Source organism: Apostichopus japonicus, chromosome 20 (genome assembly GCF_037975245.1).
Source record: "Apostichopus japonicus isolate 1M-3 chromosome 20, ASM3797524v1, whole genome shotgun sequence".
NCBI classification, from domain to species: Eukaryota; Metazoa; Echinodermata; class Holothuroidea; order Aspidochirotida; family Stichopodidae; genus Apostichopus; species Apostichopus japonicus.
In genome coordinates this window covers 30,670,156-30,802,917 of record NC_092580.1, presented here as the reverse complement: position 1 = coordinate 30,802,917, position 132,762 = coordinate 30,670,156, and the positions used below count along the sequence as shown (strand labels likewise).

Here is a 132,762-nt window from a genome sequence, read left to right as displayed (position 1 = left end):
GTGCAGTTAAAAACCTCAACACAAGGGAGTGTATATTCGTTGATTTAAGCTCTTAGAAATTAATGGGTTGCGACTCACTTATGGAAATCACAACATACATCAGTCGCCATGGGAAAAACGTTTGGGAAGCAGCTGTCCAATATATCGTTAGGTAGAACGGACACTGGGTCGCATAGCTCGGAGAGAACTAACAACCATATCAACCTTTACTAATAAGTCAGTTGTCGCAATGAGTTTAGTACCACGTCAATGAAATAGTTAACACTTAAACTGTCAGAGGATTATTTAAATGTCTATAAATTGGACATTTCACAGCTGCTGCAAGTTTAAAGTCAGGGTTGTCACGCGTAAATAAAACTCATAAGTGTGTTTCAAATCCAATAGATGAAATCGTTAACATTTTATAAAATTGACTTTATTATCCATAAATAACAGAAAGTCGATTTATGTTTAACATATATATGCAAACATATTATGTATGGTTAATTTAGTACAAATTTATGTTCATCAATGTAACATGTATACCTATAAGTGCCGAGCTGTGAATGTTATCTTTTTCGTGACTGAAGATATGATTTAACATTTTGTTTGTTGCAGATTGATGACAATTAAATCAGAGGCATGTTAGGCGTGATGTCAAGAACGTGCTATATAATGTGCGTTTGATGATACTCAACACATTTGGTAAATGATAATATGTAAAGTATGTTCAGCTCTTTGAGTGAAGTTCTTATCAGTAACGAGAGGTAGAACATGAATGATCGGCATGTGCAGTGATACCGAATGTAAGCATTATCTAACTTATACGCGCGTGCTCCACTCGTAGAGCAAAACGTGCCAGCAGGGCTACTAATAACTATCATCAAAATGTAAACGGAAGTTACGGCAGGTAAGAGGAAAGTATATTACGGACGTTCAAACTATTTGCCAACTTTCTATATAGATGTATCGGTTTCTCCCTTTACAACTTCACGGCCACCATACACTAATCTGTTGGGGACACTTTCAAAGGGAGGGATCCATGCAATCTTATTTTTGAACAATTATAAGCAAATTTGTTAAGGTTGCCGAGCCTTTATAACAAAGTATATATATAGCTATTATGGGATGTAGTATTGCCCCGTCTTATAGCGCAGCAAGTGCGTGAACCAGTACATACAGGTTGTCGATTCTCTGAGGTGGCGACAAATGTTGATATGCATCCACACTTGCAGGTAGGAAAGGTCTAAACCTCCCTCCCCACCCACCCACCCACCCACCCTTACCCCCAGTAATGCCCAACCTGCCAATCGAAATTCTGTTAACTTAACCGACGCCATATCTCACCGAATGCATAACTTTTATGACAGCTCTGAATTTATCGCGATGAAATAAGTACGAAGTGACGTTGGTTTAATTTGAAGGAAGTTGCAGTCCTGGAAACTCAAAATATCATATTTGAGATCAAAGTCTTGGTCAGAACTAGAACCAACTCTGCGACCTTCCGAATTCATATGAATCCAAAAGTCACTACTATAGGCCTATAGATATGGTCCTTCAAAAATTACATCGGAATGTGGGGCCTCTCATTGTCTGGCTGTAGTACGGGTTATAGGCACGTCCCTTGCGGATACCTTAATATTTCTTCCAAATATTCACCAGGGGCTCTTTTAAATACTGCCCTGGATCAACGGCAGGATGTTAGAAATTTACTAACGAAGAAAAAATGGTTTTTGACTTAACATTTACGACGAGAAGTCAAGTATAGGCCTGTATAACATCAAGTCAAACGGACATATGCAAACAAACACAAACAGGTGAAAAAGCTATAAACATGCATGAGATGGACATCAAAACTACAGTATGAAATGTTTCTCGAAAGGAAATGAGAGCAGTGCGATCGAAGAACTTAGCATGAATAGACTCCGGATGTTTGACCTGATTATGGCTTCGGCTTTGAGTACAACGTATCTGTATGCTGCCGTGTTAGACTCTAACCGTAATAGTAATTACGGGCTTTGCGGTCCGCGTTAAAGTCATTGTCGACTTTGCAATCCGCGGTCCCACTCACAATTTTACAAGTTCGGTCATAATAACTCAAAAATTTTCCCTTTCGGGAAAACCTAAAGAAAAAGAAAGTAACTTGAGAAGGATTTTAGCGCGCTTCGCGAGCGGACATAATTCCTAACTTTTTATATGATTTGTTTTTATGCACTGCCATTTCGGCAGTAATGTCTACATCTATCAATATTTGTTGGGCCCCTCCCCCCTCCCGAGAAAGGCTGGATCCACCACTGAATATTTTACCTGACAATGTTAACAAGTCAAAGTCAATAATTCTGGAACATTTTCGTATATATCGCGGCTGTACAGTGGCTCATAGAAATGTGCAGTGTATTTGTTCAAGGTTTAACGTTCATACCCAATCATTGAAATTGGGTGACTCCGACCATTGCTTTATATATATATATATTTAAACAACTACGGCGAGAAAGTCATATTCTATAATGGTAACAATTAGGGGATAAAATGACTTGACCGTGTTGCTTATGAATTATACCCCCTTTTTTATTAGTTGTTTTTGGAAGCGTTTGAGCGGTTCAATAATTTATAGTTTAATATTTTTCCAAATACCTGTCTTATCAAACACTTAATGTCTGTGGTATACACAGATGGCATCTTGAGTACTTCACACACAGGTAGGTCTGCCACGAGGGACAAGAAACATTTCTGGATACTGACAAAGGTTCATACGCTGACATAAATGCCTCATCCCCTGCCGATAGTCACTGTTAGAACTATTAAGTATCGTTCGCGGAGGTAGAGCAGACTATAAAGTCTCCGTCTTCTGTATGTTAACTGAATCAATAGAAACATGGTTATAGAGTCATATCCAGGTGACCTTTCCATAACAAGACCACACACATCGATGAAGTTTTTTTTTTTGCCAATTCAAAATTAGTTTTGAACTTACATTCAATGTTATATTCTCCAAAATATTTCAAGGGAGGTAATGAGGTTACACGTAAAACCGCAAGACATTTGTAATTTTGATATCGTCGAAATATTGACTTTTCTTTAATTAAATCCAGATTTTGACTTTCACTTCCGGAATTAAAATTTTATTGTATTTAATAAGGTTAATGTAGTATCCGATTATTTTTTGTGTTTTTAATTTTTTCTTCTGATATTTCGAAGTATATGAAACTGAGACTTCAACATGTGATTGGCTGGCATCACTTTTGCAAATTCAAATGATCCAGTTGAACGATAAAGGAACGTCGTGAAGTTGGGAGGGTTTGGAGGTGGGGGCCGGGGGGGGGGGGGTGGGGGATTCAATAAACAAAATCCTTGCAAGACGACCCACCTTACAAACTCAGAAAAGGTGTCCTTCTGTCACCACTCTTTTATACGTCTTTATCGATCAGGTTTGTAAATAAACCCCATAGTTAAATTAACATTAATGTCCTGTTTTTAAAGCGTCTCATGCGGCGTAATGAACAGCTTGGACCGGGGCCCTGTGCCAGCGATGAGATGGGACCCTAAATCGAGCGAAGCAAGAAATTGCGAGACCCCACATCTGCTTGATGATATTGAACCGTTTTTCTTTTAGGTTCGGGCCTCTGAGGCTCCTGGAACTGGGGCTTCGCTCCCTCTTAACCCCTGGAGTTATGTCGCGGAATAGGCATCTATACAGCATTGACGGTAGAAAACAAAAGACATGCATATGTATACTCTATATTCCAGTATCAACGGAAACCACGTATGCGAAAGATAAGATAAATAAGAATAAATACAGACAATATGATGTTATAGTAAATTTACTTAACTACATTATTAATTTGTGTAGGGTCGTTGAAATAATAATAAAAAAATATCACAGATATTTTAATGAATGGCACCAATTATGTTTATTGCTATATAATGCATCAGCTTGTATAAAACCTAAGCATCAATGCAGTTTAGTATTTTCAACCATTGCTGTATACGGAAATCACAAAAAACATGGTTATTGTCAAAACCATACAGCAATGTCCATACATCCCGTTGTTCCTAACCCGATCAACAAACACATTACACGTTCACGCTGAGATAAGTACTACTATTCGCCCCAAGGCGATAAAACTACTATACTTGCGCGAGTTTATATACGCCTACATGTATAGCCTACTCTACACTGTATTGTAACTTTTCTTTCTTCATATAATATAACATATGTCTCTCTCTCTCTCCAGGGGTCTCTTATCGTCCACAGATGGTCCGACATCAAACATTTTGGCAAGAATGTAGCAATTGATGACCAATTCTGCAGTTTATCTCACTTTTAGGATGAAGACTGTCTGTCCATTTATATTCTATCAGCAGGTGCGTGTAAAGAGTTCACTTGACCTTCCCTCTCGGCGGTATCACTCCGCGCCAATGAAGATGTATACTTTGAGGTGCCAACGATGGACAAAAGTATATTGGTCACTCGCTGAGATACTAACGAAGTTGAACGTGCTGTGAGAGGTTTCCCATGGACATGCCGACAGGTTTCAGTTAGGCCCCTGCGAGGAAACAAGGGTGTTTCCTTTGAAATACTTTCATAGCTTTAACAATTCCGTATTTTCTACGTACCTTTCTCACATTCAACCACCAGTGTAAACACAGAAACGATATTTAATGTCATTTTCAATTTGTTAACCTTGTAAAAAGAATATAATAAGAAAGATCAACGAGTGCGAAAATGCCAAATAATATTAAGGGGCGAAAAGAAAATAACACACATAGGCCTACATGATATCTCGATCATAATGTCTGGCTCGACCATTACGTAATCGTTTATGATTCATCACGTCACAAAGTTTGCCATTCTAATCTGATAGGGCATAATGATGTGTTTGTTAATTGGCAGTTATGATCATCTCAATGTATCAAATTATATTATGTTTGAAAGCCCTAAAGCGCGTTAGGGAAAAAAGACGATACCATAATTTGATAGGCATATTCATAATCAAAATTGTCATGTAGACAATCATCAACAGACCAGTAATATTCTAACAACGAGACATCCTGAGAAAAGACAGATTTGCTTAAGGCTCTTTCACACTAGGCGCGACACGGCGCAACGCTATATAGAAAAATTTAAATAATGTTAGTACTTAGACCCTTTCTCTCTAGGCGCAATGCGATGCGACGCGATAAAATTAAGTTAATTTTTTTTTTCTCTTCATGTGACCAATCATTCCTCTCCGTTAGATCACATGATTAGCAGGGTAAAAAGTAAATACCTTTCTAATCACGTGTAGACAATAAACAACTGCCGGTATCTCTTGCTTCTCGAAGTAAATCTAATCCTGTTTGTTCAGGATCACCCCGAGATATGGGATGTAGGCAGCAGATCTGACAGGGACTCTGATAATGACAACAATGCCTGGAAGGAAATAGCAAGCAGCCTGAATACAAGTGGTGAGTAAACTTCATATATTTGAGTTTGAAATTTCAGCGCCATACCCAATACATTTTCACAGGTCGATTTTGAAGGGTCATATCGAAAGATATACCTTGCTCCTGACATCTCAAGTCGAATTTCACCACGGATGTAATATTGTGAGCTTTCAACTACTGACCTTCGACACTGCATCACTCATGTTCAGCGAGTTTATTCCATTTTATGAACTCACTCTTCCGCCCCCTGGCTGGTACAGAGAAAAAAAAGCAGGTTCATATCATTCCTACAGTAGGACATTAAAACCATTTGATCCCGAAACAACCTCCTGCAAAGATGAGAATCGTTCTCATTTTATTTTCACATCATTTTCATACATTTTTTTTTTTATATCTGCTACTCGTGAGAGGGTAATGACCTTAGAGTGATACATATATACATATACATATATATAAATATAAAGATAATATATATATATATATATTTATATATTATATATTTTTTATATATACATATATATATATATATATATATATATATCTGTATATATATATATATATATATATATATCTGTATATATATATGCGGCACTCCGTCCTGCCATCGCCTCAGCAATGTAACGTAATAACTTTGTGGTACTTGTCGAAGACTATGTTTTGAGCTTACTGAGGTTTCGTCTCCACCTCCGCCCCTCCCCGGTCCAAGTGAGGTGCACGTCGAGAAAGATGGGCTATTTTATATCTTGTATTTGGTGGGTCAAGAACAATAATTACATTTAGATTGCTATATTTCAAAGGTTTTTGGTGGTTGTTGTTGTTGTTGGGAGGAAGTATGCATAGAGACTTCATCATTGTCGTGTCGGTCCATAGCAGACTCCATGATATCTCTATATAGGCTTTATAGGTTCCGCCATACTAAAAGAGGAAGAGAAACAAAGGTCTAAAACGATTTTGTTTTGTGACTCTTAAAACTTGATACCAACAAGGGTATGTGTGTGTGTGTGGGGGGGGGGGGGTTATAGGTGAATCATGCGTGTATTGATAAAGAGATTTCGATGTTCGAAGAGTAGGATTAAGCTAATCCCTTCAGCTGTTGATTGATTGACTTTACCTTTCACGTGTGAAAGGACGACGAATTTCGTGATGTAAATTGTTATAGCGCCATCGATATGACACCAAACGGGATAGACTGTTATCAATAAGGTTTGACGCAGAAGGGAAAAATCCTTTTGAAATTTGCTTTTACAATGAAAAGTATCCCGCAAACTGAATGTTCAGGATTGGATCAAATGTATTAATTACTCACTCAATAACATTAATTTGGTGGAAAAAATATACTAAAGATTTCTTAGTAACGTTAACTGCAATCTTATTTGATGAATATTAGGAAAAACTCAGGCTCGGGTCGTAAGCTGCCTTAAACAAAAGCTGCCTTAATGTCCATAATAGCTATGCAATAGCAGTATCAATTGGATAAGTTTAAACTACAGAAATTTACCACGTGGCTTCTGGAGTACAATTGTCAAATATAGAATACAGCCAACTTAGTGAACAAGTGGCGAATGACACACGCAAAATGCAACAATAGCGGAAGAGCGCCATTTGCAATTTAAATTTTTGCTACTGCTATCAATATAATCGTGGTGATTCTTCTATTTTCATAACCACGTGCTTTCTTCGTTGTATGCAGGAACCAGTCTGTGACTTAACGGTTACAGGTCGTCCAACTGTGTAACGTCAAATTTCTTGTTTCGCTACATTGTATATATGTAGTATATTTTGTTATCATGGACGTGTTGCACATAAAACAAATATCATTTTACTTAGAAATTCTTACATTTTTTACGTTACGATCTATATACTTGAAATTGTGTGTACGTTAGTGCAATACAACAATTCTTCATTCGTAAAGATGTCCCATCGTAATGAGGATATTGATCAAATTTGAATCAATATGTGTTATAAATATCATTTCTCTTTGTGACCGCCGTTTTACGAATCAAGAGAGGCATCGAACAAGACAGCTGTCATTGATTATTCAAAGGATAAAACAATCAAAATTATATGTATATAGGCCTATACAGCAAAATCATAAATAATATGGTGTCCATGGCAACGGCCATGTTGGGGGTCTGCGTTTATGAGCAATATTTGTAGGTGAATATTGGAACATCTATTCTGACAGTTTAATAATTAATTTGGTTGTGTATTAATTGATTTCGGTACATCAAATACCATTAGAAATAGTCAAATTAGGTATAAAGGCGATTCTTCACCAGGCAAGTACAATGCTCTCAAACATTCTGTATATACGAGAGAAAAGTGAGGTGGGTGGATTTAGAATGGGAAGGGGTTATGTGGAAGGGGCTTGTAAAGGAGGAACTCACTGATAATACTTAAATATTGCTTCTATTATTTTTCACATTTAAGTTGAGACTTTCGCCTGCGACCACTTCTACAACCCCGGCACTTACAGAGGCGTAGCAACTTTTTTGAAACTTTCAGATATTAAGCGGACCGCGCCTTCCTCTAGCCTCTGGTTATCCACTTTATTAATGTCATAACGTGATATAAGTGCTATTATGATGATGATGATGATGATGATGACGACGACGACGACGACGATGATGATGATGATGATGATGATGATGATGATGATGATGATGATGATGATGATGATGATGATGATGATGATGATGATGATGATGATGATGATGATGATGATGATGATGATGATGATGATGATGATGATGTCAAGTATAGATGCTAGTCATGGTTTCCTTTGGTACTCAGTATGTTATTGTACTGCCACAACTTTATCAATATCAAAGTTTACCAATAACCTGAAAATCTCTCAAAATAAAGGATATTAAAAAAAAATTTAAAAAAAAGACATGCAGACTTCGGTCGCTCCACTTTGATAATAACAACAACAACAACAACAACATCAACAAAAACAACAATAGAAAACAGTACCAGCAACAAGGAAGCAAACAATAACACAAACTTGCTTCTGTAAAAGATGGTAGGAAGTGGAGAAGCCTACTAAATACAAAAGCAAAATATTCAGTTCAGCAATGACATCAGTCTTTAATGCTATTTTCTTTGGAGGTCCGTGTTCCTTTCCTACACCCCTGGGCCTTATCTTTCACCTTCCAAAGGTTTTTTTCAACTCAGAATAAACATTGTTTACATAAACAAGTTACAAAAATAAAATAAAATAAAACTTCTTAGAGTGGGCTTTATACTGTTTGGTTACTCTAATAACTTGTATTCCACTATAGGTCCAGTGGAAACAGAAACCAGATGAGGTAATTGTGTATTATAATACCCATCGTAACATGACTATACACGAAAGAATATCTCAGCTGTGCATTTCTATTTTTGATGTGTAAAAGAGGTATTTAATTTCATTGTTATTTTCTTTCATTAAGTTAAGAAGTTTCTTTAATTTGTAACACGCTTAGAGCTTACTTTTAGAATAAGTGCTATATAAATGTACTTTAATAATGATGATGATGATGATGATGATGATGATGATGATGATGATGATGATGATGATGATGATGATGATGATGATGATGATGATGATGATGATGATGATGATGATGATGATGATGATGATGATGATGGTGATGATGATGATGATGATAATGATAATGATGATTGTTCACAGGTTGTTGTTTTCAAGTTCACTGGGAACCGTCAGATCTTCAACATAGTTTTGAAACACATTTATTGCATGTTTGTAGGTGTTCGAGATTTGATTTCACACGCAAAGTAACCTACAATTCAAGGATTGTTGATATTTTCAGACCTTGCCCTCACTATAGTCTAAAGGAATAACATGCCGGGAATATCAAGTTCGTGCCAGCAACATATTAACATCCACGATACCAGTATTACTTCCCGTACTTCTGGCTGTTGTGTGTTGTTTTTCATTGTTACTTTCTTACAACATCTGCCAGCATGAAGGCCCGGTCTTATAAAGTCCGTAAATATCATTTTTTTCTCATACACTAGATAATACCGTCCTTGGCTATAGTACCCATAAGATTTTTTTTTCACCAGGCGTGTATGTCAAAGGGGTCGAGTAAAGATAGCACTTTTCTTCGGCGTCATCATTGCCGTTACGATCTCATATCATACCGAGTAACCCTATGTAACCCCCCTTGCTGTATTAACAGTAACATGAAACGTTGAATGTTGATATCAAGCCGGGGATTTCTGTTCACCTGACGCAATTTGTAAAAGAAAATGTTGTCTCTTCGGATGATGCCTTCCTGGCATCTGCAATTATGAACACCGGGTAGCTATCAAACACACCTGTTACGTCTTTCGAAGTAAATCAGGTACAAGATACCCCCTAAATCAACTATGACATAATACTATATACCATCGAGTGCCTCCGGTGGTCCTATATAGTTGTCCTGCTTGGGGGGATGGTATTTTATGATAAGATTTAATTATTTGTGGCAAACTTTTATGTCTCGAATTTTTATCCGTAATCTATCTGACAAACACGTAAATGTCTGACAAATGGCTGTTGCACTTTATACACCTGCTTTAGACGTGGAACGCCACCAGTGCAATACGTTTTATCCATACGCCGAATGACGTCAGTCAAATTCGGTAAACGAACTGTCATCGAGATATATAACATTGGCATTTTGTTGTGTCTCATATTTCACAGGGCATACATGGGTAGAGTTGGGCCGGGAGGTGAAATCCTTATGCTTGTAACCCCTTTACTATACCTGTACGCACGTGTTCAACGCGTGCACTTAACCTTGTTAACCATCGGAATTTCGAGATGCCCTCTCCGATGGGTTGCGATCCGGGGTGGTGAATGGTGGTGGTCATGAAAATCCGAAAGTCGGGGTTAACCACACGGATAATCCTTGTTGTTCATCACCTGATATATCGGACAGGGGATTAGCCTTTTCTTCCATCAACAGTTCTATTTTTTTCGTTGTTGTTCCCATATATAGTCCGTCTATTCTACAAAAGGTATATGTCTGGTGAGGCGGTCTCGAGTTTTAATTAGAGCAACGGACTTACTTTTCGTGGTATGTCCTAGAGGTCATGTTTGGGTCTCGCCATCATTTGATCCATAGGAACACCCTGGTGTCTTAGCTGAATATACGAAAACTTGTAAAAAATATCGGCGGTGAATGCCCCCTGTTCGCGGCGAAATCTGCCACTCACATCTTATTCTCGATGGAACACGGTTGTAGAATGTTTGTCATACAAAACAACCAAGCATGTATGTGCTTTGAATTAATTAACGTGTTAGGCCTGAACATGGCCCAACATGCTAAGAGAACTGAGGCATGTTCCCAAATTTTGAAAGATGGTAATATTCGAAGACACCTTTTGAAAGTAACAAGTCCGACAAGGCTCAATGCAGCGTCTTAACGCACATTGTGATAAGGCAACAGTGTTGTTACCGCACACAGTGCAGGACAGGTGCATGGATGGATGTGACCCACACGAGGTGAAAGGTGATGTTTTTAACGCTCGGTATTTTAAGTGCGTTGGTGTTTGATTTAGTTCCGTTCCGAAATTATGTTCGTAACTTCAACTGATTCCATCAAATTGTCAAAACACGACATATCTTAGGCCGATATTAAATAATACCGCGACTAAATAATTCCATGACAAAGATAGTAAAACATAGGTAGACATGACCTCGTTATCTTTGCCAAATAGTTTATTTTCACCAATCATGCATGTGGGTATCAATGATTTACAATGACCGTGGAAGAAGATGCACGCTCCTTAGGTCGCATTTCACACAAAGTCTGTTACATTCACTGCGTGTGTTATAAAACAGCACCGCAACTTTTGTAAACCAGAATTTCGATAACCCTTAGAATGGAAAAAAAAATAAAGAGATCAAACTCCGAAATTAAAGATGTCCCAAAGCGAACTAAATTTTTAACCCACTGACCGGTCGCAAAGTCTACTCTTTGTCAAGTAGTCCGTTTGATATTAGACCTATTGTAACCCCAGCTAAAGTTGATTTTTTTCATGAGAAAGTCAACTGTACGTATATAGCCAATGGCAAGATGGTTCCTTGACTTTTGGAAAGGTTGGGAGCTTGTGTTTGAAATTCTCAATCTCTTTGTTGATTTGACATAAATATCTGCCAGGTATCTCAAACTCTACCCACGCCAGGTACAAGATCAACCGTTGATACCTTAGTAGAACATGAGATGAAATTAGATATTAAATGTCAAATGTTTGAATGTTCGTTGAATGTCTGTTCAATGCTGTGTAAACTATTGAGAGCTGGAAGGGGGGGGGGGGGGGGTATTCGATGTCCCGAGGTATTATCCTGTTTCCATGTAAAAGGTCAATTGAAACCGTTTCACAACCGATGAGTTGATCTTATACAGCAGTGTTGCCGACGCACAGGTGGTGGCTGTTGGTTATTTTATATAAAAAATAAAATAAGAAATTTAACGTTTTTTGTGCGCAACGAGAAGTGTATTCAAATAAATAGTCCCCTGTGCTGCATCCAATCCAAAGGCAAATGTCACCACTCGTACCGTCACACTGTCTACCTTAATAGCGTTGATGTTTCTTGATCGAAGCATGTATATTGCAAAAGCGAAATTAAACAAACAACAAGTCGACATGTGGGCCTCAATTAGGCTGGTTTTTCTGAAAATAGTATCATGAACTGTATACAATCGTCTAGCCGCGGAAGGCTAAACCAATCGATACAAATTCAAACGTTTCTCCGCCTTATAAAGATCGACGTTTTTATTTTTTTCGTCTTGTTAATTTTCTTTGATATCATTTGATATCTATACACGTCGTTCTTCATTTGTAGATATTCTATATGTCTATGAGTCACGTGACATACAACCCTCTTTCTCTATCTGTCTTATATATATAGCCGGCAGGATCATCGCGATTTTCATCTTCTCAAATGTCCAATTTAACATGATGACCTCTTGAACTTGCAATGATCCGATTTCTCTAGTTTTCGAACGAGAGCTTTGTTCGGAAAATTTGTAAAAGAACAGGATCCATTGCACAATTCGTTAGCTCGTTGTCATGTTTCCAGTTGAACTTGAAAAAGAGAAAGGAAGAAAGAATGAATAACGAAATCTAAATCCGTCGCTGGGGGGCAAGTTGGCGAATCCTAAACAAAAACATTTGGGTTGAGGTTTTTTTTTGGTCTCCCACAAGACCTGATGCGGTGCTTTCGGTATGACAGGTATCGTAACTGACCGCAGAAATTGTATCGGGATTTTCCCAAACTTTCGTTTGTATAACTCTTCGTTTTGTTTATGTTTTTGATTTAGGATCAACTCATCCAGCCAGTGTATGGTTTTGGTCTGTGAGTCATAACCCATTTTAGCCCACTCCTTTCCCCATTGCGCACCTGTGATTGTTGAAGCTGGTGATGAAATAAACCAGTCATCGTAAATGAAAATACCTAAAGTTGTGGCAGGCAGCAGGCAGAGTTGCTGTTGTGGTTACCGAATCAGAAGAATGCAACCCAGCAAGTTTGTAGGATACCAAATCAAACTTTTCGGTGTTTTAAAACTTTTAGGGGAACAGACAAAGAAAGAAAGGGGGAGCGATGGTGGGGGGGGGGGACACTGGTCCAATGTAAAGCGAATGACGTGAGTGAGGGTACCAAAACAATTAGCTGATTATTGTCGTGTTCCTTGACCCATTTTTGCTTTGTTTACTCTTTATTTGTAAACAGGTTTCGTCGTTGATTGCTTCCCAACCTGAATAAAGCCACGAAATCAGTTACTCACTTTACAAATGATTCTGATGCAATAGTGCATGACTGTACCAGTTTCGCGATAATGCACATTACTGATATTATATAAGACACTCCTTCGTTTACTCACATAAAGAAGGGGTTAACAAGTTTGGCTTCGTAGCCTGTTATGTGAATCCTATCTTTGTGAGAAAATGCTTCCCCGCGTTACCGTCCGAGGTCGCCGTCCATATCCAACCATCGCGTCTGGAGGGCAAAATTTGTCTTTTGGTTAACCTCGATTCACCGCGTGGTTGCTCAGAATGCTTTGTAAGATGGTGACATATCCGAAGGTATGGTTTAGCGCCTCTTTGGTGCGCTACCAGTGTGAAGTCGTTGTATTAAATATAAACAATATCCATTATTAAAAAATTGTGGTAAAGTGTCGAAGTTTTATTTTACACAGAAAAACAAACGGCAGGTGGCTCTTGTTGGGGAATGTAATGAAAAGCGCGCACTCTAAATAGTTCAAATAGTATTTTCAGTCATACATTCTCTGGATAATTGATTTCGACATTTTATGATAAAGGATACCCTTGGTAAACTAACTTTAAAGTGACACATTGTTTCTAGAACGAAACCTTTTTTGTCACAGTTGATTGGTTGTACACTTAATAATATATTGCCCTTAGTCCATTATAGGGTGGTCTGGAAAAAGCCGACAAAAGGCTAGCATGGTGCTGAAGATGGTGTTAGTTCGGGTTAAATAAACTCGATTAGAATAAAAAGTATTTACAGTTAAGTGTTGAAGAAGATACTGTTTACCTTCTCTGTGGGCTCCGACAATATGAATAGCCATTAGTGTTAATACGTATATTATAATCTCTGTTAGAATAAAGAAAGGTTAGGTTATCAATTTGGAACCACCACCTACGTAATAAGAAACCGCGTCAATGGGGAAAACATCTAAACAAACCAAATGTACCGCTATTTTTTTAATTAACTTTAAACGTTATATCAAAAATCTTCAGTATTGGCCCAAAATGTCAACGTTAAGAAAATTCTAGAAGTTTTGAAAAGTACTTTGCCAGAGGATCTGATGCCTCGTATCTTACCCCAGCCATTAAAAGTTATTAAATTAGACAATTAAATATCTCGATGTGGAGAACTACTTTCAGAGGCACGGTAAAATGCTTGTTGGAAATTCAATATTTGTGACCAGAATCCGACATTCTAGCATATTTTGGGGAAATGTTGTTGACTCTGAAAAGTCAATTTGTTTGGAATGGGAACACAAATATGGAACTGTTATACCGCAGACAAGATATAACTTCATCGTCGCCTCAAACCTTGTCCTGACAGAAAGTTGTTATTGTCGTGTAGTCGTCTATCATAAAGTATTTGTAAACGCAGGTTGTCACGTCTCATTGAAAAAAGTTTCACCTCCCTTCAGATGCACACACATAAATCGTGTATTAGCAAAGGTTGATACAGGATTTCTCGGAAGGGGGATCCGGGAGCCAAGTGATAATTTATACCAAAATTATCACTGAAAAAAATCCTCTCTTATCCTGCTTCAAAAGCAATCTTTCTGGCAGGTTGGAACACAAACTTTATCTAATACAAACAGGATATTCATTCTGCTCATACTAGCAGTACAAGTGCTTTAAAGCATTATGGAATGAAATACAGATTGTTATGTTTGAAAACTTGGAGATGGTTTACTAATTGGGCAATGGGGCACTTCTGATTTGCACAAAACTGAGGAAGGGGTGGGGGGGGGGGTGGGGGAACCTGTCATAGCCTTGCTGTCCCTGAACGCTGGACAAAATGCCGTTGTTATATAGTGATCATGGAGAGAACAAACAACTGAAATTACAGTTTCACGAGAGATTAAATTTATGAAGTATTGCGCAATGTTGTAAACGTCAGTGAGAAACTGGTCACATATATCATAATTATAAAGATAGCTACACTTGCGTTATGCCATTTGAGTAACCGGAGACGAATCCACTAGTATTTGAAATCATGACCTCTCGAATTATCTCACACAGGACGGATATTACCAGTCTTTCCTTCCCATTGGTATCTGCATAATAGAGCCAATAAAAAATCAATTGAAATATTAATTTTCGAGTTTTGGTAACCCTGGCATACTGACGCAATCGACATATTAATTTCATTGCTTCTTAATTTCAACAGAAAGCTACTATATAGTTCACCCTTGGTCAATGTAAACTTAAGCCCGCTATCTGGCTGTGCTTGGTAGAGTTAATAACAGCAAATTTAGAACATGACAGGTGTTTAGGAACCGTTTTTGATTGGTGAATTATGTCATAATAATACTGGACAAAACACCTCTTATACGCCGCGGTCTAAAGGTTAAGGGTTCTTGGCGTTGCAAGAGAATTCAACATCGACTTTAATGTCAACTGCGTTTTAAACGTCGGCAAACTCAGTGTTATTGCTCCCATTACACCAAACACACACACACACCCACACACACACACACACACATATATATATATATATATATATATATATATATATATATATATATATATATATATATATATATGTATATATATATTAGTGTTTGCACGGGTTATCCAGGTATCCGGGTACCCGCCCGACGTGATACTACCCGGTTCCTAATTTATTACCCGAATCCTAAGCAAAGTGTGATTTAAAAAAAAAAAAAAATTGACAAACCGACGGTTAGGCAGATTTCCCATTGACTTAGTGTGGTGTTAGGCTACAATGTGGTCCAAGATAACAGCAATAACGAGCTCGACGCGATACTACCCAGTTCCTAATTTATTACCCGAATCATACGCAGTGTGATTGTTTAAAAAAAATTGCAAACCGATGGTTAGGCTGATTTATTGACGTAGTGTGTTGTTAGGCTACCTGTACCATGTGTTCGAAGATAACAGCAATAACGAAAGCTTTCCATAGATATCTTATAACTGCGTCACAATTTCAGCTAATAAACAGATGGCTAGGCTAGACTACCCCCATTGGCTTAGTGTGGTGTTAGGCAACCATGTGGTCGAACGTAACAGCAATAACGAAAGTATTCCATGGATGTCTTATAACTGCGTCACAACTCCAGCAAATAAATAGATGGTTAGGCTTAGCTCGATTTCTCATTGACTTAGTGTGGTGTTAGGCTACCATGTGGAAGAAATTATTATTTATTCATTCGTTTATTTCAAAGAAGGAAAGGCTGACAAGGAATTTTACACGATGTTTATGGATTATAGACGGGATAACTAAAAAATAGTAATCGCAAGTGGCTTTTTACTAATCGTTTATTCCAAATGCGATCAAATTGCGCGAATCGCGCAATCTCGCGGCTAATGCGAACCCTGGGCCTGTATAGTAGATAGTAGTAGTATTAAAAACTGTTTAAGAGCTAAATTGGATATTTATATGGTTTGATCCAATAGACGTGCACGAGCTAGCATAAGCAGCGGCGGCAGTGCGATGTTAGTAGTAATGCTAATTATAATTAAATAATTAATTTATTAACAAGTTAATGAAAGAAACAGAAGCAAATAAAAATTATTGAGGGAGGTTTTATACCTTATCTTACACCTACGTATTTGAACATGAAAACATTGTCAGTAGAGAATATAATGCATTTATTACAGCATCCAATATGTTATTTCTTGAAAATCGTGATACACGAGGGTAAACAAATTTTTCCGGGTACCCGGATACCCGACGGGTAACGGCCCTCGGGTACCCGGTTCCCGATTTTTGGACCCGTGTAAACACTAATATATATATATATATATATATATATATATATATATATATTATTATTATTTTCAGAGAAAACCAGAGAAATAAGATATGACTCATAATTGACAAATAAGGAGTAATGTTTTAGGAAATATATTGGAATTTCCGGTCCCCCTGGGACCTCCGTCAGCAGTACTTGGCAGTCGACTTATATATAGGCTTATGCAGGTCTGGTTAAGGAACCAGTTTACATCCTACAATTTTGACGACGTCCAGACAGCTGTAAGACTGTGAGAGAAGACCGCATATAATGCTGAGCAATGCTGACTAGACCACACTATTGAACGCCAAACGCTTGATACCAGATTTATATTTTTGGGATGGGGTTGGGGGCGGGGGATGGGCCTTTTGTTTGATTATCGCTTTCAAATTGTTCCTTGCTGTACGTTGGAATATAGCCCACACATGCCTCATACCGCAACTACATTTGAACTACGTTTGAATGATGAATATATGTATACCTGCTTTAAAACACGAACCGTAAACGGGTAGTATACTGCGGTAAGTTTTTGGCGTTCCATGAAAATATTTTTTACATGAAAACTTCTCAGTCTGTTGAGAGAGGACCCTCTGCTCCATCGCCCTTCCTGATTAGCTTAGTCTACAGCATGCTTAGACCAATAGAACGATGAACGAAACTGGAAAGTGACGAAACAAAGATATTTGTTCGGAGGAGAAGGAATGGTAGCAGGGATGAAGGGGTGGGGTGGAGGAGTGGGGGAGTGGAGAGGGGAGGGGGTATCTTGCCCCTAGTTACAATAACAACAGAAATAAGAATGTTGGGTTTTGTAGCATACGACTACCAGTTGTCAGTTGGATCAGCCACAATAATATCAAGATTGGCAAAGGCTAAACACTATAATAAGCAAGAATCCCGCCAAGACACGCACATGCGTATCTGGAATTCTTGATGTTTATAAACCGTTCCAGTATTTTAATGGAATTTTAACCAGTGATATGTCCGAGAACCACAAAATCTGATTTAAACCTACAGACCATCTCCCACCGCAAACCTCATATTCAGTGACAGCTGGCTCGCACACGTAACATTCCAAACATGGTTTGTAAATATACCCCCACTTTGAGTAATACTTCCAAGTCTGGACTAAATAAAAAATTTAAAAAAGATAAAAAATATGAAATAAATCAACCTCATAGAGATTCTCACCAGATGAACTACGCCTATAAACCTTGAGGTACACATTGAGTTATTCTAACTTCCAGAAATGTTGGTCACCGACCCTTTTTCGTTTCATAAATATTTGCAAACTTAGAAAATTGGAGAGAAAAAATACTTCTTTCAATTTTAATTTTTAGTTAAAAAAAAACACCTGAATACAATCAATTCAATTTACAATTTGTGGAATTTTAATATGAAATATCATCGAAAATTTACCAAATTAGATCAAACCGAATATACTATTAAAGGCAGTAAATTGACTGAAAGTGACTTTGTGCAAGAAAATCCGTACGTAAACTAAAGTATATCAGAAACCTCGAGACAAAAACTAAGGAAAGAAGAAAGAAGTATTATAGAGTTATACGAATTAAAAGGAGAATGATATATACGGGTATATTGTCATTTAAAAAAAACCATTATTTTCAGGAATAATTTGGTATTAATTTCATCCCCCCCCCCCCACCCATGAATTTGTAATCGTAACCATGCGCAGTTAAATGTCCATAAAAAGATGGAACCGTCGCCATCTGGAACAATAAATAATACGATAGGATGGTAGCAATCAAATAGACATTAAAATAATAGACATTAAAAATCGGCTAATAATTCTTACCTTTTATTATTTGCTGGTAATGAAATAAAATTCCTTTAAGAATAAATGACTCGGTTCAATGCTGTATTTTAAGCTTATTGGATATTTGTATTGTTTCAGAAATTACGTGATTCTCTATAAAACGACTTTAGGAATCACAAATGATTTCGAGTTGGTTATCATCATGTTTGATCTCTAGAGTAAGGCAAATATGTCACCAAATTCACCAAAACAGAACTATAGTATTGTTCGATACAGGTGACAAACGCCTACAGTGGAATTACGACATTCCTCACCGGTTTCGAACCTCTGGACATACAATCAGCGTTCATATCCTAGTGGTTAGGGTGTCCGCATATAAAGCGGGAGGCCCGGGTTCGAATCCCGGTGGAGGCTGGACGTTCTTCCACTGTACACAATACTCCGCATCTTTTGAAGAGATCACGTCCATTTTGTGACTTAGTTTGTAAAATGGTTGCTTTCATCTGCCTTACATTTATCAACTTCATGGTCTCCTTAAAAAGAATTCCAACACGTGTATCGTATAAATTTTTTTTATAATAATAAAAGAAATCTGAGGGAATTGTATGTATGTCCATTTGTGTATCGGTAATTGTGAAAGTATCAGTTCCACCAAAATATTAACTAAAACACGCATGGATATCGTCTCTAGCAAATGACTTTAATAACAAGGAGTATTATCCAAAGATTAAACACCTTGACAACCGTACGTGAAGGAGTAATGTAATACATTTTATACTTTTAAGTTGCACCCTCCTTGAATCGTAAGCAAACATGTCGAACATGAAATAACTTCTAATCCAGGTTTATAGCCATAGACTCTTGGGTGTAATCCTAACAGCAACTTCTCGCCCACACATCACATGACAGCAACGGGTGATGTGACGCGCATCAATGTTTGATGACGTGTCATAAAGGCGCTGACGATAATTAAAATGAAAGTTTTTTCTTTTTCTAAGCGCGAAAAAATGTCTGTATTAGAATTTGACTTTATGGCCTCTCGATTGATACTCTGGGGAACCTTATACCGAACGAAAGTAGTCTTTTTGAAAGGGTGTTAAGAACATATCCCATTCACTAGATCTTTTGAAAAGATCAAAGCCTAAAACTAGTTTTACCTGAAGAAGTGACAATGTGATAATTCCTTGCGGTTTAATTATGGCTATATATACGCGACACATTCCTTCCATCGCGGTGTGCTCCAGGCAACCGTGATGACTTACCATGCTCCCGCAATGTTTCGTTAATAATATCATATTATTTTCCTCTTCTTTACATTTTTTATATATCTTTTATATATTTCGTTTGTCTAGAGAAGAGAACACATCGTGTCATATGACATTGATACATGTCTGTCATTAAATGCTTCACATAACAAGTCTTAAGTATACTTAAAGCAGTTTTCTCTTTACATCACTTATTGTTATAAATTTTGCGATTGTTTTGTACCAAAATCCTACACATAAATGTAGTTCATTGCCAATTGTCTGGTCCAGTTTCATTTTCCAATACAACAGGAAAATTGTCGGAAATTTTGGTTCCCCCCTCCCCTGCCCAACCCTATTCTCTGTTTCTTATGTGTGTAATACTTGTATAGGCAATGTACTAATGTTTGTTAATGGAGTTTATGGATTGAAGACATTTCAGTATAGTTCACCTAAGAGGCCTTTCTCATATCAGACGCATGGTTTGTCCATTGAAATATACTATCTTATACTATGTCATTTAAAATACCTGTGTGTATCCCAACGAGCAGTCTGCCTCAACCTGGAGTCCTCGAACCCCTAGGAGTTCGGCGATTTCTTTTTAAGGCAAGGGGTGGGGGGGGGGGGGGAGGGGTTAAACGGTGTGAGAGAGCGAAGGGTTTCGAAGAAACTTGAGATTCGTTTCACCGAATGGGTCTGCCAATATTTCACTGACTTATAAACGCTAACACGACAGTCAAAACAAGTCTGAAAGTGCCATCTCGGGCAAATTTTCCTGACCTAAGCCCCAACCATGGGGTCACCGGTATGCCTGGGGTCCAACAACTAGTCTTCGTTGTCCTTAGGGTTCCTTGGATGGTTTAAGGTTGGAAACCTAGATGCTAAGGGGTGATGTATCTGTTGAAAAGTAATGGACGTTTTAGGATTCTTTTCTCACGTACTGTACATTCAATGTAACACATTAGCAATATAGCTTCTGTTCAAGTATGCCTAATAAAGGTGGAAGGGTTAGCTGCAAATGAAACCAACTGCTTTAAAAAACATGGAACGCCGTCCTGAGGGCGAAATGATGTTAAGAAAATAATGTGTGGAATGATCTAACTCCGTGCAAATTTGTATCGTGCACATGACGTCTGAGCATATCGCACGGACTTGTACGATTTGTTTGTAGTATCAGCTTAATGTCAAAAACATACGAAAACAAGACAGCCTTGAAAATAGAAAGTGAAATGATGGAAAAACACAATGACAAAACGAGATGCGAAAGAAATGAAACCATTTGTGAAATGAAAAATATAATGGCGGCCTGTTCAACTATCATTTAACTTTCTAAACCTTATAAGCAAATAGATTTGAACGGCAGTCAGAAAACCTTTAGGCTTCACGCCTCATGATATTCTATGAGGGCTTATAGTCACGACCAACTAAACACCCCCCCCCCCACCCATCCCTCAGAATGGACCCTCAGAATGCATGCAAGCCAGCTAAGACAATGGAATTGATAATTAATAAAACCTAGTCGACTTCCTTCGACAAGAAAACAGAAATTGTTGAACTTTTAGTAAAGCCTTGAGAACAACCGAACATTCTTCACGACCCGCTGGCGCGTCTCGCCCCATAGTAGTCGGTTGGCTTCGAACATCATTATCTTTTGTGAGAAATCACATGGAACGCCAAACGGATTATCAGATGAACTTAAGATGACATTTACATTTATCTGTTTAAGCTCATGAGAGTAAGACAATACATAACCATAAGATGTCAACCGAGGGAGGTATAATGTGCTCATTAAATATTTCGGCTTGCAACATGGAGAACGGTTAAGGGGAAACCGTCTGATTTGATGAGTGTCTAAAGGGTAACCCGAATGAAGATTTATCTGTTCTGAAATTACTTGGTGTGAACTGCGCATCATGTGTTAATATACATGTCACTTGCAATAGGCCTACCCAGTATACAATTGAGGTCTTCGTGACAACTAATCAGTATTTTGACGGTTCCGTATGTCGCGTGACATGTCGATCAAAATGGCTGCCGCAGACTGACCAGATAACCCAGATGAAACTAGGCCGATGAAAATGGGATTGTATACAGGAGAACACTGGTTAGCTGCTGTGGCATAACAGTCACATAAATGAATGAACATGGATATCTGTCAGTTTTCAAGCCAACAGGCTCTGTGGTGTACTCAAGGAGTGAATTGAGGGTGGGTGCAGTGGGGGGGGGATGGTTCAGTCGGGGAATTTATAACATGCAGCCGAAACGAAATGAAATCCTGCTTTGGCCTCTGGGTCTTCCATAAAAGTTCAGCCCCTCCTCCCTCCTCCCTTCTCCCCTCCTCCCTCCTCCCTCCTCCCTCCTCCCTCCTCCCTCCTCCCTCCTCCCTCCTCCCTCCCCCTCCCTCCTCCCTCCTCCCTCCCCCTCCCTCCTCCCTCCTTCCTCCTCCCTCCTTCCCACCTTCCCTCCTTCCCTCCCTCACTCCATCTTTGAAGCCACTGTCTGTGGTTATAGCAGGGATACAATAAGTGTACAATTTTGTTTATTGAGTCCTCGTAGAAAGAGTTTGCATCCGTGTCATGTTAAACACGTACGTTTAACACGCTACATCAGTTGTGTCCTAATCGCCTATCCATTCAACTGTATCGCTGAATATTTTGTATTATGTAATGTACACATTCAATATGATATTTTGTGATGTCTTGTGTCTTTGTTCGAGCCTAATGTGACATTTGACCCCCCTGACCGAATTATCGACTATGGGAACATTCCTGGATGGTTCTCAGTTCACCAAATATGAGACTCTCTTAGTACAGGTTATGTGACTGTTTGATTTTGCAAAAGAAATGTTGCAAAAGTGTCAATGACTTACTACCCCGAACCAACCGCGACTGACTTTTGAAATATTCCAGACATCACCATAGCAACCACGTTATACACCACAAGGAGTCTATTCGAGATCATGACATTCGGGTGGACTATACGCTATCTATCTCTGCTCATCAACCGTAAAGTAGGCCCATATACACATTTTAATAAGCTGGAGTACGGACTTTTAGAATACGATAAACATTTAACACTGAAGAAGATCCTGTAGGATCGAAACGTCAAAGCCTCTAAATATGATATATTATATTTACCTGCACAGGCTTTTTTTGTAGTATATATGCAGTTTGTTAATATTTTGTTATTTTCAACAACCCCCCCCAAAAGGTAACGTTCAATAAGTAATATATACAAGTATAAAGAGTTCGTGACATCAGCGCAAGAAATTCTGCAATATAGAAAGGGGTGCTTTCACATGGGCTTATCCAGATTTTGTAAAGGGCGGGCGGGCGGGCGGGCGGGCGGGGAGGGGAGGGGTTGTTGAAGTTAGTTCCCATGTAGGGGGTCTGGGAAAACACCCTTAGAAAAACAATGACGTAAACTGGTGTATTTCCGAAGCAAATTAGTTTATACATTCTGTCTAACATTAGGTCGGAGAGAGGGGGGGGGGGGGGGTAGAACACACCGTTGGATTCGCGCCTGGTTCAGGTCTTCGCGTTTAATAACACTTTCAAATGAGTACAGCTGAGGCTCCTTTAAAACCAGCGTTATAAAACAGTGCGTTGAACTCTTCGACAGGACGGACTTGTTACCGTGTACAACCACAGCAAGGTCATTTAATGTCATAAAGAGCGGCAAATATAACGAACACAAAATACTGGGAAACGAAACCGTATATCATTTCAAAATTTATTTCCTACCATGACCGCTCAACTTTTCAACTCCAATGAAATTAGGTACCTGTTATACACACTGAAGGAAAAAAAAAACAGGTTCAAAGTCGATAAGGCGTCAAAGCAAACTAATAACATGTTCAGTTATGATTCTCTTATACCAGGACTGTGACCACGTGATGACGACGTTGGTATGTGCCCGTCGCAGTGTGCTTCTACTATCGCTGTTTGTGGATGAATAACTTCGTTTCATATGCCAAGCACAAGGTTCACGCAAGTTAATGTATTTCTGTGCAGCATCCTGTCCGAAAAGTTCGATTCTAATTATGCTCAATTGTTATTAACAAGCACAAGTTTCAGACCCGAATTCTAAACTTGCAAAGCAGGCTAGATTGGATCTGATTTGAAAGTGTGACAAGTATAAGATAAGTCCCTCTAGAATCCCCAGGGGTCTGTAAAAAAAAAAACTTTTCGGGGGGTCCATGATGACAAATGGGTCCGCGGCAAAAATTTGTCATTTCAAAGCTTGCCAACCCATGCATGCATGACCATTCAACTATTGAACCTCGATTGAGCCTATGTATATCTGTTATTATTTTAATCAATCAAAAACGATGCCAAAACTCTCTTTTGGTTTACTGACTTGACTTGCTTGAGTGGATAACGAAATGGATAAAATTTTTTAGTCAGGTCTGCCCTTTCGATCAGCGTTGTCTTTAAAACTGTTTACCGGTACCAATGGTATAGTTACCTATAGCTCAATTCTTGGCAACGCAATTGCAATGACTCAACACCTATACAACTTGTACACAGTACTGATATATAAGTACATATGATATGCTACGAAGAGCAGACACTGTCAATATATTTTCAAAGTTTTCCAAAGGGGAGGGTTTTCAAAATAGGACCCCTCCCCTCCCCCAACCCTTAGACCCCTCACCGAGGGACGTGAAACACACTACCGCACAAATCTGCCCGGCCCACAAAAATTCCTGAAACACATCCCTGTATATACATATATACTATTTTTATATTCTATATATTTTTTATTACTCCAAACTGCCTTTGCAAACAGATTATATAGTAACAGACCAGGTGTGTGCATGTTAGTATATTTTCCAGGTTGCTACGCAAATATTGGCTGAAATATTGATTTATTGCATTAAAATCACAACAGATGTTTTAATATCTTCATTCGTTAAGTACGTTGTACTCTCTTCAATTCAAATTTCGACAACTGAATTAGGGACGTCAAAATTGATATTAGGTGTACAACATAAAATGTAAGAACCGGTACGGAAATTGTTGAATGAAAACGTGTGTTTTTGTAGCTGGTACGGGGACGTGATTATGTCATCTAAGGGATATATCTCATCCAGGGATTTAAACTAATGAGGTACCCCTTTAAAATCTTCCATATATATATATATATATATATATATATATATATATATATATATATATATATAATGGTATGTTTATAAAGAGTAACGTTGGTTATTGCACTGTACAGTAGCAACAACAGTTAATCCTGTTAGCGTCAAAGGTCGACAGTATCACGGTCTCCAAATTTTAAAGGAATATTCCAGTGGCAGAAAGTATAACCTTTTATCGTTAAAAGAAGAATATTCCACACTGTTCGATGCAAAATCCCTCTCAATAAACTTGTCCCTGACTCGAGATTTAGTTAATTGAATGTATTTTAGTATATTTCGAACACGTAAAATCTTTATTCTTCCAGGGAGTAATAACTATGTTATTTTAGCTCAATTACCACTAACGATGACATCATTCACTTGCTTTCGCTAAATTAATTTCATTCACAAAATTTATTACCCACTTCAGATCTTCGCAAATACAAAATGATATGAGGTTGTGGTTTTGACTAATCTTATGCAGAAAATTTCCAGTATTTGTGTTAAGCAATCAAAGTGAGCCAACGGAATACCTCTTTAAGCATACAGCTACAAACTTGACTGTACGCTGTAGAAATTTCTGACAAAATTAGGCCATGTCGATGATCCATCTACCAAATAAGACCATTTCGTTTATCCATCTGGCATATTTGGGGTTAATTCTAAGAAAATGTAATGACAGTATCGAGAGTTCATATAACGTTAGCATACTTATAAATCATATATAAACATATATATATATATACTTTTAAATATATACTTATAAATCATATATAAATATATATATATATATATATATATATATATATATATATATATGTTTACCTCCATTGCATTAACATAAAGTCTGTTTAAAGTATCTCTTTCGAGATCCGGCTTTAGGAATCACAAATGATTTCGAGTTGGTTAGCATCATGTTTGATCTCTAGAGTAAGGCAAAATATGTCACCAAACACAGAACTAGTATTGTTCGATATAGGTGACAAACGCCTACAGTGGAATTACGACCTTCCTTACCGGTTTCGAACCTCTGGACATACAATCAGCGTCCATAGCCTAGTGGTTAGGGTGTCCGCGTACAGAGCGGAAGGCCCGTGGTTCGAATCCCGGTGGAGGCTGAAAGTTTTTTCACTGTTCTTGATTTTCCAACTCATTACGATTTTCATATATATATATATATATATATATATATATATAGAAACCATATATATATATATATATATATATATATGGGTGTGTGTGTGTAAATGAGTGAGAGAAGTGGGTCGTCTTTGTTCGTAACCGTATCTCTGCTAATAAATAACTGTAGCATATATCTCATTAATTGTGGGTTTACTAGACAGTAGATTACGTTTCAAAATCTCATAGCAACCACATTGTGGATATGGCAATAACTAAGCCTGCACCGTCTAAGCCCGATTCTCTCTATCGCGGTTTTTCTTTAAATCTGGGTTAACCAAAAAGCCATAGTCGGTATATAGCCATATAATGACGAGTTGTCGTTACCGGTTTCGCGGAAAATCTCTCGATCATTAAAATATTAAAATAAACAAAATGGACTCGTATAACTGAGGAAGCTGATAAATCAAAACAGATTAGAAATAGTGAATCAGGGAGCATTACATTCGTGGTTTCTATTTCTGACGTCACAATCCATAAGCGTGTAAACGACAATGAACATCACTGCCCTCAGTTGGGACAATTTGATTTATACCCTGCACTTTCATGCCACGCTTAAAAACACTTGTACTGACAGTATGAGGTGAGACTAGAATACATAATGGAATAAGCATCATGGCCACAATTGGCTGATTATTGGAGATCCATCACAGGATATACTCCGCCGGTTTCTATGACGTCATGACGTGAGACGGCAGTGAGCTGTACTTGTTCTCAATTCTTTTTTTTACCTCCTTACAGCCCAGATGGGTTCAGGAGTGCAGCTCCGCTGCCCGCAATCAATTCAGATGCCCGGGAAAATGAGGGATATAATTATGAAGGAAGCAAACAAGGGTGACCGGTGACATATTTGTCCCCGGGGCACAACCGGGCTCCCGACGCCTCCTCGTCCATCTCCTGTCGCTTATTTGACATATATTTGCAGTTATAAGGTCGCGTTCATTTTGATTTCTCTTAGTCGACGAGTTTCATGGAGGTCAATTACATAACCGTACTAATTCTTAGGCCTAGCTATGGAAAACTGTTTACTCATGTCAAAAAATTCGCAAGTTCGTCAAGTTTAGTGTATCGAGATCATCACATGATTTCCTCGATGGAAGTATTGGATGGCGACTGAAAGTCTATACTGTACGTCTGTAAACCAGGGTTGTCTTAGAAGTCAAGGAGCGGTCAAATGAAACCATATATAATCATGCCCCTGAAAAGGGACAACACGGATACAACAGAGAAGAACGGGAGGGGAGGAGGGGAATGGAGGGGAAGGGAAGGGAGGGGAGGGGGAGGGGAGGGGAGGGAGGATGGGAGGGAGGAGTGGGGAAGGGAGGAGTGGGAGGGAGGAGAAGGAGGGAGGAGGAGTCTTGGAACTCCTATATTTTTGGAAGACTTACATTCAAGGTCATTGTTATTGTTACACTTCATGGTCTGCCATACAAATTGGGTGAACATTTGGAAAAAAAAACACCAGCAGGGGTTGTAAACCCAGGTCGTCATCCCGAAAAAAAAAGAAAAAGGAATTAGATTCGTTCTCATAAACTAGTTTGGAAATTTTGATTAACCTTTATCGCAAATCGTGATCCTGCACATTGACGTTGACCTTGACTCTCGTATACTAACAATATAATTGTCTGTAATGCAACAATATCAGTGATTCTGCAAACATTACAACCAGTGTATTCTCTCTATAGAGCAGGGGTTCCCTATAACTGGGGTGAATGAACCCCCCAGGGGTGCGTGAGTCCATCCCAGGGGGTTCGTGAGACGTTTCTGAAGTCAAAACTAGAGTTCTTTTTGTTGAACTAAAATCTGATATATCATATAATTTAGTAATGTACAAAAGTTGTACCTATCGACAAACTCTTTTGATTTTTTTTTCATTACAATATTACACTATGAACTTCATCTTTTACGGAGCACTGTTATGCGTATGATAGTATAATAATGACTCAGATCGTGACTTTAAAAGTTGGGGGTTCGTGGACAACTCTGACATCCACAGGGGGTTCGTGGGGGGATAAAGTTATAGGTAAACCATTCTCTCGAGCATATATTGTTAAACTGTATAGTATAATGACATACGGTAATTAGCTCTTTTCTGTTTCAGAGTCCACTGATTTGGTTCTGTGCATGACCAGGGGTGTAGCTAGGATACCCAATACATTGTGGAGGGATTTGGCAGGCAGAACCTATTAAATAAACAGTTTTTCGGGGGGGGGGGTGGGGCATGGGGAACCAGACACATATTGGGGAGGGGGTAGGAGCCCGACACCCCAGTGGTTATGCCACTGATCTGACTTCGAATGCAGCCATGTTGAATGTTTCACCCCTGACAACATGTTATGTATGCAATCTATACAGTACCGTATATACGTGACTCAAGGTTTAAATTGTCGTTTAATTTGAATGCACTTATAACTTACCTTATAATTCGAAATTCAACTGGACTCAGCAGAATCTCCATTCGAGCACAACCTGCTATTCAACCTTATATAAACGATACATGTAAGAGCAAACAAATGTTCTACGAGTATTACAGGTTGTAATGTCAATTGTATACCAGACCAAAATAAGGGACGCACCTTTGAAAAAACTGAACTCTATACCACAGTCAGGATAACAGCTGTATATCCTCTGAAATTTGAATTATCGAAGCAAAATAAAAAATGATTTATTCTTACTGTTGCTAAGATGTAGATACTTTTATCGAGGATCTACAAACCATTCTTAAGTCTGTTTCAGGTCCGTATAGTCAAACTGTACCACAGGTATGTGTATATTTGTATATCGAGGAGGGGAGGGGAGGGAGGGGGAGGGGGATCATGCCCAATGTAGATTTTACAATGTGTCTGAATTTGCCAATATTGCCAATGTAGTTTTGCATCTTAATATTTTATTTGCAACGATGGTTTACAGGTCCAGTATACCAGATGGTACCCTACTGATGATACTCTGCTTACAAATACAGTACAAAGCCACATAATATGTTATGTTATAGGCTATGGTTCGCATCCTATAAAAAAGCCGACTTTATAGTTTGTCGAATGGTGCCACAAAAATGTTGGGTTTGTTTCACTGCAAGCTAAAAGGATTCAAACATTTCGCTCCTCGTTAAGTTGTAGATCTCCCGCACCTTCGAACTCCGGTCTATGGTCTTGGAATGTATATGTGTCCATGGTCAGATATTAATAACAGCTCTCCGTCGATGGGTTGGTGGGTGTACGAGCACTGTGGCCCTAGAGTTACTAAATTGTAAATGATATTTCTTTTATGACTTATGTAGGACTCCATGAAAGCTATATTTCTTCTTTTAGTTTTCTTTATCGTTATCCTTTTCTCAGGGCTAGTATTTTCTTTTAGCAAAACAACTGTGTGAATTTTATCCAAGTGGCCTTCATGGCGCCTGTCAAGATGCATTGAAAACGATTAACATTTGCGAGTAAAAAAAACAACAAAATATCACAATAAGTTAAATATTTTATCAAAATAAAAAACCCATTGCGCAACAATCGGAAACGTTTCATCTGGGATAGGAACCTTTGATTAGTTTAACCTCTAATAAAACAATTGAATTGTCTGTGACACACCACTAAACACATGTATACCAGCATTGGACAGTGTTGTGTACGATCGCTTACATGTTCATGAATAACCATATATATTTCCGTTCAATATCCTAACGGGAAGTGTATCAAACGAAAGGTCGACAACAAACAAACTATGACATTGCAGCTAAATGATAAGGAAGAAGATTCGCCGACAAGCTGCAAAAAGTAGGTGTCGTGACGGTGTGGGTGACTGTATCTGTATCAAAGACTGTGTCGGTGTCGGTGACTGTGTCGGTGATAGTCGGTAACTGTGTCGGTGACGGTGTCGCGAGGATAAGTTATAGTTCCCTGTTAAAAAAAACTTTTTAGGGGTCCATGATGACAAATGGGTCCGCGGCAAAATTTGTCATTTCAAAGCTTGCCAACCCATGCATGCATGACCATTCAACTATTGAACCTCGATTGAGCTTATGTATATCTGTTATTCTTTTAATCAATCAAAAACGATGCCAAAAATCTCGATCTCTCGTTGGAACAGAGCGAGAAACCGTATTCTGCGTTCATTTGTAGGATCCAACAGATGAAGCGAAAATACTAGTATTGTGGTTTAGTTACATCTCATACGAAAAATGAAAACGTCCCCCTCCCCGCACCCCCCTCTCTCATCGTTTGCAAGTTGATCAGCATCGTACCATTAAGGCTGGTTTAAGGTATGACATAACTGATACACATACACGATGATTACTCATACCTACCCATATATAGACATCAGAAGCTTGGATTTCACTTCACTTATGGAAAGTTTTCTTCCCGAAATTGAAAGTCTGTTTGACACATTCAATGGCATCACGAGACCAATTATGCTGATTCATTCAATTATCTTTTTATTAATTAACTAGCGTTGTTGTTCTGATATGATTCAGTTATTTTCGAATTATTAAATTTCCAAGTCGATGTAATTGCGACATCGTCCGTTTCCGGGAAGAAGGTGCTTCTGTTGTAACGACGGCCTTCAACAAATTATTTTTTTGTGAGTTGGAAAAACCAGAACAGTGTAATTCTTCCAGCCTCCACCAGGATTGGAACCCGGGCCTCCCGCTTTGTACGCGGACACCCTAACCAACTAGGCTATGGACGCTGATTGTATGTCCAGAGGTTCGAAACCGATAAGGAAGGTCCTTGAGGCCCGGGTTCGAACCCCGGGCTGGAAGTTTTTTCACTGTTCTTGATTTTCCAACTCATTACGATTTTCATTTATATATATTCATTTGCCTTTGTCGTTTAGCTCATTTCATTAACATAAAGTCTGTTCAAAGTATCTCTTTCGAGATCCGGCTTTAGGAATCACAAATGATTTCGAGTTGGTTAGCATCATGTTTGATCTCTAGAGTAAGGCAAAATATGTCACCAAAAATAGAACTAGTATTGTTCGATACAGTTGACAAACGCCTACAGTGGAATTACGACCTTCCTTACCGGTTTCGAACCTCTGGACATACAATCAGCGTCCATAGCCTAGTGGTTAGGGTATCCGCGTACAGAGCGGGAGGCCCAGGTTCGAATCCCGGTGGAGGCTGGAAGTTTTTTTCACTGTTCTTGAGTTTCCAACTCATTACGATTTTCATTTATATATATTCATTTGCCTTTGTCGTTTAGCTCATTTCATTAACATAAAGTCTGTTCAAAGTATCTCTTTCGAGATCCGGCTTTTGGAATCACAAATGATTTCGAGTTGGTTAGCATCATGTTTGATCTCTAGAGTAAGGCAAAATATGTCACCAAAAATAGAACTAGTATTGTTCGATACAGGTGACAAACGCCTACAGTGGAAATTCGACCTTCCTTACCGGTTTCGAACCTCTGGACATACAATCAGCGTCCATAGCCTAGTGGTTAGGGTGTCCGCGTACAGAACGGGAGGCCCAGGTTCGAATCCCGGTGGAGGCTGGAAGTTTTGTAACTGTTCTACATCCAACGGTAACCGTGATCTAAATATATGCTTCCCTATGTGGGATGAAGATTGGCTTAGGATGCATTTCGACACGGGGAAGCTAACATTCAGTGATGTTTAATTTATCATAAACGGTGTACATTAAGTGATCATTGCAGGGTAATATACTCAAATAGTGCAGCCGTGATAAAAAAATCTGTTAATTTATTTAGGATGGGATTGTGTGACCTTCAGGGATATCTACGCAGCAACGTACGATATGAGAGGAAGGCAGTTTCTTCTTTTGTAGTTTATTGTTGTTTTTTTTTTCCATTACCAGAATGCGGCCAATGAGGCAATCGGAAATGACGAGGCAACTAACTTGTAAAATCCCTTCTGGTCAATTCGTATACTTTATAGTCTGTTAACTGAAGATACATTTAGTCCGTTAAATCTATAGTCTTTGGCTGTGGCTAGACACAAAGTACCTTTCCCCCTTAGATCACATATCTGTTTTCACCAATGAGCTCATTATCCACAGAAAAATAGAAAAAAAACTGGAAATGAGGAAAGAGCAATTAGGCCATTGATACCAGCTTGTGAATGTAAGGCTCGACTTACATATATTCCGATATCATTATGTATCACATGATCTAAGTTGTGTTTTTCTGCGACACCGATTAGGATCAAATTCTAATTTGAACAAAGAGCTTTTTCCAAGAAACAATTTATAACCGATTTTAAACCTATAGTTACATACCACACAGGGATTGTAGACGAACGTGTCAAAGTAACTCAGTGACGTAGCCAGAAATTTGTAAGTAGGGGTGGGGGGGGGGGGGAGCACATTTTGCGATTGATTTGGGGAGGGTGTAAGGGAAGGGGTGTCCCCTCCCCTTTGAGAAATTTGAACAATTGAAAGTCCTAACATGCGATCTGGTGCAATGTTTTGCCAGTTTCATCGTTAACATATCAGGGACGTAGCCAAGGGAGGGGGGGGGGGCTGGAGCAGTGGGAGCAACTGCTCCCCCTTTCAATCACGTACGATTGCTAGCTTAGTTTCATAACATGCTGTTCGTGCAACAACTTATGACGAATTTTAGAAAGCATGCGAACGCACGTTGTCGTCGTCGGTGTGCAAACGGTTCGTGACACTCCATCGAGTGCGGTAAGGTAGTATATATGTATTTTATCACGCAGTGGCCAACTTTAGGCTGGTAATAGGCTATAGGCTAAATTTAGCTAATTGCATCTGCCAAACTAAGTAGCTGAATCAGTAAGCCTGAATGTTACTACTATTATAATCGAGTTAACGAAGCTGACGAGTATTAAAGATCAAATGAGCACTGACAAATACCATGCAAAAAACAACAGTTTTTAACATTTTCTCGACACTGAAAGGGGGGAGCAGTTGCTCCCACTGCTCCCCCTGGCTACGTCCCTGAAGTAACTTACAACGATACTGCAAAGGCATCTGTTACGGTACAATAAAACAATACTAATGCATAGCTAAAAAATTCATTCATTCGTTCATTCTTTCGTCCGTTCGTTCATCCATTCGTTCATTCGTTCGTTCGTTCGTTAGTGCATCCATCCATCCATCCATTCATTCATCTATTCCTTCATTCATTCATTCATTCATTCATTCATTCATTCATTCATTCATTCATTCATTCACTCATTCATTCATTTATTCACTCGTTCGTTCGTTCATCCATCCATCCATTCATTCATTCATTCATACATTTATTCATTCATTCACTCGTTCGTTGGTTCGTTCTTGCATGCATGCATCCAACTATTCTTTCATGCATTCATTCATTCATCTATTCATGAGTTCATTCGCCCATCGTTCATTCGTTCATTCATCCATTCGCTCGTTCGTTCGTTCATGCATTCATCCATCCATCCATCTATACATTCATTCAATCATTCATTTATGCATTCATTCATTCAGTCGTTCGTTCGTTCGTTTTGCATGCATCCATCTATTCTGCCATTCATTCATCTATTCATGATCGAGTTCATTCACCTATCGTTTATTCGTTCATTCATCCATTCATTTGTATGCTTCAAACACTAACATTTGTGGATTTGTGGATTTCCGTATTCAAAGAGGAAAAGGCCAGGCTACAGTAAGGGTTTCATTTATCTGCATTATGCAATTCTCCAAAGGATATAAAATAAAATACCCAAATTAAAGAATTTTTGTTTTCAGTTCATTGAACAAATTGATACTAAAGCAATGAAGTTGATATTGTCCATTAGTCTGCGATTCCTGAAAGGACAGCTCAACAGAACAAGAGACCATAATAAGAGTTAATTTTGCCACATGTAGTATCCAGCAGATGAAGCGAAAGGTACTAGTATTGTGTTTTAGTTACATCTCATACGAAAAATGAATAACGCCCCTCCCCCCACCCTCTCATCGTTTGCAATTTGATCAGCATCATACCATTAAGGCTGATTTAAGGTATGACATAATTGATCACGTACACGATTATTACTCATACGTACCCATATATAGACATCAGAAGCTTGGACTTCCGTTTAAGTGTTTTCACTTCACTTATGGAAAGTTTTCTTCCCGAAATTGAAAGTCTGTTTGACACATTCAATGACATCACGAGAGCAATTAAGCTAAGTCATTCAATTATCTTTTATCATTTTACTAACTAACGTTGTTGTTCTGATATCATTCAGTTATTTTCGAATTATAAAACTTTCCAAGTCGATGTCATTGCGACATCCTCCGTTTCCAGGAAGAAGGTGCTTCTTTTTTACGACCCTTTCAACAAATTATTTTTTTGATAATTACTTAATGAGGTTTCAAAAGAACAATGTAAAAATCATCTTCTAACAAGAAAAACGAAACCTTTTCGCGTTCCTGCTAATAGTGAAACTATAAAGCATAAGCATGCATGATTGGCCACCTGAATAGTTGGAACCCAGATGTTAAGACAATATGCTGACATTTCTAATCTAATTACAGGCTGTTGTAAATTGTTTTATCGTCGAAATTCTGAGGGCCTATATGCAATGACCTTAAATATTATCCACGATTGCAGGGAAGGGGGGAGAGTTTCGAAAGTCAATGACATTATCAAATCATGTCACTTTCTTGGAACTGTGTGACTGAAGCAGAACCGAGAAAGAAGGAAATACAAGGGTACAGCGAGCAGGGTTATCTCGAGATCGAACATTCTTGCAAGAGGCATGAATTCTTTCGAGACTGACTATATAATCCCCTTGGTTTGTTAATTTATCTTTTACTAATTGTAACAAGAGATGTTCATATTTCTGTCTATTGCTTTTCTGATGCAAAACATCAGCACCTATATGACCTATAAAGTTTATAACCATTTTCATTGATGAAAGAGGAACATTACATTCCAAACATCTCGAGGAATTTTGCTTCTAATTGGTAAATTCGGTTTCCTAGTTGCTGATGGTAGTGCACTGCGCTACAAGTGAACTTCAAGCACGTCACAGTTTCACACTGACAACAAACTGTTTTACTTTTCTTAATTTTTTCCTCACATTATTATTGTTCTGAACTTGGATTAGGTTGGCCGGGACATGAAGTGAACATTATACCAAAGAATGAGATTTAGTCCTAAAGCACCATTAATCCAAGGCAGTAGTGAAATAACAAAATATTGGCATTTATGACGTCATATACCTGTTTGATTCGAGCTCACATTTTGTACCAACAAGAAATGATGTTATCTCAAAAACTGTGTATCGGAATTGACTGTAAACTTCACTAGGATGCATAGATCATGTTCCTCTTTATTACTTCAGAATAGATTTATCCAGATTAGACTATAATTTTAACATATCATATAGCTCATCCTATATAGGCCAATAACAAACTGGGTATGACATCGTTATTGATGAGACTACATTTTAATCAGAGAACCAGCCTCTTTAAATTAAACATGAACGTAGAAATTTATGTTCTATCATTTCGCCTTGCTTTATTAATTAGCTTCCTGTATACGCGTTAATGTGTTTCACTTTCTCCCTAAAGTGAGTAACCTTTATGAAATGACGCCATGTTGAACGACGTGCAAGCCGAACGATTGTAAGCTTAAGTGCGAGTACTTACAGCAATACAATGTACTATATTATAATAGCTCTGAAAGTGAGACACTATATACATACATTGACTGAATTATACTAGAGTAATCGAATTCTATAAGTGTATGAAAACATATAACTCATGTTTGGAAACGTATGAAGGTATATTAGGAACATACATGGAGTTTACAATACGATTCCGAGGGTCGTATAACTTATATATTCATTGAAACGAATACACCTATAGAGTAAGGAAAAGCTTATCTTTGGTTGTGTGTACAGACCTCCCAACAGGGTGTTAGGAAGCTTCCAAAAAGTGGGGGGGGGGCACAACATCAGAGGGGCACTTTCTCATTCCATAACCACTCGTTATGCTATAAACCGATACACACCGGCCATATCACTTAAATATACATGATGTGTTAGTATGCTATCAATACTTTTTATTGAGATTGCTTATTATAAACCGTGCTACAAAAAGATATGGGATGCAATTTTAGAAATAGCATGTACAGACTAAAAATAAATACCGTTAGTAAAATAAAATATTAAAATTAACAAAGGCTTAAGATATCCAAAAGGCAGTTCTTCATTAAAGGGGCACATTTTATTTGCCAGTAGGGCACATTTGCTATTTTGGAAAAATAGTGGGGGGGGGGCACGTGCCCTCAATGCCCCCCGGCTCCTACACCCTGCCTCCCAACAGTTCGAATGATGACAGCGATGATAGCCAATAGATCTCCACTTCCTACCGTGACTAGTATATGCCCCATTCATGTCTCCGTCTGCCGCAATACAAAAATCTCATCTTATACTCCGATCCAGATGTTTTTGGTATATGTCAGTAGCAGCTGTTTTTGCTTGCCTGGGACTATCCGGATGTTTCGAAGACAATTTATTATCATCATTATTATTATTAATATATTTTAAATACCACACAACTGACTTCGTCAAGAATATTTACCATTAACATCCAGAAAGAAAGCTTCCCCCTAATGCATAATTTACCCTGTTACTGTGGATACTCTGAAGAAATCAAATCGCACTTTACTATTTGTTTGGTAAGTTAAAGGGAATCTGTATTTTTCTTTTATTATCAGTAAACTGTGTATCGATATCTGTGTGCGTCAAACGGATAACCAGTACTAACCATTCGAGTAAGACAGCACCCCCCCCCCACCCCTCTTCCTTCTGGTGTTTGCTTGCACTCCTAAGACTTCTGTATCATAAGAAGCCTATTCCTCTATGTCTACAAAGCCAGCTGTGATATAAGGACGTTACAAATAACAAAATACAAACGCTGAAACAGTCATTATGTTGTGTAACATTGCGCTTAGCTTGTTGTAATTTTTTGTTTACCAACTGTTCTATGGCCTTGGTTTCATAGTTGCTTTGTCAATTTTTGCCAGTTTTGTAAAACATTTGGTGAGAAAATTTCTTTTACCAAATTTACCATGCATGCATGAAGAATTAGCGTGGTTTTAACTGAATCTAACATTTAAAATGCGTTACTTATAGGCTATGTCAAATAGAGTTTTGTATTAGTACATATCACATATTTTTCAAGGGAATTATGATCTGTAAGTTATAGTTTATCTTATTATGTCTTTCACATTTATGTTATGCAAAAAAAATCGATGAATGAATATGATACTAACAGAAACCGAAAATGTATGTTTTATTATGTAGGCTTATTCTTCCTGTTTTCCCTTTCATTTTGCAGTTGTTATGTGGGCTATAGTGCAAATACAGTCCAATTATCTACAGCTTTTGCTTGTGTTTGAATGTTGAAGCTTTTTTTTTTTTTTTTGAATGAAAGATATGCCGGTACTCTTTAAGCTGTGTACAAATGCTTTTAGGATTGGGTCAAATTTTTCTGCTGTTTCCCAAGAGTTCTTGGTGTTTGTGGTCACCATGAGTACCCATTAAGCTACAGGACAATTGGTCAATTGCATGAAAATGACCAATGTTTGTCACCTCTCTAGCCATAAACACGTGGCACATATAGACAGACCTTCGTCCCTTCGGGACCCCGTGTAATTGTAACGGCGACTGGTGGCTTAGGGGGTCTTTACCAGCCCATCTATAAAGCTCCAATCCAAAAACGTTTATAACGTCCTTATTGAACTTAAAATAGGACCCCCGGTACACACCATTGAGTGATTTCAACGAAATAACCGACATCGATTTATAAAGAGGAGACGGATTATGAGATAAAAACTGATTACAATATATATATATATATATATTATCGCCCTAAGGAAATGCAGAAGAGGAAAATATTGAAAGATATCTCAGAGTTGATATTTATGTAATATCACAACTTACCTGCGCACATTTTGGTCTGATTTGTATTGCCCTAGTTTCACGACCGATTGCCAGTGAGCAAGTTTATGCATCGCCCATTTCAAAGATGACGTATAAAAATACATTCTGGCTATGTAGGCAGAGTCTTGTGTTGAGGTGACATACTTTTGCCCTGCGTTTCTGAACCTGTGGTACACGCACTCTTTGGGGGTATGAGGCAGGATTCTATGGTGGTTGGGGCGGGGGGGGGTCGAGGAATGACCCCATGGGTGCAAAGCTACCGGCATAAAGCGTTCATCCACAGCAGGTAAAGGTGATTCCCCAAAACTAATGAAAACATTTCAAAAGTTCTTTTCCTAAGTTGTTTTTGAGGGGAGTAGACACATCCATAAGTGTTGGTACCCACAAAATTGAATCCCAGCTCGAAAGATCAATTTCGGGCTCACCCCCAGGAGCGATTCCAGGCGGAGATTCGAATCCTTTTCTCGGAGATTTCAGCTTCAACCCAATCATAGAAACAACACATTTTGAAACTGCCTGGTAATATTCTTTGTGGTTTTATGACGCAAAAAAAGGCGCGCAAAAGCTTCACGAAAAGTTAACGTGCTTGATCGTTTCTTCTATAGCCTAGCATAGCCTACTTGAGGTGCGGAAGAGGTGGTGGGGTGTCTACTGGAGGGGTTTGGGGGGGGGGGTTAACGCGTTAGACAAGATATATACACATTCTATGATTATGAAAACATGTTATTATCGAAATGGGGGAATTCCATTGCCCTAATACTCAGAAATCCAAATAGTCTGAAATATTTCCTCGTATCGTTATATCTTGATTGAAAAGATCATTTTCTCACTAGTAATCAAGAACTTGAAAACATTATAATCCCTATAGAGCTAGCAGTTGATGAGTTGTGGTATAATAGAGGTCGCGAGTTTACAGGTACAACATATTACCATGTATCATTTGCAAAAATACAGTGGAACAAGGCGGTAGCACACACACATACATACACAAAAGACATATTTTGACAAGCTTTGAAAGGAATAATGTCAGAAAAAGAAAGTATATGTTGTCGCGACACGTTTCACCGGAGGGCAAAATAATTTCAGCTGTTATTCACCGACAACGAAAACCTGTAATGAGATATGACCAAGGTTCCGTGTCACTTACAGAATACATAGGGACAACGCACTTCTTATGACAAAAGAACAAATCCTTCTCCATTATTCTTGGGGCGACATTTGTATAGTTGCGACACCGTAACAAGTCTCGCGTTTGGTTTAATCAGAATAAAATAAGATAGATCTCACTGTATCTTCAGAAAAGCAATTGTAAAATACCTTCAAGGGGGGGGGGGGGTGGGGTGGCGGTTTTGAATATAATGGTTTGGTGTTAGATTTTGTTTGTTTTCTTAGATTATATTGATTTTTTTTTTGCGTAGGGCTTTTCGTAGTGCCATTGTCTAGTACGAAATGTTATCCTAAAAAACTGATGGGATAAAATGTGTTTATACTTATACATATCGGCAAGTATAACCTCACAAGAAGCCACACTAAACCTATACAAGGGTATACCTCCTTGTAACGAGCGTGTTACTATATGGCTTGACGTGAAAGTCATTTCCACATGTTTCACGTTTCACTACTAATTTGTGCACCTCTTTAATCAAACACAGATATTTGTAGGTATTACAATGTGACGTGAAGAACATTTGATATGACATATACTTTATATAAACATATATTGTAAAGTGCAAGTGGAAACGGAAATCGGTGGGAGGCAACGTTAAAAAATCTTATTACCCTCTTTTCAAAAACATAAACTCTGCAATTTCGTGTTCACTACGGTAATTTGTTGCCTTTTCATGTAACAATTACGTGCCTTGCATGTTTTGTTTTCACAAAACCTTGGTCAAATCTCGCCAGAGGGACTGCAAAAGCCAGGCAGGGTTGTGGGGAGAATTATGTCATCGGGCCCTTTTTTTCGTAACTTTAAGTTTTTTTCCACTAAAGCAGGCTATATTATGAAAATGAGAATACACATATTCTTTATCCCTTATTTTTCTCTTGCTTCCTCCATATTGTCCCGATACTCGTAAGTGTCCCCGAGGCCCGGGGTTGTAATCAACCTGACCCTCCCCCTCCCCCACACCATTTTCTTAGGCTTGACATTGATCCGACGTATCTGTCCAACATTGTACAAAACGTAAATCCATGGCGTGAACATCACCATATAAGAAACAAAAATGTGATAGAATTATGAGAGGTAGGGTGAATGTTACAGTATATATAGGTACCAAAATAGAACCGTGCAGTTTCTCACAGTCTTGTCTTACATATACCAACTCCCCCCCCCCCCCCCACCACCACCCCAATGAGCAACATATTTCCTTTAAGGTATAGACAAGTGTGGGATGGGAAAGGTGGGATGGGAAGGGAAGGGGGTGGGGGTTGCACTGGGGTGGCTATAGTATTATGGAATAACAGCTTAGGAATGCTGATCACTTTTCTAATTTTTCTCAGCTAAATTTGTTTTGACACAGATGATTAGTTTGAAACTTGTTATTGTTTGGATTCACAAACCCGATCCTCTTCTCCGGAACGTCCTTGCATGCAGAACATACAGAAAAGGCGTCCTGCTATATGCAACCATACGACAAAAAGACAAGTTGTCAAATTCAGCACCAGATGTGAAATTCACTAGTGTATGAAATGAACCCAAAGAATGGCAACTTCTCCTGTTTATCGGGAGGAACATTTAATTGATACTGGAGTCAATGGATGTCACGGTAAATAAATCATTTACTTCTTTTATACGCTGCTTGAATATATTCCAGGTATAATGTACAAGCTAACAGATGGGATGACATAATTATGATTGTAACAAGTTAACGGAACTAATTGCTTTTCGAAATGTTATTCCACTGCTCAATCTCTGATCAATCAGATATCGCTAATGTACATTTCTGTACAAACGGCACGATGAAGATATCTTGTCATATTATGTAGTTTCAATAAGATTGTACATTATCCTCAACTTCTTTCACACTATAAAGAGTGTCGTATACTAGTATTCTGATTCTCGACCGATTCACACATATATTATACAGTAACTACTGTAAAGCCACTGTAGCCACAGTAAAACATGGAATCGTGCTAATTAAATCGTTAGCATGTGCTATTAGGATTACAGTAAGAACTGAGGTTATGTGTAAACCCAACAAATGCATCAAGATGGATTGGTTGGAATAACACATATCCTCGAATCTTACTGTAATCCTAATACTAGTAATAGCACATGCAACCGATTTATCAGTACTATTTCAATTTTTACTATGGCGCACAAACTGAGATGTATACAGCTGTAGTTGCTGTGTTCTCTGTGTGTATCGGGTGGTATTCTAGCATGATTACCTGTACTCATGTGCATAATCGCATTTTCTCAGACATATTGAACATTTAGAACAGATCTATACCAGTGCGAAGATACGGAAAAGTATGCACGTTTACTGAGCGTTTCACTAGTACTCACATAGGCTTCCGCAATTGCGGATGGAAATGTAAATTGTACTCGCACTGTAAATTGTACTGTCACTGTAAATTGTACTCGTAATGTAAATTGTACTCGTAATGTAAATTGTACTCGTAATATAAACTGTATACTCGTAATGTAAATTGTACTCGTAATGTAAATTGTGCTCGCACTGTTAATTTTACTCGTATACTGTAAATTGTACTCGTAATGCAAATTGTACTCGTAATGCAAATTGTACTCGTAATGTAAATTGTACTCGTGATGTAAATTGTACTCGCACTGTAAATTGTACTCGTAATGTAAATTGTACTCGAAATGTAAATTGTACTCGTAATGTAAATTGTACTCACAATGTTAATTGTACTCGCACTGTAAATTGTACTCGCACTGTAAATTGTACTCGTAATGTAAATTGTACTTGCACTGTAAATTGTACTCGTAATGTAAATTGTACTTGTAATATAAATTGTACTCTTAATGTAAATTGTACTCAGACTGTAAATTGTACTCGTAATGTTAATTGTACTCACACTGTAAATGGTACTCGTAATGTAAAGTGTACTCGCACCGTAATTTGTACTCACACTGTTTTTTTTGTACACTTAATACAAGCCTCACTACTAATGACAAGAACAACTTCAGTTCCGTTTCTCAAATTAAAGTATAAAAAATTGTGGTCTAGGCTAAATGTACATTTAGGCCTAATTGTTTTATTTGCCTATAGTTACAAGCATATGATGTGACTGGTAATGCTACATAACTATCATAGACAATAAATACCTCGGTTATCCGTACCTCTCTTCCTTCAATCATGTATTATCCGGATCGGATACCCAACTGTATAGTCTACGATACGTAAACCATGCTGTATGCAGCAAAACACAGAAAAAGGAGTTTGAAACACATAGTACAGGCCATACCAACAGTGTAATACAGCGCAGTATATATTACGGTACTCAATTATGTAGGCCTACTCGAGTCGTACCTTCGAAGCCAGCCTGCGGTGTTTAAAAACAAACCGGTGTCCGTGTTGATTTGTTGATCAACAGACCTTAAATTTACACACTCCTTGTAAAACGGCTACTCTCTGTGGAAGAGAAATACCACATTACAATAATGTGATTGTAGCCTTTTATGTTATAGGGAACCTGTCAAAACTGCAAAATATGATTTAGACATTCATGATGTAGGCATCGGTTTGTGCGTGTTTATAATGGAATCCAACATGCAGCTTGCATGTTCGTTAATGTACCGTATAGGATACCTAACTAGATTGTGGCAAAATCAATATAATCTGATCTCAGATTAATTATGTACCGTAGATATTGTGTAGCACAAATATCTATCAAATAGATCAGCATTGGTCCCACATTGCCACTTCTCACCCCATGCCACACCAGCACCTCGCCACCCAATCACATCAACGTGAAACAAGAAATAAACAAGCCCCTTAACGTATATCCCATAAAATTACATTTGATTAAAGTACTAGATGCACACGCTGGATGAAAACATTAATAAATAACAGTAAAGTATATAAAGTTGCTTGTAATTCTTTGAAAATGATTTCGTTTCTATCAACTCAAGCTGCCGTAGTACCGCTGAGGGATTTTATCGATCATTGAGACCATTTCTAGGAAATAACCAGTGAATTACTTCCCAAATTTAATGTGTCCTGCTGACAAGAACAGACGGCGCTTCAAAGTAGCTTTGAGTGCCCACCTCTTCTTTCCATTTGAACTCTGTATTGATAGATTAGAATACAGCTATAAATATAGTCAATAAATAAACATACAGGTAGTATGCTAAAATTGTTGTGTCCCTTATATGGCCTAAGCTGAAATGTTTGTAAGATGTTTCGTTTATGCAATTTCATATTTTTTTTGTGATACTTTTCGACTGATACTTATACTGTGTGGTTATGATAATAGTGGATGGCATTGTAGACAAAACTTAGTTGTAAGTAATGACACCAATTTAACAAATTTTTGTTAGGGTACGATGTGATGTGAGTGACCCTATTCGACCCCTAAAGGGGGGGGGGATGCCTTCGGAGAAAATGACCAGTATTTAAAGATAGTGCGGGAGAGTGGGACGGTTGATGTGTTAGGATACAAAATCCCTTTAAGAGGGTGCAACGGTTGCTAAGTACTTTTTTTGCTTATGCTTTTTGTTTTGTTGTTGTTGTTGTTTCTTTGTTATGTGTTTGCTTTGTCTGTATCTTGTCGATATGATACGCAAGAACCAATTTTTACTTGAAGAGCGGAAAAAGGAAATGAATGAAAGGGTGGGAGGGGGGTGGGGTGGGGTGGGTACCAAGAGACCCTAGAGCTACAGAAAGCTACAAGGTGACTTGTTTCGTGATCTTGTCAGCTAAGGGAGAGTAAGAGGAGCCTTTTGGACCATTTTGGTGAGTCACAATATCTTATTTAATATAGTTTTAGTAAGGTCTTTTATGCTTTGTGTAGTATCGCAACCCACTGAGCTGATGATACACCACACATACGAGATAGGACAAGTTGTTACAATAAGTAAAGTAGCCATCTGTCATCTAGAGATGTCTAGCATTTCGACTGCATTGTTGCACGTATTTATCTGTAACAATGATAAAAATAAACAAATTCAATCACTCGGGCTTAACAACTTCTTATTTTGTTTCTTCAATAAATAGCGTAAAATTTGGCAGGCCTCGAAAATTAATGTATTCCATCTGTCCATGTAACTTTGAACTCTGTATGATTTATTGGCAAGAAAGTACATCAACTGGGTTTAAGGTTGTCTGGTTTATACGTATTGTAAAGATTTGATGGACGGAGGTTCACCCCTCAGTGTAATGAAAAGGGAGATCGACCGAAACGAAAAACAAATGTTATTATCCATCGAATTACTGATTGATTAGATTAGATGTTTTATTGGACATAAATTTGATGATTAATCTATTAATTCCACAAACAGACTAAACGTGAGGCAAAAAGGAAAAGCGCTTTTAGAATATTCGCACAACTGGTGTATATGTACTGACGTGCAGGCTTTTGAAAAGAAATACTTTAACTTGCTACAGACTTTCAAAATTCTTAATCGGGCATTGAAACTTATATTTGTATTTCCCCGCAAGTTGAGCTACGTTTATGGCAAGCCGTATGGGACAACCACCGCATAATATATCCTCGTATTGATACAAATATATACGCGTAATAATTCGAATTAAATTAACGAAGATCAGACAATAACTGCATGGCATGTGTTATAGCTTACACCCACATTGTAGCCTCGCCAGTGCAATAAATGAGAGATTGCGAAGTTAGTCTCTATTGACCTACACAAAGGCCAAACGTACTTGATCTAGACAAAAACATGATTTAAGGCGTATAGAGTCGAATTAATACGTGTATATATTCTAGTTAATCCTCATATGTATTCGAATTGATCCTTATATGTATTCGAATTGATCCTTATATGTATTCGAATAAACATGTGTCTATATTCGAATTAATACGCTGATATATTTAAGCCTTATATGATTGGCTAATAGTATATACGCGTATATAGTCGAATTAATACGCGTATATATTCAAATTAATATACTATGCGGTGTTTGTCCCACATGGCTTGCCATACGCTGAGGTTTGGTCATGCATGGAGAGTGGCCTGTATATTTAACTCATTTGATGTCACGTTGAAGGATAACTTGAGGATAACAACATGTTATGTTGATGTGTTGCAGACCGTTTAATGACACTGCTATCTGTCAAGGTTTTATGTCTAGAATAATTTAAATGTTGGAGAAATGACCATTTAAACATCTGAACTGGAACACAAAGAAATAGTTAACTACATAACTCTAGAGGATAACACAATGCTTGTACATGGCGTCTAATAACAATTTACACACTTAGTGAGGACACTTGGTGCTGAAGAATCCTGTTGTTCATAATGAAGTTAACATTAATAAAGGCCTGCACCGCGAGGAACCGACGTCATCATAAATTTGTATATAGCCTTAAAGAAGCAGGAAAAAATTATCGGATAATTTAAATATCTTGTAAATCGTATACAAACTGTACAGACAATACTAGCACTGAAATGATTATGTTTTTCTTGGATTCTGGTATATCATTACTGATATTCTGCTTGCCTGCAGTTATCCTTTAAGTCTTCCAGCACGGCGTAAACATCGACGGACTTTAATTGAAATCGACGCTGAACTATATTTGTGCATAGCCTTAGTAAAAACAAAGAGCTGCCCTAGTAAAAATAAAAATGACGAAATGCAGGACCATGAAAGGACTCATCCGAATAGTTTAATATCAGACAAAAGATCTATGTTCCATTAAACTTGGATAGGTCTATAAATGTTTTCATGTCCCACCAGACGCCGAACATTTGCCCCTTGCCCAACCGGCACAGCCTATACCGCACCAACGCCTACCTTTGCAGACTTTATACCTTCACTGACAGTTTATAGCTTATAAAGGCTAAGATAACGTACTCTCTAAAATGGGAACTTGTCTGCAACTTGTCATATTGTGATTGTTGAAAATTGTAATAAATCAGTCAAAAATTTAGAGGGGGAGTTTGTGTCAACTAATCTATTCGTAAGTCATTAAATATATGTTCTCTGGACTATAATTCGGCCTTTTAAGCATTTGTTACCAATTGGGTGCAAACATTTACCTCGCAGAACTAACTTTGAAAACTGCCGAAAAAATCAGGTTAAAAGTGTTTTATTAATTTATTTTGACGTGGTCACTATTTGCTTGACCTAGATCGTTTCTTTTGTTGTGAGTAAAATATTCCCACGTGTGGTGTACCGTATAAAAGTACTGTTTTACTGGTGTATATAGATATAATATATATATAAAGATACACTCCGACATAACCAGATCGGTATAACGTTTTGAACTGAACTTTGCAGGTGGCGATGAATAAATGAACGCTTGGGACGTTTTTTTTTTTTTTTGGGGGGGGGGGGGTATATTTATAGTTCCTTTCTTCACTTCAGGGCAAGTTTAGGGGAATTCTTGTTGCCGAAAACAGTATAGATTTTTTCTAAACTTAATTAGCTCTAACTGTAATGGTCACTAGAGAGGTCGGTATTTTCATGGTCGGCGGTCTTGGTGAAATGAGTCATGACAAAAACGTGTTTTCAAACAGTAGAATAAAATATGACCGACATTTTCCTGAACCCCTAGCCCCCCCCCCACCTTGGGAGTCTTCGCGTACATCGAAGAATATAGATATCGATTATCGACAGAATATGTATCAAAGTTAAGTTCATCTGTAATTTAGTATGGGATAAGTGACACACATACTACTAGTATAGGATCGGAAGTAGGATTTAATTACCTTTTAAGAAAGTTATCGAAAATATTAATCATAACTATCATCGTAATTCACAAACCGGTTTTTCTGTTTTGGGCAAAGGACGAATTTAAGTGGAATTTTGGAGTCGCTTGGCTGAGGTGACGATCTAGGGATGGGGCTCAGAGTGGTGTATAAGAGAGGTCAGGATCCCCTACCCCCCACCCCCCCCCCCACACACACCCTGGCTCCTTTCGGCTGCACTCTTGCCGCACGTGTCGAAGCGTTCATGTGAATGTTCAATGTAGCTTTTCTCAATAAGTCTTGACTTTTTCACCAAATATTTTACATTCCAAAATATTTCTTGCTGAATGGTTACAAAACCATGTTTTGACAGGGTGTGAGGTTGAAGTGCAAATAGTTTTGTCTGGTATCGCGATTATTCCATAATTGAAAGTCAGAACATAGATGGGTGTCGAATGTTTCAATTAATTTCTCCATTTATTTATTTGATGGATTTGATCTTCCACTGCTTAACATTTTTGTTTTCGTTTGGGTGTTATATTTCATTCTTTTGCAGGATAACTTGACTTCGCACAGTTCGTTTTAGACTTGATTCAAGCAGAGCCACGGTCTTCTTGCAGTCATGCATATGCATTCTCAATGATTGCATATAGTCTCGTGTCATGTTCACTATATAGATCGTAAATCTTGGTTGTTTGCGTTGTACGAATTATTGCGTATTAAAAAAATATATATATCCGGAATTAGTGTTAAACATTCTTTGCAGATTTTTTCAAGTGAAAAACTAGGCTTAAAAGTCAACTGAAATGGTATTGTTATAACCCGAATTTCTATCATAAAAAAATTGCTAAAGGTTATCGAAATGGACTTTCCTTGAGGTATTTAGGCAGACTTTCCAAGTTATTTACAGACATTCAGCAAACCATTACTATTCGAGCATATAAGGAACATATAAGGAACATATGTGATGAACATAAAGAGCATATAAGGAACATATGCGATCTTTCAAAAGTTTGATAGAAAGATTGTACTTTTAATTAAAGAAATGTTTTATATTTTCTTTTCAGTTGATTTGTGTTGTATGCATATGAGGTACAGTGATTTTAATGTGAGAGTCTTTTTATTGTTGTGACTTCAAGCTTCCTTGAATTTGATGGAAGTAACAGGAGGACATAGGGAGCGGTGGGAGGGGAGGGGGTGGGTGCATTCGTTGTGCACGTTTATACTGATAGCTGTCCCGCTTTTCAAGGTACAAATCTTTTTCCTGTCTCGAATCGCTCCGTACTCTTCCTACGTGGAAAAGTTTCACCTATATTTATTTCAGTCCATATATTGCAGTTGGGTTCTCCGGTCGTGACATGACGCAAACTAACATTACACTATTAATGTTATCTGTAATATTTTAATATAGACCTACGACTTAAAAACTGGGTTTAGGTCAATAAGGTTTAACTTTGTTTTAAATTTGTTTTAAAATCCCCATACCGTTTTCTTTTCTTCGGAACTGTCACGTGAGAGAATCGGACGACGTTATTGTGACCGTTTGTGTTTCCATGGTAACGTTTCACGACATGAATGTTATAATATCATTATGTATGCTGCATTATCAGAACATATACATATTCTCATATTATAGTACACTGAGGAAAGACTGCAATTCCTAGCCTAATTTGCATTTTATGATCCTCTGCGCGGAGACTGCTATTGGTAATCGATGCTTAGGTTAATTTATTGGACCATTCATTGTGCAGGCCAAGCTTTTAACATTCGCAGATACAGAAGTCACTTGAGATAAAAGTGGACCCATAGGATAGGAAAGTGCATGATGTCGTCTACTATCACTACAGAAATGCCAGCAGTTGCCATACACATATAAACAAGTTCTTTGCATGCGCTGTATATGGAGCATTACAATGGATTAAATAGCTGTGAACAACTCTTTATAGATCTGTTAACATGGTATATATATATAGTCTACGCAAATATACCTCTTGAATAGATTCCTGTAAAAAAAAAAAAAAAAAAAAGCCACGTTCGGTTTTGTTATTTTCTTGCGTGTTGTGTTGCCTTTAATGTCGCACCATTAACAGACGCAATCTTTCATACTGTCATTACAAGTTATCGAGTGTTCTTTTAAATGCGACTATTAAAAATAAGTGTACTCTGATGTGTGCAAATTGCCTCCAGGTATATCGTTGGATATAGGGAATACGAATTGCGGTAGTGTTATTAAATGTTAGGGTACGGAAGGGGGAGGGGGTGAGGCTGAATGGAGGTGACGAGGAAGGGTAAACGGCTATATGGAATAAATCCAACCATTTAATGTCATGAATTTGTCACAATCAGGCGTAAATATGAACTATATAAGGAACTTGACGTTGTTGAGGATGACCGGGATCGCCTAGCATGAGGGTCCAGGCTGGTGAGGTGGGGGGGGGGAAGGGGTGTGCGCCAAACTCAATAAAAATGTAGCATTGAAGCATATATATACCCTTCGAACTATATACGTACAATAGACAGTTCTACAGTGGACTTCATTTCTCGCGTGTTATAATGCAGTCACCTATATCACCGGCCGTTTCTTAATATTGTCAAAGTACTGATGAGAAATTTGAGTGTTTAAAAAAAAAAAAAATCTTAGAAAACACCGGATGGGAAATCAGACGTGATTACTGAGTAACTTGAACAGAAATGTCTGCTTCAGGGTTGGGTATAGGGACTAGGAAGGGGATTTGGTGGGTGTGGGGGGGGGGCTCAACTGGTAAAGATTCCTTGTTTCGTAATGAATCGCCGGTATAAAAGTGCATCCTACTTTGGGTATAGCCCACATTTGTTGGTATAATGTATAGGGCTTCTTTTGTCAAACTTTGTTAGTTTATTCCCATGAATAGCCTTCGTTTGTGACCCCGAGTTCCTTCCTTCCTTCGACTAGATTATACTAGTCTACATCCACTTTCCTTTGATGCCCGTGAAGTAGTCTTTGTATCTCCATCAAAGCCTTATCAATAATTCATACCAGCCATTTTTGGTCCCCCTGTTGCTGTGGTGAAATATTCTTTTGAGTGGGTATCTGTTTCACAGACATGTACTCTTTAAAAAGCACTATAGAAGTCAGTAATAATGCCAGTAATGTTTTTGTTCATTCTGCCTATTCATGTATGCCGGGCAATGATTGGAGCAGATCAAATAAGGAAGATGTCAACAGGATACGAATAACAATGGAGATCGACCGTAAAACGCGGTGTACTGAGTAAACTATGCATAACTGAACTCCGACTGACACTGCTGTTGTCAACTCAACAATCAAAAACTATGAAACTCTGAAAAAACAACTTACATAAAAAACAACTTGTTTGACTATATTTTAAAACCTATATCAATATCGTGTACACTGTGGTGTGTACTGTACGACGTATATCTTCTAGTAAAACCTGCTTTCGTCTTTGAAGAAACTCCGGGTCGTAGTTTGGCAAGTGCAAACACATAGTCGGCCCTAGCCATGTAATTACATGAAAGTTGGTTTGTATACTTATTCCTTTACAATTCAACATGATATATAACCACCATTTCTTGTAAGACAGACAGATTAAACCATGGAGATAAAACAGGTTTTTACCTCCATGATTAAACTCACTCTATACATGCTACCATCCCGTCGTTATGAATACAGTTTGAGTTGGTGGGGTGGGATGGGGGGGGGGGCTGCATATGAGAGAGGGGACAGTGAAAACAATTCGTGAAGTACTTCATTCCGCCTATTTGACAAGTTAATGGATAGGTGACTGGAGGAGGTTAATATAATTGGGGATCAAGATGGAGAATGTCTTTTAGGCTAATTAACACGAAAATGCAGATAAGTTCAAGTTTGCCATGAAAGATTGTTATATGTTGAAAAAATATTTTATTGTTTCCCTCCAAACAACGAGATGATAAGACTTTGATTGTAATAGGAAGCCGTACTTTAAGTCCATTAAAAGTCATTGAGATGGACAGTTTCATTCCAACCTATATCCAATCATTTCCCATACGCTATCAAGATTTTTTTTATTAATACAAATATATAGCGAAATTCATATTTTTTTTACAATTTGACAACGTAATTAAGCTTAAAACTGACGAATGAGACCCCACTCCTGTAGACATTCACTGTTGACCACAAACCTCCATTGACGCCTCAATCATCAAGCTCGTTGAAAAAAATATATATATTGCCCCGAGTAAACCTTCAACTATTTGTTTGATCAAGTCATGTTCATTTACTTAAAGTCTTGGGAAAGATGTCAATTGACAGATAATTCTGTCTTTAAAAGATCCTTCAAACCATTTAGGCCTTAATCTAAAAAGCCTCGCCAGCAGTTTTTAATTTTGTGCAAAATAACCAACATCCATTAAGAACAAGTTGTTCTCATTATAGAAGTTAGCTACCTGTTGCGCCAATATCCATGTCAAGTGGCGAGGAGATATCTTGTGGAAACTGTTGCTTTGAATCAAGGAAAAGAACCTGTCGTGTTATGCGCGGGCGGTGTAACGGATTCCTAACAAGGTGTCTTAATATTAAGCGGTAGCTAGTATGATATTTAACAGATAATTATTTGTTGGAATAAAAATTGTGAAGAGATATGACCCTATAAATAGGCCCATTTCTTTAATATCTTCTCGTATCAGATGCGATCTAGATGTACTTACAAATCGATATGTTTGGACCTTTTACATGGGATAGGAGAAGGGTTGGAGTATATTGATCTTTCATGACTAAGTATAAACATAACATGGCAGGGTTTGATGTACAGTTACCCCCCCCCCCCCCCCAACCGAATACCCTTCTAGCTACAGAAATGACGTGCTTACTAATTAGCCTTTTTCAATGAGGTGTAATGTGGTGGGGTTGTAGGCGGGCGGAGATCTGGTGTTGGTGAAGGGGGGAGGGTGGGGAGAGGGAGGGAGAGAGAGAAGGTACATGTTGCAATCACAAAAGTTATTATGTTTAGCAATATAAATTATTCTATAGTTGGTGGTTTCATTCTGATGTAAAAAGAGAAATTCTATTAGTCAAAATGGATGTGACGTAATTCTATTCACCGGTGTGGTTAATTAGCACACCAGAACAGTCACTATATATTTTTTATAAGGCCAACTTTGTCATCGCGTTATTTGGTTGTGGTTACTACTTCACCATAGAACTATATCCAACATTGCCACATCATTTATAAATAGAATTATAAACATTGGGTGTGTATATACCGGTCCGTACGGGGTGTTTTTTTTTGGGGGGGGGGGGAGTTCATAACACAATGACAGTAGCAATCTCTCGATTTTGACAAAAATGTTACTCAAAGCATGGGACCAATCTGGCAATACAAAATGCAACAAATAACGAGAATAATTGAGTTAAACATGGAATGAAATAAGAAGATTTATGAGGCAGAGGAGAGGGGATTGGGGGGGGGTTAGTGGGAGGCGAGCGGCGTGGTATGGTATTTGTGTTAATGATACATCAGTGTGGTTGAAGATGCATGGCCTTCCTTTCTTTCAATCTGAGTACTCATGTTGACAACCTCTTGAGGCAGTGGTCTCCTTTCTATTGCCCGGACCCTAATTACATTCCCCACCTCTAACCTCTTTGCAACGGCCCTGCATATCGGGTCAGTCTTTGAACCGTCATGAAATTATATCGACATTTTACTATTAAACAAATCAATTGCAGGTGCGTACTTAGAATGGGTGTGGGTGTCCAACCTCACAAAAACAGGGTACTTATTAGCAGTTTTATTATCATTGATATTTTAGAGGGTTGGGAGAGGGGGATATGAATGAACCCAGACCCCTATCCTACCATGGGAAATGGAGAGGGGGTCGGCTATTAAAATAGTGGACTCGACACTAAATTGTATACATTAAGTTGAGAATCAATCCAGGTAAATTAACATCGATAGCCATATTTGGCTTTTTTTTGTAAAAGGAAACAATGCCTCATCGCCTCAAAATAAATAATGATAAAATAACCTGGTTTTTCTGAGTAATTCGTGACGGTTCATTTCCACTCAGTTTCCTCTATAACAGGATAACAAAAGAAACTCTTCCTTATGGTATGACTAAAATCTAAATTTGGTCCAGTTTTATACCTGAAATATCTGACCTTTGGTGATGTGGATCATGCCAACCACAGATTTGGATTCTAGATAAGCTTATATGCTATACCGGTATTGTTATTCTGTGTGTACGATAATTTTAATGCCAGCTAATTGTTCACTATATACGCTTAATCATTGATCCTTTTCTTTGTTATTTAAACACTTAGTCATTGGTCATTTTCTTTGTTATCTCAAATCAATCATCAAACTCGAAGATAAAACGAGATAACGAGATTTTCCTATACATTGCAGCTATTTCAGTATTACATATTTTTTATTATTGGAGGGCCTCATGGAAGATTAACTCCGGCGAAACGAGTAACCCTCATAAAATCAAGATTTAATCATAATAATAATTAGTAACAATGTCTTGATGAGTCACTACCCCATAAAGAAACCCACTTATAGCGCTTATCAAGTTCATCCATATACATTTGTATTTCCTGATATTCAACATCAATTATCTGAGGATTTGTCTTTTACACTCAAAATTGAGAAACGTTATATGAATGAAAGTCACTAATTGCCAAGACAATGCTACCCAACTTCAATTCAGTTGTCACCATGGATTGCTGATAAATTTAAAAGCATACCTCATTGATAAGTCTCCCATTATACTCGTTTCTGTTTAATTAGGTCTTAATTAGTAATTAGCTCTACAAAATTCATTTAATCGTAATTGAGCAATTGAAAAACGTTGTTCTTGTTTTAATCCTAAATATTAAGATTCGATTACATGGATTAAATGGATTATCATATACATTGGCGATAGAAACGCATGCACACGTGGTCGATGACAACTGAAATCGATGCTGCCAACTTTATCGGATTAAAAGTCATCAACAGCCGTTCTTTTAGGAAGGAATAAAGTCTGGTCACCAGGACGTTTTACTAAATGGTACTGATCTAATCTTTACCTGGTAAATAATATTTGAAAGGGTTAGGCCTATAGAACATACGGTAAAACACTTTATGAAACTTTTGACAACCTTTACCTGACAATCTTCGAGAGCACTCTATTGCCGGGAAGGTTGTTTTAAGGTTTGATTATTTAATCGGAAATAGGTCAATTTTTTAAGGTCAAAAGTAAAACAGCTCAGTCAAAAGTACATTAAATATGTATTATATAATATAATAGAAATATATATTGTAGGTTTACTAATTGTGACAAATGTAACGATAAACTTCGCTATATTATGTGTATTCAAATTAATATGATTTTATTTATTCTCAGATCAAGGAGACTACTTCAACTTCACATCTCAAACTAATCTGTCGTGTTGTGTTGTGCTGTTCTGTGCTACGTATATTATGTTGTGTTTTGTGTTGTTTTATGCCATATACACGTTGTATGTGTTATGTTGTGTTGTGTTAAGTATGTTATTGCATATGGTCATCTTGTGTCATACTGTATCGTGTTGCATTGTCATGTGACGTGTGTTCATATTTTCTATACTTGACGGTTCCAGACGTGAGAACAAGAAATGATCTTGGAAATAAAAACAGCTAGTATAGAATCTTGCTCTTCGCATCCCATGCACTTTCAATGCAATTATATAGGCCTACATGGTTGCGTTTGTATAATATAACATATCTCAATACTGAAACACATGAGGACAATTTGTGTCATCTCTAACATCACAGATGTTTGATGCATCGAGACAGCGCAATTTTCAGAGTAATTGCTAACAAAACGTTCAGAGATGTTTGCCGGCGGCTTTATATCTCAGGGCAGATGTTGCTATCGTCATTAAATTATAAGTACCATTTAGCATGGGCAAAGGAGAAATGCTTTCAGTTATGCTTTCGTACAGAACCCTTTTATATTTCCTAACGCGAATTACGTCAGTAAAATTGATCAAGTATTGGTGTAAATATGATTAAAATATACATATAAAGATTGTACATGTGCGCATTAAAATAGTTCCTGCGCGGTATGTTGATCCAGTAGAATAATGTTGTAACAATGTGCTTGTTCCTGAATTATTCATATTTACCAATGAAAAGTCTTCTGCTGCAAAATATCTGTGTTTCTCTACTAGAATTGAATGTTGTGTTAGACCTCGCAACCAGTATGATTATAAATACCCCTCGACTCACCCGACTCACTCCACCAACACCCGATTCACTCCTGCTAGGGCGATTCTTTGTAAGAACCCCTGAATTTTGTTCTCTTCCATATAAAAGTTGTAAATAGCTGGTAATTGGACACGCAGCTTATGGAAATGACAACATCAGCCCTGATTTTTCATATATACAAATTAGGTTAGGCTTAGTGTATATCATATGAAAGTGTGCGGTAGGTCTAGGTTGATTACTTTTGCAAAGTAACCGATTTTGATACAACGTCATACAAACCATCTAGGTTCTGTTTAAGCTTAAAACATGTTGCAATTGGCCCAAGTGTTATACAGCTTTAAGTTTGGTGTCAACTGTTTATGGTCTCGAACTGTGCCTGCGGGCTATTTTCGCATAATTATTTCCGCAAGTGGTTAACTTGGCCCCGTTTCCTGCATTTTGTAAATATATTTGTTTGTTCATTCTCATCCCATGTTTACCACAAGTTTTCCGCGAATGAAATGTTTGCCCAATGTTGATGAAGCATATCTGGTTGTCTTTATCTAACATATTTCAGAATGTGTCGTCTCTACCGCCTTAATGTTAATCTCAGGTTTTTCGCCCACTTTTTCTCGTGTGTACAGTTTGGTTTCTCATACAACTGTGTGATGATATGTCTGGGCACCTTGAAGTTGTAGCAGATAAGTAACTTACCTTCTATTAGCCACATTCAACATTCACTTCAAAGAGATTACGCAGATCATTGATTTTGCATAATTAACCTCTTTATGAAAGATTACAAGCCGCTTTTTATAAAGAAAAAGTTCTTTTCAGAGCTGGAGAGCTTAACCTTATACAGACTCCAACCATTCAGAAATTGTATCACGTACAGTGACGTCACATTCAAAGTACATAATTTTAAGCAGCGACCCGGGCCCACGTGATGGTGTGGTCGACCTTCCGTAACCTTAGAAGACATTAACCTAATTCGGGTTTCTGTTATGGTATAACTTGATCGAAGACATACACAGAATGTTTCCGCTCAGACAATTTTCACTAAAGACCACATTATTGAAATTGGCGGCAACATGGCTCATTAAGAAAGTTAACCGAGCTCTAATTTCAGATTTCCAGGATCCGCAAGAGAAACCATCAATGAAAGTAAAAAAAAAACCCGAAGCGGTATACATAATCAGATCGGCGCCATGGTAACATTATGAATCTCGACCTCCCTAATGTCGGTTTGTACACCTTGTGCACAAGATCGATCAACTGTAATTAATAACATTGAATTCACTTTCATGTTATAAAAGGGACATGGCCCAGTTTTGCGAAAGATTGCATGATGGATGTTTCAACCTGACAACAAGAAGAGATTTTCTCCCTCGGCATTACATTAATGATTACCTAATATCTCCAAACACAGTGATTTGATAGCGACACATATAACTCATGTTACTAATGCCATTGGCAACCGATTTATTCGTTGCTCTTTATCTATAATTATTGACATTCTGTCTCACTTGTATCAAAATGAGACAGATTTGATCAAATGATTTGATCAACTTTCAGTCGAACCGTTAAAAATGAGACAGTGTCTAATCTCAAACAGGATTGACAGATGCATGCAGCTATATATAACGTTTGGTTTAATACGCAGTTCTCATAACACGACGTATAGAGTTAGCTGTTCATTTGTGTCCGATTATCGGGTGTTGACTAGTACATACATTGTGGCACGTACTGAGATAACCACTAGGGACTTTATAGTCACCATACATTGATTAGGCATCAGATAAATTGACAGCAAAGAAACTCAATCGAATGTAATTGACAAATATTATTTATACCTTTGAGCGAGTAGCTTGCAAACAGAAAACAGAGATTTGACCTAATGCATAAAGACTAGTCATGAAGTCAAAGAGCATGGGGTATAAGTTTAAAAAAATATAAATTTAAAAATACAGCTTTCTTAAGTACATTTTAATATCTTATCACCAGATTCTTTAACGCTACTGGTTACAACGACGTGTTTTCCTTTCGTCCACAAAATAAAGGGCAAAATTTATCCAGTATTTTGCTCAAACTGTTAACAGTAAAGATGACGCCAGCCCCAGTTTTTGTGGCTAAATTGATACCAATGCTATGATATAATATAATTGACTTATGTTTTTGATATATATATATATATGTGTTGACATGTTGAAGCTTGTTTAGACATGATTTATACACGATTTCGAAAGACATCAAGCCAGAGGTCACCAGCTGTTTTACCATGCATAGGCTAACGTTTTCTTGTCCATACGTACTGTATAGTACAAACCAAATCGCAAACGACTGTAATAGACAAAATGCAGCATTTCAAATTTACAAGTTACGTAACATTTATACACACATTCGATGGATACTCTTTGTTTCATTTTATTAAAACTTTTACTTATATATTTATGTATATAAATTTTCAACTATATTTATAACCATATCACATAAATTATATATATGAACATGTATAACCTTTACGCACATTGCTATTGATTGCTATTGTGCAATATTAATGACGGCTAATACAAATGAAGGATGTGAACAAGCAAGAACATGTTTATGGTTTGTTTTCCGTCACCTGATTATCTGCCAAATTATATATGTCAATCAACATGTCTATTGGTGCTCCATTTGACCTTCATTTCCTAAATATCCTCCTGTCTATATATTCTGGTGGACATTTCTACAATACAAAAGTCAAAAGTCATGGCCAGTGCGTTTACGGTTATGGTATAGGCAAGATTTAGAATTTTGATTTCTATGGTATATTTCCGAAATCGGCAAATAACAAAGTTTCACTGGTTGCTAAAATCTACTGTTGTTTTAAAAAAAAAATCTTGCTCGTATAATACCTTATAAAATGTGAGATTTTAAGTTGAATGCACGTTCGAACTCAATCCTGCCCGCCACACCTTCCCCTCTCTCTCAAAAAAACAAATATACGTTTAAAATCGTGTTTTTGAATTTTCTACATTCGGATTCGCCGCTCTCACAGTAGCGATCGGCCTCTGGGTACGGTATTTCCCCTATTTCTTTCAGGAAGCACTGGAGCAGGTTTGAGTGTACGTATAAATAACAGTGCATTTATGTTAACGGCTATATGGCAAGAATAATTTCCGGTATGACGCATGGTATATATGGAGTGATCCAATGTAAACCTATTTATTGAGACGTGATGCCAAAATTGTAATTGATGTTCAAAACGAAAGAAAGAAAGAAACTATCGACATGTTGTAACATGATTGTCACGCCATTTCGTTGCCAGAGATGTCTTAATTAGAAAGTTATGGAGAGCCAGGTGTGTACTATATGAAACTCAACGATGTTTCCTTAATGTCCGTACCTACCCCTGTCCATAATAGTTTGTGCAGCACCACCTTACGTCGATAACTTTTTATTTTCTCTTCTTTTTTTTTAAATTAACGTTTGGAAGGGGAATAAAATCCTCTTTTCTGGTTATTTCGGTTTTAAGACACACACAAACACAATATGAAAGACGAGAAACGAGACGTTTATATTGCTTGGAAACACGAAATATGCAACAATATGGACCCCTGCATGGTTAATGGAATGATCTATACCAGTTCTGTAGTACATATCTTCATCACCCATCAATCTTTGACATCTTCATCATTTGGCGTTCCTTAAAATGTTAACCATATGCCTATAGAGTCCGTCGATAACCTCTTCAGTGACATTTGTCTTCATTTTGGGTGGTTCAAATAGATCTCAGAACACATGTGATAATTTTTCTAATCTCTCGGGTGTAAATGTTCATAGACTGTGAAATATGGGATAAACATCTTCAAAACTCATTAATCAACAAGTGTAAGAAAAGAGACCATTAGTTTGAAATGATGACAAAAAAGTGCCTTGCAAGTTATCATTAAATCGGACAGATCTGTTAAGCAAAAGGAAATATGTTATAATCCCGTTGTGATTTACCATGAGGCGGCATTTCATTTAGCAGATGTTGGCAGCGTTTTTTTTTCATTCCCACGAGCCCATCTGACTCTATTATTTCAATTTGCCTTCTTGAGGCGTCTCGAACACATGTTTTCAAGGAGAGGAAGAACATTTTCAAGCAGAAATGATGTCAAAATAAGATATAATTGTAGCAAAACATAAAAAAAATAAAAAATCGGTTTCCTTATAGTCAGCATGAACGTCCGTCCGGACAGGTTGTATAGGCCTATCTTGTAGCATCCTAACACATTACGACCGCATAGGACACCCATGCTACTTCCACTTATATGTTAGACCTATATATTGTCGAAGACACCATCCTGTAAGTTATGTTTCGCTGGCGGGAAAATGACAAAAGAATTAGGATAGTTATCAATCATTCTAAAATGAGGCGGCAAACTTGATTAAAAAAAAAAAGCAAGATCCGTCAGTTTGAGTCAGATTCGAATTGACAAACCGAATTTCGATCTGAGTTATGTCAATTAAAATTTATACTCTTTCTCAAACAGGCAATTCGAACATAGTTCAAAATTTCTGTTTTACAGTCTGGATATGGACCTCCAAGCAAAAGTAAAAATCACAGCTTGTTGTGTATGATTTGCAAATAACTCTATAATAGCAACAACGTCCATTTTGAGGGGCTTTTATTGCACAGGAATTCATAGCGACTGGCTACTCGGCAGTTTGAGATGGTTCCCGGCTAAAAGTATTCAGTTTCAACAAAATGTAGCCAATCACGGGGAATTAATTTTTTTCACGTGACCTATAAAAGAGCACCAGTCGCGAACAGAAAACGATCGTTCCGTGTGGGCAAATCAGTCGTCCAGTGTGTCGTATATTAATTTAAGAATATGGTTAGGTCTTGAAGACTATCGAAAACTAGGTCACCAGGCAGTGAGTATACATAGGGTTAGGGTTACCCTATAGTCACCGACTCGACTTCGAAATAGCTTGATCTGGATCAGTCGTATTCACACGCGGCATGCACACTGCCCGACAATCCACGATTTTTCACGTAGCCGGGTCGCGTTCTGTTCAGGCGATGTGCGGTGAAAGTGCATCAACGGTCGAGTTGGTGCCCTTTTCAAATTGGAACAGACAATCTTTTTCGATGGGTATATAAATCAATTACTGTTTCTTCATCTGTATAATGAGTTATAACAGAACTGGAATTGTAGAAAGGGTTATTTCATTACAAATGCGATTGTAAGTTGATGTTATACAGTAACGGCCTCCCATAGATTGATGCAGATATATCAACCTTGTTCTCAGCCTATTTTACCCATACTAGCATATAATGTAAATAATAAAGTTATTTGAAATCCCACAAGGTTCCTTCAAGTCATTAGTACAGTGCCGCTCTGTTAGGGAAACTATGTGGTTCTCGATGTTTCTGACGGTGGCAACTTCAGCCCCAATTCTTATATGCAAATAAAACTAGGCTATATGCATACACTATAACATATGTAATAGGCATGAAAGGCAATAACAGAAGGCCTCAAGATCTACGCATCCGGCATTAAATCATTCTCTTTTTTCTTCTTTTTGTATATATCACATATAGTAAACCCGTAAGACCTTTAACAATAACTTCGATGCAGATTTAGGAACGAGCTACTTTCTTTATCGCTGTCTAAATTGCACAAAACAAATTCTATGCGCTAATTAAAACTCCAAAGGGATGTGGGCGATAGTTCAAATAAAGTTAGACTTTCTGTTAGCGACAAAACACCTCGAAAATAATGTTTATAACTATTTTTTTTTAAAATTTTGGTTGCTAACGTAAAGGGCGGAAGCGGATTACTATAACCAGGGCTATAGGCCTATGTACGTATATGAGAAATTGCGAGGCATTTTGACACCTATAGGTTAGAAGAAGTCAACCTTGATTACGGTTAATGATATGTGGAGAGATGGTGTAGGGGTAGGGGTGGGCCAGGACATATACACCTAGATATACAGATACCTCCAACCTTCCTCGTATAAGTTCCTTCACATGCTCTTTCCAGAAGCAGTGGTATGGGCAAGGAAAACTTTAAATTTGTTAGCTTCTTGTATTAAGACTTTATTACAGACTTACTTTATTGTCTAAATAAGCTTCAGAATGATATACATATGACATTTAATCGCCCTGCCACTGGCACCCCTCCCCCTCCCCCACAATAAGACTCGGCTTCAATGACAAGCCACAAAGCCACACCACTTCCATTATAAATATCTTTGATCCCACCCTTTTCCATAAAGGTTCAACCCCTACCTCCATCAGTCGGATGAAATTTAGACCCCCCCCCCCCCACACACACACCTTCTTTTCGAATCCTGGCTCCAATGTTTACTAGGCACTGGAAACTTATTTTTACTGGCAATGCTACGAATCATAGCGTTTTGAAATTAGGTAATTCCGGCACGGGATACAAAAACTTGTTTACCGTTTGTAAAATGTTTTTGTATACATCGTAACAACCGGTAAAGGGCGGGTAGACTGCTATTTGATTGTACTTTTGTACAGTTATTCGAGACAGTTTGTCACAAGGAAACATTTCCTATAGCCTATTTATCTGTTCATAATAGCCCTGATATGATGTATTAGACATTATGGGTTGACCGTCGGCATGTGTCTGTGTTTTGTTCATTTTAGTATCCTATTTCAGATCCGTTTTGTACTGTATTAACATCCATCCACCCACCACTTTCCTATAGGAAGTTTGAAGTACACTAATGTTTCCCAATAACGTTTGAAATTTCGGTCCGGGTTTGTTTGAACACACTCTTACTGGCACTTGAAAATGTCACAGATGCCAAAAATTAGATCGGGTTCGTTAGCATTAGAAAATGTCACTTCCATTCCATTTCTTGAAATAACATTCTTCCACGCAGCTTCCTGATACTTCCGTATTCTTTCGCTGTGTACAAAATTACGTAGTGTAGGTATACATACATACATACATACACCCATACATAAATATATATATATATATAATATATATACATATATATATATACATATATATATATATACATATACATATATATATATATATATATATATATATATATATATATATATATATATCTATATATATATATATATACATACATATACATATATATGTATATATATAGATTGCCAATATATGATCAAACAGGCCACCAACATAACAATATATAACATACGTATCTCTACTAACTACAGAGATATCTTATTCTGCAAACTCAAAGTTGATCTCTTATTCAACAAGTTCTCATTCGCCGACGACTACAACCTGTATGACGTCATAATGACACAATTTTATCTTCATTCGGTATCATTGTCTTCGTTTTGGGGTTTAAAAGGGGTGCATGTATAGTGTCGACATCACTTTATGAGTAACTGATAGAGGAGTTGTATGTGTCGAGCAGGGGCGAACTGTCCGTAATTCAGACTTTCGCCTAACCCCCACCCCCCCATCCCAACCACACACAAACATTCACAATTCTGTTAGCTTTACAAAAACTCGTAATATCGCCATACATGTTACGATGGAATACGTGTTGAAGGTGGAACGTATACTTATTTACGGCGTGGGAATGTTATACATCTTGAATCACAAGTTACAACTGCTGTACGTGGTAGAGGTATACATGTCCTCGCTGTCACATGAATTGACAAAGTTACTAGTCTTAGACTTTCATCACGTTACGATGTTTGCAAGGTTTGTGTATATTTACTTTAGAATAATGATTCTTTCTTGGAACAAATCAGGTTGGATGATAAAATTAAAGTTATGTTTACTTGTGGTTATATAGCCTGTGTCAGCTGTATGTAAATCATTAAAGATGTGCGTGCGTGCAGTAACTTAATATTGCAGTAGTTTTTACCTTGTTTTCAATACGTTTTAGTGTCTTACATTGTTAACTTAAAAAGGACTCTTTTAAGAGTCACCTCATTGAGGCGACGTGCACAACAATGATAGTATACCAAACATGCACACAAGTTGTATATTTTACGTGCTGCCATAAATGGAAATTGCCAGATGCAAAATTGGTGTAAAGTTAAAAAGTCATTCAGTCGATATATAACATTATGTATCTTATGTGAACATGTTTGTTCATTTGGCTGCGAAACATGTCGATAGTGGTACGGTTAAATTTCCTATATTTCTCATAGATAAACATGTATAGGCTATCTGAAGACAAAAATGAAAAAGATACCTAGATTGTTTGTAACATATACGCGACCTTTCAAATAATGAAGGTAAAGACTTTGTCTTTGGAAATCATGTTTTTCAGACTCGAATCCCTCGATCCTGTGTAATGTTGTTGATCAATAATCTCGATGTAGTCTTTAAGGTTTTATTGGATATTATAAACAGAAGCTCTTTGCGAAGTTGACAAAGTCCAAGGGAAGTTATCATAAAGAGATATACAATACAAGACAAACATCCTGCTGTTCTGTTCACTGCACCCTTATAAAGATGGCGGATTGAAATGTAATTAAATATACTCTATGACAAACAGACTTGACCTAAAGTCACGTCAGCTAATACATACGAAGAAAACTTTTTAAATTTAGAGAACTGATTTTCCATGACGATTTGCTTCACATCATAGTAGCCTATTGTGTTCCTTCTATCAAAATATTTGTAATCAACCATTCAGAATTGTGTAGCATATATATTTGCATGTATTAACACTGCGTACTATACACTAAACATGAAGTGTGGAATAACAACCCACAAAGCAACAAATCAAAAGGAGGGGTCTTACAATTTTTTCGGCCGCACAGTGATAGTTCATGACTGTTTCAGAGCACATCAAAAACGTTTGGAAAAGTGTTGACAAGTTTGAGTACCGGAGCCGAGAAGTCATCTTATATACCACAGGAAAACGAAAATACATTTTCAATTTTTGATCCAAATTCTGACAGAATTGAACAATACAAAAAGTGTTAAATATGACGTAGAGCTCATGGATTTGGAAATTAATCTATTCTGGTTGTATGCGTGGCTGGGTGATTAGTAGACCATATACTCTGATTATAGTTAGATCCTCTCCCGTTCACTAATACCCTAATTATAAGGCTATGTATATTAACTACCAGTATATGCAGGCTCATGCAGTAGCGGCCGGTTTAAGAGGCCTCAATTTCAAGAGTGAGTCTACATGGGGCCGTTCACCTTTACTTCATCTAAACTGCACTTTACAAAAAGTCGTATAGTTAAGATTAGAAAAAAAAGGCACCGTAATAGATCTGGCATTGAACCGGGGAGTTATTTTGTCAACTATCGATAAAAGCAGTTATTCGTAAACAAGACATATTAAGGCATACATATATATATATATATATATATATATATATATATATATATATATATATATATATATATATATATATATATATGTTGGTAGCTATCCAATTAATCATGCAAACACAAGACTGACAGCTGTGATCCGTTTGTTTCAAATTTCGGCAGCAATCTTAAGGACCCATGAGCATTGGGGCCCCGGTTCAGTCAGAGTGCTTCCATGCATGACGATATTTCTTTCATTTTTTATTTCAATTTTCTCGGTGAAGGTAAATATTGTTGACAATAATGCTTACATATACAGAACCTATAAAATCAACAATTTCATTTTTGGGGGGGGGGGGGGGCAAACCATGCGGCATAGTGCCTGGGTATGGATGTATACAATTAGACGTTTACCTTTGCACACCAAAGAAGCTTGATATCTTCCCAGAAAACGTGTTTTTGTTTTGACCTGGTTTTAAAAAGTTTTCTTCTTTTGTTCCTTCCAGTGGTGGATCCAGGATTTTATAAAAGTGTGTATGCGCGCGTGTGCGTGTGTGTGTGCGCGTGGATGCGCGCATGTTTGCGCGCGTGTGTGCGCGCGTTTGTGCGTGTATGTGCGTGTGTGTGTGAATGATGACAGTGCAGATTATATACCCTCATCCAGATTGTTGAAAATCTGATACAGCAAGCTAAACAAATTACGTTATTAGGTGAAAGCAAATGTAAAAACAATCAAATGTTTTACACAATCAATGGTAATACCATATTAACCTTGTCATTAGCGTTTCAAAAAAGATAACATGAAATGAACCCTTTTTTTTTCTCTATCAGTTAATTGTCGAATGCTTTCCTGTGTTCTTCAGGACGAAATATTGTGACAACCGTTATCTCGTGAATGTTCCTGTTTACATGGACATCATTAATTTGTTCTCGAATGGTATATACATTATTGGGTCGATAAAACAAAAACATAAATGATATTAAAATCCAGTAATCTTAGTTAACTGGATTGTTTATCTTTTCGTTTCGATGGGTGTAGGAAGTGAACACAATTTCCTGCTCTTCTGCAATGTACATCGCCCTACATATACGCATTTAACCGTACCTGAAGATCATGCACGTCTCACATACTAATATCATGGACATTGCTATATAGTTGCTTAATGGTTTTGTCAATCATTTTATCCCAACCCACCTTCCTTCCTCTCTTTTACGTCAGTTTTTAGAAAGTGAAACTCTTTAACAAGCCCCTCGCTTTTTTTGTTTCTAGTTGTACTTCCCTCTACTACTGGTCGTATACATTGCTGGTCATAGTAGTTTTTCAATTTTATGTATGTTGTAGAAAAACAAATAATAGAAACGGAATCAACATATTAATCTGGTCGACAATTTGGTACCAAACCAAACAGATTATTACATTGCACATAATAAAACTAAGCTATATATTATTTGCGTAGTTTTTTTTTCATCAAATGAGCGGGTTGTGAATAGATTAATGTTTTGATTCGACCTTCAACATTTCGTCTATCAGAGCCTTGCAAATATCGATCACTATTTTACTACTCCATCGATCCAGCTATATATATATATATATTTATATATATATATATATATATATATATATATATATATATATATATATATATATATATATATATCTATATATATCTATATATATATAAATATGTGTGTGTGTGTATCTATCTGTGTGTGTACGTTACATTGGCATGGAATTTGAAGAAGCTAAAAAAATGATTACAATCAATTAAAATAACTTGCTACGAACCTATACCTATACATTGAACGGATTTTTAGCCTATTCATAATTCTTTTTCTATATATGAAAACAACAAAATAATTGTCAGCTATAGGACAAGAACAAAACTATCATAAATTGGAATGTAAAAAAAACAAATATCGCCAACTTGTTTACACAGACATTTACCAGTCTGTATGACTGGTAAAAACATTAACACGATTGGTATGAAAGTTATGGTATTAATAATGGAAGTGGTAATCATAATTGGAATTTTGAGGATAAAATGGAAAGAGGAGATCTTTACCGGTATTGAGCAATCTTGAAACGGTAACGGGAAGGGAAAATGACTTAGTTTGGTTCCGTCTGGTCTGCGTTAGCATTATGTATATATACGGCATGAATTCACAATTAAGAATCAATTATATACCATATAATTATTCTTGAATCAATATACTAATGTTTGCTGCTTAAAAGTAATAAAAAAAGTGCAAACCAGTACAGACATCCGTCATTATGTAGATATACTTATGTATATTTTTCGTTTTTTTTTGTCAGAACATGGGAATTATTATAGCCCGGTTTGTATTGATTACTTCGTGCTGCTCTCTTTACTGCCCTTGACAACATCATCTGATATGGTGATAGCATAGCTTCTTTCTTTTTAAAATCTGAAATGGTTTACCATATCACAATATTCCATGTCGATCACCGTTCACCCACTAAAGTACACTACATTCGCCACCACCCCTCCCCTCCCCCTCCTCTACCATTTCAAAAGATGCATGAGACTCTAATAATGCTGTAAGATTCAATATTCTCCCGACTATTTTCTTACAAGATCCTCAACTTGTTATAGTTACGCTCCCTATACAGAACACTGTAATTCGCTCGTCCGCAGATGTTCACAGCCGATCCAGGTTTTTTTTATTTTTTATAAAAGAGTGAGTGTGGTACGACGGTCGTTGAAGCCGACTCCCATGGGAGGGAAGGGGGTGGCGGTTAGGGGGAGGGGGGTGGTGGTTGTCCTTCCCTAGAGAAATATTTGACACTTCAAACTGTACATTTTGATGCATATACTTAAGTCTAAAAGTATATCATTTTTCAGGAGTACAATTGAATTTTTGGGTGAGGTGAAAACGGGAGGGTTAACACCCCCCCCCCCCCCACCCACTCCCGATCCTTTCCGGAGTTGCAGACTTTTTACGTGCAAAGAGAATTAGGATCCGAAACACATACAAACATCACTAATACAACATCAGGACAAGTCTCACCAGCTTGTGACTTACACATGGATGGTCTCCTTTTTATTTTTATTCAGTGAATGATAAGCTTAGTTTTCCATCTTTTTGTTCATTTTACTGGTCTGAATCCCAGGCATGGGTTTTCGATTCTATGCTAGTCGTGCCAAACCAAAGGCGCACACATACACCTTCACGTGACTGTTGCAAGGTAGGACAGTGTATATTATAGTCTATTACCCGATTTTCTCGTGTGACGACATTAAAACTTGCTGGTGAGATGTGGTGAGAGGTGTCAATGAGACACATACTATTACATATTAGGGCGTTGATGCATGTATACTCTCATAACAATACCACAGGAGAATGTATAAGGGCACAGAGGCTTTGATCGGTTCATTCTCATGACATTACAATAGACGCGCTGAAGGGTATGGAGCATTGATGTTTGTCAGAGTTAAACAAAACGATAGAAGTACTATGGAGCATTGATAGACATTATCGACACAGTACAATAGGAATAACTGACGGGAAATTATACTCATTTTCATAACTATACAAAAAATGGCTATACAAAAACAGAAGTAGTGTATAGAATGGAGTTTTGGTGTTCTTTTTCTCACATGTCTTAGTAAGGTTTAGTCTCGTTCACGTGACTGATCTTTTGCACAATGATTCGCTGCTAAAGATGACGTCAGTGCGGGAATCTATGAACTGTATGCGCTTGTCTGAAAACCGATTGCTTCACACTATAGTTTGTTTTATTCTCAGCCTCCTTTGTGGCATACCTGATACTTATATTTTCTGCTATGCACTCACTACTCGACACATATTTTCAGTAACATTTCAATTTTATTTCATAATTTTATAAAGATGGCAAAATGACCTCTTTTCGACTGTTCATATATCTTTATCATCTCCGGTCGAGACTACAGTTCAAATCAACAAGTTCAAATCAAAAAGTGCGATGGGTCTGGAAAAGCAAACAATATTTTACTGTACTTTTCACATCAAAAGAGAATGCCCTTGAAGTTGGTCGGCCCCAGCTTTGAAAATTGAACTTCTCTGAAGTTAAAATGATTGCCTTCTACATACATACGTTTCATCAAGACATTGATCATTACATGAAAATTGACTACTTTGGGACTTCCAAGATGTAGCATATTACTTAGTGACCTATATATATATATATATATATATATATATATATATATATATATATATATATATATATATATATATATATATATATATATATATGCAGTAGAAGTGAATCAGCAACCGTCGCTGCACGCTGGTTTCCTCTCCATCCACCCCCCTGACTCCCCACCAATGTCTTCTTCTCGATCGAATCTTTGGCACCACCACGGGGGGGGGGGGATGGTATGAGCGATCCCATTTTGGGGGCGGTACATTTGAGGGCGGTACATGCACATGGACGGTGCATCGAAATGGTGGCTATAGGCTGATACATGCATGCTCACCCTTCCCCTCCCCCTACACCCAAGTTTTTGGGAAAACCCTACAAAGTCCCTTTTCATAAATGAAAAGTGATCATTTTTTGTTAGCGGAAAGTCCATTTTTCATTTCTCTATTTACAATGTGACATTCTAGTAAGAAAGAGAAAATAAGACCAATTTATTTAAAAAGTGCTCCTTTGTTGAAAAACATGGCAAAGACTGGAATTTGTGTAAGAGATCGCACAGAGGATCCATTTTGAGGTAAGTTTAGCCCCCCGCTCTCCCCACCCCATCCCCAACATTGAACCATCTTCAGCTCTGAATGGACAACCATGTCAGGCCCCGGCTTCTTTATATCAACTTTAGGCCTAGCATCTTTTAAATTCCATCAGTATTGGTATAAAATACGCTAGAATGTCAATTAATGGTCACTGATTATCCAACTTCAACAAGCATTTAACTCATTGCCAGCCTCAAAGTATGAATAAATATCTCGAGCCACGTGGACCAGGGAACATAAAGTATACACATCACATTCGTTGCTTTCGAAAACATCACATGCGGTGTCTCGCTTGTGTGACGGTTAACGTTTGATTTTTCTTCTTTTTGAAAAAAAAGGAAGTTTTGGCAAGGAAAATGAAAATGAAAACAAAAAGTGAGATTTCCTGAGCGAAAAGGAAGCAATTGCAAGGAAAATGAAAATAATTGTGACAATTTAGGTATAACATCAACAAGGAACAAGGATATAGAACGTAGATGTATAAACTGAAAGTTAGTCAAGCCTTACAAATTATTTCGTAATGATATATTAAAACATGTGCTGATTTCGCATAGGCCAATACAAATAAGTCATATTTTGTAACTCTCTATGTGTCCAACTTCAATAGCCATGAAGGTTATAAAAAGAGAAAGAACACCAGGGTGATTGCATCATGCAGTTGGCGGCCATTGCAACACTATAAAGATTGAAATTACATGCAAAGATTGCAATGTCTAAGGAGTTTCCCCACATATCGGCTCTTTCTACGTACATATGTTACCATGCAAGTATAGCATTAAACGCTCAATTTCTACAAGAAGAACATGAAAAACGTTACCGAGACGTTATTTTAAGGTACACAGCGTCGAGCAATATCTTGAAGGATAGCCCAGTCTCTCCCTCCTCTCTACCTCCGCCTTCCCTCCGTCACCGCCTTCCCTCCGTCACCGCCTTCCCTTCCCCTCCTTTACAAGTGACATGTTAGTCAGTGGCCCTCTTTCCTTTTCCCATCCCCTTCTTTTTTTTCTGGGCATGGCGTGATGACCACAATCTGAAGACTATAAGCGTTTATCCTTCGTTCTTCACTATAGATCTTGTCAACTGCTTGGCTGTTTCCCTTCATCCATAGCAGGGTTTCCATAACTTTACCCCCCCCCCCCCCCACGAACTTCCTATGGATGTCAGAGTTGTCTACGAACCCCCAACTTTTCGAGACAAGTTCATAGTGTAATATTGGAATGAAAAAAAAACAACAAAGAGATTAACAAATTTATCACATACACGGTAACGGCAACATATGCGTATGGAACGCGAAAAGAGTTTGTCGATAGATACGACTTTTGTACATTACTAAATTATATGATATATCACATTTTAGTTCAACCAAAAGTACTCTATATAGTTTTGACTTTCAGAAACGTCTCATAAACCTCCTGGGTTGGACTCACGCACCCCTGGGGGTTCATGTACCCCAGTTAGGGAACCCCTGTACGATAGCAAGGTGGGGGGGGGGCTGTCATACACTGCAGGGCTGGAGCAGTTATTGACATATACTGATCTAGTCTAATTTGCATGTTATATTCAAGGCCGCAGTTGTTGTCTTCAACTGATTGGACAAATACCGACTGTTTGCAACTTCGTGATGAAAGCGAAAGACTACATCTAGGGACCACCAACAGCTGACCTGGTGGACTACATAATATGAATATAAATCATTAACACTTTTTTATAACATTATATTAGCCTAGGTTGTCATTGTAATAAATAACTATATAGTGATACAATTGAAACGAAATATTTTCAACTATTCAGAAGCTACACGATCTCTTTCGTTGTGTATGGAATCGTTTTTTCCTTCTGCGACGTAACATCCAATGTCGATCTTCTCAACTGACATCATCACGGCAAATCAAAATTTCCCAATAATTATGGGTATCATCTTTAATTCTATTTTAATTGATAGTTTACAAATCTTTAAATAGAAATCACCATTTTTACTAACTTTGGGAAGCCGTTCACTTTCTAATTATGGCAACTTATCTAACAACTCCCCTGCGCGATGTCGGCCAATTTGGCGGTCCCAAGATAACAAGTTAACTGTGATGTTTTATTATCGCCTATGACGATGTTTCGTCACTATATCAACAATTAGGTATTGCGACACGCAGAGTCATCTTTTATAAAACAGATAAAACTTTCCCTCTCATATCCTGCATGTGTCCATTATTATGGTTGAGTGTATATGATAATAGTCAAAGCAACATGGTAGGTTTTACAAAATAATAAGTTTTTCTCGATATTCTTGATACCGACAACGGAGGTATTACAGATAACAGCTCACTGGCTGTAATCGACTAGTTCGGGATATACACGATATGAACAGACCTGAAATCGTCAAAGGAGATTGCCGGCAGAACAGGAGCGCACAGGGGAATTGATTGCTATAGGTTGATTTCTTCTAGGAAGCCTACTGAGCTTCGAAACAATGCGCGCTTTAGTGTTGTCTTGGACGAAAAGAGCACCGTTCGCGACCTCTATCTGGCATCGCTCTCGGAAACTCGGAAGCCGCGGCGCACCGGTTTTCCGCAGAGCCACTTTAGGCTAACCTCAGAGTTTCCAAAATTTATTTTCGTATACCTAGGCTATAACGCACCTACAAGTGTGTTCAAACATCTCTGAGGTTAACAATTGACCGTTAAGTGTGGTTGCCAAACGTGTGGCGTACCGTAAACACTCCAGCGTGTAATGGCAACAGACAGAGGTATAAAAGTGTTATCGTATGAGTGACCATCTTTAGATCTTTTCTAGCATATATCGGGCCATGACAGTCTCACAATCATGACTGTCTATTCATCAATCAATCTCTCATATTAATTTTTAATTATGATGATTTTTATTAATTGCGAAAATGAAACTCAGTGTATATACTGCTTTAATGGGTTAACTAAATTCGGTTCGTTGGGATGGCTGTCATGTGACACTCTCCTACTATTCATGCAAACTAACAAGGATATCATAAACAATCAACTTGTTATTCCATTTGACGGATTACCTCAGCAGCGGAAATCCTTGTATCATCCATCAACTAGTAGTCAATTCTCGGAAATTGAAAGGTTGGGGAATTCTTGTAAAATTTTGAACTTGTAATTATCCTTGTTAGTAACTATGGGCTTAATATGAACTAAACGATGAGCATTTAGGAGGGATGGGGGGGGGGGGTGGGGGAAGTGGGAGAGGGAGAAGGGTGATAGAGATTATAGAGGAAAGTGAAGATGAAAATAACAGAAAAACAATGGAAAATGTATTAATCTGTTGATTAGCTTTAATCCTTATTTTATGGGATCATGTTCCATTGTGTTTTTAATCCCGGAAATTGTGACCTTTCGTTATACTTTTCAGGCAAATGTTGAACTTAGTGTAACATATATAGTGTGTATATGTACATAAACAGTGAAGTAACTGTTGCAAGGATTATATTAGGAAATATTGAGAAAGTACATGTAATAGTTAGTATGTAATAATTTGCTGTTCTCTAATTAAAGATTTTCAATGTCAATAAAAACAAAACACCTGAAATAAAAGTTTCAAAGTTGTATTTACTTTTCAAATCTTAAATTATGTTATCAAACTGACACTGCGTATAGTTGTGCTGTACAGGATGGAGAAATCGCTGACAAAGAAGTTAATGCTGTTGACCTATGATTAAGATTTCGGATGTTTGCCCTTTTAGCCATTTTCGTCTTTAACTGTTATTTCTTCTCTTCAATTCTAAGCGGGTACCGTAACGTCATCGTTGCCAACAAATTGCTTATGTTACCACATGTCGCAATGTGATGACGTAGTTCTAATGACATGATCATCATCCCTTATGTCAATGTGTCAGTGCTTGCGGCGAATGAGGTCCTGATTTTCACTGCGGCATCCTTATTTTTCTTCCTCTGTGACTTTTGTTTGGTTTGGTCTAGTCTTTAGAAAGTGTTGTTGTGTTTGATATGTCACCTCTAACATCCGATTTACATAATCCACATTAATGATTAGACGACGGCATTACAGGAAACACCGGAAATCGATTTCCATGTATCGCCTTTTCAACATTCTCTCTGAAATATGTACACGTAGGTATGTAGTTTTGCTTGCTTTGTTATACTGGTCATGTTATGTTTACTTAGCTTTCCGTTTGTTCGTTCTGTTTTCGTTCTTTTATTTCCATTGCGTAGTATACCTCATTTTGTCTTCAAAGCGAGTTGCCAACTCCATCTATATAAGAGAATAAGGTCATCGACAGATAGAATGAAATTTGTTTAAATTGTTTAAAAAAAGAAAATTATAGTTGAAAAAATGAACTGTCCAGTTGACCATATCATCTCTGTCAAGGTGCCTCTTGTGTAATCTTATATTTATGACTTTGCGTCAGTTTGGAGTTCAGATCAAGTATAAGAGGGAACAGTGGCGTAGGAAGGTACTATTGAGTGGGGGGGGGGGGGGCTGAAGACTGATGGCCGGCCTGGGGGAGGGGTCTAAGGGGAGGGGGTGTCCCCCTCCCCTTTGGAATCTTTTGCATTTCCAGGTGGCCTCAGATGCAATTTGGTGCAATATAGCACACTTCAACACCCACTCCATTTTGTAAACTTAATTTTGTATTTTCAGCTGGCCTTAGATGCAATTTGGTGCTCCAAATGAGATTTTTTTCTCATTTGGAAATGAAAAAGGGGTTTTCTGACTTGCGGAGCGGGGGGGGGGGGCGGAATGATACTTCCGCCCCTCCACATTTTTCACTGGGGGGGGCTGGCGCCCCCCCAGCCCCCCGGTTCCTACGCCCTTGAGAGGGAAGCAAGGACCCAGCTCTTACCTTTGAACCGGGTCCCCTGAATCCATACTGACGCCGCTAAAGTTGAGCTAACTTCCTTCCTAGTTGTTCACGAACAATGTAATATAACTACTTGGATAATTCTGCCGAGGGATTGACAGATACATTGTTAATGTTTTATATAGCGAAACTAATAAATCCGGTATACAACATGAGTTGTCACTCACGTGCGGTGACCAGAGCACCATTAACGGTTTCTGATAGATTTATGTAACTGCTTTCGATGCCCAAAGGATTTTTGAACTCTTTATTGACAAAACAAAAAGAAACTTCTTTGGTGATAAAAATGCAAATTTAATCAATTTTGTTCAAATATGTCAGTTTTTTTTCCCCTTTCTTAAAGAATATTTCTACCAGCTACCTTGAAACAGAAACTAATACCGCACAGGGCTATATGGTCTTACGGGAATAATAACACAAAATTGCGTTGAAATTTTACCGAAAGTGACGTAGCCTTCGACATCATTAGAAGAACGGCGTCCAAGAAATGGTGACGGGTTTTAAGTTGATTTCTTGGAATAAGACGTAAATTTGTCCAGCGTATTTAACATACCGAAAGTTAATGGTGAAATCATCAATAATTATGAAGGTCAATCCATGTGGTTAGGCCCATGACATTCCAGTGTGACTCAATGTTTGCTGGAAACTGTATTTTTACTCATTTCCTCTACTTTGTTTAAACACATTTTATGTCAATGATCCGTCTGTGAAAATTGTGTTTTATTCAACACCCCAAATGAAAAAAGGAGCACATTTCAATGTTAGTTTGTAGAGCATTTCTATGGCAGATGCAGGGGCGTGGAAACCAAGGTCCAACCCCGGGGAGAACTACGGTCACCGGGCCCCTTTGCGAAGTCTTCATTATTCATTAGATGTATTATGACAATGAGAGTAAATGATTACTTGTCCCATCTTTATCATGGCCCGTTAATTCACCCCGGGCCTCGGTGCTGTATCTCCCTACCCCCCATCTACCTACCCCTCCCCCTTCTCATTAGGCTCGGTGAGTTAACAGCTTACTTCCTACAATGTCGAGTAGCTCGTAGTTTGCTTCACAAGTTATGATAACTTTAGTCCCCGGGTGGTCATAGAACTCTCACAATAAACGTACATACCGGATACTAAGCGGCACCACATATTTAGAGACATCCTGATTCTGGTATCGTGTTTTGAGCAGTAGAAGTCCCGTTTATAGATCGTAATTAAACTTTGGTAACTTCATGTTCCCTCTGTCTTCTGTACCGGAACGAAACCAATCACTGGGCTTTCAAACAAACAAAAAGACAAAACAAAAGGAAAGAACAAAAGGAAAGAACAAAGGAAAGAACAAAGCAAGAAATACAAAAAAAGGCATCCACGGGGAATGAGGCGCTTTAGATAGATATACGGATCAATCAAGGACACGCCACCTTTGACATCCTCCCCTTACCCCCCTCGATCAATAATGCTATACATACAAGGTTGAAGTTTGCCATTGTGCGTATAGAAAGTAGGCGTCTCTCTTTTATGTCAAGTTTTACGGGACGTCACGTTTTCTCCCGAGGTCCCACTTTGATTCGGAGAGCATTTTTCAAGGCTCACAAATTTAACTCGAAGCTCCGTTTGTCTTTTAACCCGAAGCAAAGCCCAGATATACCCCACCCACCCGGATTAAAATTTCCTAGTTCAACCGGGATCAAACACGTCCGTTCCAAAAAAAAAAGCTCTTTTTGATTCGGGGGATCATCCAAGTTGGACACGAAGTTCCGTATATATAGTACGATTCACATCTAGCATAAACACTTCTTTATGTTACTAGCCTATTTGAAAACTAGACTCTCACCTCATATAGCTCAAGATAGGTCGTGGTATGTAAATTTGCAAGAGCCCGATGGTCCAAGCCATCAATCTACTGGACTTAACATTCCAGTTGCAAAACTTCTCTATGTATGCTATGGTACCTTATACTCTATGGAAAAAGGACGGATTTTAGTATGTATTTCAATGGGCAGAAGAAGGCAATAGAACATTCTAATGACTTTCGTATTAATAGAATGTGAAATGATTGTAAAAGCACGCCGCCAATCGACGAATCGCTCGCGAATTGTTCAACTGTCGCACGGGTCGCGTTGTAGTCTTTATTCCATTAGATATATATATATATATATATATATATATATATATATATATATATATATATATATATATATATATATATATATATATATATATATATATATATATAAATATAAATATTTATATAGGCCTATATATATATTGGAATATTCATTGTTTTACAGGCAGCATTACCCTACTTGCATGGCTAGACTAAAGAGGTTACACGTACACATGGCTGCAAATCACTGCGTTAATGTCCACCTCTCAATCGATTTTCTCATGATTTTCTCTTTTGAAGCCGTGGGAAAAAATATTTTACGACGAACAAGCTTGATCGCTGTCGGCATCGTTTGAAAATTTCGCGAGCAGCAAGTAGTAATATAGATTTCTTATATGCCGTTTATACATATATGTAGGGCATATATATACTGTCAATGTAACTGAGGGAAACCCGTGGGGCTGGGTGGGGCATTAATGGGGGGGGGTGGGTGGTTACTGCGATAATGGGTTAAATTCCAACTTAGTTAAGGATAAAGGGGCTCCTTGATATGAAAGATACAGTCATATGGCTGTTCAGTTTCAAAGTGCTCCATACTTCAAACCCCTGCAATTTCGATACCTTCAAACGGGTTACCTTTACGCGGGCGGAAAAGACCCAATTGACGACAATAAACCACGGTAGTACATTCGCCAGCACCCGTTCTAACTTAAAACCAATTTCTCGTCCTAACGTCACCTATATCACATCACTGGATAACCACTCCTCCTGTTCCTGCGTTCGCACAATATTATTCACCTGAGATAAGTAACATAATTAAACCTTTGAGACACTGTACGTGATATAACATAACTTATGGTGCAATGGTACACGCGGTTAACTAAACCCTTATAATTTAAGCTCAATGTAAGGGTATCATCGGTCAATGTATTCACGGTATATGGTCTCACCGCATGTGTGGCCTGAGGTATACAGCATTCATAGTAAAAGTTTTGATTAGCTGCACCCACTAAAACAATAGTATGAAAGCATACGGTAAAGTATCGATCAAAATATACAGCATTTTGTACTTAACCTGGTCTAAGCTCACGCTTACTGTGTTGATGCTGTTGTAATTCGACCATTACAAATGAAAAACAGCCAGCTGCGGATAATATTCACTACACAGTATGAACAGAACTTAGGCGAATCTGTTGAGCAATGAAGTTATTGTAGGCGTTGGCCCACCACTGCCACCATTGTAGAGGTTGGCCCACCACTGCCACCATTGTAGGCGTGCTCTGTTGCCGATGAGCCAGCTCTATTTTAAAGGTGTTTAAATTGTAAATATAAGTATATATATAAGTATATATATGCAATATAAGAGACATTTTAATATATAAATTAGCGTTTTACCGTTTACATTACTACAAACAATATATTTGTTTCCTATTCGCCAATAAAGACCCACCCACTACTACCCCCCCCCCCCTCTCGCCACAACAATGACAACACATTGAACCCATTTACTTGTTGGTTGTAAACATTTTCGTCTCGAATCTTGTATTTAAATAACTTTTTTAGATGACAGCTCAGCATGGCCTGTATAGTTTGAGTGGGTTGATTATCCATGTTTACAAAACAGATTATCGTTAATGCAACAAGCCTATACCTAGTTGTGACCATCGGATACCATTATAGTAAAATATAAGCACATTATTCACTGACTGAAATTCGGGGGGGGGGGGGGTATTAGGTATTTGAGACATCGGTATTTAGTCTTTGTAGTAATGATAGCAGCATTGCTAACGTTGTATACACAATACTACTAGGCTTATAGCCACAATCAATATTGAAAGTAATGTGTCACCATTTAAGAGGAATTCCCTCAGGTTAATCACCATTGCAAGTATGGTGTGCCCGGTTACAAACAAGTGGTTTAACTAGGTCCGTCTTACCCAAAGCTGATTATCTTATTATCTGATTATTTAATTGTCTTTTTAACAAAGCTTGAAAGTGTTAAAGCTTTTAACTCATTATTATATTCTACAGGTTCTAAACGTGTTGTAATTTGATCCTACAAGTATTTATAACCACTGTTTAAAACAAGGGTCGTATCATCGTCATTATCACGGTTTACCAATGGCTATTTATTTCAGATAAGATCATTTATAAGTTTATATCGTTACAGTATATACAGCACATGGAACACGATGTGTCTCCCATTCCTCGTCTCCTCCCCCGTTGAACGGCATCCGTTTCATTGTCATTGCTCGTACAATGTAAACAAAAATATATTAAATGTATGATAACGTGTAATAAATTTAATATAAATATGACACCATATTATTTGCAAGGTTGGATAACTGTTAGCTTGCTGCTCTCTCTATATATATGTATTTAAGGCCTTCACTCTACAGTGGATTATGAGTGGGGTGCATTGACACACCACTGACACACTATGCCTTACCTATATGCAGTACACGGAGATCCAGCTAAAGCATATGTCACTTGTGTATAAACCCATTAAAAACTAAATCAATATGTTGAATGGGGTCAATCGGGTATGTGTACAATTTCTTTATCAAAATCAACAAAAGAAGTTTGGTCCCTTTGAAAAGATGGGAAGGCCTGTCGTGTGGACCCTCACGTGGACGGCAACGAGGTCAGTATCACTTTAAGCCGCAGTTGGGAGGCCCGCTATGCTATCACAGAAACTTCTTATGGGAGGGAGCAAGCAAGCAAGCAGGCGTGATTGCCGACTTATAATGGTGTTAATAAAACATGGCATAAAACAGCATATAAACTACCTACCGGATCAACTGAATCAGTTTACATAGCTACGGCTGGTTACCGTCGGTATATAGCCTACAGTGTGTAGATCAAAGTCCAGACTCAGGAAAGAAAATTAAGAGAATATTTACATGTAGGCCCAATATAGGCTGCGACTACTACCGCGTTAATCAGAGAAATGAACTTGAGCTACACCTCATCTATCTAGGAAAGGGGAGAAAACAAGTTCACGCATTCATCGTGGCCTATTTACTTCATGATTGGCTTTTAAGTCATGTAGTAGGCTACTTGAACGAGTAGAACTTCCTATAACGTCGGAATATTGTCATGTAGTTAGTTTCAAAGAGTCGAGTCCAGTCAAGTTGGTGACAAAGTGGTTCGTGGACTCCTTATTGCGTACTAAGTGACTATCGAGTTGTGTGAGGACACGTTGGATAGTACAAAATATAGTTTCGCGGATTCATTCAGCTATATAGTTCTACAGGTCGCTACCATCAAAAGCTTTGCCGCCTCTTATTCACAGCGTATACGTTTCGACTCGTGCTATATATAGAATATGACTAAACGTTAGAGCGGTTGGGAACTTCACAACTGAGCGAAACAAGACTATAACACAGAGCGGATCGCACAGACAAGCTCAGAGAGAGATGTCAAATTGTAGGTGGCGGATCAAGCTTTTCTTCGAGCGAGGCGATAGGTAAAAAAATAGCTATAGACATGAGTTGTGTATGCATGGTTGCGATACATATATAAGTCCAAACCAGCTTCTCTCTTCAAATCAGTTCGGGACTTAACTCCAAGTGGTGAACACTGTCTGATTTGGATTCCATATTACACGTAGTAGGCTATACACAAGCCTTATTGTTAATTAAACCTCCATTGTTCTGTAACTTTACCCAAGGATGAATTTCTGACCGTTGGAAGTTATTTCATTTTGTGGTCATTTATCGCACTTGATTTCTGGACGTGTATCGGAGTTTAAAAAAAAAAAAATTAACCAATAATTTGCAGTTTGTAACTTGTTACCATTACTGTTTTATCTTCTTGTCTCTAAGATACAACCCTAACGCTAGACTATTGATATTTTTTCGAAGTGTCACGAGAATCCATCGATTTCAATAGCGGTATAAATTAAACCGTTCATGTGGAACGGGGTTTTTACGTAGACAATTATTGTACCAAAACACAATAGCTTCCTGTTTGACTGCATAACAGTACTTCACAGAATTAAAAATAATAAATTGTGTACCAGGCACTTGAGCACGACGAAACGGGCTTTTCTTTTCCTTTTTCCCCTCTTACATACTTGGCTTTATCAGTTTTAGTATATAGTCCTAATTTGTTTATCCATATACTCTATGTAAGTCTGAGTGGATATGATATGTGGAAATTGCTGAATTGTGTAGGAGGTTGGATATACACCATTCGCTGTATCTTTCTCGCCACTTTCGTGTTTACTTATTCACCTTTAGAACGATCGAACAAGAAATTAGGGTAAATTTGAACAAGCTTTTCAATCGGTAAAGGAGTGTTTGGATTTGTCCGAAAAAAAACGTGAAGTGATTTTGTGAACGTACTTTTATGGTATACCGTACATAATCTATACGCAGATATCAGAAACACCGACTGTTGAAGAAGTGCCTATAGAGGAATAAATGATTTAACAATGTTGTGGATTATGCAGAGAATAACACATTTCACGGCGACCCTCGTGGTTCTCGGAATCTTAATAGCAACGGGAAGTACTGCCTCCCCTTTACCCGGTAAGTTTCTGTATTAAATAATTGTTAATGTTTTCTTGTGTGCATGCTAAAAACAATTGTGTAGGGTGTAGACTATGATGCATATGGCCGGCCTCAATGAATGGCTTATAAATTTAGGGTAAAAGCCTACCTGCATTTAGGCTTCCCATCGTACATAGCTAGGGTTAACACGTTGTTGATTAAGGTAAAGGTTGATTAAGTGTTTCCGATCAACTAGTGTACCTTGTAAATCAATCTTGGAGACATTCAGTAGGTTAATGTTAACGGGAAGGAAGTCGTTATCTAATGTAACAGTCGCACCTTCATAACGTTCCGTAAAATGATCGATTGAGAAAAACAAAAAGACATGCCATTATACCTTAGACGCGCTATGTCTGTATAGTAGTACAAGAGCGACGATATGAACGCCATGAACATGACATAACCACTGAAATGGCCCAGTAATACTTCACAAACAGCACTGTTAGTAAATGCATTAATTGCCCAGAAACCCATAAGGCCATTCAATGCTAACACAACATTGCCAGGTTGTAGACTTAACGTATATAGCCAAAATATGACTCTGAATTCCACATTTCACGTCTAATGTTTTTCTGAGAGAGGACTCCCCCTCCCCCTCCCCATACCCCCTACACGAGAGTTAGCTTAAAAAACCTATATGGCCCCACCTCCTCCTCCTCCTATTGGAAATCTTGGATCCGCCGCCCCTTGATGCAAAACATAAAAAGTAACTTTTAATATTTGTGAGTGTGGGACTTTGTTAATTAGAAGGTGCAGTAAATGATACTCCAAGATGGTTTTATTTATGCATCGAAAGTGTGTGACCAGTTAATTATTAAGGTTGAAGGACGATCACTCTGCACAATTATTGACACATCCATTATGGAACTGGAGGTGAGATTATTCTCTGCTCTTTAACAATAAGTATTTGTGTGGTCTCTGCAAACAAACCCACGTGGTGTTACTATCATTGAGTGTAATCTTCGTAATGCTAATACAATGTTGCGAGCTCACTTGAAATCGATCGTAATCATACAGTGTTATTTCTTCATGTTAAATGAACAATTTGAGCTGCTAAAAGCTCGATCAAGAAAACAGAATATAAAAAAAAATATATAAAAAAAAGACGAAGAAAGAAAGGAGACCGATATTTCAAATTCAATTCAGAATCGTTGATCTTGATTTAATTGTATGAAGACGGTAACTGGGGTGAAAGTGGATGGTGGGGGGCGGGGGGGGGGGGGGTAATGGCGATATTGGGCATAGAGGGTTACGTGAACGGAACATGGCAGGTCTAGCTAGAAAAATGTATTTGCTAAGCCATTGCCACGTTGATATTCAGAATTTGCTTTAGCTACATGTACATATTGATGATGTCTTGTTACAAGTGTAACAATCCCGTGCTGCCAAGTTATATAATGAACACCAGCGTGAGCTGTGTATAGGCATTATATGTGGTGTTGCAACTTCCCCATCGTATCTTACCCCACACCTTCCCTTAAAGCTCAGGCTATCAAGATCGGCATTTGTCTCTACAAAAGGCAGTACTGAATACATATATAGTACAGTATAGTACGTTGTACCAGCAACACGTGCAACAGATGTCAGTCAATAGTGATATATGTATGCACGTATATATGAAGACTATATACAGTAATATGGAAGTCAATACCAGCATGGATGGTAGGCGAAAATGGCCTTCTCGTTATTGTTGAAATGCGATTCGCTTCGTGCGACGGTCATGTTATACCACCGTGCTGGTAAGAACGCAATAACGCGCATTGTTTCACGAATCTCTCGGCTGTAGCGTACCATAGTTCAGCAACTGCGTCGGGTGCTGGGGAGGAGGAGGAGGGGGGCGGGGGTTGAGAGGGAAATGGGCTGTGCAGTGTGGACTTAATGATAATCGGTAAACTTAGGATCTCATCAAGGATAGATCAATCAAGACACGGAGAAAAAAAGGTTGAATTAGCCCATCCGCAGCCCTCTGTTTTTCGTGACTGACAGGTTTTTAGGCAATTTGCAAAAGTTACGAACCATTTTCTTGCAAACTGACACTTGTCCGGGTACAAAGACGTACGTTATATCGTCGGTAGTCAGTCTTCACGCACAGTGTAAGTCAATTGAAGCTCAGCAACCTCTTCAACTAAGCATAATTAAACTTCACACGCCTGAGATATCGAATCTTCTAGACCGTCGTGATACAGTCAGACTCTTCACATATAATACCCGAACCGAGTTACATAGATTGAAAACCGTAAATCACCCCTTTTCTACGCAAGCGGTATAGCGATATCTGACGTCACTCTTCGTTTGACGCGGCACGCGATAAAAATCTAGTTTATATTTCATTTTGATATGAACTCAACTGACTTTTCGCTGAACCCCTGATTTTGTTCCCCGTCGACAAACCCCAAATAAAAGTTTCAATCCTGGATTCTATATGAAAATCAATGCAATGTATAGATCATATCTCCCTATGTATGTCTGTCTGTCTCATGACCCAAGGTGTCACCAGAATTTAAAGATACTTCCCTCTTCTAAAAAAAAAGAAAAATGTCTTCTAAGTTCTCCAAATTCGAACTCCTAAACCTGAAGGCTATCATAGGCATATAGTTCCAACGCTGGTATGCTCGGTAAACCATGATATTACTAGTTAACTCATGTTGCATTGTTTTTCGATAGTAATATGCCGCGGGTCTTGGGAAAAAGCATTTGTGCTATAGCACACCATATATAATCAGCGTAACCATGCATGGAATGCCATTCAAGTACACAGACTGTAAATAAAGGCACGCCAGAAGCGATAACCGATATCTAAAAATTGTTTACTATAGTTCAAAGGGGGGACGAACTATAAGTGACGTGTCACTGCATATAGGGTTTATAAGTGGTAAAATGCGACTGATTTGACTGTCAGCCTAGTCGGAGATGAGGAGTGGGGCGGAGGGGGGGGGGGGGGTTAAGGAAGAGTTCTAGCCTACGAAACGATGACACGTACTATAGAGTACAGTACACCACACTTGAACGACTTCTAGCTATATGTAGTACCTTGCAGTATGAGAATAAATGTATCATTACAGCTTAATTAGCAGTGTGCTTAGTCGTGTCTCTAAATATATTGATCAGATTCGATGCTGATTATTCGTGTGTCTCTGGCCATCCATGCTCGCCGGGCAGCTTTTATTTACCAATCGATTAATCAGTCTACCCCTCTTCACCAATTTGTCTATAATTCCAGACACAGTCAAATATACTTCGTTCGACCTGATAAGATTACTTGTGAACATTGCCCTGTCATTTAACCTGAAATTTTGACGTTCAACTTCATCGAAGTAAAGAACAGTTTTGAAAAGATTTATGAAACAGACCGTTGAATCCATGACAATGCAGACTCTACAATGATCGAAGGTTTGTCCAGAAAAGAATAAACGGAGGGGAGAGAGAGGGGTGAGGGGGTGGGGCGAGGGGTCGAATTGAGAGAAAGTAAGACATGTAGTGTGCTCGCAATTATTTTTTCCGAGTTATTTTCTGGTGTTGAGCAACTCCTCACTGCATAACTCCTCACTTCATGTTTACTGCTGCCTTGCCAGGGTTAAATAGATGGCGCTATACCTCTTACATTGTCTGGGAACTGAACTGATACTTTCAAAAAATCCTAAGGGCACCCACCCACCCAGCCAGGTTGGTTGTCGGCGGTACTCAGGGAAGTTATATGCATCATATAATCAGGGAGCTGGTTGATAGCAGCTCCAGTAAATAATAGAAACAACAATTAATCTTGAATCAGTTTTGTTTGAAGACTTTCATTGTCGTTAGGTGAGGCGTCTTCAGTGTGGGAACTGCAGTGTGGGAACTGCAGTGTCGTCAGTGTGTGAGCCAGCAGTGTGGGAACCTCAATATACCTCAATTTAAAAAAAAAACCCCACCATAATTGCGCACATCAGCACTTTTGTCTTGCAGCTCAATAACGTTTGAAGACATAAACAATGTCCCGTTAACTTTAAAATATCCCTCCATTCAGCCATTGTTGTTCGGGTTCTTTGAAAATCACCACCTACGTGCAGGGGAACAGATCTGGTAAACGCTTGCCTCGAACAGCACTGACAGAATCAACATTATAACTTACTTTTGGTCCACATAATTTCTTGCGTTAACAAATCCCCTTTGTTGATCAAATATTTGAGATTTGTTATGTCTATTATTGTATCGATATAAATTTGAACGCTGTCCCCCCTCCAAACGTGTATGATGTATCCAAAAAAGACTGCATGTGGTATGTACTGAATAAAGGTGCATACAAACTAAAAACTAACTCGTAGCAGACACTAAGGAATGCTTTTGTCTGCAAAATGATTTATCTACAAGGGAATGTTGCATATAAAGTGACATCCCCCCAACAATTTAGATGCCCCCCCCCAAAAAAGAAGAAAATATATAGCTGGGGAAAGGGCTTTCATTGATGATGTACACAATAGTGCATAGGGAATTTTGTATACTGGACTGCTGGAAAGGATAACAACCCCCCACTTTCCTTTGTTGAAATCTACTTTTTGTTTACGTGGGGAACCCGGGAAGGTATACCCTCTCCACTGCAGCGATCGGTAGAGAATGTTGAGGTATTACTATTAAATGCTGTTGTACTTTGTGCAAAATTATGTGTACCAGGAGAAAAAAAAGGGTTAAAGGCTGTCGTGTTAATGAGCCTTACGATTACGTAAGAGAATATCGATAGTACATATACATGTTGGCAAAAGGCATTTCATTTTGTGAAATTGTAACGTTATCCTTATTGGTATGCATGCTTTAAGTCACAGGTGGGCAGAGGATGGCGCATGGGAGAAAAATCCACTTGTAACTTGCCCACGAGAATTTCAAAACCAATATTTATACGAAACATGGAATTCAATCTATAGCTGACTTGCCTCCTCAGACGCGTTAATGTGAATGGTATGAATTTGGCGGATAAACATGAAATATGTATATTTTACTGTGCACTGGTAAACATACAGAGAATGCTCAGGATAGCATGTTTCAACATAAGATATGGATAATGAGCGTCTTTGAATTACCCTATATTATTGCGGTACATCCATTTTGGTCGCAGCCTAAAGGTAAATCCGTTATAAAATTTCGCTATACGACACGCAAGATCAAATATTTCGCGATAACACCTATTTTAAACTGTATACAGGTGGCTTCTGTATCCCTTTAATAACGAGCGTATATACATATGTATAATAACCAGTGATTACAAACTATTTATATTTACTGCATGTATATATATATATATATATATATATATATATATATATATATATATATATATGTATATATATATATATATATATATATATATATATATATATATATATATATACATACATACATACATATATATATAATATAATATATACAAGTAATGGTGCGAGACATGTACACAATCACATCAGGAGGTTCATGAACCTTGGCAGGTCGTTATAAATTGTATCGTTCAATTATTGCCAACACCGATAATTGCCTCCAACTGGTTTCAAGTAAATTATGGCCTTGGTGTCAGCTATTTCCATTCTTGGTAAAAAATTTAAACTATCTATTAAGGCGACAGAGAAAAATAAGCGCAAAAACGAGTTTAAAGTGAAACTCTCTATTTTTGGATTGGATTGGATTGTTCCCTTTAATCGTCTTCTGGTTGATATAAAACAAGAGATCTCATAATTATTTCGGGTGGATCGGAAAACGTGAAACTATTATAGCATTATATGCGTTACACACACAGAGACAGTTTTGAAGGGAAAAGGAACCCTTTAATCTGCTGGTAAAATTGAGAAAGATTTTCAAATTGATCACGTACAACAAACATCGCTGCTCGACAAAACTGACAGCTTCGTCTATAGGTTTCCCGAATTTTGCAGACAGCGATTTTTCCTTCCATTATATCTTCTTTCAATTTGTCTTTAGAGAACAATATGATTCGATAGAGAAACGTCTGAGAAAATAAGTTGATAACATATCTGTGCTGCACTGTTAACCAATTTTCGAACATGTGAAAAATGTTGTGGGCAAAACAGGTGAAACTGTTGCTGCGGTGATCCAGGGTATAGTCATGCAGGGCGGTCATGATGGGACCAAAAACCAAGTAACAAAACTGCGGCCTTTTGGCATTTAACTTCTATAGCATTAACAGAGCATTATACCGTTCAAAAGGAAGACGAATCTATGATCCTCTTTAGGCAGGTTACGGAGATTACACCCATTGTAGTAAAAGTGCCACTTCTGAAGCTTTCCCTTACCTCCTTTTTTTAGCTACGTTAAGGATGTAAATAGGACAAAAATGTATACTTGTACTTTGAGGAGCACAGGACGAATGGTAGGGTGACTGTAGTGTGACTGTAGGGAGACTGTAGAGTGACTTAGGGGACTTTATGGTGACTCTAGGGTAGCTTTGATCATCTGGTTACAGTACTGATGCACAAGGGCGGATGGACTGGATGGAGAGGGTGGGGGGGGGGGGGACTAACTCGGGCAGGAGCCAAGAAAGAAGTAGTTCGTAAATGATGTTGTTATATTGATCTTTGTATCCAGTTACCCTATCGAGTAAACTTCCGGCGGAGTTACTCGTTTCATCATCATAAGCCTGCATGGGAACGGTTACTAACAACTCCTGCATATATAGCATCCGATGAAACTAATGTGTGAATGGCCTGTTATAGTTCACAAGGAAATATTCCTCGACTTTTGATTGCCTATCGTACACGTCTGTTTTGTTTGTATGTTAGCAATGTCCTATATCACCCCATTCCATTTGTGCCCTCACGATGCGTAATAACACTTCACAAGTTACAGGAAAACTATAGTGTGCCAAACATCGATGGGTCTATACTTCATGTAGGATGATTTATGGATATTGAAACATTTAGGAATAAAACTTCATATGGTCTCCTTCATTTTTGGGGGTTCATACCATTTACAAACAGGCTAATGTTCATGCATGAATATATTCCTACATTGATGTTGTGCTCATTAGTTATGAACACATAAAACCTTGCAACAAACTAAACATTATTTTAGTGATGGCAAGGAATCACTAAGCCGCTTGGCTCTTTGATTTTGTATGTTCGTACATGTCCTCCCTCACCCCATTCCATTTTTGCCATTTTCATGTGTGAAAACATTTTAAACTATATTATGCCTCCCTTTAAGTTGTTGAAGACCACCCTCCCCCTCCCCCCTCTCACCATCTCGGAATCCCTGGCTACTAGGGCCTGCAATGGTCACTGATGTTGTAACTTCCATAGAAGCATTTCCAATTGTTGAGGCAAACAATAGTCTTACCATATACCACCCTCCTCATTGAAAGCCTATTGGCTATGAACAAACTGAATGTTCTGTTTGCTGTCACTTAAGAGTAGCAGCTCCCTGCTTAGACCATGTACAGGTAGAGAAAAGGCTGCCTTTACAGCTTTATGCACAAGGCATGTTTTTGTTAATACATCTGTAATGTTTATTTTACTACATTTGTAATGTTTATCTCATATTTTACCGCTGGAAAACTCTTAACTTTTAATCAACTAGTACGATGTTTGCCAGCCTTGCGGGGGGTGATCAAACGATTTTGTTATAGATAATATTCAGACAGCCCTTGGACGTAAGAAGAAGGAAAACCCCGACAAAAGATCCCAAGCAAACTCGAAATTGTAGTATTCCTATCAGTAGGCTTGTCAGTTTGTTTATTTTGGTATGTGCACAGACACACACATACACACAAATGTGGATATCTACTCGTATTCAGGGAAATTTTGGTTTCTAGATACAGATTATAGTGCAACTCTGAGTACTCATATACTTTCCCAAACTTGTACTGAAATATTTTTATCACAATGGGACAGACATACTGTTGTACTCGTACACTCAATGTCATGCTGTTGCACCCGCATATACTGTTGCGTACGCTATATTGGTGTTACATTACATGATTTTATTGTGGAAAGTATTCTATACCTTTTTGAGGATAGTCAAGTCAGTTACTCTCCACAAACGATTGATTGATCAAGGGGGAAGGTGTTAGGTTATCCTTGTGATTTGGAATGGGACGGTCGAAAGTTACCTTCACGTGTGATAAAATTCATACTTCGGTGTCAGTTATGACAAAAAGTGATGAGTTAATTGACTGAAGTCTGACTTAGATAGGCTATGTCTGTATAAAACAGTAATTGGATAGTACACATTTCTATAGTATTGCCCAATCAAGCATCCTTTGTATGTATAGTAGTCATAGAAACATATAGGTGATCGAAGTAAAATTCCCATGAACAGTTTATACATACCACAAAATAAAAAAAACACACATTTTTCATAATATTTGTAACACATAAGCAATGTGTGTTCGTTAATAGTTTGATACAATATTTTCTCAGATAATCTCCCGTAATCTTTATTATTATTATTTTGTTCATTTCCGCTGTAAAAGTTAGCAATACCAAGTATATAAACTTGGTGACCGAAGAAACTAGTTAAGGCCTTGTAGTAAACAAACTATTTGAACTTAATCGATGCAAATCTGCTAATTATAGTTCATGAAAAAGGAAAAGTTCAGAAATATCACGTTTCAGTGTGGTAAACACATGCTACAAAGACACAAACTAATTATAATATAACCGTGCTAGTTCTAAGTTAGATAAAAATGCAAGTTTAGTAGAAGATATCATTCTGGCATACATGTTTATATACCAATAAGTTTACTAGAATACCCAACAACGTATGTATTTTGACCCCTTATCAACAAACATATCACTCAGTGGTAAAATAATTTGTCATGAAAAGTCAGCCAAGATTTGATCCTGGGTACGAAAACGAAACAACTTGATTCACTCTGTTGTTTGGTTGTTTGTTTGTGATTGCTTTGTTTGTCTTGTAAGCCTATGTATTACCGTATGGAAAAGAACACAGCATAACGCATGTATTCAACAATATCATGTGCATTGCATCTTTTATGTACCGCATGTGTGGAAATTCATGGATTTAGTTTACCGCAATTGAGCATGCAAATATATATATATGACGTATATACCAAGAGACCAATCACCTTACATTGAAGACATATTAATTATTCATAATTGTTATCGACAATACAGCCAGTTGGGATAATTTCCTAATGCTAATACCTCTCTAAACTGTACTCCCGTACCATGCTCTCAAAGCACTGGTATTGACAGTACAGAAAGTTCCTAACCTTGATCTGATAAAAACATGATATTCATACTGCTCGTACTGACAATACGAGTGCTCTGAAGCAGGACAGGACACTACAGTATAGAACAAAAATTCCCAACTGGGTGGACAATAACCGACGCTATGTTGATTGTTGCTGTAAATACTGTTACTCAACACTATGAGTTGCATCAGCTTCCACAACTGTTAGCTACATTTATATTTTTACGAGACATACCAATTATCATGTTTACCGGTATTTCACAGACTTGTCAGCTGTGTACGATAATTCAATCTTCATAACCTTGGGAATAATTCACACACGCAAACACAAACATACAGTGCAGTTTATCAAGAGAGCCCGTGAACTTTTATGATTTACGATAGATCAGAGTTTGCCTTGAAAATTGTAAAGAAATATATTATTTCACTTTAATAGAGTCTGTCAACACTGCGGGTCGAAAACTACATCCAATAAAACTGTGTTTAATTTACACATTACTTGTGTTTCATATTTGTAAAAGTAGTGTACCGTTATAAACTACAAAAGGTAAGCTGTATTAGTCTAATCAGGATGACTTAATTAGCATAAAGCTTATCTCAACGTTTACTCGCAGTGAAACCACGAAGTCAAAAACGTTGATGAAAGTTACACTTAGGCCTATAGGTCGAAATATACAATTGCGGATTTCCTGAGACTCTATATTGGAAATTGGAAAGAATTTCATGGCATATTATTCAGCTTTATTCGTACGACTTAAAATAGTTGTAACATCTTTTAATAATTGAGTAATGTGAAATTTGATCTAAGTGGGAGAAGGGGAAACAAACATTTACATAATCTACATATTTATATTTCTCTGGATGCATATAGTTTAAAACTTGTCAGTCTATCTAGGCATTTTTGTCATCTCTGTATCCTCGTGCATATGTTCAGTATATGTGTAGCCGTCTGTAAACTATATATCATCACCTATACCATGAATAGTCAAACACTAGTGTGCATAAAATTAACTTGAGTTTTATCGTCAGTTGTTATGTCAATACGCCTAATGTGTTTCCTGACACGATTGAATTAAGTCAATCGTTCAGCTTATAAACGAGAAGGTGTAATTAGCTTATCTTTAGAACTTGCATTGAGTAAATTACTTATGGCTTGTTTCGTAGTGACAGCAAATTATCGCGAACAATCAACGCCCATGATCCGTATACGTTTCGTGATTAAACACCTTACGTGTTTACTCGTTTATCAAGTGCATTCACATCTCTAGATCGGTAAAGCCACATTCGTTTGTTAAAATACAGTATCCATCGCTTGTTTCATAGTTACAGTTACGATTCCTGAACAACCAATAAGTTAATAGGCGTACACGCCTTGTGATTAAACCAGTCATGTGTTTACTTGTTTATCAAGTGTTGGAAAAGGTAATCGCTTGGTGGATAGGCCTACATTTCCTTGTAAATTAATGTAAGCCTGTATCATATCTGTATATACTGTCGAGATCAAAGAATATCCTTAAATCCTTGCCTTGTATTTGTAACTTGTTTCAGTAATTAGCACAATTCTCTGATTAATCTCAAATACCTCTCTGGTCAGCGAAGCAGATTTAAATCACTTTATAGGTTAAATGTCAATTATAACGGTTTGGTGATTAAACCCTTGTTAAACTACTGCAAGAGCGAGTAGCCACCAGTTATGATTTTATTGCTATATTGAGCTCAGTACTCGAAAATAAACTATACATTTCAATTGATCCTATAGGGTTATAATTAAACAAGGCCAGGATTTTTAGTTCCTGCGAGACATGTGCAATGGACAAACACCCTGAAAAGGTTGGGCAAATATCTTAACCCAACACTGGGTATTTATGTAGCTAACCAAAGTTGGGTAAAGATTTGCCCATAAACAAGTAAACTACGACAGTTTCACTAATTGTAATTGCCAAAGAGTGATACTTTTTTCAAAATTGCCAGCACTTTACTTTTATTTGGCAAAACTTCATGAAAAGTTGGTTGGATAAACAAGTACCCAGTTTTGGGGTAAAATATTTGCCCAACCCTTTTAGAGTGATATCACCTGTTCTGACACTCGTGGCTTTATGTTATGCTAATTTCAAATGTACTTTCCATATTTCTTTGAATATTCACATGTATTTATGTGGTCATCGAACTAAATACATACCGTATCACTATATTAAATTTCAACTAATCGGACATGTTTAGCCAATACTGTCTCAATTTGGCATCTTCGCTAGCCGTGTTCTCGTTTTCTGCAGCAAAAACAGGAAACTAAATATTTACATATTACTTGTAATCTGAGAGAATTTGAGTCATACCGTATGCATGATCATCTGTGATCCGGTTGGTCGGTTTGGTGATGTACTTTGTTCAAAATAACCGTAATAGCTACCATTTATGATTTCATGGCTAATGAACATTCTTACTTTACAAGTAAACTACACAATTTTACTGATCATGGAGGCCTATCAAACAAACTGCTTCTGGCCAGACGTGTGCATTATTAATTCCAACCACTATATAGTTGACTGCTTCTTTATCTGGTTTAATATAGTCTATAGCTCTACGATTTTTTATGGCTTAATAAGGTAAGTCTGTGCACATGGAGAGTAGTTACAAAATAGTTAATGGTCTACAAAGTAAACTAAATATGGGGACACCCTATCCATCAAAAAAAGTTCAAAATTGTAAGGCATACCGAACTTTAGCAGAGCTAATGGTGCGGTTTGTTTTAATGGTATTTATAATAACGCAGACTCTGTTCATTATTGTATATGCGGTACTTAACCAAAGAGAGCTATACTAACCATTTTAGGTCACATAAAGTTTCCTACCACGATTCAAGTAGTAGGGAATAAAAATAAAAGCAATAGACTAGTGTAAGTCACTTCTCGACGTTTGTGTAAAGTTAAAAGAGAAAAACAAACATTTCGCCAACAACAAGTATAGTCTGCTATGAAAACCAATCTTATTCAGTTATGGATTTAGGTGATATAAATAAATATATATAGCCTATATATATTTATATGTGTAGATGATATTTTGGTGTGCTTTGTGGACAATTCTCGTTTAGTACCTTAAACTGTCGGCAAAATGCTTTCAAACGATATACACGTGCTTGCAAACATTGCTACAGACATCTGTGAACCTTCCAAGGTGTCGTTGTGTATATAATACTATTGTTAGTCTCGAGCACATACAGTTTTAGAGATTATGTTGAAAGATCGGATTAATGGGTTTAAGTAGGTCTGATACACACACACAAACACACACACACAAAAGTCCATCATTGAAGGGGATTACTAAAGATTATTTAACTTTGTATGCGTGTGGTTGATTGATGTGTTTGGTCTTGGTATGTAAGGCAACTCACAACGAGACGTTAAACCTATGATAGACGGCGTCAGTTGTTGAAATTCCCTCAACAGTGCACACTAATGCAACTGACAATGTTTGAGCGGTTTATCCATAACTAGTAAATCATATAGAAGCTATAATGGTTCCAACTGCACTAAAATGTCACTGCCCCCCCCCCCGTACAAGTGGGACACTTTTCTGTTTGGTTCTTAAGTTCACAGTACGCGTTGGAAGCTTCCACTAAGTGATGAGGTGGATTGGGACAGGTAGAAAACCGTCTGGAATTTGGTCCCTTCCAAAGGAGAACTTTATTTTGGTAGGTGTTCAGCAGGTGATTTATGCAGACACTTTTAGCATTTCTATTACAATAGTATTGTAACATATCCTCCAAGCTGCCATGATGATCATGTAAGGATTATGAGGTAAATGGGAACACAAAGTGATTATTTGATGTGACTTAATGGGATGTGGAAATAATTCCATCTTCCAACTATAGGGTGCGATACGTCACAGGTTTGCTATCTATCTGTCTAGTTGACTGTACTTGTTGGTAACGGTATCATTTTACCACAAAAGGTATCTGAAGGGTCGTATTTATCACCCGGAGGACCAAATACTTTGATACTTCCTCCACCTGGCAGGTACATCAAAACCAGGACCGGACTCGGAGCTGAATTATAGTTAATCATTCATCATTTTGCGGAGGGCAAATAAAGACGTTGTAAAGTATAGTCCAAAGTAGGCTAACTCAAGTTGAACAATATTTTGAAAGGCAAATGGATTGGATTTTGATGTTCGGCTTAAATAAAATGTTAAAGCCAAATTAGAGTAAATCACAAATGAGTGGCCTAGAAACACCAAGTGTGATTTGTGAACCTGTCACTTGCCCCCTAGAGTTAAAACATTGGTATTTCCTTCTCGCACCAGCTGTGGCACGTACTTCAAATGAGGAACATGTGCGAATATCAACCTGAATTTGTCCCCTTCTGAACCTATTGATCTATAGTCTCGTGGCTATGCTAACGAAAAGAGGTAGCTTAAAGGGCTAATGTATAGTCCTAATCCATAATATGTTTGTTTGAGGGGTATGAGTATCTTTTTGCCTAGTAAAGCTGCCTTTGTTACTATCGCCTGTATAAACACATTGGTAATCTAGGATGTCGTCAAAAAGGAATTGTTCTACAAAAAGAGTTGGGTTTACTTTTACAATCATGTTTAATATTTCTATTTTTCGAATGCGACATGTTGAAATCCAATGTATACGTGATGTTACTCACTTTGCTGTTATCAACTTACTATTATATCATGTCGCCCGAAAGTTAAAATATCGTCGAGTATAAGGCATGTTTGGTGTGGATGCCGCGTGCTAGAATATGATTTTTTTTACTAAATCCCTGGAATTTGTGATACTATCAACTTCTTCCCAGGCATACAGAGTCCCTTTAAGAGAGGTAACCGGTTAGGAATATCGTGTTTAATAGAGACCCCCATGTGCATCAGGTGTTTGCGCATGAGGTCAATTGAGGTTACTTTACAGACCTGTTAGACAGACCGTGTGACATTGTAACAGACAGAGCTATAGGTTAATAGGTGTGCAATTAAACCAAACTACTATAAACAGCAATACAAGAGACAGACCACACACCATAAGACATACCCGGACAAGAGATACACAGTAAACGTTGAAGTAGTTGTTCCTTTCTTCACATAAATTAACGAGATAGAGGAATTTCATCGCAAAGAATAAAACTCCTACACAAAATGAAAATTGAGCTCTTCAATGAACCTAAGCGATTGCAAGCCAGTTGTATTTAAACCATGATAGTTTAGCCAACCGTGGTCATTACGCCCACGTTTTATCTGTGGCGCGAGTGGGTCCATTTTGATAACGATTGTGCATTTTAATGAATCGCAGTGATTCTTTTCAACTGTATGGTACCACTAACAAGCAGATTAAAAAGGGAGTCTCAATTGAACACTCGAAATAGCACACAAGCAAAGATATAGGCATTTCTGACCTAAATAAACCGTTTGAAGTCATATACAAGGAGTAACGCTGTAAGGATGTACTGAAGGGTCTAAACACAGAAACAACATGACGAAATACAGTCATTTATATACAAATACAAAACAAAATATGTGATGACTTTGAATTGTTGTTATTTTATCAGTGGTCCTATCTCTCTCTGCATGTGTTTGTGTTTGTTATATGGGTAGGCTAATGTACCACATCAGTAACATTAATAATTTACAGATCGAAAATCCTGCGCGATAAGTTGACATTTCAAAGCATGAGGAATGGGACTGTGTTTTTCTCCCGGGAACGATGCCATCGGAAGATGTAATCTTCCCCTACTGTTACAAAGTTGTCTCTGTGTATGTCTTTGTATTATTCGTGACCCTCCCCCACCCCTCTACACCTCTTTTTATCTCTCTTTCTCTTTATCTGATTTTATATCTGCATCAGCATCAGTCATCCATCGTTGCTTCTTATCGTAAAATGAATGCCGCACCAAATTTTATATGAACATTTTGAAACATTGAACCATCACAGCTGTACCATTAATGGTAGTGTTGTCATTTGAAATATTCAGGATTTTGAGGTTGAATGTCACTTAGGTGATATGTTTGGTGGAATGGTATTTTGAGTGGAACGATGATGGCAAAGCTGGTGGTCTGCTTGCAATGGGCTCAAATAACCGTTGTTGTCTTAACATTTTGAGTATTATAACACCTATACATGCTATGAGCTATTATAGTTTTGTGTCTTTTCTATGCATTGAGAAAATTCATACCACAAATTCAATTGTGCGTGTAATGTATCAAGAAATCTTAAAGGTATTTTAAATAATCAAATGGAATAATTTCGTGAGCGTGCATAACAAGACATCGGCTTGGGTGGTATTGAATTTGATACAAAACGCTACATACTAGTGTGTAAGGCTTCATAATGATGATGAAACAGACTGGTACAGACAAATGTGATTAAATGTATTCATTTATTGCCATTTTTGGTAAAGAAATATAACTATCTGTTAGTAAAGTCATTCTATCGTCTTTTACAGTGTATTAGAATCAAACCCCATTAAAAGTACATTCACATTATCTGTTCTACGAGACGAAAATCCCACTCGCAACGTTCCATCTGTAGTTGGACTCTCGTGAAAAAGGACAGTTAACAATTCAAAAGGTGTAATAACTTGCCTCTACCCCCCCCCCCCCCCCTCGTATACTGAACTATTTGTTGGTGATATTAGAACTAAAGCAGGAAAGGTCAGTTAATTACGATTTGATTACTAGAGATTTAGTTCCGTTGAAGGTAATTTAGTTATAAGTTTTACTGTTAATCATCTAATTTACCGTCGACATATAAGCGAAAACGACCAGACATTCATACCCACCGTTGACCTGTATAATGAGGATGATTAAATAATTTTTCCTGCGGTAATTTTAATTGAGTTAAATTAGTCACAATATTTGTTCGCGTAGTAATTGCATGCTAGACATCCATTTTGACGTGTGTCCATATATGCTTGTCTTCTATAATGTCTATCACGAGTTAATGAGGTATAAGCCTTATGTCTTATGATAATGAAATTTGTTAGTTCACCCCCCCCCCCCTTGGACGTAATTTCCTTTCATAACATAGCTTAGGGTTCCCACGCTTCATGAATGCATGCGTGTCTGCTATAGATTTATTATGATAAAGCCGAAAGATATTGTATAATTATTTTTTTTTATATTACTGTAGAGTATTGTTACTATTTTGCCACATTTATCCATGCACCTGATGATTTCGGGATTTCTACGGCAGTCCTTTATTATAAGATATATGGTGCTGTTTGTGGTTAGAAGTAAGTGTCACTTGTGTCACCGGTATTGTTTCACGTTACCTGCATTTATCTTATCAAACGTATACAACGAATGAGAGAAAGATTAGACTTGAAAGCCTGCTGTTTAATTTGACACCAAATGGTTTAAATAGCGATGTTTTGTTGTCTTGAAAATTGATCAGGTCTGCAAATTAAAAAATATATTAATAAATATAAATATAGCATATTTCATTGATTTCTTTTTTTCCTTTGATGATATCAAAGCGGCTCGAAAGAATCGGTATCCAAACACGTCTCTACAGGAGATTTATTTTACTGTAAATGGTATTAGGTTTAAGCAGTTAGTTACTCGATACAAAGCTGCCGAATATACGCCTCAAAGGCTACCGTTTATTGGCATTAAAGAACAAGTCAAGGGTCCTGGGGTGATCTTGGTGTTGGATTTGTATTGTTACGTTGCACGTTATCACCTTTTGATAAGAATAACCCGTCGGAAATGCCTTATTTGTTTGAAATCAACTAGATGTGACGGCTTTGAAAGTCTTAACTTGTGCTGATTTGTCCACATATTTGTGTAAGGTTGCAGACGTCTGTTTGAGCCTATGCAAAGCCTTTAGTACGTTGCTGAGACATTTTCCGCTGTAACTATATAACACGAATTATCACTGTGCCAACTACTGTGAATAATGAGGCTATTGAAGTATATAGGTAACTATAATATAATAATGAAATAAATAGATAAAAATGTAAACTGGATACAGAAAAATACAGGTAATCCTATAACTTATGATAAACATGATGGCTGAAAGCTAGGAACCTGCTAGTGCATGAATCTGGATATTCATGAAACAATTCTCTACAAGAGTACTACTATACCACTATTGGCATTGATAAGCGCTGCCTACGTACAGTAAGTAGTATGGGCATCAACCTGTGTGTAATGGATCGCTGTTATGTGCCTATAATGCATTCGCCTTGTAACAAAACAGCAAGCGTGCTGTGAGATTCGGATGTCAGAAGAATTGTTAAACGTGACTCCCTGAATAATCCATAGGCGTTAACACTCTGTAAAGATTTTAGCACCACGATGAAGGGAAGTCCCATACCATTTTATTTGTTTCCATTAACAACAAACGAAAAAACGAGACGTACTTCACATTGAAATGTGGTATAGTTTAATATCTTAGACCACCCTTACAATGTGTAGGCCTATCACGTTGTACATCATTAAACTTGTCATCTCAAAGTTGAAAATATTTCATTGTAAGGTAGGTAATTAAAAGGATCAGTTGCTATTCTTGTGAAGGTGAAAACTCGAAAGAACGTTGCACTAATTATGGTTTGACCTGATTTTATCCGTCATAATGTCGCCGCTGGTGGTGATTACGGTGGTATAGCCATCCGTGATGGTTGAGTGATATTTAGTGTTTTTTTCGTACAATGCGCTCATATATGATTTAACATTATCAGTATACTGTTTGTCCATACAGCTAGGAATTTAAATGACAGCCAAATTCCGAAATGTACTATTTAAAAGATGCTACTTGACGTGTTGATATTTGTTCCGATGATGATTTGAATGAGAGCAAACCCATAATCATCTTGAGATGGTAGATTCCCCTGTGATGCACATCTTCCCCAAATATCTAAAGAAACCTGGCTTATTTGGGAGATATATCGTCTACAATTACTGCCTAAGGCGTGTACCAGTTCGTCAGTCTGTAAATTGTGATATCACTAATATGGGAGGTGGAACATTTTATTGTCCATATGTTTTTCTTTTCAAAATTTTAAAGGTATTGTAAGACAGTATTGGCACTGAAACCATAGCCAGTGAAATTTTTTTGAAAGCTTAAATGCTTAAAAGAGAGTCATGTGTTGCTCGATGATGCCGTATAAATGACTGTATGTGAACGAACATAAAACCTATTTAATATGTGAAACTAAATACCCTGATTAATCTGAGTGGAACAATATTTGGCATAGCTGTTAGGCAAATGTCATTCATCACCAGTAACACTGTCACATATATTAATGATGATTGCAGGGTTTACTTCTCTTTTGCTTAGCGAGATATTTAAACAAGAACTTTTGTTAAACGTGGCAAGGATGTCGTGCATGAGAAAGTTGCAAGCATTACAACCGACTTGTTTTGAATGAGTTCGATGGTTTGATTGAAATGACTTCACATAAACACTCCAATTGAACCGTACCGTCAATGCGAGCCATCTTAAACACTCCACAATTCGATATCACACGCACAACACAATTACAAAACACAATAGGCTAATGATATAATCATGTAAACAACTGGGTACCATAATAAGGGAACCCGCTTCAAAACCTCTTTTCAACTTTCTCCGCAATACGAATTTGAGCTGTTCTGTCCTTAACCTAATTTCCACTCGCGAATGGCAAACGGGAGGTATTTATAGGAAAGCCGGTTATAGTTAAAATTAATTGCGGGGGTGGATAGAGGTAATGAGATGGCAGGCAGCAGGGATACTTCAACTGATTGTGGTGGAAAGATGCACTTTGTCTTGCAAATATATGTGTACTTTGCATCCACTTGTGATCTTCGGTTAATCATGCCTAAATATTTGTAATGCATGCGAATTGACATAGCATAGACTTTTGTACCGACTCGAATGAACCACACACTTACCTGGCCCTGAATGTTTCCTAACCGTTAGTTCTGTTGCGATGATTGATCTGTGCATGATTCAAGTAATTCCATGGTTTTAATTACTAGCGATATCATAAAACAATATGCTCAAGGGGGTGGGGAGCCCCCTTCGTCCCTCCCCCGTGGCTATGCGCCTGCGTTGATAGTACGTTGTGCTGCATTTAATTTCGACCTTGCCATATTGCCTTTTATTGCCGGTTATTTTGACGGAGTTACGCGACCCCATGATGAAAGTACAGATGATAATTATTGTTCCCTCAAACTAAACCATGTTCTTCTTTCGTCATACAATGTTGACATCCATTTATACCTATATACTTATGGAGGTCTGTCTTATATCTTTAACGTAGGTCGTCTGAGGTTACGTCCCCTGGCATCGTCTCCAGACGAAGGTATGCTTCAAGTAATTAACGGCAAGTTCTGGGGAGATGTCTGCTACCAGGACTGGACGAGTGAAAACGCCAACGTGGCGTGTAAGCATCTGGGATATGCAACGGCCGAAGGTACTCACGCAATGGTAGCTACATCGAGAAAGGAGATATTCAGGTATCTTTCGTTTATCTCTCTCTTCTTTATAAGACAGTTCATTTTAAATGTATTCCAAGTGTTGTCCCATATAAGATTTGAAATCAGTAACTGTAAACATAGCAGTCTGATTGTGATACGTAGTTAAGTCGACTGCAAACCACAGTTTATTGAGAACAGGTGAACATTCTTAAAAAAGGGTTTCTCCGATAAAGTGTATCAACGACAGTATGATGATGATATATACAATTTCATTTACAAACATATTTCGACAATGCCAAGTACAACAAATACTGAATGAGATATACATCACTCTATAAAACCACACATCACCATGATAGTACGATCTCTACTAATTTTCTTCCTGACTAAAACCAACTAAAGAGACCCGATGTCATCGCAGAGTGAAAAGTATGTGAGCAACCACACAACCTCCCTTGAAAAACTTCCATCAGTTGTAATTTTAAGTCCGAATTGTAGTCATTGTCATGCACAAAGGATATTGCCCAAAAGCAATGTAAGTTTTTATCATGTATAAATTGCAAAGTAGGAAACAATTAGCACCATTATTGGTCAAATTTAACTCTGTATAATATATAATTCTCATTTGTATAGATAGGCCTGGCATTGCATATTGGATTTTACTACCAATATAGTAGTGTTTCTCCGAGAGCGAAAAAGGTCATGACATTGGCCAAATTTCACATTGGTCTTTATACATTATTTTCTGGTATTTTTGTTTAAAACGTACTATTGGGTCACTCAAAGTTTACCAAAATTTTCATCCATGTTGATCTCGTCAAAAATGTTGAGATAAGTGGCTCTACAAATCACCCCGGTAATTACTGTTGGCGTGGTCTTGTCAAACGTTAATGATCGACCTCGCATTTTACCGATAGGTGTTCTTGAAATATTTAACCTGTTCTTGTTGATTTAAAATCGCTAAATGTTATCATTTAAAGGGTCTAGTCAATATGCTTACTCAATTGAATTGATAATCTATAGCATCATTGTCAATGAAAAGTAAGATAACAGTTTCACGCTTGATGATACTGCATGAAACGATTGGTAGATTTAATCTTCGACGACATAATGTCACGGTTTTTTGAATAACAAAAGCATTACAAGGTTAATAATTGGCATTGACTGGCTTGAGGATGGGAAATCTCTGACTCTCTCTGTTACATACATTGACCATGTTGGTGCACCTTGAACTGATGTTCAACTGCCGTTTCATGCCCCCCCCCCCCCCGGTCATAACATTTCGGTTTAGGCAAATGCAACTTGATCTAGGTTCAATTGAAAGAATACCTTGCATCACGTGCAATCTGCTTCATTTATCGATTGAAATATGTAATCGATTTAAATCTAAGACTTAAATCGAATTACATCTAAACTTTACATACGTCATCTTCTCCCCCTTTTTACAACGGCATATTCGTCCTTCTAAAGATATGATGGGCCGGTCCAGCGTTGATGGAATTTCTTCTCCCGCAACTCCTTCCCTCTCCCTTGTCCGTCCCTACACTCACTCAAGGATCATTGATTCGAAGCGACCCGTACAAGCTCTTTAACCGATGGCATTGTGGCGGACACTGCTTTTGGCGGTGACCTTCGTTCATATTAATACTTTGTGAAGTTATTAAGGTCGCCATGTTAGCAAAAATTAGAATGTGTGATTAGCACTGACGTTCGAAGGTTGATATGGTCTTAATAAACGTGCTTGGCAACTGTCTTTCAGATATGTTGTTGCCAAACTTGACCAGTTTGTTAGGAAACTGACAATAAATGTTAATTTATGTTTAATCATGACCTTAACCACTGAGAAGGATGACGTGTTTAACCATGGCAAGAAAATGGTGATAATAGACACTTTCTTTCACGGACGGATGACAGTTGAAGGGTACTGTACTCTATTATTGGCTGGGGTGCAGACTTATCATGGAGATTAGCATTGGCCTTTTTAAGTATAATTTAGTATAATACCTCCCTGCTCAGACAATTTTTGGATTTCTTACTTGCCTCACTAAGGAAATAGATATCGCACCTGCGAAATACTGTGCAACTATTTGTTGATTCAAAATAATTCGAGCTAAATCTACTGCCCAAGTTTTCTTCTATGTAATGATGAAAACGGAACCTTCCCAGAGCCCAACGGTGCAATGACCTTGCAAGAAATACTGAAAGTCCCTAATCGCCATTCTTCGTGCAAATAAAACTCTTATAAAGCCAATCTCAAAGATAATGCGCCTCATTTTATGAGGGTTCCTGGCCCCATATAGCTGAAACATGAAATGTTCACGAAATCCAACCAGGGTCATCTCTAAAAGTTTGCAGTGGGATAAAAACTATTGCTCTAACGCCCAGACCAGAACCACCGCGTAATCGATACTACAGATTTGTAGATCATGGAGAGGAACACTGGATTTAAACATAATCATATTCATGTTGTTTATTATGCCTCGAGTTCTTACGCATGACCGCGAACCTCCTGGGCGTGACCAGAATGTACGTACTTGCCATCAGAATTGTTTCCAACTTATTCGCATGCTATCATGATCATATTTAATAGGGTGGATGACATCGGTCGTTCCGATGGGATTTGAGCTGATTTAGATCGATCGCGAGGACTCCAGCTGGTCGCGAGCGAACGAGACACCTGTCTTATGTACTCAGCACGTACTTTCATCGTGCCATTAGGGGGCCGTCTGATTTTGTTTCCACAGTGTCATTGTACTTTAAGGTGGCATTAGTAACTGGTCTTCATATAGGTCCCGATATTTTGATTTCTATCAGGTGCCATATACCTGTGCAGGAAAAGTAACAACATCAAAAGCTCGAAAGATCACACACTCACACACATATACAGATAGGCTTCATGGATAATTTGTACAAATTGATGAAATTTCCTGAACATTCAAACCTTAGATTTGCAGCGATTGGAGGGTGGAACACATTCAGTCACATGGCATCAATGAGTAACACCGTTCACACACTTACAGGCTCAATGTAAGGGTATAGACTGGGTTGAGAGTGGATCAATTTGGTTGGTGTTCTTACTAAGGCTCTATTTGAGTGACATATCTTAAAACATTTCAATCTTTGATCATTTGTATGCAGTATCTGTTCCCTTTCGAAGGGGACTCGTGATACTTTACTTAACCAGGTTCCATGTTGAGTACCGTCCTGATTTAATCAAGGTCATTTGCAGTATATTCGCTTTTTTTAATGGGGCTATAGTGATACTCACTTGATGTTATAACGTCAATGATCATATGATTGCATGCTCAGTGTAAGGTATGAGGGGGGGGGGGGACTAAGGGATACTTGGATTTCTTGTACACGCTTAGTTAGCTTTTAAAAGGGTCGACTGGGGTTAGAATCGTATCAGTATTACAGCGGGTCCCGCCCTAGAACATGGCAATCACTGAAGTGTCAAAGACCTTAACATTTCTCTTGTGAAGCGCTTCTTCTTCCGTGTTGCAAATTTCATTTGGAAGGCATAGCATCTTGCAAACATTCAACTGTCGAAGGAATGAATGTCATTACCCTGCCCTTCCAGTCATGGAGCTAACTGCTATAGTAACAAGGAAAACGTGCTCTGTTTCATTCCTTATGACTCTATGTTAAGACACCTGTGTGCACTTCCAATGTTGTGCCAAACTGATTATTGTAAATGGAAATGACCTAGCGGTAAACGGCAGGAGGCGTCCATCCCGTCACTGATTGTTAATGCGCCCCAACGCCGCACATTCAACGAAATACGTCGACCTTTGCATGTTTTCATCACAATGCCACCGGTGAATAAGTCACGGCATGTATAAGAAAAAACCCTTCGATCCGACCAGTTCGTGTCTATGCAATAAGAGTAGGCTTCAGAGGCAATTTATAGTGGGGATCTTTTTACTGATCACTTCAAAGCAATTCTGGGTAAATACTAAATACTAGCAGAGGTAATTCATTTTACAAAACTTTGCCAGGTCCCAGATCAAATCATTGGCACCCTGCTATGAAATATTTCATACCTTCGGTATACTTTGAAATAAATACAGCTCAAGAAATCTAATTGTCGTAATCATAAGTAATGTCTGGTGGCAACCATGTCAGGTCAGACATTCCATGCAGATACGCCATAACTATGATTCTTTAGACGTATATCCTATCGTTGAAATCGAAAGAGTCCATTCGTATATCAACGGAACGTTGCACAGTGATTTCCTCGGTTGATGGTTGATGATGATGGTGGTGGTGATGATGATGATGATGATGATGATGGTGATGATGATATTGATGATGGTGATGGTGACAGTGATGATGATGATGATGATGACGATATCGTCTTTCCAAGAGCACCCATGTATTCTAAGGCAATTTTTTGTGACCAAACCGTATCACTTGAACATCCCTTGTCAATCGCTCAATCGGTTTTCTGCAACGTTATTTTCTTCCCCTCCCTTGTCCATAGTGCCAGTACGAAGAAAAATTCTCAAGTACAGGGACCTTTCAGTTATAGCCGGAAACCTTTGATATTTATTGAGAGTGTTTTGTTGCCTGGAACAGGTTTATAACTATCTTGATTTATGTGTTCACTTTCTTCAGGGGAATCTATTTGCAAGATGTACATTGCAACGGGTCAGAGAACAGCCTTTGGGAATGTGACAACGCCGTGGTAGGTGATTATTCCTCTACGTGCGATTCTCTTCATGTTGTCTGGTTGTCGTGCACTAACCACGAAAGTGCAACAGACGAGATTACAACGGGTAAGTATTTTTGCCCCTCTTGTGGCTAGGCTATGTACAGGAAGCTGGAACCCAGCTTCCTAGCTACGTGACATTTTTATATCTACCACCCCTACCCCACCAACCCTACATCTCCACACACACATACACCCCATGTGTATGAAAAAGTATTGTAGAGAGAAGTTAGAAATATTACATATAACTTTTTTTTACCATATATCAAAGAAATCTATTGGAATTTGAAAGCAACAATAAACTAGAAATATAGCCCACCACCTAAACTTTTTTATAACTTTAAAACGAGCATCGACATTAACCACCATGTTTATTTATAACGACAAAGATATTTGAATGGACTATACTCTCCTGAGCAAATAGCAACATTTTGCTTTGTCTGGGAGATATCACGGACTTAAATATGTGACGTCATATCGCCGCAAGGAGTTTTCGTGTTGCCTTTCTTTTCATATTGTTACTGCATAAATTCTATAGTATTAGGGTAACATAAGAAATTTGAGCTCTTATGAGATTTCCTCCACCAGTATGAAGCATAATTATTTCTCAATGGTATCCGTAATACGAGTTGAGGGAATAAATCATTTGTGTAATAATACCCAACATGTATGTGAACATGTCGGACAGAGCTGTATAAAGCCATGCCCCCATAGGGAATAAAGTTGTTATCTAGTTTTTTTATGTGCAGTTTAAAGTTCAAAAGTTCAGACACCTTTCTTCTCTACAGTTTCAATAATTCAATTGCGACTCTTAGTTGAGATATATGCCCAGGCTATGTCTATAAATATACCGAGTCGTGAAAATAGTGAAACAATCTTGTTGCAGCTCCAATCGTCCAACCGACCGCATCTTATGAATTCAATGAAATCGCGCCTAAAACCGAGGTGTAACACCGAGGGTGGTGTTTTGCTTACCTCAGCAAATTGTTGTACTAGTCTAGAATCATTTCACAAAAGAAGATTTCGCAGCTGGTTTTCTGTGTACATTCATTAAAAATCTGAAGGTATCAAAAAAGAAAGAAAAGAAAAGAGCATGAACAAGAAAGAACCCGTGTGGGACTGTTCCTCTAGCCTTACGCAGTTGCTATACCTTCTTTAATAGAACAAGCTAAGCGGATGATTAGATTATCCGATGTCTCATGCGTAACCACATACATGGTGAATGCGTTTCAAAAGATTCCCGTACGTTATTCTTATTATTCATTTTCCTTCAGCCCAAACCTCTTTCTCTTCATTAAAAAAGAGACTGCGGTTTTATACGACGTTTTCCCGCAAAATCTGTACTGGTAAATAGTTCTACGTCTGCTGTCCTAAGCTTTATCTACCAAAAATTTCAATCCATAAATGAATCCATTAGACCTCCCAGGAGGATATTGTTTATTTCATGATCTACGGATTACAAAAAAGCCGTGCTTTTTTTCCCCGTCGGAATAACTGACTTAGTACAACCCTCGATGAGCTATAACAGAAAATTTAGTGACAGTGATTTAACATTCTTGCCAATCGTTAACAGTCTAATTAGGTAGCCTTATATGGTAGATTTTAACAGTCTTCCTTAACAACTGGGATATGTTAACGGTTGATAATAATTACTATCACGAACATATACACCTGCCGTACGACTACAATGATACATCAGCACTGTCTATATTGATGATATACGAAATTACAAAAACACACTAGTAGAAAGATTCAAACTAAATGTAAAACAGTCGATTTGTCTTTTTGCCTGACCCCAATTCCCCCTCGCCAAACTTCCCAACCTAACGTGAAACGCAGCTCATCATCGGCCGGCCACTTCGGAAACGGAGGTTGTTTAGATACGAGGCAAATGTGATACAAATCGAAAAATCTATTTCTTATATTTACTCTAGATTGTAATTGTGTTTAAGTACGCAGTGCGTTCTATAATAGAACTGTACGGTGCTTATTTAATATTCGTTTACTTAATAAACCTTACAGTGGCAGACGAAACAATGGAACCGTCTATACAAGTTGTAAGGATCACGGACTCGTCTGTGGCGTTGGACTGGCAGCGCTGGTTCTCACTTGCGGAGCAAGAACTTCCACAGGAGTACGTCATCAGTTTTCAAGTGTTATTCAGACCCGCCGGTGATCCATCGATGAATTTTACGGTAATTTATATACTTCATCTGCTGTGATCAGAGTTAGACTTAAGTTTAGTACGTAGATTTCCAACAGTGTATAAGCGGTTAAAGTATCCGCCCTATAGCTCAGTCGAGCCAAACCCTCATCAGGAACTACATTTTATTCAAACTTGCTGCTGAGCAGAGGTATTGTGAGGAGTCTTTTCGTCATAGTCGTAGATTTGGTATTTCTGGCTAATGAATTGAAAAATGGGGTTTCCAAACACTTGTGTCACAAAAGCTGCACTGCATTGCTGATGAATGGGGGTACCCATCACCTTCCCCAGAATTTGAGAAAGGGTATATATGCAGGGTTAAACTTTCCTCCTCCAGATGGGGAAGTTACTAAATGGCGGCCCCTGGAGCAATAGCGGGTGCCTCATTTATACGTCTGCCTCGTGATGCTGAACACATCGAAAAATGAAGGTTTGATAATCGCCAGTGTTCATTCAAAGTCATCACTTGTAAAGGGTTTCACATGAGCTTTTGTTGGTGTCGTAACTCTTGGGATTCACTAAACTAAACTAATTGTCCTGTGTCGATATGTCTTACAGTATGGAGCCGTATTGTGTGTGATGTAAAGATTTTGGATTTTAAGTCGATGAAAGACGATAAAAAGTTGACACAATTAAACCTATACCGTTTTTCTACGTGGGTGAGTGCTACCAATTAATGCACCAACTTAACTGACGTGTTCGAGATCTCTCGGAAGAGAGAGACAGTAACCGAAATCAATTCTGAAATAGAGGGTGAAATAAGAAAACAATCTTGAAAAAAAGAAATGCTTGTACGCGAAGCAAAAATATATTTCAATATTTCCACCATTTTACTCGTTTTCAGCATAATCACATTTTCAGTAAAAGAGGTGTACCGGGCCTTCTCTTCCCTTGACCTTTCATTGTAGATACACTATACTACAGCAAATGCAGTTCTATCATTTAAAAACGTCGTTAACAATATCGTAAATTTGACTGAACTTCTTCTACAGATAGGGGCACAGGTACCTGGCTATTTCACGTACGGCACTGTTGAGAAACTCGCGGCGAGGACACAGTATGAATTCAAAGTTGAGGCGATGCGTCTATTGTTTGATAGACCCGGTGAGACAGCTGGTCCGACAAGTTCGGTTGTGACTGCAATAACTCTATGTAGTGGTAAGTTAGAAAACAATATTCAGGTTCTCAATGGAGTTTTATTATATTCTAAAATGACGATACCAATCATTTAGCCAATGAGCGGGCAAAGTGCTGCCTGCTAGCATATTTCAAAGGCCTACAGTTATCAAAATCCTTTTAATGCGGCCCGCGGAAACCTAAAGCTGGGAAGGAAAACATGAAATAGGTTGTGTGTGTAATCTGGGAGTTCTTATAGAGCCGTGTCTTACAGATTTTTTTCTGTTTGTTTGTATATTCATTATAAGTTGCTTCGGGTTCAGTGATCCAGCCGGTGGAACTCAGTGGCCTTGGAACAAGCGGGCATTTGGCGCCTCAAAACGAACAAGCACGTTTTGCGACCATGAAGAACTCTGCCACCTATAGGCATATCAAATGCTTATTTGAGTCGATAGGGGGTGGTAGGCCAATTTGCCTAGGTCTAGTCACCCTTTTCGATCAGTTCGCTGTCCATATTGTTTCTTAGTTCGATAGCCACATCCCTCTCTTTCTTAAGGTTAGGAGACAGCTTAACGTTTCCTCTCATGGTGGTCCAACATATATATTCCAGACAACGGAAGAAGCTACAGTGGTCACAGTAACTTATAAGTCATTAAATTGCCGTTATCGGTTATGCGATATAAATTCTCCCTAGTTTTAAAGGTGAAAGGCATTCGCGTTGCAACAAAGTTATTCCAACAGTATCTTTTATCCAAGATTAACTATACTATACTTTGATAGTTTTGTATATTACAGCTGTCGGCTCAAGAGAGTGTCCATGACAACTTTATGATGTTTTGACAATAACAAACATTTTGACACTTTATACTTCACATGTGTCTCAATTCTGATTGACCTTTACACATGCTTAGGCCAATGTTCAATCGCTTTCTTTGAAAATAGTTACTATTGGAATTTCCCGTGCATATTTTCCGTTACACTTCTCCATAACAGTGAAATATGACTTTTCTTCGTGACGGGTGTTGCGTGATATGCTGGAGACACTAACCTTACGTCAAATACCTGACATGCACCAACGTACTATACGTTAGTACAAGTTAAGTGTCTTGCTTCCATCATAGACGTCATCAGACTACACTTGCCAACAACCTGAGTTGATGATCAAATAAGAAAGAGAAGTCAAACCTTCCCACGCCACACATACGCAACCAAATCACTATTTTGCCCCCAATTTTGTCACCCTCCAAATAGCCTCAGTGTTAAAAAATATCGATTTCTTTGTCAGTAGATCCGTAGAAACAGACACCCCTCCATTTTGTAGAGAATACAACACGTTACGTTTATACCCTGATTGCACAGAGACATGAGATAAAGTAAAAATAAATTCATGCAAATTATGAAAATGTTCGTCCTGCAGGGCCTAAACCAGTTTCAAGTCTTACTGTAGAAGTGGAATCTGTCAATCAACTAAACGTCATGTGGCAGAGTCCCATCGATGAAGACTGCCCTCCGGAATATTACATCGTGGAATATAAACTGATCAGCAGGGAACATTGTGAAGATGGAAGTGAGGGCGGCCTTGATGGTACCTTGAGAGTTGTGGCGCCACCTGCTCTTTTAACAAACTTGCATGCTTACTCGAGGTACACGGTGAATGTTACCGTGGTCAACACGTACGGTCGCAGCAGTGAGACACAACGCCTAGTTGAGACATATGAAGGAGGTAAGCAATTCATGGTTTATCTATACCAGCCGATTCACACAGAGATTACAGTCCTATACAGGTATCATGTGTTACCTATGTTATTAGGTATTGTTACCTATATATATTATTGATATGACAGCTGATAAGTTATAACAACCGATGCACTATTAACGTTTACGGAATGAAATGATTCTCACAACATTTGGCATAATTAAATAGCAAATGGCATAACTGTGAATTCGGTCACTTACGGACTTGGTACCTGGTGACCAGTGCACTTCTGCAACGTGCGTTATAATTCCAGCATGTGTGTGTATATGGTGAAACTGCAAAGCAAGGTTTGCATTCAAAAATTGCAGTTTCCGCCGAACTGGAAATACACACACAAATCCATCTATAGAATAATCTGGCACTAACAGTTCTCCTTCCAAAAAGAATGATACCGTTTACCAAAAAAAGAAGAAACAACAAGAATAAGTACTATATAATAAACATTTACGAAACGGTTAGAAGTAGCTGCCCGATTTCGGTTTTTTGTTTGTTTGTTTCTTTCTTTTCGCTCACTCGTTTGTTTTTGCTGACTTTAGCCTCAGTCACGAATTACCTCCAACATGGACTGATTTATTATCGTTTTGGGCGATTAAAATCCTAATTGAATGTTAAAGTCTCAATGTGTGTTTGCCAAATTTTAACTTCGACCCTTTCCAGCTAACTGCCCTAAAAGCTCAGTGAAAATAATACCGTTCTATGCAATTTTCATATTAATAATCATTTTTTTTATTGACTTATCTGTCGTTAAACATTTTGAGCTGAATAAAATTCGCCAGATTTTTTAACGAGTCCATAGATTCTACAAACTTCACTCAAAAATTGCAAGCCCCACCCAACAAATATCTCTGTTTTGTTTACGACCGTTAGGCATAGGACTTACGAGTGGACGATACAAGTATATATAGGTTACATTCTGTGTAATGAGCATGCTGATATGGGCGGTCGAAGTGATTTTACGGTAAATCGTTCGCACCATAAGGGAAACAGAAAATAAATTTCTTTCTTTCGAAAGCGCCGGACGGCTTTCTCCATTAAACCCACCTGGTTAGAGTGCATTTAGAATAAGAAACACTGAATCTGCTTCGGAAGTTTGTTTCCGAAATTCATCAGTAAACAAGTATTGAGACTTAAAGTAAGAATGTTTAATGTTTCACTAAGCTTCACTGAAACAATCAAGCCATGCCCATGTTAATAAAAATATCGGGTAGCCCTAAGTAAACAAGGTTGCAGGCATCAATCAGTTGCAATATATAACAATGAGCTTTTTGTTATGTAGTTGCTAAATAAAAGTATATTATTAAAACATGATATGAAAACCATGGGACGATACAAATTTTTCTATTATGAACTGATCCTCTAAATTCAACAAAAATTCTGAAGTGTCAGATGAAAAGGTTATCGATCTTCGATGTAGACCAACAATTCTTCAATAAACAAAATATATAAAAATCTACCTAAAAATGTTGGATCATAAATCAGCTGCTATGATAGGTATACTGCAAAAGGTTCTGTTGTAACAGTTGTAGCCAATTGGTGGTTATAACTGGTCTCTGTCTCTCTCGCTCTACCACTTGTCAATCGAATTTACAGAGCCCGTTTCACCATGTCGAGTTGTGAAAATTGATTTATAATCGAAGCTTTGCGTGAGATTAATATACAAAACGTTTAATATCCTAGTTCGTGCAGATAAGATCGATCCCTCAGAAGTTATCAAGTTTGCAAAGAAGGCCCATTGCTCAGTTGTGTCAGTTGTATACGGACAACAATGTTTATTGCTATCAGCTCAAAATGTCAAACATATTTATGCTGAAATTTGTTAACGCCATACGCTATCAAACTTATCATTGTCATTGGTTTACGGGTTGAATAGGTTATCGTTGTAATTATTAAAGTCCTTGGAAACGTGAGTTGTAAGAATTTATGGAATCCGTTATTACGATAAGAGTGTCATAAATCATATCTAAGGCGTGTGTCCGGATTGGGAACAACTTATTTTCAATCCTGCTATACAGCCCAATTACTAAGGTTGACAGAGGGTGAAGACTAAATGTCTAAATTTGTTTCTTATCAATGAACTCAAATTTCCTGCGTGGTCTCATCTTTTCTGCGTTACTCAGCTCAATAATCACACAAAATATAGGGAGCATCTCCCACACACCATTTAGTTGCTCGAATTGGACATTAATATTTTGGTTACACTTCAATAGTATTTATTTGATAATGATACCACGGTCATGAAAATGCATTTACATTTAAAATGGGACATGTTTTCTAGAAGCATATTTCTTCAAACCCTGGAATGTGTGGTTCAAGTCTGCCCCGCCCACCTTGCCAACTCGCCCCATTCAACTTTAGCCATGTGATGTTAATTTCCATGAAAGAGTTGATTAAGAACAGTTATCGTTGCTATATAATGTAAACTGATATGCGATGTTCATGTTTCCATGTCTATCAACTCCTGTATTATATACCTTAACATTGGTCAATCGAAGGCTTTAGTCAATGAGAAATGACCCCATTCAGTTGTGGAAGTGCTGGTTGATTGTTGAATTGTCCGCAGTTTGAAGGACTGCTCTATTCATTTATTACTCCTCTCTTCCATAGTTCCACGTGGTACACCTCTCACGATAACCACTGAGTACCATTCAAGCAAAGATGCCTTGGTCGCTATGTGGGCACCACCTGCGTGTGGCGAACGAAATGGCGAGATTACAGGCTATACCTACATGCTCCTAGACGTCGAGACAGATCGAGTTATTGACTACGGGACAACGCAACTCCCCATCGTCCACCTCCTCGGGGTGGATCCGTTGTACAAGTACAAGTTTTTGGTCGCAGCAAGGACGGTAGCCGGTATGGGCCCATACGGTGCAGCCAGTGTTGCAGGACAGCTCAACATTGCTGAAAGTAAGTTGCCACTCATATCACTTGTCAATATAGCAAGCTGAACATTTTGACACGTATAGGCTGCTTGGAAATGCGACAGTAGATGATTTATATATTTATTGGATTATTATCTAAGCATGTAACGATTAATGTAACAGCTGGTGAACTTTGAAAGAACCGCCCCTTGACATGATGTTTACGTTTTGAAAATATCTTGAAGCGTAGTTTCCCCTGCTTTTGACAATTGCTGTGAAAGACGAACAGCTGTGATATCTTCTATATACTAAAGTGTCATACTCATAACTTGGTAGTTCAGCTTCACAGATATGTAACATTTTGAATTTCTTTCGTGGGCAATCTGTTACTTAACAGAGATGTCATTGTAATATGTAAGTCAAACAAATTAATGCTTTACGTAGAGTATTTAATCTTGGTGTAGGTCTGGAAGAAATATCTATTACTAATAAGTTGGTCGCAACAATCGTTTATATTTCTCATCATATTCACATCGTCTGTTGGATCCCATCCGTTGGTGATTGGGTTAAAGGATCATAATTTCCTGACGGGTCACTCTTTTTATTGATATGATAGAGTGCAGAAATGGTTGAACATAATAAACCTTTACGAAGTTGATTATCAATAATGATTTCGTCAATAAATAACTCCCATCGATTTGGGAGCTCGTTGGGCCCTACTCAAGAAGTTAATTGTTTCGTTTTGTTTTCCTATTCCCCCTCAGTTTGTGGTGTACCAAACCCAGAATTTGCTACTCGAATTGTTGGTGGTGAAGTAACAGGAAAGGGTGCCTTTCCTTGGATGGCTCAAATTTGGAATGTCCTCCGCGGGACAAAGTACTGCGCCGGCAGTATTCTGGATGATCATTGGATCCTAACCGCTGCTCACTGCATCAAAATGAAAAATTTCACTCGCAAAGATATACGAATTCAACTTGGTGATTACGATACACAGTTACCCGAACCACAACAACGGGTCTACGACGTCGCCGAGATACATTCACACGTTGGCTTCAACACCGACATCTTCGATGACGACATAGCCCTAATTCGCACAAGTGATCCAATCGAGTTTTCAGATTATATCAAACCAATATGTCTCCCCGATAAAAAGACAGCTAGATCGCTGCTGAGAGCTGCGAAAGGCCGATCCGGCACCGTTGCGGGATGGGGCGATGAGGAAGATAAAACACCTCCGAGGTATCTCAAACAAGTAACTCTTCCAGTCGTAGATCGCCAAACGTGCAAGAAATCCACGAACTATTCTTTCACGCCAAACATGTTCTGCGCAGGATATTATGAAGCGGGTCATGGGGATACATGCAAAGGTGACAGTGGTGCGCCGTTCATGGTGAGAGAAAATGGGAAGACATTCGTAACGGGGATCGTCAGTTGGGGAAGCCCAGAAGGTTGTGACGCAAATAATCACTATGGTTACTACACCAGATTATTCAAATACATGTCATGGATTAAGAAAATTCATCCAAGTGTTACTATCATCAAGCACACTTGATAGTAGTGTCAAACAACTCTCGCGAATAGCGGGTATCGTAAAGATGAAGGGGGAATATTTCAATATTCTTGCGGATGTTCTTTGCAACAATATCCAGACAGTTGCTGCCATGTCTCATTACATTCCAGACATTCACGCAAAGGCGAATGGTCGGCATATGCGCTTCACAGAGCAGAGTTTGGGAACAGTGTAGTATAGTTAGCTTGTTGGTTCTATAGGTTGGCCACGTCATGTGTAGTATGCGTGGGGCCTGCGGGACGGACGTTGGTAGTGTTGGTACCTCGATGCACTAGTTACCAGATGGCCAGTAGACAAGCATGGGTGCGGGAAGTTACCGACGGTATTTGCAGCTGAATAAATTAAGCTATTGAGCCAGACATGTATGTATACAATGTCTGGTGTTTCTTACGGAACAAAATTTAAATGTGTCCTGAAAGCAAATGTTCTGTAATTTTCTCCTTTGCATACTTTTTTTTCATGGTATAGGCTATACGTTATGAATCCAATTCGGTATATAAATTGTAGTTGTCATAACAAAGTGTCAAAATATTCGTTTTACTTAGCGTGCAAACATTGCCAAATAATATATATAACCTAACAACAGATGACAGTAAATTTAACTCATTTTATTTTGTATAACCAAAATTCCAAAAGGTGTTATAACATAGAAACTATCTGACTATTATCTGGGAAATTAAAATTGCCTCTTGTACTTTTTGGGTATATAATTTGGGTATGTAAATGTGCATTATATATGTCTGTAAAGACATTCATGGCTTATACCCTTCCAATACAGTTGATTATCAGGTGAAGTCTAAGAGAGACAAACATAAAGCAAATTAAACGATGTAACTTCATCATAGAATGTGTAGAAAGATATCAAGCAAATGATAACGAACCGAAGAGATATAAAGGTGAAATAGATTCTAAGAAAAGTGTCTGATCAATGAATCACATCCTATTCTTTCAATATCCATGGCAGCAGACATGTGCTGTGATAATTTCGAGTACACGTACCCACATCAAGTACATCAAATGAGTTGGTTCTATGAACTAGTGCAAGTACAAGGTCCATGCACTAGTGCGAGTAAACGGTCCAATACCAGTACGAGTACAAGGTTCTATGTAATGTACGAGTAGACCGTCTAAGTACAGGTACGACTATAAGGGTCTATGTGCTAGGTAAGAGTAAAAGGTGGCGTTTACTAGTACTAGTACAAGGTCCCAAGTACTTGCATGAGTAATTTCATCTGAGTATTTGTACTAGTGAGACCAGTACGCTTAGTAACCTTATACAAGGCTGCATCATCTTTTACGATCATTTTTCCATGGGACCATAGGTCCCAAATAATACTCACAGCTGCTGTGTCATGGACCGTCATATGCTGTAAATCTTCATGGACGAATAGAAAACGTCTAAGAAAACAATGGAAAAGCTCATGGAGTCGTGGACCGTCATGGATCGTCAATGGCCGGGGTGTTAAAGAGGATTTTTTTTTTAATGGTAAATATCATTTAACGAGTCTCCTATGCCTATGTTCTACCCTTGATGTATATGTTCTACCCTTGACGTCTATATATGTTTTACCCTTTATGCCGATTTTCTACCCCTTGATGTCGATGTTAGAGAGGAAGCGATAATCAAAACTTCCATTTTCAGTCTTCTGTTCATTCAGGTATGTCACATTACAGTTATTACACTTCCTGTTTTTCGTCGACGATAAGAAAGAATAAGTATGAACTCATCTGAGGGAAAATGTTACGTCGGTCTATGTCAGAGTTTTTTACTCATAGGAATTTAACACAAGTATATGTATATCATTTTAGTCAAGTCCTATGATGAATATTTCATAAAAGAAATGAAGGGTTATATTTATAAATTTTCGAAATTTTAGTATGCTGGTGCAATTTTTTGTCCAAGCGATAAAATCGCTGTTTCTTTTTTTTAAAATACTTTTTCTTCTTTCTCTCTATTTTCTATTGTTTCAATATTATCTTCTGCTTCATAATTCAATTGTTTTGTCTTTCCTCTGATCAAGATCTCTTTACGTAATGGATTTGATCATTGTCTTCTTTAATTTATATTGTATCATTGTCGTATACAGTCACGTGGCTGTTAGCATTGTAACAGTTATATATTTAAATTCTGCATAAAACACAACCTGCGCAAGTAGTTTTTTCGTTATTTTATTTTCTCTCTCTTCTTAATACAAATGATAGGTTTTTAATTTATTTAGTATCTGTGTGATATACTCATAAAGAATACGGCTCCATGCTATCCTCATTGAAGCAGTTTGGCTCGAATACAAACGATATCTTAAGACAGGAATCCACACGACCTATATACACATTGACAGATTGTATGCACTTTTCCAAGTACTAAGGTAGTGAAGTCAGAATAAACTGACCAGAAGTAGGTCTCTTTTTTAATAATCTTGAGTAAACTAAGGATCCCTGAGAATACCACGTGAACTGTCACTCTTAATATCACTATCTATTTGTATGTCACTCTGCGATCGTGTAAACATACACACACATTGTCCCTTTATATACTTTTACTTTTCAATTGTCACTTATCCTTGATTGGTTAATTAAACAACTAATCAGGACCATGGAACTGTTACATATGTTAAGTTTTGTTCTTCCTGTTTGCTATGCAATGGATAAAAAATAAAAGACAGGGAGTTGTAATAGTACACTGGTACAGTTTAATTCTTCCAAGGATACCTAACTGAATGGCCAACAGCCACGCTACATCAAACTCGATAATCAAGCTTACTAGGGCATAATGGCGTTACCGATTTTCTAACATGCCCAGCCATGTGGAAAGTCTTGCTTGCTATTTCACAGCATTATATAAATTATTGGAGAGAAGAGTTTAAAATATGGGAGACACAAAACATTGACTTGCAGCCTTTTGCGATTACATGGGATCATAGAACTGTAATTCATCAAATTGTCATCTTCTTTTTTAATACCAGTTGACGTCTGTGTTTTTTACAGACTCTAAACACAAAGAGTTGTTGAACCATATATCTTCAAGGTAATCATCTTATGCTAATCTATGGTAATCCATGATACTAAAAAACGGAACTGTAATATAACAATTAAAAGCAAACAGAGGGAACATATTCCTATTGTTGAGTTGCAGGTTTATTGTTGAGTTGCAGGTTTATTGTAAGAAACACAATCTGTTTGGATCTTCGGTTGTCGTACTAAAGTTAAACCACAAAAAGTCGAAGGATTTTATTTTGGACAATATTTTGTCCACACACTAACAAATGGAAATGAATGGTTGAGCCAGAGTTAAACGTGGACATTGTTAGGGCCAAGGAGGAGGGGGGGGGGTCTGTGTTCAGAGTTTGATGCACTCACATCGGCTCAGACTGCTATATTGGTGAGATGGGCCACAATGATAACTATAATAATAATACTTATAATGAAGTATTCTTCGTGAATATGAATTTTCCCCGAGGAATTATTTTCACTCTTTATATACTCGCTTTGAATAATAAACGCAAACGGCAGTTCATATCTTGCTTCTTATGACTGCAACTGTAGCTCTATAAGTTATGATTAGTCTCCGTAAGCTATGTGACTTTCGTTTCTACTAGAAACTACTGTGTCATTATATCGATTTAAGACCATAATGTTTGGCCAAAAAAATAGTAAATTGTTAACATTGTGGTTAATATTCTTTCCGTTCGTTCACATAGCGAGGTGGCGAGGGAAGGGAGGCGGTGGGGGGGGGGGGGACGTGGAGGGGGTTAAAAGGTAGACCTACACTGTTTTCTGAAATTATATATTTATTCACTATTTTTATGCAGTTTAATTGGCGCAGAGTTTTGTTAAACAAAAAAAATATTCATAGTAGCATTTTGTAGCCAACTTTGCAGATGAAACATAGGTATTTATCTCAATCATAGATTATATCAATTGATCTCGAAAGAACAGTGTTGCACTAATGTTGTTATCCAGCAAAATGAAGATGTCCTCGTTGTCACATACGGTTTATAGTGTGTATATATATATGAGTATGCGCCCTTATCTCGAACACGTGGTCAAATGTATCAAATGTTTAAAGCGTGAGTGTACATTTCGTGTTCAGATTTAATCACTTCCCGCATATATTTATGGCATAGAACGGAAGGAGATAAAGAACTTCCTTGTCCACATCCCAAGAATCTTGAACAGGATCGTGTTTGAGCGACTCGTTTACCAATGGGTTTTGGTATAATTATTGAAATATACTGTCCGTATGCTATAAAACATTTGCATATTTTCTTTGGACCTAATCTTTCACTTAAATTAAATTAATAAATAATAAGCCTAATTTTTTTTACTAATGTAACCACGATAAAAAGATCTTTAAAAAAACTGAACTGAACGAAAATATTTGGAGAAACAAAACGATTTTACCACAATATTAGAAAAAAAAAGATTCAGTTTGCTATACCTTCTAGAGGAAGTGTATAGTTATAACCATAACAAAATTTGCTGATTAATTTATGTTTGCACAAAACAAAACAAAAAAGAGAATAAGTTTGATATTTCAATATGCTAAATAATCAATAGATTTAAAATCAAATCAATATCTCGTGCACGCTGTTTGTCAAGATTTAATTATAATTGAAACACTTTGTGTAACCCATTGGGCGATATCGTTTGGTTGAAATGAAGAGTACTGTTTTGAAACAAATCAAGAAAAGCCTTAAACAATAATCGATGTGAATATTTTATGCTTTAGTATGCATTTTATTTAATATTCTCACAAACGTTCACATCTATAATATATATATTATATATATATAAGCCTACATATTATTGTTTTTTTATATTATTATTAATATTATTATTGCAAAATGCTTGCATTTTATTATTGAGCCTGAATAATTTTATACATTTTTAAGCTCATTTTTTCAATAAAATATTTTTGTAAAAATGATGACTGCTCTCACGTTGATGTTCTTTTCTGCTTCTGCATTTCTTCGTATGTATTTCGGACCGAGTTGATTAACCTACACGAATTAAGTGTGGAAGAGGAAACGAATATTTACCAACAAAGTCATAGCAAATATTTGGTGCCGCTTTTATTTGTAATATACTGAATTTAAAAAAAGGATAGTTGAGAGGAAAATTAAAATTTTGACAGATGAAAGAGGAACATATTTGAAGTATCCCAGTGAAATTTGCAAGCAGTTCCTAAAAAAGCATTATCGAGAATATTGGTAACTGACATTCTCACAAACTGTACCATGTGAGTATAAACTTGAAGCAAACAGGCGTGATGCCTTGTTCGCACCCTGACAGCCAATGCTATATTTGTCTTTAGTTTTCATGTTATTGTATTTTACTATGGATTGGCTTAAGAGTTCCAACTTAACTTAAAGTGGGCGTGACGTTAACACTATGTCAATGACTGCAGTGTGTTCATATTTAGATATAGTTCAATTTTGAGAAAGGAAATTGGATGTAAATTGTTTAACGAAAACCTTAAAAAAGAAAAAGAAATTGTCAATAAGCTTCGGTGACACCACACACCTGTTTGCTTTAAGTTCACTTTAGTTTCAAAGCGTGGCAACTTCAAGTGTTGCTATACCTCGAAAATAGTAGATGAGAATTGAATGCAAACGTTTCCAAGATGCTAGAATATGTTCTATGTTTATTATTAGGTAATTTTTCCTCTGTACTATTCCATTTACGGGGGAAAGAATAATATATTTGCGCAATTTGGACATGTGGGTTATATCGAACAGGTGATTGGTCGACCAAGTTAATCTTGGACTCACAACTTACTTTGGAAATATGAATCACTCAACCTGAAGCAACCTGTGCATATAGTGAATCGCAGCAATGCTTTATAACTCCCTCGGTAAGACATTTCGGCAATGGTCAATTACACGAGAATCCGTATAGAATCAGTTGAATATCTACATGCAACCATCGAATGATTAATGTGAATGATGTTGTATAGATGAATTCATTATCGACTTAAAGATGAAAATGTCCTCATTCGTTATAACTTGTACAGTCCTTCTTATTAACAATGACACGCTCGTTACCTTCATGATAAGAGCCAGAAACTGTCTGTACACAGATGGTTTTTATAATGTATGGGCTTGGTTTTTAAACTAAATATGACGTTAGACACACACGCAGAAGAAAACCTCAAGCATCTTGCCAAAACTGTTCATGTGTGAGTAATTAGGAAATAGTCAACGAAAGTCTGACCGATTGTGTCTTCTTTCCCACAGCAACGGAAATCATAGATGTTTGAAGACTTTTTCACTCATGCACTTTTACGTGGTTTCATCTCAGCATCCCTTCAGGAAGCCTTGACTGCGGGGTATGGTCAGTGATGAAGTAGTTAACTGTGACATAATTAGTACATGGAACAAGTTGTAACATGGGTGGTGAAAACTGAATTCATGTCGAACCTTTTTTTGCCAAACGATTGCAAACAGCATTGTTGTCCATGCATGTCGTTTTGATGTCAATCAATATTGGCGTCATCTAATGCGGGCCAGACCAACCTTGGAATTTAAGTCAAATACCTGGTTACCTGTCAAATGTGTTATACCCCACCTGTTAATACTACATTTGCGTGTGTGGCTGCAACGATAACATTTATAACTTGAAAATTTGCAATTACTATAAGTCATTTAATTAATGGGAATCATGAGCATGAGAAATGTATCCTTGTAACAACATCTAGAAGGTATTCATCTAAGAACAATACATATCACCTACTAGTAAATACTTCTGAATTCAGTAATTAATAAGAAGGAATCACAGGTGTTGTTTAAACGAGAGCGGGTATAGGTAGGAAAGGAGGCATGGCTTGCCGAAGCAGGAGGATTGGTTGAGTAATTCGGTTTCGTTTAAATCTTCCCGGCGTCTGGCATTATTATCCGCTGATCGTTGTATAGCTTTCTGGTTACACAGAAGACTCAGCTGAGCCTTGGGATGTGGGTCCGTCTTATTGAGTACAAGAAACCTATTGTTTCCTGTGAAGTTCAATGGTCATGTGGGGTCAACAGAGGTCAAAGTCTGCAAACTTTGTGAACACGATAACAAAAAAAGGTACATCTTTGTTGAACTTCATATACATGGTATGTAGATTCAGCTTGTTGAGTTCAAGAACCCAGTTGAAATTGGTGGAGGTCAAATGTCATTTGCGGTCAACATTGAACACAGAGGCTAAACATGTTGTAAACACGATAACGCAAGAAGTATATCTTTCTTGAATTCCATACGTAGTATATGTAGATCCAACTTGGTATATATGCAGGTGCGTATCCAGGGGGGGCGTTGGGGGCGCGCGCCCCCCGGATAAGGAAAAGAGGAGAAAAAAAAAGAAAAAAGGGAAAAGGAGGGGGAAAAAAGAAAAGGAGGAGAGAAAGGAAGGGAAGAGAAAAAGAAAAAAGAGAGAAAAAGGAGCAAAGGAGGGAGTAGAAGATAGCCAAGACCTCGGGAAGAGAAAGAGGAACAGTCATAGTTAAAGCGCTGATCCCTATTATATACACAGGGTAGCCAGCGACAGATCAAGGATTACGGAGCGGTGTGCGCCTCACCCTACCCCTTACACCGACAACTCCATTTTTGACGTTTCCATTTTTCCTCTCTCACTAATGTATCTATATAAATACTATGTATGGTCTATCATAACGCGTGTGTATGGACGCCTTAAACAATTGTACAATTGTGCTATATGGAACCAACTGTGGCTGGTCTTGAACTCGACCGAGTCGTCGGGGAACATGACGCATTTCGGGAAGGGGGAGACCGTACTCCCCCCCTCCCCCGAGCAAATTTTCTTTATAACATCGCTAGTAATTTCAAAATAGACAATGCTTAGATGCAACTTACAAGGCCTGGGAAATGTCATTTCCAGCGATCTGGGAGGCATTTTCGGCCAAAATTTTTCTTGTTCGCTTCGCGCCAACTCATGGTGGCGCTTCGCTTAGATAGTTTGCCTATAGGCTTCACCCCTCCCTTGGCAATTACTCGCTACACTCCTGTTCGAATTTGTAAAGCAAAGAGCAGATATAACATCATATCAGTGAGCATTGAAATGCATGTTCCACGATGAACAGCCTAAAAAACTGTCTATGTGTGTAGTCAAAGGCGTAGGAGCCCAATTGGATTTGGGGGCTGTAATGACTCGCCCGACAAAAAAGCAAAAAAACATTTCGCGCGCTCCGCGCGCGTCCAACATATCGATGCCAATATCACATAAGCAAGCATCGCTCATTACATTGCATGGCATCGTGTACCGCACGGTCCGTGAAAGTTGCACAGTATACCGCCGGATGCTAATGTAAACAACCAAATGTCTTATGTAGATAGAGAAAAAGCATACAGATCCATCTATGTCAAAACTCTTTTACAGTAGTAATGTCGGCCAAGCTTAGAACTTTATTTTAATTACCAAGGAGATCATTTTTAAGCTTTTCGTTGCTATTTATTTTTCTTTCATGCAGTAGGTGCCCGAAAAAATGGGAAAAATTTGGTTGCGGGGGGGGGGGGGGGGGCTGCAGCCCCGCCTCCTATGGGACCTACGCCTATGTGTGTAGTGCTCGGTTTCGATATACCTGATATCGGAAATATCTGCTATTTTTCATTTCCTTCAACCAAGTTTCATAATAGCCATTATAAGAGGTTTTAATATTTCTACACCAATAAATTAACTGTGTCGGAATTTTCGAAAATTTCCTCACCAACATTCTTCATCATACTTCCTCTACTCGTGCAATTTTGATCTGTATATTAGGGGTTCAAGGAGTTTTTCTATATTGGTTGTCCATAGATTGAATTTTGTGCAACATTATGGGTATGTTTTCAAGTGATTTTTATTCACGAGAAATGGGAATTTTCAAATTCTCAACAAATAATGGGCTTAAAACCTTCAAAAGTGGGGCTTTCGGATATTGTGGGCCGTGACGTAGAATCACCTACAAAAGCAATGATCCATAGGACATGCAATGAGGTCGAACATGATGTGTGACTGATGACAATCTTCAAAAAGGTTATGGATGGAAAAAAACTTTTGGGAAATACTTGGTTCTCAGGCAAAAGTGTACATCTGGTTGGTCATTTTCAAGCCCGAGAAGTGCCATTTCCGGTGATCTGGGGGGTATCAAAACCAGAAATTTTCTTGTACGCTCCGCTTAGATAGTAATTCGCGCCCCCCGGATTAGAAAATCCTGGATACGCGCCTGATATGTGCATGTATCATGGTGAAATTGGTATATAGAGATCAAAGGTCACATGAGGTCAACATGCATCAACGACTAAAAACCTTTCAAAGATGATAACTCCAAAATTAAAGATATAATTAATCTGTGAATGCTATGATTTTCTTTTCTTGGTGAACATAATTTGGTCAGAGTCAGTTCAGTTTAGTCCTGTGAAGGGGCTCTATAGGTCTTCAACGAAACATACCTGGCATCCGGGTAATGAAATATGCTTCAGAGTTCATACTCTTGCACTTTAACTTCCTATCAGTTTCACCTTCTTCCCTTCAAGGGTTCAAAAGGTTATCTCAAATGGTGAAAAGGTTGACCATTTAAAAAATATATATGTTTTTAAACATGTCTTGTAACTCTCAACAATTATTTAAGGGATTTACTATCTCAACATTGGTACAATGTGTATATATTTCACATAGGAAGGAAGAAAAGGAAGAATGTTCTTTCTAGATATCGAAATATTTTGGTTTGAAGTTCTATACTGCAAAATCATTATGATTGAATGACATGGTTGATGCCCGCAAGGGATTGCTACAAATCATTTCTGGTTCTTACTTAATTCTTGGAAAAAATTAACGCACTTACTCTACATTAGTCAGATAGTAATTTTGAATTTGGAGCAAATTGTATGGCAAGGAATCACAAAGCTAACTGGCTTTCTGGTTTAATTTCGAATTGGTTTACTCTCAGTGGCAGACCGTGTTGCAGTTCGCTTGTCCTATATGCATAACATTATATGTGCCGTCCTATAGTCCTTCATAACTGCATGAATCCCTTATAGACATAAAGACATACATAGGAGGGACAGGAATTCTAATTAACGTACACCCCAATGACAGTGTAGTCAACGCAATGAATCATGTACGTCTATAGAACTGTAAGAGATTGCTCCCTTGTTGATTTTAGGACAATTGATGTTACCGCCACGAATTAAAATCGAGAGTCACACGTTCAAGTGAGTATTGAAGGAGACATTATTGGTATGCGATGAACAAGTTTGCCAGACACGACTTTTAAACTACGGTATAACCCAAACGGAACAAGATTATTTCCTGACTGTTTGGGGGTATGGGGATGAGGGGGGGGGTAGTTGTACATCAACTGTCGTATAGACCTAAGTTAAATTACCTGCTGGGTATATATCTCCATTAAAGCGCGCACTTTATTCGAACAAGACGCGTGCCAAGTTTTGTCGCATAATTCAGGAAATAAAGATTGCGAAATTAATACTTCAAGGATCAAAGGTGTTTCTGATTCTTAGTAATATATTCGTATACAATTCTATGAACAGATTGTAATTGACGCTGACTATAATTAGGCAGTTCGTTAACCAAAATTAAGCAGTGGACGATGTTTTACGAATTATACAATATATATTCTTTCTGGAAACCTCAAATGAACAATTGGTATTATCAGGTAAAATTAATGATGGCGATGAATAGCTACCTAACTCGCCACACTGAAACTGGATGTTATAAGTGTACAATGTACATTGTATCTACTAAATTTAAAAAATGGCTTGCAACTAAATGTTAAGATCAGAGGAATTTAGGCTAGACATTTTCATTGCCAAAAATAAAGTATTTAAAAACTTCTACTTGTGTGTCTTGTTTGGCTCGCCAAAGCAGGCTTTTGAGGAAACATCAAATTACTCGTAATGCTTTCAAAAATAAAGTTTTAAACTAACACTGCATAACATCTGTCAATTGGACATAAATAATCAAAACATACATCCTGCTTCACAAACATTGAAAGAATAAATGGTTAATGATAGCAAACTGTTGTAGGTTATACGTGACAATATACACAACTTGAATTTATCATATCGGCCAGACACCAAAATGCACGCAGACAGCTTTTCTTGCAGACATTGTTGCTTGGGGGACATTGCCCTTGTATAACTCTTAGTATAGTTCACTAATATGGAAAGAGACTTTTAAACGTTAAATACATAGCGTGTATGGCAGAAGCCTAGAGCATGTGCGTCATACCCTTGATCACCCGCCACTAGACTAATTAACACCGTAACCAATCATTTCCTCTTGTGTCCCTCGAGGGTTAAATGTGTTCCTTTACTCACTATACATTTTGGCAAAATTCAGGTCGCAAACAACGGTCTGAAGTTACTGATTCACATACTTAAAAGTTAATTGGATGAAAGAAATCAAAACGAAAGAATAAAATTGACATACTTTCTGTGACGATTTAAGAGCGTCGAATGTATAGCAGTACTGAGTAGATATAAAGTAACTTCTTTATTCCAGTCTTCCACTTTTAAACATGCAGGGATCTTGAATTGCTTCCTCGGCACGTACCGTACCTATCGTCATTACAGAAGTTTTCTTAGCAGTTGATAGGAAAATACTAAATTGCTACCACCCGCCAAAAGAAATCGGCTTCGACATGTGAAAAGTGCGTGTAGGCGGTCAAACATGGCCAAATTATCAACAGAGAATGACACCGTGCTAGAGGGTTTACCAACAGCGATATTCATTGAAACAAAGAGACGGTCTCACCCACACACCCCCTCCTCGCACCAAATATAAATAAGAATAACAATAACAATAAAAAAAATATAATAACAACAACAACAACAATAATAATAATAATAATTTATACTAATTATAATAATAATAATAATAATTATTATTATAATAATAATTATTATAATAATAATTATTATAATAATAATAATAATAATAATAATAATAATAATAATAATAATTATAATAATAATATTATTATTAATAATAACCAGAATGCAAAATGCATTGAGGTTTCGATGACCTCAATGCACTAGACTTCTGCTTGTTAGTATAACCAGAACTAGCTGTTACAATAACACTATGGCATGCTAACACAGGCCAGTCTACTCTACGTGGTTAAACACACCTCCATCAAAAGCAATAGGGTTCTTGTACTCAATGTTATGAATCCACGCACCAAGTATTACAAAACAAAACCAAATCTCTAATAACTTCGCACATTAGGGTTGCAGAGAAGTCCACTTATGGACAAGTTAGATTGGAATATGCCCAAGAAACTTCAAAGAATCAACTTGAAAGAAGCTAATACAGGTCACTGGAGGTCAACCTGAGGTCAAAGGTCACCCAAAATGCAGTTCGACGTTTGTATTACAATAGCGTAACTCTCAACCCTGTCAGTGGTAGTTTCACAAGTTATCAGGAAAAAACACATTTTGACCCATAAATGACCTTTGGTGACCTTGGATCGCATCACGGTTATTTTTGAAAATGTGTCCCTACTCCATTCACAACTCGTTCTAATATACCAGCCATGTCAGACTTCGTGACTAGAAGTTGTTGCAAAAATTAGCATAAGCGGGCAGTTTTTTGCACATAATCAACCTTGAATGACCTTGGATGACCTGATGGTTTTTATCAAAAATGTTCCTCTTGATGAGGTGCACTCTATCCTAAAATTTGTTTGGCCTACAATGTACACACATAATGTTATTGCTAGAAATGTGTCAAAACCAACCTTTGGCCCCTCATAACTTGAGAACTGGGTGTCCGATTGAAGCGGGAGCTAGTTTCCTATATTCAGCACAAAAAGCTCTATCATATGTCACCAAATTTTTAAACTTATCTTTGTTCTGTTTTGTTTTGCCCTGTATCTCCTAAAATGAGCATATTTTTTAAGATTTGACCTTTGACCTTTTGACCTCGCGGTCAGATGTAGTTTGACACGCTGATTCCAAAAAGCAACATGACAAGTCTGTGCGACCATCCTAACTGTACTTATTAAAAAACAAAAACATTGACCTCTGATAACTTCGCACACGAAGGTCGCACAGGGGTCAACTATGGACCATTTTGATCGGAAGGTACCTTTGAGATCCGATTATGGCCACGAAAATTCAAATAACCCAAAAAACTGATAAAGGTCACCGGAGGTCAACCTGAGGTCAAAGGTCACCTAGATGCGGGTCGACTCCCTGATTACAATAGCGTTACTCCCAACCTTCACGGACATTTGGTTCTCAAGTTATTGCAAAAGTACTAGTTTTTGACCCCTGATTGACCTTTGTTGACCTTGGATCACATGACCGTTATGTTTTGAAATGATCCCTTACCCCATTCACAACTGGTCCCAAAATATCAACCATGTCGGATCCTGTCAATGGGAGTTATTGCTTATTTTAATATTTTGGTTTTTGGCCTCTAACTGACCTTTGGTGACCTTCACAGGCACCACAAAAAATAGGGCACATCTACTCAATGTGGTACTCATATACACCAAATATTAGATTGGTCCAAGCTTCCCTACTTGAGATACCGTGTTTACAAGCCAGGCGTCACACACACACACACACACACACACACACACACGCATACATACATACACACACTCTCCGCCTGCATGAATGCATAGGTTACGATTTCATCGAAACCAATAATAATAATAATAAAAAAAAAAAAAAATAATAATAATAATAATAATAAATAAATAAATAAAAAAAGGGACGACCGTTAAATTTCTCAGCTTCAGAAACACTGCTTGTTTACTTTATCATTAAACATTATTGATAAAAGTAGAACAGTTCTGTCGTAGTCATTTGTCGTATAGTTGTAGGTACTTGAGATAAGATCGAAAGGAAAGCACTATGTCACGAAAAATATAACATTGGTTTTTTCAGCCTTTTTTTCGATTTGAGTTCTCCGAAGAACAACAATGATGTTGCCTGTATGTTCTACTTCAAATGGTGGTCTGTGTGGACTTGGGGCAGATAGAAAGCTGGTCATTTGGCGTTATCTTAAAGTCTTCACACTCTTTGATTACGATACGGATACAGCCTATTATTGTGTTTCTTCTTCAAGTCCATATTAAAGGGTCATCGATTTTCTTCCGAAAAACTAGGACACAGGTTTCTTGATAAAGATAATAGTTAAGTCACTTATGTTTAGGGCAACTGTTAAAATTTTTATCAAATAAGTTCAACTTATTGTAGCAATAGCCAACATTCTGAGAGCTAGAGTGATCTTAAATTGTCGATTTAGGACAAGTCTTTAGGACAAGTCTTCACCCTGTGTTCCGCAGGTAAGCTCGGTGAGTCAGCTTTTGTTTTATAAATACATCCCCTAGATTGTCTTAGTTAAGCAATCAAGTGAAACTCGAACTTTTGCATGGCACACACGCACTTTTACACTGAATTTGTTGGTCGCAAATTATGTTGACCTGGATTTAATGTAGGGCGCGAATTGACCCAAATAGATGGCGCTAATGTACTAACACCTGCATAGATTAACATAGGCGTAGGAGTCTAGATTGATTTGGGGGGCTGTAACGACTTGCCCAAGAAATATAACCAAAATTTTTCGCGCGCTACGCGCATGTTCGACATCTTAATGTGCTATCATATAGGCATTCATCGGTTATTACATCACATGCCAATAATCGATGAATGCCTATATGACATGCACAATGAGATGTTGAACGCTCGAAAAATTTTGGTTATATTTTGCGTGTTATTACCTTTCCATATTGGTTATAATTATTGGTGAATTTTATTTTTATATATTTATTAAAATATTTCCCGAATTTTCACCCCCCCCTCAAAGAAATGAAAAACACATTGCAAATTATTCTTCTTTCAGTAGGTGCCCGAAAAATTCTCAGCATATTGCCCGAACTATCACCAAAAAAAAATGAAAAACACATTGCAAATGTTTCTTCTTTCAGTAGGTGCCCGAAAATTCTCAGCATATTGTCAGAATTTTCACAAAAATTCTTGGTTGGGGGGGGGGGGGCTGCAGCCACCCCCCGCCTCCTACGCCTATGTAGATTAATCATCTAAGCCATGTAACTCGGAATCGGTTTACACTCTGTAAATTACGCGAAAGAAAACATTAGTATAAAAGCTACACAGTAAAATCTATACAGGTCTATAGATCTATACCACATATATATTACCTTGAATATGTAACATTGTTCATGATGAATCTTGAGCTTGAATGAACGCCAAAGTGAACAATCAGTTTTGAGACTAAGCTCAGAAACCTAATTCGTTGCATCAATGGAACTCATAGTAACACCAGAGTAGCAGCTCCCTGGTAACACTACGACAAATATATCTAACGATGGGGTAACGCGTGAAAACAGGCGCAGGTGGTGGGCGGAGCTGGAGTAGTGTGAAGGATATGGGAGGGGGTGGGGAGAGGTAGTGGGAAGAAAGAGGGTAAGAAAGGGTGTAGTAATAATTTTAAATGAAGATAGAGTAGCGAAGGAGGTAATTGACTCGGAAGGAATTTCTGGAAAATGGCTTCTGTATTCGTGACGTAGTAATGACGTGCATAATTATATATACACAACATTTTGGTTTCCATTTTAAGACGAGCGCCAATATATTGTTACTTGTACAATGATGTCACGACTCATTCTTTTTACCACTCTGGAAACAAGCGATAATATAAAATACAAACACACATTAAATTTTGATGGAAAGTATAAGCAGTTCAACGAGCTGATATGACTTATTAAATTCAGACTTATTTGTATCATATTGTTATTTTCATAAAGTACAAAAACGTGACCCGGTTTAGTACCGTTTGTCAGAAAAAATCGTATACAATGCTTTGACGTTGTGATCTGCAGCGCTCACGTTAACAAACAACAACGTAGATTATATTATTGCTTAGGTGACGTTATATATATATATATATATATATATATATATATATATATATATATATATATTTTAAACGGTTTCACATGTGTTACAAGTTCTATCGCTATATTGTTTGATATGGAGTTTGCCCAGTTCTACCTGTTTCTCTCGAGTTCTTCCGATTTTCGGATGAAAAAATTGTAAAACTCCCTATTTTTTTGTGTGTGAAAGACAGGTTGGCAGGATTGTAATATGCACGTGACATTAGTTTAGTTTAGTTTAGTAGAAAAAGGATCAGGAGGGACACTTAAGTCCCCATCAAGGACCCTATAGAGAGAGGAAAAAAACTGAAGACACAAACACTCAGACCCGATTACAATGCTTAAAGTGCTTGTCCAAAGCATTCTTAAACCCATTGACACTACTTGCAAGTACAACTTTCTCAGGTAAACCATTCCACTCATTCACAACCCTATTAGAAAAAAAGTTATGCCGAATATTAATCCTACTATGTGACTTTTGGAGTTAAGACAATGACCTCTTGTACAACTACTGTTAGCAAACATGAAAAAGTCGGTAAAGGATAAATTGTCGAAACCATACACAATCTTGAAAACCTGGATCAAGTCCCCACGTAACCTCCTAAGCTCCAGTGTGGTGAGATTCAACAGTTGTAACCGCCTATAATAAGGAACCCTCTTTAAGGAACTAATCATCCTAGTAGCCCTCCTCTGGACCTTTTCATGTACTTCCTTATCCTTTAAATCATATATGCAGGCCAGTAGCAAGTAGGAGGGACTCGGCATATATAAGGTGGAGCAAAATACCTTTTGATATTCGTGTGCACTTGATGGAGGCCTAGAGGGCACAGTATTCTGCATTGATGGGGGGGGGGGGATGGTCACCCTGTGCCCCGACCTCTCTATGAGCATGCATGCATACATAAACTATTGATACGATATCATCAGTATTACATTACAGAGGATAATAGATCAATCAACCAGTTTTGCACAAATTTTTGTACAAATATAGTACTCATAAACGTAAAAAGGTAGCGTTTTAGGCGCATGGCATTATTTAAGTGGCACTGCGTACCTTTGCTAGCCTGTTATATTTACAGACCTCGTATTTACTCCTGATACAAACCATTTAAAAGTGAACCATATGTCTGGGTACCAATTCCCACCATTTCTGATATTTTCTATTGTATACTTTGTTCCGATTTGATTGTTCTCGGTGTTATGTAAAAAGGCACCTTTTTTTGTATTGTGTCTCTTTGAAACTTTTGATAGTAAAAGACTGGCAGACTTGTATGTATTGTATTGCGTGAGTAAACATTCACACAAGCTAATTTCCTCAAACAATAGCAGAGTGGGGACCAAAATTTGACAAAAGCAAGTTCGCATGAGAATTAAATGCTGCACCTATATCTGCCCTTGGTCTTGTATAGGTTTATAAACCGACCACGCATATATCATGTTTGTTTAACTTCATTTATAAAACAGGGTTCGCGTAAACCGTGTTACTTTATAGACCCATGTTTTGAGGGATCGTAATCTGCGCATGTGCAAAAGGGCGGCATCACCATTTCTTTCCTTTGTGAAAAGTTAAGGTGCTAGAGTGGTGGTAGTGGATCTTAAAAACCATGTCAACTTGTTGAAATAACAAAAGAAAACAACTAAAACACATTAACAATATCTCACACAAACACCCTACAAATAAAATATTGTGCACGTTCATTGAAGGTGCCATGAGTAGGCTAAAATGTTTACCAAGGACTTTCCGATATCGTAAGAAAACGAATTTGGCCATTATTATTGTACCTTCAACTAGCATTGTCATCATGACCAGGTAGATTTTGGAAGCAACAAGAGCCCAACTTTGTTCTCGCTGCAGTCTGAACCTCTTTAATCACCTGTAAACAGAAATTTTACGTTTCTCTTTGAAAGTGAAGAGAGGACTAGGCCTATACAAATTTCAATAGTTTCAACTATGTTCGCACCGCATGCATGCACATCTCTTCATTAACTTCGATTTCGAAGCCACAAACAAAAATCAAATTCATTTTGGTAACATAGCATACAAGATGTCACCCTATTATACAAATGTTTGGGGTGGGTGAGGTGGGGGAGTTTGTAGCTTTCCTGGGAGAGGAGGGAACGCGAGACGGAGACGTAGAATTGTTGAAGTGAGTTTTGTCATATTTCTTGGCTAAGTTCTCCCGGTAGGGTGGTACTGCCAGGACTAGGGTAGCCTCCCAGTAAATTCAACTCCCCCCCCCCCCCGTTTCATTCGTATCTCACCTTGCAAACGCTTCCAATCAGCAAATTATTTGCTTGTCTTCTTTTACTCTTCTACTGCTTATTTTTACATTACTACTCTATTTTTTCCCCTCCAATTTTGCTAACATGCAGGAGCCGT

At 37.8% G+C, this 132,762-nt stretch overlaps 1 protein-coding gene and 1 long non-coding RNA gene across 3 annotated transcripts; one reads left to right on the top strand and one right to left on the bottom strand.

Annotated features, from left to right (window-relative positions):
• Window positions 1-15,057: 15,057 nt before the first annotated feature.
• Window positions 15,058-65,123, bottom strand: LOC139960896 (uncharacterized). 2 transcript variants are annotated; one of them, XR_011790657.1, is made up of 5 exons: window positions 64,854-65,123; window positions 63,916-64,017; window positions 42,428-42,512; window positions 17,407-17,583; window positions 15,058-15,224 (listed from the first exon to the last, which is right to left on the bottom strand). It is a non-coding gene; the product is annotated as an uncharacterized lncRNA (long non-coding RNA). The 2 variants fall into 2 exon arrangements; XR_011790656.1 differs by lacking the exon at window positions 42,428-42,512.
• A 13,903-nt stretch (window positions 65,124-79,026) lies between these two features.
• LOC139960885 (uncharacterized) lies at window positions 79,027-119,407 on the top strand. The gene is made up of 9 exons (XM_071959557.1): window positions 79,027-79,586; window positions 80,500-80,652; window positions 100,107-100,302; window positions 104,881-105,041; window positions 106,997-107,169; window positions 108,170-108,335; window positions 109,711-110,016; window positions 112,654-112,956; window positions 113,675-119,407. The coding sequence occupies exons 2-9, from the start codon at window positions 80,556-80,558 to the stop codon at window positions 114,460-114,462; spliced, it is 2,190 nt and encodes a 729-aa protein (XP_071815658.1). The 5' UTR covers window positions 79,027-79,586; window positions 80,500-80,555; the 3' UTR covers window positions 114,463-119,407.
• The last annotated feature ends 13,355 nt before the right edge of the window (window positions 119,408-132,762 follow it).

Bases quoted from the DNA above. Each gene is read 5' to 3' on its own strand.
- LOC139960885 (XM_071959557.1), top strand. From the start codon at position 80,556: ATGTTGTGGATTATGCAGAGAATAACACATTTCACGGCGACCCTCGTG. The intron at 105,042-106,996 runs GTAAGTATTTTT...TAAACCTTACAG, and splicing joins AACAGACGAGATTACAACGG to TGGCAGACGAAACAATGGAA. The intron at 110,017-112,653 runs GTAAGCAATTCA...TCTCTTCCATAG, and splicing joins AGTTGAGACATATGAAGGAG to TTCCACGTGGTACACCTCTC.